At 37.6% G+C, this 127012-nt stretch overlaps 1 protein-coding gene across 3 annotated transcripts; it reads left to right on the top strand.

Moving 5' to 3' along the window:
- The first annotated feature begins 7551 nt into the window (after positions 1-7551).
- On the top strand, positions 7552-96391 carry GALNT1 (polypeptide N-acetylgalactosaminyltransferase 1). 3 transcript variants are annotated; one of them, XM_062569642.1, is made up of 13 exons: positions 7552-7634; positions 30966-31143; positions 47263-47491; positions 55115-55289; positions 70218-70384; positions 76637-76844; positions 78450-78620; positions 80174-80291; positions 81246-81426; positions 89079-89218; positions 91336-91434; positions 92181-92315; positions 95194-96391. In XM_062569642.1, the coding sequence occupies exons 3-13, from the start codon at positions 47353-47355 to the stop codon at positions 95338-95340; spliced, it is 1680 nt and encodes a 559-aa protein (XP_062425626.1). In that variant the 5' UTR covers positions 7552-7634; positions 30966-31143; positions 47263-47352; the 3' UTR covers positions 95341-96391. The 3 variants fall into 3 exon arrangements, with proteins under 3 accessions (XP_062425626.1, XP_062425627.1, XP_062425628.1); XM_062569643.1 differs by having other exon boundaries at positions 7611-7634; positions 30971-31143; XM_062569644.1 differs by lacking the exons at positions 7552-7634; positions 30966-31143; positions 47263-47491; positions 55115-55289 and adding an exon at positions 61817-61914.
- Positions 96392-127012: the final 30621 nt, after the last annotated feature.

Raw genomic sequence — 127012 nt, 5'->3', positions numbered from 1 at the left:
CCTGCACGTCTACAAAGCTCACCTGCAGCAATTAAGTATTGCCAGTACATTGCTATTAAACACGTATTTAAGTGGACAGCTAGCTAAAAATGATCTACCTAGAATTATTGCTGTTTGGAGCACTGCAGATTATAGAAAAAGAATGGTCACCTTTATACTGAAAGGAGAAACTAAACAAAAACTTCAGCTGCAAGCTGAGGAGGTGCCATCATGTATTTGTTCTGGCCCTGGTAATCTTTCCCTGGGCTTCTGTTTCTGGGACTGTCGGTCAGGATACTAAATTACGTGGACCTTTGGTCTGACTCAAACCAGCCATTTGTGCTGGCATAACTCATTTGTAATGCCATGTGGTAAATGGCAAATGTAGTGGGCGTTGACCCTTTTAAAACTTTAACTGAGCAATAAAAGCGGAATCTAGACTATGGGTGGAGTCCTTTGACTGCAAATAATATCTGGGAATGCTAATCAATGCATACTTTACTGAAGGAATACCAGACTAATGGAAAAACCTATGAAAAGCTTATTAAAGGCTTGCTCCAACTGAAAAGTAATGTGTTTTTACCATGTTAATCTACCTCCCTTGTATGTCGGTAATTTCTTATGATGCTTGTAACTTAAATGTTCCCACTTCTGCTTGTGTTTCATAAGCCATAAATAAAAGAAATAATATTTTTCCAATACAACTGTTAATATATTAAGTTCCAATCACTGCCTCCACTGGAAACCTGTGGAAGACGAATAGACTATTCAGTTGTCACTGAAGACATAATTTAATGATGCTGCATATGACTACACTGATGAATTCAGCTTTTTTGTTTCAGTTAATCTGTGATGTGTGGAGAAGACAAGACAGTAGCTTTACTTTGCAGACTCATCAGTGGGAAGCTTGCTTCTGTCCTTTTCTGTATTTGATAAGTAAGCCTATTTATTGTAGAAGCCTCTAAGGTACAAAGTTGAAGCCCTTGAATGCCACTTTTACAGTCCATTTGAGAAGGTACCTTCTCTTTCAGGCAACTGGTTTCTAAATGGCCTCTGGCATCCTTACAGTACTGCCTTGTTTCACACTTGGCAAAACCTGGATATTGCTGACCCACTGTGTTAACAGTAATGGGTAAATAGTGAAGGATAGATGGAAGCATCTGGGTGAGAAATCTGTGACAGGCTGTTGTGTCAAAATATTTAGTATCTGCTCTGCTTTAATCACTCTTACTGTTTTTAAGTCAGTGAGAAAAACATCCTGCTGGGGTAGGAACACTGGGATCCCATCTGCAGGAAGAACAAATGTTGTTAAGATAGGCCTTATTATCATGTAGACCGAATAGTGTATCAGGCAAACATATTATTTGCTAGTTTTACTGTTGTTGTTAAGACTGCTTGAGAAAAGTTGCTTTAACCAGGCTTATAAACTTTCCAATAACATAAAAAATATACCTCATCTTTGTTTATCTACTATGTAAATCTATTCTGACAAAAAATAAGAGAAACTTCATTTTTAAAGGTTTATTATACCTTTATGTTCCATCTGTGTGTATTTTTTTATTTTTTTTTTTTTGAAGAAAACTCATTCGTATTTCTTCCAGGATAGAAGCAGTCAGTTTCACTTTGTAAAGGCTAGGACTGTTTGTGATAAATCCTTAGTCCTTTAGGTCATGTGTATATTTGAAGAAGGCTTAATAGTTGCTTGTTTGTTTGTTTTGTGTGTGTGGTTTAAAAATCCACAATTTGTATTTGTGGATATTCTTACTGCATGAAATTTTTGCTAATATATTGAAACCTGTTCTTGCTGTGCCAGAAATATTTCAGAAATACAGCAGTTCTTTTTTTCCTGTAACATAAACTTAGAAAATAAGTATCAAAACAAATTATGACATACAGAATAATAACAAGCTATGGAAGAATAATGAATATGCTCCAAATTTAATGTAGATCTACAGGAAATGGAAGCACTTTTATACTTGCCATCCCCTTTAAAAAAAAAACATCTTTATGAAAACTAGTGTTTACATTCTTTGAAATGTTTGTATCTAGAAGCAACCTTTTCTTTGGAAAACTTGGTTTAAATCACCTTGGACTTTTGAGAACCAAACTGCTGAAGATACTGACATCCTCTGATGTTGTTCTAAAGCTTGCTTTCAATAAGAGAATTAAGAGAAGGAAAAATTAAGGACTGGGAGCTGAGGAACTAACTCCTGTTGAGGAAGCTAATGCTTTGAAAATGTGGCCTCAGCTGGCTTGTTGTAGTAGGTCAAATAGGAAGAGCATAATATCAATCAGAATGGATTTTAAAAATCCTGAAAAGAAAGTATAGGATTTACGAAAACCATACTCTTTTACCTAAGGCCTTCCTTAATGATTCAGTCTTCTGCAATTCCTGACCCTTCAGTGGTGTAATACACAGTTTAGGTGGCTGTAGCATGATGTGAGTGCTATTTTGTTTGCACATGGTACCATGTAAGTCAGTACTTACTAGATTCTCAAACTACTTGGGTAGCATGATATCCATAGGGTTAGGTTTATGAGTCATTTACCCTCCTATGGTGGTAGGAGGTGAGGTGACATAACGGAGGGCTGGAGCTCATGCAAGGCATCAGACCGGGTGGGGATCAGGGGCATGTAAAAGAAATGCAAGTTCTCGTGACGCTTGCTTGCTTGCTTTTTCTTTGCCCAAAAGGGAATTATTACTATTTTCAAGAAAAAATTTAGTGCGGCTGCAGCTCTGTTGGAGCAAATCAGCACTACGGATGAGTATAGACATTACCTGCTCCCATTCAGTTGGTTTGGATCACTGAGCAAATGAGCTTCTTCCCCATTCTTGATTCACTGCAATGCCACTGGAGCAAATGGGGGAAATAACAATTCGTTCTTGCCAAGTTGGAGGAAAGAGTTATTATTAAAAAAAGAATGCATTTGATGATAGAAATTTTGGCTTCTAGGATAGATGTCATGTACGACTCTCTCTCAGAAGACATTCCGGGAAAAGTAGTGAAAGGATATCTTTTGGCAAATTGCTTTTCTGGATTACTGAGAGAATGTGGGATCCCAGCTGACCATAAGAAATCATATTGTGCTCTTTAAAAGAAAACTGATTACTAGACATATTAAGCTTTAATCTTATTTGCAGTTGGTAGCCCCAAAGAGAATGCATTGTTGGAGACCTTCCAAGAACAGCTATTGTAGGCTTGTGAAACAAAGACAATGTGATGGAAACAGTGCAAATACAGTTCAACATTTGCTATAATAAAGTTAGCTTATGATGCTCTTTGTAACAAATTCAACAATAAATGCCAATTTCTTCATTGGCAATTAGCTCTAGTGGGACAAACACTTTCCCAAAGTTGATGTGAAGAGAGTGTTTTCTGTGTGTGTGTGTGTAAAAAAAAAAAAAAAAATATATGCATTATTTTCTTTTTCCAGAGTGGATTGTATCTGTATCTGGTATGTAAGTATACTTTTTATTGCTACAATTTTCTTTTAAAAACACCATTTAAATGCTGAATGAATGCAGAATGCAAGTGCTACTTGTTTGCATTTGTTTCAAATTGGATGCTGCTTCAGATTCTCATGCAGCAAACTGCAGAATCCTGACATGGTGACCTGCTTTGAATAGGGAAGATTTCTGTCCCAGTGCTGTGAGGATTCTTTGGCAAGGCTGCTCATACTCGCTGTCATTACGTAAGCCAAGCTACTCACATGAATTACAGTTACACATACCTTATCTGTGGGATCAGGATGGTACCATGATCTGGCTCCAGGTGCCTCCATATGCCTTGCAGATAACCTGAACTTGAGTTTCTCATCTGTTCTGAATCTGACAGCTTTGGGATTTTCTGGGAAATATCCTAGGCCATTTTGTCTTGTTCAACTGACCTTTCTGCTATTGTGTGTGAGCCAGACACATACGATAAAGGCCTGCTCAGGTAACTGTGCCCTTCAGTGCCTGTTATAGTACCGATTACCCTGGGGGTTGCCTCCAGCAGTTGCCTTAGATCTGGTATTCCATGGTGGCCTGTGCACATTAGTAGAGTAGGGGAGTGGTGCAGCTTGGCCTTAAGGTGACAAACATGAACCAATGTTTGAAATCCTCCCAACACACACACACACACTGTTCTGCATATATAATTTCTTGAGGGGGTACCATGAAATCAGAAGGGTTGCACTGACAATAATTACAAACCATTAAAAAGATTTGCAAAATCTATTTGCTCTCATGACTTGAAGATGTACATATTTTAAAATTAAAAGGAAAAAAACAGTAACACTACAAAGTTGATTCACTAGTGCTCTGCTATCCATTAAACCTGAATCTCAATATAGTTCTCTTAATATAACTGCTATAAGCTTAGTCCATAAATCCTACATTTTTGAAATTACGCTTACTCCAAAGATGTATCTCTATATGTGTGATTTAGTTAATTCATGTCACTTCATAATGTGCCTTTGACTGCGTCTAGAGGTCTCACATTGACTTTTTTTCATGAAATTGATAACATCTTTGCTAAGTGAGTTTCCTGGACTTGGTTGCAGTGCAACAGAATAGATAATTGAGCTGGCATAAAGACATTCCACCAGAGGGATTTGGGACACACTCTACAGCATCATCAATCATAAAGGAACAAGTGTTAAGCTGCTTTCATATGGTAAAGTGCTTGCATATGATAAATCATCCTTGCTATAATGGCTAGCATAAATTGAAAACACAGGGTTTTGACATAAAAAAGCCTGATGCTCATTAAATTATCTGCCTGTGTATAAACACACATGTATTAATTCCTAAATGCTAAATGTAGGGTAGCTCTATAGCTCTTGAAGTGGCATGCATCACTTCATGCAGGGAAGCTGACTGTACAAACACTGGGTTCCTAATGAAAGTATCAGCTGAGCAATCCAGCAAAGCTCAAATATGTTCTTTAAGCAAACAGGGAATCCAGTTCAATTCACTGGAGCTGAGCCATGAATGAGTGCTATGCTGGACCAGGACCTACATGAAGAATGCCTCTGTTCTGCTATTTATGCACTGGCTACCTTGATATTTTTACACATATGTTTAGTATGTGAGCTGATGACAATTTCAAGCCTTTTTTTTCCAAAAAAATATTTCATCCTGCCATAGATGTTCAAACTTCAGTCAGACTCACTTTTAGTCTAGTGCTCAACCTTACTTGGCTAGATGTTTTCTCTCATCCAGTGACTATTGTCCACTTTGACCCTCTCCAGTAAGGCCACAGCCTGAGAACAGACAGCTGGAGTCTGACTGCAACAATAGTGCTACTGTCTAGTCTCTCCTACTTGAAGATGATGTATCTGAAATACCTTAATACTTCCAAAAATAGGGAAGTACATGGCGAACAAAATATATACACAGCAAAATATACTGAGGAAAAGGATTCCATATGCTCTCTGCCTAGTAAACTAAACACTTGTCTTCAGCAGATCTGCAGAGGCATAGAAAGATTATGAACTCACTGGCTTCATCTCAAGAAAAAAAAACATTCCAAATTACTGGGAAGCCTAAGTGCCTTTAAGAAAGGCCTATGTTTATTTCAGTGGAGGTAAGAGCTAGTAGCACCAGCATATGGAAAAAGCTACAGGAAAAAAATAAACCTTATAGCTAGAAAAAATAAAAAATAGCCTAAGGGTAGTGGCTGTGGTAACCATATGGTGGGTAAAGGACTAGAACCAGTGTTTGAATAGCACGATCGTGAAAGAGAGAAATAAATGGAAGCATCAGTAAAATTCCTCACAAAATTGTAGCATCAGTATGGATGTCTTCAGGACTTGTTTAACTTCGGCTGCACACCTTTTTTTCTGCTGCCTTGTTTAAATTGATGTGGAATATAGGGCTTCTCCCAATTAATTTGTTAATGTTTGCAAGGGGCGCAGCATGTTTTTGTGTTGATGCATGTAAACAATGCATCTTTAAGGTTATGCATTATTTCAAAGACTAAGATTTACTTGTCAGGAAAACAGCATTTTCTCCACTGAACCTTTATTTCTTGGTTAGACTTTTTAAAGAGGGCATATAAACTTTGATCTGTCGATTTCGGAAAGCAAAAAATGAAAGCAGGGAAAGGTGAAACATTTCCCAGTACTCCAATGTCCCATATATATTTGTTTTCAAAGTGGTTGCCTAGCTGAATTAAATACTCGCAAACATTATTTTAGGGCGTACATTGTAACATTTTGATGCTGCAGAGGGTTTCATATCCTTGACCTGCTGTATCCTTTGGAGGCTACTGCCAACAAGAGGTGCAGTGCCTGTTACAGTGTAAGGACCCTTTGCAGCGCATTCTTCCAGCTGGGGGTACTCAGATTGCCACTGGTGTGCCACACGAGTGGCGCCCAAACTGTGCGGAAACCCTAAGCGGCCTTGGAGAGCACCTGAACGGCTGCTGCAGGCAGCACACCTCAGAAAGCCTGGGAGGGCTATTCAGACAAGCAGCTCTTGTGTGTTCATGTGGACCAGCCGAACTCTGAACACACGTTTAATTGTGGGTGTAGCAGATGCCAACGTAGCAGTGATGACACAGGAAGTGTACAAACTCTTATACAAAGCTGCAATCCCTGCTGGCAGCAATGCATTAGTAGCCTGAAGTGTTTTAGATACGTATGATAAAGTACAGGTGTTGCATAAAATACAGGATAAGGAGAGGGTGGCGCAGGCCCACACCGCTCGGGATGCCTTGACGCACACAGCTCCCACCCTTCTGCGCGTAGGTTAGCAGCAGCAGACACAACACGTCCTCGCAGGCGGCCCGGCGCTGCGCTGCGCGGCCCCCGGCACCAAGGACACCGGTAACCGTCGCTTCGCCGCCGCGGGGAAGAGGCTGCGCCGGCTACGCCCGCACTTCCCGCTCGCCGACGCGGGCGCCACAGCCCGCGCCCCGACGCTCCCTCCCCGGCCCCGGGCAGGCTCCCGGCGCTGCCCCCGGCCGCTGCTCGCAGGCCCCGCCGCCGCCGCCGCCGCCGCCGCCGCCGCCCCCCACCCCGCTCCGCTCCGCTCCGCTCCGCTCCGCAGAGCCGTTGCGCAGCGCGCGCCGCCCCCAGCCGCCCGCGCGCCGCTCACATCCGGGTGAGCGGGGCGGGGCCCGGCGCGCGGGCTCCACCTACGGGGCGCGGGCGGGCGGCGGGACGTGTCCGCGCGCCGCGGCCGTAACCGCCCCGCGCCGCCCCTGCCCCCGCCCCCGTCCCCCGCCCGCCCCCGCGCCGGGGATGGAGCCGCGGCGCTGAGGAGGGCGCGGGAGGAGGCGAGAGGCGGCTGGAGGCGCCGCCGCCGGGGGGATGCGGAGCGGGCGCCGCCGGGGCACTGCGGCTGCTGGCTTCGAGGCGCGGAGCGAGGCGGTGGCGACCGCCGCTCCGCGGGGCTCTGCGTAGCCGCATCGCGCCCGGCGGGCGCAGGAAGAGGGGGCCGAGGCGGCGGCGGCGGCGGCGCAGTTCTCCTTTCCTGGCTGCGGAGCGGCGAGAGGAGGCGCCGGGTGCCCGCGGCCGGCAGCCCGGCTGCGCCGCGGCGAGGCGGCGGGCGGGAGCGGCTGGTCGCCGCCGCCGCCCCCCGCGGGACTGAGGCCGCGGGGCTCCGCTCGCGGGCAGCCGGCGGCAGGAGCGGGCGGCGGGGCGCCCGCGCCGGGCACGGCGGCCAGGTGAGTGCGGGCGGGGGCTCCGCGCCGCGGCCCGTCCCGCTTCCCTCGCCCCGCGGCGCGGCGCGGCTCGGCGCGGCTCCCCCCGCCCCGCCGGGCTGCAGGAAGGGGAAGAGCAGCGCTGCCGCCGCGCCGCGCCGGGCAGCGGCCGGGCGGGGGGCGGCGGCGGCGGGCGGGGGCGCCCCTGGGCGGCGCGGGAGGCGCCGCGTGTCGGCGGCGGCGGCAGCGGGGCGGCCTCCCCCGGCCTGGCCCGGCGCCGCTGTCACCGCCGGGTCGGTCGCTTAGTGGTCGTTATGTAACGCGGGGCGAAACATTTCGGACTTTTATCTGGCGGAATCCGAACCAGGCGTATTTTATTTCCTTCTAATTCATTCATAAAGCTGAGGGGAAACTAAGGCTGTCGCTCCGAGTGGCAGCTGCCTGAGGCGAGTTAGTCCTCCTGTGGCTTTGCCCGTGCTAGCAGAGGGCTGGTGCCGCCTTCCACCCCGAGAAAGCAGAAGTCGTTGTCACGTTGTGTCCGCTGCCATCCCCCTCCCAGGATTATTATTAAATATGGCCACGTTTGTAGGTCCTGGCCGTCCCCAGAACCTGTCACTGCATACGCTTTCGGGGACGCGGATACTGAGCTGGAAACGGATTTTTTTTTTTTTTTTTTTTTTTTTGGGGGGGGGGTGCAGCAGCTGCTGACAAAACTAACTTTCACAGCTATCGAACCGGCGTCTTTTGTTTATATAAACTACGTGGGCAGTATGTGAACGGTAAATGACCATTAGCCAACAGCTGTGCAAAGCCCAAACTATGTAACTAACTGTATTTTTATACGTTGCTGCTCTTAACTTAGTTCTTTTGCAAAGGTAGTGAAGATCATGCTACTCTGAACACTTGGAACACCACAAAACTCGTTTTTCTGGTAAATACAAAGGGTTGTTTATAGTGGAGAAAGCGTTTCACTTTCCAGTGCCAGCTTCATCGTTTTCTGTGACTCGGAATTTTGGCCATGTCCTTCTGTGATGTTGGCCTTTTATAAGTGGTATTGCTAGAGCTCTGAATTTGAATTTGTTGCTTTTTTCAGGTTTATTGTAAAACAAGAATGCAAATCAGGGAGGAATATTTCTCAAATGCCTGTCAATAGGGAGATTGTGGCAGCATGGTTGTCATCAGGAAATGATACGTGGTGGTAGCTGGCAAGGGCGCCGCATTTGAGCCACCCTTCGGGTGAAGGTGATAATGATAACACTTCATCTGTTACTGGATGCTGTCTGGCTTTTCAGAATTGTACACTGTGTGAATAAAGATACTATATTCCTTAATTTGGAACAGTGCAATTCAAAGATACATATGAAAATCATGGAAATGTTTCAAAAATGTTACCATGTAACAGTCGTTATATAGCCAGTGGTGAGGTGGTGGAGTTCCCCTTTTATATTTAAAGAAAAAAATAAAATTACCACCCTCTCCCTGCCCCACACACCCACAACGCCCCTACCCTCCACCCCCCTATCCCCTTGGTTACTGTTATCATCTCAAACTGAATTTCTTAAAACATGTCCAGGAATCAGCTACACAGAGAAAGAATGGAGGTACTTCAGTATAAATTTCAAAGTCAAATTACTGTTTTTCAGCAAAACAGAATCCTGTCTTGTTTCTGGAAGAACTTTCTTCTCTTTGGTTGTGTCCTTTCTTTGTTGCATGCACATTGTAAAGCTGCATATTAGCTGTTACTAGATACTTTTCTTTCTTCAAACAGCATTCTATTTCTGTGATATACTTTGAGATAAGAACAAAAAGTAGTTTTCCAAGGACACTTGTCTAAAAATAGGGTACTTCCAAATACTTAAACCAATTGAATATAATTTAAAATAGATCTAGTTCATGAGACAAGGGATTTGTGACAGATTTTGCATTTTATATTTTTAGTGACTTTTACTGCATGTGGTAAGTGTCAGACTATCCACCTGGCAGGTTGAGATTTGATTTACTGGACCAATGCAGCATGGTCCTCAATTTTGCCATCTTCCCCAGTCTGTCTCTTTAAAGATCTTCTGTGTTGAAGTGCAGAAACCATCTCTAGATGTAGGTTTGACTGTATTGGGAGCCTTGAGTGTTTACAATGAAAAGACCTGGCCTGAAATTTAAAAATAAAGTTTATTTTTTGGTGTAAGATATATTTAAACTCGGTTTACAATTTGAGTGGTGCATTTTAGGATGGTACTTGTTCAAAGCAATTCATTTGAGTGTGAAAAATAATTCTGGAATTTTTTAAAATTTTTGTTAAATTAGCCAAAACCCGGAAGTCCGGAGTGCTATCGATTAGGTCAAATTATTTTGTACTTCTAGTGCTTCTTTTTAGGATCTTGATTTTGAGAGTTTGCTTGGAAAGTGTCCTCTGCTTCTTACCCCCCACTCCCAGCAGTTCCATTTTAATTCAGTTTAGGTTTTGGCCAGCGCAATGCCTTGAACATTGGAATTGTCACAGTGGAGCTTATTCAGAGTTTATCTGGATGAATATCTTGTTGCAGATAGTTTTAGGAAGTGTTACAGGAGGCAGATGTTGAATACTTCTGTCCTAATACAGATCTTATATTTGATAGAAGTAGACTTGAATGCTTAACTGTGGTGCTCCTTATTCTGTTCCAGGTTTTTGTTGACAGCAACTCATACATGTCAACTTTCAATATTTGGCTACTGAAATATTCTTATTTTTAAAAATGCACTGTAGAAATAATTTTGAAAATTTACTTGTACGTTGTATTCCAGAAGAGCTGCAGTTCTTTTATATTAGATCTAGTGAATTTAGGATGTTGCTAACCATATTAGTAAGTCTGTTTTTAAGTAGTACTACTTTTATATTTACCAGCTTTGAGTTTCATATGCCGCTGTATTACCTGTATGTCATGGTTGACTAGCTGCCAGTTGGTTTAATTTCTAGTCTTCTGTACTTGACTAACCTATATAGCTGTTACTCTTTCTTCTTCTTCAGATTGTTAATGACTGCCTTCAAGTGTCACTTGCTTTATAGATCCTGCTTTTAACCTTTTGTTATGTTGAAGTTTGGCTATGTGTTAATAGTCTAAGTTTCCTGTTTCTTAGCTCGGAATGAGACAAATTCTTTAAAATAAAATATAATTGAAATCTGCAAAATATTTCTGCAATATTATAATCATGGACTTTACTCAAGTTTAGTACCAAATCTGCCCTTGACAGTAGTATTCTAAATTTAATTTCCCCAGATAAAACATTTTGGCTATATCCTTGTTATAAAAGCATTTTGACACCATCTTCCACTAATTCTAGCAAAGCCTTTTTTCCCTTTTAGAATCTTTATAGCAAGCTTAGTCCATTATGTGAAAAAAGCCCATCATAAAAATCAATGGAATAGATATACTTTTAGCTAATGTATTAAAAAGCTTGCTAACTGCTCTATTACTCACTTTTTGATTGCTTAAATATTGCTTTGCTCTATGAAATACAGAGGTTCTTAAGAGGCATTCACTTTCAGTTAAACTCGAAGCTTGTGACTTTGAACACTGCATAAATATCTTGCATATGCACTATTATAATACCTACCAACTCCTTGAAGCATTCTTAACATCGGGTTCATATAAAGGTCTGATTATAATCCACTAAGGAGAATTAAATTCTAAAACCAGGGACTACACAGGTTACTGAATGACAGTTTATTGTTTCTTAAGGGAAATATGTCTTTGATTTCTTATATCTTTGTTTGAAGAATTAATGGAACTGAGCAGTAAATATAAAAAGATGTCTTTGGCTGACAACCTTGGCTGTCACTGAAAGGAGACGTGTATGGAAACATGGTCAGTTAAAAAGAAAGATTCCCTTGACAAGGTGATCTCTGATTATTTTGCTTGGTATAGCTTCCCACCTGTGCTTTTGTTACCCAGAGGTTAATTTTCAAGCATTAACCCTCCTCCCCCTTCTTCTGCCTTTAAGTGCTAGATAATGGTGGTGTGGGACTTGATTGTGAAAGGCCTTCAAAACTTCTTCTTCTTTTTCTTTCTTTTTTTCTTATTTATTTATTTATTTTGCCTTTCTTTTGTAGTGGAGTAGTCTGGTTTTATTATTGATATGGAAGGAAAAACTTACCGTGGGTAGTTACAGCTTTTTGAGGGTGCTTTGTTTGCTGGAATCAGTATTTAATGTCCACTGCGACTCTTTCTGATAGTTTCAGCTTGTATTTTTTGCTTTATTAGATATTCTGCAGCATTCAAAATTACGTACGAGTAGGGAAATGAGGGTTATGTGTTGTATAGATCACTGCTCTGCATAATAGGATGCCCCTTAAGCTTTTTACATTTATTATGTTTGCAGAAGAATTGTGTTACTGTCATTAACGCTATTAATGAAGACTGATGTGTAGCGACATGATTCAAAACTAATGTCCAGTGACTAGTGAAGTGATAGTGTACTATCAGTGAAGAGCAATATGAAGCAACAATTTGTTGCTATGGAAGTTCAGACTGACTGTAGGACCAGCTGAAGTACAGCTACTCTGAATTTTTTCCAAATGCAGGAGGGAAGAGGTTTTGTGCTTTTTTTTTTTTTCCTGTGCTGTGCTAGTACCAACTTTTGGAACCTTTACTCCGTTAGAAAAATTTATCAAAAAGATCGGTTCAGTGTTCTGCTGTTTGGTTGAAAATGTATTAGCTTCCTTTGGAGGTGGAATGTGTGAACTGCTCTTTTATTCCATAGCACTAGTCTTCCTTTTTAAAACTTGGTCTTAAAAATTGTAAGATGCTGTAATTAATGCTGGTACATGTTTTAGAAAGTCTACTTTATTTTTGTTGGTGTTGGTTAAGCTGCACAAATGGTAGAACCTCTGGGATTTTTTTTGCGGGATTTCTTACTGTAAACGAATGCTTAACATTTTTGTTGCGAGTAGTGTATTTTTGTAGCAGGATGTGGTACTACTTTTGTATTAAATTCCAATAGTTCTTTATGTGAAAGAATTCTGATTTGTGACTGAAGTCATATAACAAAATTTGTCATCGTAGTTATGCAGAATAATTGACACAATATTCATCATCCAAATTGCCTGTGAAAACTTGTTGGAGCAAGCAGCAGGATATGTTATTATCTTCAACTTTTTTTTTAAACAGTACATCAGGATAGAGTCCAGAGCTTCAGCTGTTGTTTCTTATCAGCTTCAGAAATTATTTATGATAATATCACCATGCATAAATACCTTATTTTAAATAGTTCTACAGGAGATGGAAATACTGTCCTCATTTTACATGTGCAGCCTGGCTGAGATGACCAGAGCCTGCAGAACTTTGGAACCTAATCAGGTTACTTTCCTGTAATTATTAGTTGCTGTTATCATATCTTTCTCCATGCCATTTACACCTGTACTCTATATGCTAGCAATGCTTTAGTGCAAACTGTGAATGATAATCAGAATTACACTGAAAATCAGAAAGGAAGTGATAACACCAGGATTCTTTTGGGAAGAGGGAGCAGAAAACACTTCAGGTCTTTGGAGGGTCTATGAGGAATAAGAAAGGGTGAGGAATATTGGTAATGAGTTGGAATCAGTTGTCAGCAGGGAAAAAGAGGTTTGGAGGCACTCCTTAAGTACTCAAAAGAAGGAGCTGACTTGAGTAAGAATAAATTAATTTAATGACCGTGGACCTCTATAAAACAAATGAGGTATCTGTTACTGGTCTTAATCAGATGTCCCCACAACAGTATTCTAAAATGAGTTCAACAGTGGCAGCCAGAACTAGGACAAGAATTAGGATCAAGCATAGTGCCTTTTCACACTCCTGCCAAAAGTGAGTGATAAGCCGTTGAAATTTCATGTGGTCACTTAACTTTTCTAGGTAAGACTAGTGTGTGTTTGTCTCTCTTAAATAGACTTCTGAATCTTAAGATGGTGCAAGTACAGATTATCTGTAGATGAAAAGTGATTTGTGAGTTGTGCTTTCACTCTTTCTGTGGCATTCATCAATTTGATTACTATTATGATTAATATAGCATCAAGAACAACCTGGGATAATTTGTGTATATTCTGCTTCTAACACTTCTACATTAAATACATTGAGGAGAGAACATTGTGACATGTTATTTTTTTTTTAATATCTTTAAGGACTCTTTCAACTTGAAATGATGATTTGTTTACTTTTCAGTTCAGTTTGTGCTCAGACTAATTGGGGTTGACACACTTTCAAACATAGAAGCTGAATCCTAATATTAAATGGAAAACTCAGCTTTGACTATTGTTTCTAGAGAGTATTTCTGTGAGAAAATAGTTTGATTTGTACTGATTAGACTACTTCAAACGTCCAGTTTGTGTCATAGTGACTGTCATATGGAAGTTAGGATGCATTTCAAGAACATTCATTTTATTTAGACCATTCTGTGATTTTTTTTTTTTAAACTCTGTCTGTAGTATTCTATGAGTAAGGATAGTCTGATACCTTTGAAAATGGCTAAATATAGCATACCAGAACAGTCTTGTTCCAAAGAGATATTTAGAATAACTGGTATACTTAAACTATGTTTAAAAACAAATAAACATGCAAGTAATGACTAACTTCATTTAACCCATTTCCAACATATTGCAAAGTTTTGCATGTTTTTCTTCAGGGCTCATAAATAAGAAATTTAGGAATGTAAGTATCTATATTTCTTAATAGTGTAGTAAACTTATATAATTTTCATTTTTCAAATTTTGAAGATAGTGCACATGTATACACATCATGCTACGAATGTTAAGCTTTGTAAAGTACAACAGAGGTAATGCAATTAAAATATGTTTCTTTGAAATAAATCCTTCAAGCAAAATGGACCCTGTCACTGAAAGCCCTTTTTTGCCTTCAAAGAACGGTTATAAAATTGAAGCCCTTTTCCAGGGTGACATTTAAAAAATATTTTGTTTTATGGAGAATTTCTTAAAATGAGAATCTCAGAAGTACTAAGTATTGCAATTCCGTATCTTTTTGGAGCAAGAATGCACATCACCACCTTCAGGAGTCTTGTTACAGGTTAAAAATATGATAAATCCTTTGTTGTATTCCAAACTTCTAAGGCCTTTAGGTTCTTATCACAGCTTGCACCTTGCTCCATTTTTAAGTACTTCCTATTTTACCACATCTTATATAGAAGGAGTTGCATGTAGATAGGATGAAAAAAATACAGCAAGTTAAACTTTCTGTTGCCTGAAACTTAGCTTTAATCTGTCTGAAGTACCTGGCCTCTTTAAAGAGTAGGCTGTTGGCTGATAGCATTCTGAACTGAAGTGTAAGCTATCCATGGGAAACAACTTCCATCTGCTCAGTGGTGATCTTTCTTTTGCAACTTCTGCTGTGGTTCGTGTGGACATTAAAGCGAATTGGGAGAATAATATGGCAGGAAACGTGTGTAGGAATTCTTTCTTCATTGTAAAAGCCGAAATTCCCTTGTACAGCAGAACAGAATGGAACAGCTGCTGAAATGTTACTTTTCAAAAATGTCTTTTGAGCTTCAAATCAGTTTTAACTTCTGGCATCACTGCTTTTATTTTTATGAAAGTTGGATTTAAATGTTTTTAAAGGGCACAGATCAGCATCAGTCTTAGGTACTGTTGCTGCTGTGCAGAGTTCCAGAACTAAATGGTCAATTATCTAGCCTTCAAATTGATTCTGACAGGTTGAAAGCATAAGAAGTATTGGTAGTATAGCTTTAGAAAAACTAGTGTTCACTATAGGTTTAACATGCTTTAAAGTCTGTATTTGATGTTCAGCTATGAATAGATTCATTCAGTTGCTGGGAACAGTGTTAACATTTCATCAAGTCTAAGGTCATTTGTATACTTTTAGTTGAGATACTATTTTGTTTTACAAAATGTTAGTCGGCAAAACTTGGTTACTTGACTATCCAGTAGTTCCAGCAGTTCTAATGGACTAGTGCAGAAAACATTAAATAATCCACAGAGTTGTATAAAGTACAGCTGTAAGAAAAATACCTCATTACAGTATGGCAGAAGCAGAGTTGCTCTGACAAAAGCATCTGAAAAGTTTTAACTTACACATTCAAAAGGCGTATGGTATGCTTGCTAAAAGTTAGTGGCCTTTTTTTCTTCTGGTAGTACAGATTCAAGTATTATTTCATAATACTATTTCCATTATTCTGCTATGCTATCATCTCTTCAAAAGTGATAAGAATGTTAAGAGAAAGAAAAATTATGGACAGTTCCAGAAAGGAATCAAGTGAATGATCAGAGTCAGTTAAAACACTAAAGCAAGATACACTTTGTGTGTGGAGGTCCAGCATAAAACTTATTTCTTTATCACAATGTGCTCAGCTGGGTATGTATCTGATTTTGCATAACAACTTTAAATCACATCTGCAAAAGTAAATTTCAGCATTTTAAGATGACCAATACCTAAAAGAAACCAAGTCATCTTGTGTACTGAATTTATTAAATGTTTTAAAAAGAAACCCCATAAAAACCAGAAAATCAAAACCCTCATTTCTGTAAGTAATTTACTTTTCCCTCAGGTTTCTTTCTTTTAGTCTCTTTTGGATTTCGTAGAGTTGTTGAATCACATCTTTTATTTTGCTTTTCCATATCCAGGAAAACTAATCACTTTTTTGCAACCAGTTAATGCTTGAAATCTTTTGTGTGCAAGAAATAGACTGTTCCAATCTCAGCTGTGATGTGATTTTACAGAAGTGCAATAATATTTAACTTTCTCGCTCTGGATTATCTCAAAACTTTCTCTTGCTGTTTTGGACTGTTGTGACCCTATCCCCTGGCCTTTTTTTTTTTTTTTTTTTTTTTTTAAACTTCCCCCTCTTGGAGTAAGAACTTTTTAGGGCTGAAACAACAGATTCTTTACATCTCGTGTGTATTATATGTATTTGAAAGATGCCTAAAATTTTTTTTTAACCACACTTCACTGTTTTGAAAAACTTCATAAAACTTCCCAGCTTCTGCCAGGAAAACTATGCCTTTTATTTTTTTTGTACATCCACAACTTGGGGAATAACACTGAGTTGTGGTCACTTGTATTATTCCAATAGGTTGGATCGCTGTGAGTTTTTTAAAGAAGGAAACCACAATGGGATGTTTTTAAAAGTGAATAGGCTTTCTTGTCGCTTCTGTGTAGAAGAGCCCGGACATTAATAGTTTGCAAGTCAGGGACTGATCTCCAAATCAAAATTTTGTCTTTGAGATTCCTTGCAGCTAAATTTTCAACTGTGATGCTGTAAAAATGTTTGAAAACAACTTTCTCATAATAAGCAAGCCATGTTTTGTTGTAGAAGCTAATAAAATGGTGATTTGCTCTAACTTCTGTCTGTAGGAATAATCTGTACAACCTGTTTCTTGTGTCTGGTCCACAGAAAAATTTCATCTTATTCTAAGAGCTTGTGTTTGCTATGGTATCCATCACTTTCTAAGCCGTGCTGGCTAATTGCTAGATTAAAACAACTCACATCAGTTATTGTTGCAGCGTACCAGCTTTATGGTTTTCTGTCATTTGTGATTTCTCCGTTTCTTCCTTTTGCATGAGTATGTAATGAGTGGTTGAATGTATCATTAATTTTTGTTTAGAAGGATATGGTAATTTTTCAGGAGTGGGAGAAGATAAATGTATTTGGAACAAGTCAAAAATTGCTAGCAACTTTGTGGGTTTTTTTGGAAATCTAGTTTGAAATATTTTGCAAACGTGGCTATCTGAAAGTGAGGCTCAACAGCTTTTCAGAATCATCACTGTAGTGTAACTAGAGTGTTTTCAGAAAAAGAGAAAAAATACCTCAAAGTCAAGTTACTGGAAACATTCGTTTTACTTTACTGGTATTTGTTTGGAGAATATGCAAAAACGGCACGATGTCTTATTTTCTTTTGTGCGTGAGTTCTTGATATAATTTTACTGACTAGTGATATTTCAGTGTATTTCAAATGGCTTAATGAGTTCTTCTGAGTTTTAACAAAGTATTAAGCCATTACATTGAAGGCAAGCTAAGATTGTCAAGAGAGGGAAATAATATTTATTTAACAGAAAAACGATGACTGCCATGGTTGAAATAAATTGAAATCTGTTTGTGGCCAGGCAGTTTGAAGCGGAAATGAACACAATGGCCTAAGTGGCAGCTGCTGCGTTTAAAGAATCCCAAATCTGACTGGAGTCAGGTTGACTGCGGAGAGGGGGACCGATTTGGCTCTTCGTGGCAGCAGCTGGAACAGTACTGTTCTGAGATCATGAAACTTGTCATGGGCTGAACAGTCACCATCAGACACAGGGAGAAAAAAATTGTCTAATCCTGTGCAAGTATTTATTTAAAAATCAGCTTTCTTTTTGAAAAGGGTATTGTTTCAGATGGGAGGAGGAAGCATTTATTTATGAACGGTTTGAATGCTTATGGAGGAACACTAGCAGAAAAGCTTGAAACTTATAAAATTGACTATATGTGGACTAAAGAAATTTTAAGAGGCCTCCAATTGTCTTTAAATTGTGTATGTATCTGAAAATCGTTCTATTGTAAGTGAAGGTTTGTGGAGAAAATGCTGTTTTCTCTACAAATTAACAAGGAAATCTGAACAGAGCAATAAGCATTTTCTTTTCTACGTGATTCTTCTAGCTATGAGAAGAACTAAAGAAAAAACATAACACATGAAAAATTTGAAGGCTATGTGAAAAAATTGCTTTGACTACATGTATTTAGATCAAATGTGTTTTCAAATAATGCAAGGGGCATTAGTGTAGCTATATCAGCACTGGCTATGGTCTGTTCTTTGCCTGCAGCTTCTCTGCTTAGGGACTGGTATCTTATGTCCAATATGGCAACATCATGCTCTGTGACTGTCCTTGTTGTAAAAGCTTATGGCAAAGGGTTAGGTGAATCCTTGCCTCAGTGAAACATCAAAGTTGCTTTGCCAGGAGTAGAGAGGTTGCCATTGGACTTTATATTTAGTTTAGTCTCCTAAGAAAATGGGGTTGGTGTGATTGCTGTGTCTATCTTCAGCCTTCCATCACCCTCTGTTCCACCTTCCTTCCCCTTCCCTGCTTCCTCCAAATAACTCGTAGGCTGTTTTTAGTCTCACTTGCTGGGAGGAGGGGGCAAAAATTCCAAAAATACTGAGTTGCCATAAGTTTAGAGAAAATGAGTACTGAGTCACAATAAATTTGAATTAATGCTGCTGACAGAGGCCATGGGGAAAGCTCAGAAGCTGCGTGTTCTCTTTTGGCCAGCCATTGACCAGTGAGTCATTTCTTCACTGACCATATGGCCCACCTGAACCTTGGAACGAGTCATAGTGTGTGATCCTCTTGCTGAGTTGGTAATTAAGAGACACAGGAAAGAGACGATAGTCTCACATGGGGAATGAAGGTTTTGAGCGTTGAGGGGGAAAAACGGGAGAGCTCTAAGAGATAGTGGCAAGGTATTGAGGTTATTGCTGGTGACAGAAATGTATGGGATATCAGGCTTCCTGTGATTCTGCTTTTCATGAGGCAAAATAACTTGTTTTGTTGTAGCAAGGACTGCTTGAAGATACACTGTAATTTATTTCTAAGCATCAACTTTCCCAAAGATATTTTTCAATGTGCTGCTTGCTCCTACTGCATGCAGCTGGTCCTTTTAAATTATAAAATAGCAGCCAGCTGCTGCTACAGGGTAGTTTTTTAGGCGAACACACTGCTGCAAGTTAAACCACTTTGCTTGCATTTGTAAGTAGCTAGTTATGTTTCTTTTCCCCAACAAAAAGCTTCCATAGCTTGCTTATAAACTTCTAAGTACGGGTTTACTGAATATTCTTTGTAAGATGGGAATAGTTTGCTATCTGCTCATAGAAGAGATAATTAGCTCATAAAATGGCTATTTTTAGGTATAGTAACTCATGTTGTTCTTTTCTTGAAAAGCTAAAGAGAATAGCAGGAAAGTAGACTGCAAGCAAGATACAGATAAGATTAACTTATTGTTCATACATGTAAAGTACGTAAGCCAATGTAATTAGGGAGTGCAATAATCTAGCCCAGTTACTTTCCAAATGTTGTGAGGAAAAGAAATGAAAGAAGTTCCAATCCACTCTCTTCAAACTAACACTTTATCCATTGAAATTAAACTGGATACCTTACTCATTTAGAAAATTGAGGCATATTTTGTCAGAACTGTGACAGCTTTTTGGGCAGAACGTTTGCATGCAAAAATTAATAAAGCAGCTGTCTGATCAGAGTTTCTTCAAATTCTGCTGTTGGGTATTTAGTTAGGAACTACTTTCTTTGGTAGATATGCATTCTACACTGTAATACTCCAGAAAGCATTGGGAAGAGCTCATCTTCTTTCAGATAAGTGTAATTGTTTGTAATAGTATTCTCTTACTTTTCTGAATGAATGATATGACTTTAAATACTTGATTGTTATTAAGAGTACTTGCATTAACATCTCATTTCTTAAGTACCTATATTTCACTTTTTTTTTTAACCTGGATTTTGTGCCATTTCTCTACTGCAACATTTTAAGAACTTCCTTGTCATGAAAAAGGTAATCAGCAGAAGAGAGAGGTTGTTTCAAGTCATGAAATGAGTACGTCATAAGTTAAAGCACAAGTTGTCTTGTAGTGTCTTTTAACTATTTTTTCATTTGTTGCTAATGGCATGTTCATTTTGTCTCTTTGTTGATTTGCCTAACTGGAATTGCTTGTTCTCTCTTTTTTTTTTCAAGCATATTAAAGAAAAGTGTAAATTTTATATAATACATTTTGTTACATCCAAATTTCCATTTCTTGTGGTAATGTTCATGGGTCATTAACATTTTCTCAAAAGCCTTATAAATACATAGCTAGGTCACAGAATATTAAAATACTCTACTGCTGGCTACTCAGCTTGTAATTATTTCAGAATCAGAAATAAAGAGCTTCTATTTATAAATTATTCCTTATTAATTTTCTGTCAAAGTATTTTGAAGCCAAATATTCATCTGACATACTATGACAATTTAGCTTCAGTATTTTGATGGGTGGTCTCCTGTTGGTGGGAGCCTCACATGGAGATAATTGTAAGTCTTAAGTTTCCGGTTGCAGAGAAGGTCTTAAAAATGCTGTTTCAGCTGGCAGTGTTTCTCTAGCTACTAATGTTGAATTGGAATTGAGTTTCTTCAAAAAAATATAGCACATTTCCTAGTGTATACAAAAAGATTAGTTGATACTTGCCGTGTGAGCCAATGTTTAAAAATGGTTTGCTAAGGATATGACTTTGATAAACAGTTGATCTGAAATCTGAATGGCAGTTGTTGGCAGGCTGTATTTTGGTCTATCACGAGATGCACAAAAATGTTGAGAACTTTATATCTGCTTTTCTTGGTGTTAACTTAAACATTGTTTTGGATTAAGTGGTTAAAGACAATACAGTAGGCCCAAAGAGTTTCCCATCTTACTAAATGAATAATTTAATATTGATTGAACAAAAATATATTCATAATATTTTTATCATTTTGTATTTAACTAAATTTTTAAACAATACTTTTATTTCTTTTCTGAGCATGCTTGGTATTTTTGGTGCTTGGTGAAGTTGCTCTGTGGTATAACATCTGCCATCAAAGAAAATGTTCAGATTTTATTCTGTAAACTATAGTTTTCTCTATGTACCCTTCCCTTCTGCACAGAATACCAGTGATCTATACTAGTTTACACACTAGTTATTTTGTTTTCATTTCTAGAGGGTTGATCTAAAATGTAAATATCCTGGATGTTTTCACATTGCTAGCTAACTTTTGCTGTGACACCTTAAGGTGGGCTTCTGTTTGGCAGGTTTCTCTTTTGTCCCTTTCTAAATATTCAAGCAAGAATTATTCCTCATCCCTGAACCAGCCAGATGTTTTAGGGAAACAAGAGTTCATACAATTGATGTGTTTCCAGTTTCTGGAAAATATTAAATGGCTGAATTTATATTAGAATAGCTGATGAAGATTTGCAGTAGTCAAGGGCATCTCAGCACCTGATGTCTACCAGGTATAATAATAATCCTCCCTTGTGCTTTTATGATGTAATTCAGGATATTCCTGCTCCACAGTAACTGCTACAGCTTTTCAAATCAAGATTGAAAAACAAGCAGCTGGAGAAAATAAAAGAAATAATGAACAAGTAACAAGCCTATGAGATTTAATGAAAAAACAATGGCAAGTCGTGCTCTTCTCTTAATTCCTTAGACCTGGATTTACTTCCTTATAAACTCAATTTCAAGTTACTCTGAATGACAGCTCATTTTTTGATAAATTAGTTTTAACCCATATCCAAATGCACTGTTGTCACAAAGCAGGAGCTTTATAGGGATAGGAAGAAATGCTTGTGGACTAGGGGATGTTATAGTGTTTCCTTTGAGCTACAGTGTTATTTTTTAGTGTTTACAGTTATGACTTGATTTTAGGCATGATGCATATGTAACCTGGATACTTTTTTGCCTGGATAGTCCAATATCTGCTAGGCTTGTTCTGTGGGAAAAGAAAAGCAGTGTGAACAGCTGACTGACTCAGCAGTTAGTAAACTTAGTGGAACAGGGCATTTCTAAAGCATTTCCTACCTTATTTCAGAGTATTTATCTTAAGATTTGCAGCATGACTTGGGAAAATTTATGCTGGATTGCTGCACTGCTGAAGACTGCTTTAAAGAAGCAATGTGCTTTTTTTGTTTTTTACAAAAGCTAATTCTTTGATTTGTTACCACAATTTTCTTTCTCTTATTATGATAATATTAATAACTGTCAGTATTCTGTTTCAGCTGCCAGCTAGTGATTTTATGGAGGGGATAAGAAAGAAATTAGGATCAGTATTACTAACTGAATGCATTGTTTCTTTTAAATTTGATGACATAACATTTCCTGTGTTCCTTTGTTATAAACAAAACTTCCTGAAATAGGAACTAGTATCTCACCTGAAGCCAGAAAATCTTAGTCTGACTGCCTGTTCCTTAGAAAAATGGAAGATATATATATATACATATATATATATATATATATATATATTTTTTTTTTTTTTTTTTTTGGAAAGACGGGGAGAGGGAGGGAAGCAGTCTTCTGACTCTTGCAAATAAGAAATGATAGTCGTTTATCAATTCAGCCAAATTTCAGATACTGCTGCAAGCAATAGAGCTTTGCTTGGAGACTGATGAAGACATCTGAAACTAGAATTTCTGTGGGAAGGTTAGTATTTATATGTAGAAAGACATATGCTCGCTTAAGCAATTTGTTGTTTTAGGGTATATAGTCTCCTGCTGACACTGACAGTCTTACTGAAATACTTCAAATCTGACAGAAGGCAGCAGGCCATTCATTCACTCCCTTCTGCACATTTCCCTACAAAACTTTACTTTTAACTAAAGTATTAATGTTTCCCGAAGAACTGGGGACAGTAGGCTAGACTTTTTCTAGGGGCAGTACATATTACTTCTGTGCTCTATGCTACCTTTCTTTCAGAGTTTATTTTTATGTTCTATAAGCTTACTGTTCCCTGAATTAGACTCCTTTTAAATAAGCAGGGCATTATTCTGGACTCGCTTTTAGAGTTATGATGTTTGTTAACCTTTTCAAGAGCTGGCACTATTTTACCCACAAGCTTTTAAGAAGCCTTATGTATACCTTAGAACTTCGGTCCCCAATAAGTAAAGGAAAAGAGTGTAATTTTCTCATTTGCATCTATGATTAACAAGTGCTAATTACATTTTGCAAGAGAATATTTCCTACTTGTAAGGGTTCTTTATAGTTAGATTTACTTCTTAAATTAGTAAATGTATAAATAGCCTTTTTCTAGTTCTGTGTATGATCATAAAGCATTTAGTTTAGAATAAGTACTGTTTAGTATTTATATTTCTTTCACAGTAAAGGTACAGAGCTGAATAGACAGACTTTCCTGCTCTGGAATAAATGATTTCTCTGGGGTTAAACAGTCATAACGAAACATCTGAAGCAATAGTTTTTACATTGGGGATTTTCAACCACTTAGCGCTTTGTTTGTCTTCATTAGAAAATATTGTATCGTTGAGATCCTTTGTAAATATTGAAAAGCATTGTGGAAATTTGACATTTGCTTTTACAGTTCAGTAATCGATTTAATTTTAAACACTGACCATTGTGAGTGGTTAGTCTCAGGGTATTGCTTAGATACATTCTCCCCACCTATTTTCACTAGAGATGTAGACTGTTACTCTGTAGACCTATAGACTACTACAACAGTGCAACACCTTCAAACCTGCTGGCAGCCCCATGAGTGTTTTTCTTCTCTTCTGTAGTTTTTCATGAAATTTAGACTTTTGAAATACATCAGGTACTAATTTTGAGTTTCAGGGAAGAAAGAACTAAATCTTTGGCTAAAACAAATCTGTTGTTCTACTTTTCTACTTAGACAGAGTTGCTATAAATTTTATTATCTTATTTGCTTGTTGCTCATGTTACCTATCAACCGATTTCTTAGCCTGAAGAAGGCTGAGGTTATGATCTTTTAAGAAACATTAGAGCAGCATGTTGTAGCATGTTTGAGCGCTCATAATTTTGTATCCCTCTGATCATCTACGAGGTGATGGAAAATCTTTGTAGTTATCTCAATCTCCGTAGTTCTTTAAAAATCATCAAGGGAAATGGAGAATCTGTGTATGACAACTTAGGTCTGTTTTTTTTTTTTCTGAAGTGTGTTCTCCCATACCTTCCCCCTGTTTCCTACTGTTTTTTTGCATCAGGCTGGAAAATGAGGAGTTATGATTTATTCTGTTGCAAGTATTGCACTGGAGAATATAGGTGACAGCTTTTTTGGAGCTCTCTGCTCAGTGTTGAAGACATTGTTGGTCATCATGGGACCTGCCATATAACTGATGATTTGTGAGGTCAGATTGATTTTAGTATATTCACAGTTAAGTATGTATTTAATTACTCATTCATAATTAAGTAGTATGTGCATCTTTGCCAGATCCTTTTTTCTTTTATGTAGTAGGCTTGGGACCTTTATTCTTTTCGGTTCTTCCCTGCCTCATTAGAAGAGGTTAAACATGTTTTCAGATAAAGGATACATCTGTTTTTGCGGTATTGATTATGTTAGTTTACTGGTGTTAATGCCATGTATGTTTCTCTAGCAAAGAACAGTACTCTGGAAGCGGAAGTCAAGCTCTATTCATAAAAACTAAACCAAGAAATCCACTCTGTGTGAAAATGCACATGGCACGTGCACGTACCTGTTTAAATACCTGTGGCTGATACGTGAGTTGGCTTACTGGAAGGGGATGATGCTTCAGCCTTGTCACTGCTACTTTGTTTAAGGCTGTTAAAATACTCATGGGTTTTTGAGGGAGAAGACTTCTGAAGTTGTTACAGTAGGTGATATTTATCTGATGCCTCCTGAGCTTCATGGGACTCGTGGTGAAGTGTTCTCAGTGAGGTGCCAGGGAGCCCCGACTGGGGTCGGTGCTTTGTTTACGGGGAACATGTTGTCTGTGTCATCAGGGGCTTACATCTGTTGCTGATCTCACTTGAGCCCTCACGGGTGAGGGGGAAGAGTGACTTCTGGAACTGGGACCATTGTGGGATAGGTTGGGCAGTGGAGGTTTTGGTAGGGAGGTACAGTTCAGTCTTAATGTATTCAGTAGCCATTACAATGGAAATATTACTGAAAAACTAAATTACCCACTACTTAAACATGCACGCAAAACCTTGCAGTTGGCACTATTAAACGTTATTTTGTATTACTGACTTCTCTGTTTCTTTATAATGAATAATCTCTCAGCTGAGGGAGTGGAGAGGTGTCTGCTGCCTTTGTGTCATGGCTCACATCCTCCATATGAAGCTCTGCTTGTTGTTTTGTGGTTTTGGTGAAACAATGGGCATAGTGTTCCCTGGTGGCTGAAGAAGAGGTGCGGAGGGTGTCTGCCAGCTCCAAGCGGTCAACACACAGCTCTTTGTTGGCAAGCACGCCAGGATCACTGATGCTCTGTGATCCTGGCGTGCTTGCTCTGTGTGCCTACTTAAGACTGTTGCATGTTGATGCTATTCAAATAAATTGTTTCTGCTGATTACTAATTTTTTTTATCATGATGATTCAAAAAGACTTTCATCTTTTTTGTAGACCTATAGCGCTCCTCCTGAAATGCAAACTATTTCTGTTTTTTGTCTTTCTGGCAGCAGTTGTGAGGCTATGAAAATACCTTTGGATCTTTTTAGTTGTGTGATTCTATGTAGGTACTGTTAGAATTATGAAAAAATATTTCTAAAAGTCCAAAGAGATTTAATAGTCATGATGATGAATATAATATAGGCATTTTGCTGTTGAGAACAGTAGATTGTCCTGTATTTTTAATTGTCTTTTGCCTTGCTCTCCAGCATTGTATACTCTCAGCAAAGTGAAAATGAGCTTTTCTGTAGTTTTAATTGGAGGGGAAAAAAAAGTAACATCTTGTAGATGACTTCTAAAAAATAATCCTTACTTAAAGAAAAACTGTTTAGTTACCCTGGGTTCCTTTCATAAACTGCTAATCTTGGCTTGTGTTGCTTTGAGTCAGCATCCCAAAGGACAGAATGGCTAGAGGCCAGCAAGAGGAAGGCGTTGTTGCTTTGTTTGCATGGCTGCACTTGCCAGAACTGTTGCTAGATTAGTAAATGACCTACTAATGAGGGCCAAGAAAAGTAAGGACGTGTGCTTCAGGTGTCAGCCTAATCAGAATAACTGCTAGCTTGGCAATTTTTTGTCAGTTTGGGGAAGATAGTATGTTAACAGTATGCATGTTAAACCTGTTAAGTGTGTTTGTGATTTTGTTGACTTTATAAATGATGCCAATGATTTTTTTTTCCTGAAAAATTGCATACAGTAAAACTTTTTATTGTCTCAGTTAAGAAAGATCTATTCAACTGATTGTTTCCCTTCCTACCTTTCTGTAAAAAGTGAAGCCATGGGGAGTTATGGAATAAAGCCATGTTTATTTTTGTAGGTGTTGCTGGTCAGTCAAGACCAATACATAGAATATAGTGTTCTCAGTGTTCTAAATGTGTTTTCTCTCGAGTTTTGTGGCAGGCTAATATTATTTTCTCTCCTAATCTTGCTTGTCTGTTCACTCTCTTGCCCTAATAGTTTCTGACCATGCAGGGTCATTTTGCTGGACTGACCCAGTAGAAAAATAAATTGACAAAATAGTATAGTTGGTTATCTGCGTTCTGGAGGCTGGATGATTTCTTTCTTTTTTTTTTCCCCCACTCTTTCTTTTTTTCTTTTGTGAGTGAGTAAACAAATTGATTGTAAAGACTGGGAAGGTAACACAATTTAAAATCGTACAGTCATTCCATATTATAGTTAAGAAGAGGTGAAAACCGTAAGTGGGATAAGGAATGTGTCAAATGAGAATAGATATTTCACTGTGTGCAAGTGACTGCACATAAGTTGTTTTAATTATTGTAATTAAATGTGAAAGAAGGATGCTCTCTGAATCTCTGTTCAATACAGACACTTGAATATGAGAGAATTATTTTTGCAGTCCACGAACATTGTGACTCCTATGGGTGGGTTTGGCCAATGTATTGGAGTGGCTGGCTAAAATTTGTTTAGATTTAAATAAAATCTCTGAGTATTGGATTCCAATGAAGTATGGCTTTTTTGTTCTCTAAAATACCTTTCTGGACTGTCAAATGCCACTCTAGAGTGGGTGCCCTAGCCTTTTTGCCTTTTGTCCTGGCCTTGTGCATGTGATGACAGAACATTTGGCTCTTGGTAAGAGCTGCCTCTATTTACTGAGTTGTCTTGTCTCTTTGATTTTCATTTTATATACACTCTTATTCATATGGATGTTGTTTTAAATAATGGATTTTAATCCTTGCTTCCAACTCTTAATGATCACCCAAAAATTAAAAATGAAGATGTCACTCAAAATTTCCAGCAGTGTAAAACGGGATAGTAAATGATCAGCAAGGAAGAGCTCTGCCTACAATTATCCTTATCTAATTTTCATTTTATAAAATATTTGGATTTGATGCAGAGCCTTTTAAGCATAAGCTGCTTGGATGCAGTTTTCCCTAAATTCCAAAATTCTGGCTCCCCAAATTCTGCTTCAAGTCTGTAGACTATTTGTATGGACAATAGGAAACCTTCACAGTTTGAACTGTGTAACATAGTAAGGATCATTGAAAACTGGTGCTCGCTGGTAACCTTAGTTTAAGTACTCACAACTCCTATTTTGACAGGAGGACTGTTAAATTAAAATACTGAAACTTTTAAAGCCCTTATTATTGCAACAGATACTTTTTCCTTTTTGTTCGCATGTGTGGTTTGTTATTGATGTGCATGTCTTCCAACCCACCTGTCTGTCTACATCAGCAGTGCCTAAAGGCTGCAAATATTTTCTGGGTAACTTGTATTTTACCTCAAGGAAATGAAGAGTGCAGTGCAGCTTTTTCACCTTGGTTTCCCTTTGCCTGTTTCTGGATTAAAAATATTTCTTGAGTCTGCATTATTAGAAAATCATCTGCTAGTTCTGTACATTTGTTGTACCTTAATTTTTGTTCTTGACAGGATTAAATGGAAAAATTTAGAGTAGAAACATATTTAAAAGATGTAGTTATCTATAAGACAGTACTCTCTGAGCATGCAAATTTTCAAGCCTTACTTTGAAGATCAGAAACACAGTCAAACCAATCGAACTTCCTCTCCAACAGGAAGCTTGTGGACTGGGGGAAAGCCACATGTGATACGCTTACAGAGCAAACTAAGGAAACATGGCCTAGATAAAAGCTGTTTTAGGATGTGTGTAAAATGACTAGGGTAGCAGTAGCCAGAGTGTTATTTTTCAGTAGTTCACTTTCAGAAAAGAGGAGAATATTATATGGGATTTTTGTTTCAACTTACTGTTCTTGTTGATGAACTGAATAATGGATGATTGAGACAACAGGAATTTGGGAATAATTGAATGTACATATGAAGTCCAGGTGGCAATTCAAAAGAATCTTGACCATTAGAAAGATGGCCTGCAAGAATAAATAAGGTTTAGTAGAATAAATAAAGTGCATTTTGTTTAGATAGAAATAACCTAAAAATACAAGTTGGAAACAACTGCTAGATAGACCCCCCCTCAAAAGTCAAGGACTTTTGCAGACTCAAGTAGTAGATTACAAATTAAATGAGTTAACAAAGCCATCCTTTTCAAAAAGAAAAGGTGTATATATCAGTGTGGATAAGCAGTGGCATAATCTGGAGGTTATCTACAGCTGAGCCTTCTGGTCTGGTCTGTTTTGTTAAGGTTCAAGTGCTGTATTGCTTTTGGCTATTGTACTTTAACAAAGATGTAGGTGCAGTTAATTTGCTGCAGGAGGGCAATAGTAATGACTGGAGGTTTAGAAAAGATTATATTTGCCAGAAGAATGATTAAATTGGTATATTGGTATTCTCTCTCTCTTTTTTTTTTTTTTTTTTTTTTTTTTTTGGGGGGGGGGTAACCAAAAGAAAATGTCAAGGGAGAAGATGAGGCCTTTAAACATGTAGAAGTTTGCCACAAAAAAGGGAACGTCTGCATGTGATAGATATGCCTTCCTTACTAATGGCAGCATGGACCATTCTTTGTGTTCTGCTTTCATGTTGTTCTTGTTCGCTTTTTTGCCCTTTTTTTCTTTAGTTATTGATGAATTGATACAGGGCAGCAGTGAACAAAGAGCATATCTACTTAGGGTTCTTCGAAGAAATGCATTTATTAGCAGAATCACTGAAGGATGGATATTCCTGTAAACAGTTAAATGGATCAGATGAACTTGAGTTAAAGCTTTTTGACCACACAGAAGAAAACCTGGTCTCAGCTTTGCCAGCAGCTTATCCAGTAGTGAGCAGCAGATCACTTCTTTTCCCAGTTTCCCCATCTGTAAAAATGAATCATCTTTTCCACATCTGTAAGGCACTGGAATCTTTTCTTTTTGAGGAAGTGTTGTGAAAAAACCTAATTTAACATGAGCAACACTGATTTGTGTGTTGCATGTTATAATATGTAGAACCTAGTCAGATGTTTCAAAAGTCTGCATTTGTTTAACTGTTCTGAAGGCTGTGAATAACTTGATTTAGAAAAAATAATAATTGGGTCTCTTTGGAATTATGTCATGATCTCCTAACACTTGACTGCTACCTTTCTAATTGTTGTGTGATTGATGTTAGGTCTTTTGCTGTGTGTACCTTGGATCATCTTGTATGTCCTTATTCTTCTGGCTCTTTGAAACTTCTGTATTTGCTCAGATTTTTTGAAAATGGTATTACTTTTGAGAGATCCGTAGCCAGTTCTTTAGTACTTGAGTAATCTATTGTCAAATTCAGAGCAAATATGAGTTGAAGCACTTGCCTTTTCTGTTTTATGACATGAAAAAAATTAAGACACTGTCAAATATTATACTTATCTCTGTACTGAGGCAGGTAAAGTAGTAATTTGTTTTGGAATAAGCAGCTGATGTGCCTTTTCTTCGACTGCCAATCTTAGCTTTCCTTACAATGTATTTCCTGCATACTGTCAAGTTACTGTAGATGTGAACATCTTTATTTTTTCCTCTTTTGTTGTATGTTGTCTTTCATTTAGACAAGCAATTTTGAAAGCCATCAGTTTAAACAGGTAGAGCAGTAAACTTGTATAATTTAGTAGGCTAATATATAATATGGCAAACTGAGTGAAGGGAGAGATTTGAATGAATTGTTTCATTAAGTATTGCTAAAATTTTAAAGGTAACCCTTGGAAAGGCTTAGAAATAATTTTTCAAGTGTCACTGTTTTGTTAAAGTTAAAAAAAATAATAATTCTTAAATCGTAGGTGTTACTAAATTAATAGACTTTTTACAAAAGCTATCATTATAAATACTGTTGTTTAAATTGTAGGCAAGAGGTGAAAGATTTTTTTTTAAAAAAAAAAAACACTCTACATCTGTAAACTAGAATGTATATAGAAAAAATCAGAAAAAAGAATGATCTTCTCCAGAGCTGTTCATGTGAATATGAGCTGTAGAGAAGCTGTTTTCTAGCTTTATGTAGAACAATGTTTGTTTTGCTAAGTGTTCCTGATTGGATGGAGGGCGACATACATAGAACTCAAAAACAGATAACTGCTTATTTAGGAGGACAGACAGTCTTCCTACTCAAATCATGTAATTGGAAAGGCTACAAAATTTTGATAGCTGTTGTTCCACCTCTCCTTTTTAGTCTGCATATGTTGTTTTCCTCAAAGGCTCAGTTCACTGCCTCTTTTTAGCAGCAGTCTTTTGGCTTCCACCAAAAAAAAAAAAAAAAAAAAAAGGGGGGGGGGATTTTGAAGTCCTAAATGGTTGGGAAACTCTCCTTCCCTTCCCCTTTCACTTCAGCCACTGCCAGAATTGAATTTGAAACTTATTTGAATTTCTGTTCTTCTTCTAGGACAGCCTTAAGACCTTGTGGATGGAAAACATCTCCTTTTGCTTCTGTGTTCATGTCAGAATGGCCTAGGCCAATCCATTGCTTTATGGATTCTATCAGAGGTGCTCTACAGCAATGCAGTGGGATCTTACCACCAGTGTTTGTGGACCATCCAGATGGCTGTAAACGTACAGAGAAGGTTAGTAGAAAATACAACCCAGGAATTTTTGGTCCTTTGGTCAGGTCTGTCTGTGCTGGATGTATCTTAGAGTAAAGGAAGCACTTAAAGACTACATATATGCTAATGCATTGCCATTGCATATTCCACATTTCTTTGTTCTTTCCAGGCCCTGGTAGCCCAAGGCTGTGGTCCGCAGCCATTAAAGAGGTGTCCCTCAGAATTTCTTTGACAAATTAGGCTTGTGCTAATATTCAATTACTGCACTTCTCTCCTGGTAGTTTAAAGTACAATGTCCAAGTGAATAAGGCACCCCATTTTTAGCTCTTCCAATCTTACCTTTGTGCTTTCAATACAATGATTTCTTGAGAGGAGAGATCTAGGCCAAAGCATGGAAACATACTTTTCTGTGGGTAGCAGAACAGAAGTCTGCTTCCCCCCCACCTTTGTTTTACTGTAGTAAGCACAGTTCCCTTAAGGCATCCTACTTGGGCAAAAGATAACATATTAAAGTACAACTGGAGTTATAATTGTACTCATTGGCAGCCTAATGCAATGTTTGATAACTTGGTTCTTGTCAAACTTGCTCTCTGTGTGCATCTCCCACTTAATACTGATTTATTATTTATTTTAAAGTTTGGTTGAAATAAGGCAGAGAACCCGAGTTTAAAGGGACAGACAGATGATGATGTGGTAACACAAGTCTGTTTCCTTTGGTGTAAAACAGTAACCAGTTCACTTGTATTTACTGGGTCAAATGATGTGTCCTCTAATTGATGTCCTCAGTATTGACATTTTGTGCACATTTATTTCACCTTAGGTTTGCAACAACAACAAAATTAACGCCTTTCATAAAATAAATCAGTGAAAACTAATCTTAAAGAATTCATTGGCACTAACTTTGAAATTCAGGTTAGTTGAGGGGGAAAAGGAGAAAGGCCTGTTTCAGCTCTAAGTTGATCCCTTTTCAGTCAGTTTCAAAACATTTTAATTCAACACATGCTGTTATATTCAGTGTTGAAAAAGGATATCTTGAACAGGCATCAGTTTAGAAGGAGGAGGGGAAATTCATCTAAAATGACTTCTCACTGTTAAATAATTTTTTTTTTTTCCTTGAGTAAAAACTTTGGACTGAAAAACTTGCTCTGCTTTTTGATTTCTAAATTTGAATACATTTGTAGTTCTAATCAGTTTACTGATTTGATCATCATCATAGCTTATGGCCTCTCAAACTTTAGCTCCTCTTAAATTTCTTTTCTTGTAGCCCAGCCACCTGTTTTGTGCTTGTTGGTCTGCATGGTGAATTTAATCAGGCAACTGATATAAGTGGAAATAAGTGGTTTTGCAGGGAGACTCAATGAATGTCTTAATGGACAAAGTTTCAGCAACAATGCCATTTTAAGGAGAAACAGTCCTCTCCTATAATCTTCCAGACATTCTTTGGTCCACATTGGGGATTTGGCTGAAAAGTAGCACAATTCTTAGTTATTTTTCAGTTTTATCAGCGCCCAGATCTAGTTTGTTGTGTTGCTGCATAAATTTTTCTTGGTAAAACTGAAATGAGAGAGAGGGAGGAGTAGCAGCTACTTATGGAGTAGCATTGATGAATCTCTAACAGTGATCTAACCTTTTGGTAGGGTTTATCAAGCATGTCCATTCTCTTACTGAAAGAGTTTTGGTATCTTCAGGGGAGCAGAAGAAATCTTTTGGATTAATTACTGAAATTTTAAATGAATTGGAGCATAGAATTTTAAGAGTCTTTAGAAGATATTTGATTTCATTTAAATTACAATTTTTAAGTGGTTATACTACTCAAGTGCTGCACTTTCCAATTACATATAGCTGAATTTGCAAAACAGTTTCATCATCTTTCTTTTTTTTAATGCTTTCTAAAGCATTAACTTATGGTGATCTGTTTTGCTCTTGGCTGGTAGTCGGGTATAAGTTTTGAATTGGGAAAAAGCTTAAGTTACTAACAACCTCGTACCTTCAAAAATGAAGTGCCAAATTAAATATGTTAACCAACTTTTATAAAGTGCCTGACAGATTTTGGAGAAAAAATAGCAAAGTAATAAGCAACTGAATATTTGAAGAAACTTAGGTAATTTAGTGAAGTCTAATACTTCTCTGCCGTACCTAATGGTCTAGTGATTATTTTCTTTGTGAAACTATGCAGAAACTTGTTAGCATCAATCTCATAGCTAATTGGAAAAACACAATGCATTCATTCAAATATAATCTCGCTGCCTTAAATAATTGCAGATAAAACTCTTTAGATTTCTCTGGACTGCTGCACAGTGCAACAAACAGCAAATTCTAAACTTTAATTACTTTTTTCTCTGTACTGATGCAGTGCCTATATCTTGATAAAAGTATTTAGTTTAAACTTGAAAAACCTTTTTTGTATTAGGATGAAAGCTTGTAAGTCAAGCTGTTTGGAATCACTGGCTGTAAGAAAGTAGTCTTGAAATCTGACACATGAGAATCTGCCATTCTAAGCCTGGAGACTGAGAAGAAAGACCCATCAACATCTGAAAAAAGCTTATTACAAAATGATGAAAATGTAGTATTTTCCTGTGGGGAAAAAAGGCTGATAAAATACTTCTCATGATTTAAGTCAAAATTAAATTTTTGCAAAGTCTTATTGATACTGTTTTTTCCTGTCACTTTCTTTCACAGAGGAGCTCAAAATTTGAGGTCTTTGTTATTGTTCAAAAAAGTACAAATTTTTGAAGCTGTTGGCAAAATGGAATTGCTATTTTCTGCAGAACTCACCTTATGTGGTGAGGACTTGAGTGTGGACTCAAGTGTGGACTTGAATGCCAATTTTTAAGTTTTTAATGAAATGAAAGTTGGAAAGACTGCTCAGGTAATCTGTTTAACCTTTAGATTTCCTACACAAATGCTATGATGACAGTGATTTGATAGGGCTACTTAAGAGCTTTAATTTTATATCCACCTCTTTATATAGACTTTTTTCTTCTTTTGTTTATTTTTCATCAATAATGGTATGTTTTCTGTCATAGTATATCCAAACTGCAGAAGAATATTCATTTTTACAAACTATCAAAAGCATATATATATATATATATATATATATATAGTAATATATATATATATGTATATTACTATAGTGAATGTAAGGAGACTTAAAATATTACTGTAGTATTGGAGATAAATCTAAGAAGAGTCCTCAATGTAGTCAGCATTTAGTTTGTCTGGAAATACTGGCAAATGGGGTTTTGGTTTCTAAACGATTTCTTTCTAAGGATATCTAATATGTCTGTGTTTGAGGAGGGAGTGTGTGGGGGGGAAGGCAAAGCTGTTCGCGATGAACTTCATAGACTGGATTTTTTTCTTTTCTTTTCTTTTTTTTTTAGTAGTCTCAGTATTCCACAATTAAAAGTTGTTTGATTTGACTGGCTGGCCATATGTTGTTTTTTTTCTTTGCCATTAACCTTCTGCCAATCTTTCATTGCTCTTCTGGTTTTTCTTGCCTAGTGAATTTCTTTTTCATGAACTATGGTGAAATTCCACACTTAGGGTGACTACTAGTGTAAAACCTATTTAATTTATTTGCATTAGAGCTAGTAAATGTAGTAGGAAATGAGTAGGAAACTGACTTTGGATAACTTTAATGACCATGTCCCTATGGTCAATCATAATATCTATGCTAGATTCATCATTTATAATTGTTTAGTTATCCCTTATAGGAAGACATATTCAGTGGATAGGTGAATATTGTGTGTTTAACTTTTTTTTTTTTTAATCGTATGAGCTGTGTATTTCTCAGACAAGTGGAGTCTTAACTTTGTGTGTTTTTGTTAAATCAGCTTGATTCTGGCAGCAGCAGAAGACCACCTTTCCCTCCTGGCTGTGCTTTCTTTGTTTTCTTTGTGCTTTTTGGTTTGGTAGCATCTTAGGAGATACAAGAATGATGGGGAAGGTGAGTTTGTGTGCTTGCATGGAACATAAGTGGTCAGATCTGCTACCTGCCTGATAGTTAAGGAGAGTTTACTTGCTTGAATAGAGAGGAGAAAAAATGCAATGAAAAAGAAGGGGAGTGCATACTTTGGTATGAATGTCCTAAAACTTAAAACTAGGCTTTGTAGCAGTTCAGATTGGACAGTAACTTAGGCATAACAATGTACGAACTTCTGCAGCTCACCTAAAATCTGAATTCCAGAGTTAAAGCTCTGGTCCTCTAGAAATACTAGTTCCAGGGCTAAGATGACCAGGGTGTTATGGGGACAAAGAAAGTGTCTGGGACTCTAGTTTGGGACAAAAGCCATCTCTGTATCAAGCTGTGCTTGTAAACTGTTCAATCAACTTCTCCTTTTCTCTTCTTTTCTTGTCCAGACTTTACAAAGGGCTCTAAATTCTAAAGGATTTCCAGGATTCTTCTTCATTAGTCTGCTTATTTTGTTTTTCATGTGGTAGTTTGTTTCTTCATGTTAACCTACTCAAAGTAGAACTCCAAAATACAAAGTTTAGAAATGGACTTTCCATGGAAAAATTCATGACTCCTTGAAGAAGATTTTGTAGGTTTTTTTTTTTTTTTTTTTTATGTATATATACCACATGTAATTCTCTTTGGGTTGCCAATGGAAACTAAGAACTTAAGCTTGAGATATAGCATGCTTTCTGATTGATTATTTGTTGCCAGAGATCTCTGGGAAGGAAGAATTAAAAAAAAAAAAAAAAAAAAAAAAAAACCTCTAAAGCAAATGCTATAAATGGGGAAAGGGAGAGTTAGAAATGGAGAAGGATTACAAATTTTTATAGGAGATATTCCAGCTATGTCATTTTTATCAATAATGATCTATATATTTGTGAATAAAATGTCTTTTATTTCATAATCAAATAATTTTTAGTTACTGTGGAAAGGCTGTAAACTTTATTTTTTATTGTCTTCTGCATTACTGTTAGGGATGGAAAGCAATTGATCTTAACTTTATGATTATTTTTTCTTTTTAAGAAAATCTAACACAATATTTTAAATAGTTGTCTCCCTTATTTTGGCAACTTACGTTTCCCTTATTATTTCAATCCTGATGTTTGGTCATATGTATTATTCTATTCAGTACTTCTAAACTTGGTATCTGCTAGGCAGAATCCATCCAGTTTTCTAGGACGAACACCTATGACCCCAGTGTGTAACACTTATTTTTCTTTACCTGTGTTGTTTTCAAAGCTGCTTTTATTTTAGAACACCTACTTGTTTGGAACATTTTCCACATACATTGAATGTAGAGAAATAATGCTCTTAATTTTTTATACGATTTTGTTTCTCAATTTCCTTGTGGTAATGAGTCAGTAGCCTTCATTCATATTTTTTATTTCTTTAAGTTCCCCTTCTGAATTATTAATCTACAGTAGAAGGCTATCAGGATTAGAGGTTTCTACTGTTCCTCGTGTAAGGACAGTTGGTGCTAATTAGCTGACTCTACTTTTCATCCAAATTATCTTAGGCATTAATGATACATCCTTAATGATAACTATTTTTCTATGTCTTCTGCTATCTTTACAATGTTTGAATTAATGAACAATTTTATTCCACTGTAGCTTTTCTTTTGATACATATCTAAAGAAAAAAGCTGCTTTATGCAGTTAGGGTATTTTAAAACATTTGAGAGTTAGCTTGCAAGATTTAACGACATCTAATAACATATGAGGGAAGTTTCAAGAATGTCTTCTAAATCATTCTTTTGATCCCTTGATTTTTAGCTCATAGTCTGCTTAGTTCTTTGACAGTCTTTTTAAAAATGTATAACTAGCTGGGTGACAGTGAGTCCTCTTGCCTGTCCTCCAAGTAGTGAAAGAGTTCTTGTTGGATCTTACGATTCTTTAATATTGACACCTGAGTTGCTAGTTTTAGATTTCTTCCCTTTTAACTTGAATCTTAATACTAGGATATGGAGTAAGTTTGAACCCACTTTGTCTGTGGCTCTCCATGATTTCAATAGGAATCGCTGTTTCTCCCCTCGAACAGTTCAAAAGCAAACATCACCCAATGTTTGTAACTGTTGACATGTGGTGACTGAAGAAAGTATCGACTGCAGAAAATTCTATTGGGTATTTGATACATCACAGCTAGTGAGGATAACGTTTATTTTAGTCCAGTCTCAGAAAGCTGGTAAAAAGTGGGTTTACAGTTTGACATTTTAGTGTAGAATTTAGTGTAGAAAAAAAAAAAAAAAAAAAAAAAAAAAAAGTAAATTTTGATTTTTGCACACTGTGCAAAAATGTGGTAAGAGAAAATAGAAAACAAGAATATTGAGAATGTGGAACAGCTGCTAGAGTTTTTTTTTTTTTTTTTACAGTCATAGTCTAATCTAGTGCCTATGATTGCTTGAAGAAGGTTGCCATCTCCATAGTAAATGTCAGGTTTTTTTCAGCAGAAATTTTAACTTTAAAAGGAGTCATATCAGGTAGTCAGTGTGACTTATAGCTCATCTTGCCCTTGTCAGATGATTTAAAATAGTCTCTTCTGCATGTGTGGCTTGACTTCTTGATAATTAGAATCTCTTCACTGCTTGTCTGCATTTGGTGTTGGTGAGCATACTTTTTGAGAGGCCAGTTGATGCTGCTTTTAGCTAGAAGTCTTTGGTGCTCTTTTACCACATGTCACAAACTTGTGGATATATGATGTGGAGGTGTTTACAGGTTTTTGTTGCAGACAGCAAATGGTGAGTGTACTGATATACTAATAACCTCTTCTCTACCATTGTGAAACTGTCCCTTTGAAAGATAAATTTGGGATAATTCAGCTTTTTTTGTTGCTTAAAAGAATCAAGGTGGTTTGCATTTACCTCTGAGGGAGAAGTTAAAATTACTTAGTTTTAAAAACTGTACATCTTTTGAGTAATGGTGAGCTTGCAGCACATGTCATGACAGAATTCATTTCCTTGAGAAATGGAGGATCAACACCTGGAACTGTGTTGATCTGGCTTGGATTTTTCTTTCCTAATCCTCGAGTGCTGGAATAGGAAGACCAGCTAACACAGCTCTGCAGAGATTTCCTAAAGGCTGGGGTCAGCTTGCAGCTCTGAGATTCTGGTCAGGAGGAGGAGGGGTCGTTCCTGTACTGAAAAAGCTACCTGCTGGGTCACCGTTTGTGAATCTTTCAAAAAACAGCATAAGGCTCAAACAAGTTATACTGATGCATTTTTGGACAGTAACTATTGTATGTTCAGAGTTTGTTTGTGAGCTTTGTGCGGTGCTACTGCCAACATCAGAATTGTTGCGCTGCTGTTGAGAGCAAAAGCTTCTCACTCTTGAAGTTCTGGTTGCCTCGCTGCTGCCCGCACGGCGCTCTGCTGAGGATGCTGCCCGTGTTCTCTAGCCAGCCCTTACCCGAAGGAGTGGAGCGCCTGTGTGAAGCCACTGTGGCTCTGAAGAGGAATGTTTTTTTTTTAGTCAGCATCTGAGGTGCTGGCAGCCCAGTCTTGGATTGTGATGATTTCAGGGGAAAAAACACCTATCTAAAGGCTTATGAATGCCCTTTCCGAATGGGATGCCATATCCTGTCAGGCCAGGCTGTATCAACTGTTCAGCTGGAGAAGGAAGAGATCTGAGTATCGGTGGCTTGAATTTACTTGTCAGTACTGTAATAGCCAATAACTGAAAGCCTATGTAAAAAAAGTACTGGTATTAGCTTCAAGGAACTATATATATCTGTGTTCATTTTGTTATATGCTGGTAATTAAATTCAACTAACAGTGTACTCCCAGTGTTTGAAGCAGTAATTTTCAAATATTTGTAAGTTGGTGGTGGGGTTTTGGTCCAGGTTTGGCATATTAAGTAGCGTATACTAATTGGTCACTGGGCATAATAGAAATACATTTTAAATCATGGTTTAGGAGAGAATGGAAACATCTGAAGGGTGCCTGAATAAATCTGTATTTTTCAGTTGATTTCCCTTCAAACTTGAGCAGACAGAAGGTTGTTTTAGTCATTGGAAAGCTACTTTCTCAGTAGTCCTTGTACTTTAATTCTATTCTTCACTATTATTTAAATAATGCTGAGTAGGAGGAGAACCAGAAAGGAGTGTGTAGTAGTGGGAACTGCTTGGAAGCATTAACCAAATGCTTGGTTGATTTCTAGACCAAACTTTGAGAAATTTTAATCAAGATGGTACATACTCAGTATAAACTCAAATTGAGAAACTAAATATTCCAAATCTGTGAAGTACTCCAATTTGCAAAACTAAAAACCTTTTTTTCAGTAGTTTTCAGTTGTTAAATAATTGTAGTTAAGATGTTTTTGAATCCTCTAAGGTATGAAAATAGCCACTTCTTTTAAATTAATTCTCTTATAGTAATTGAAAATAGAGAACTTGGTTTTGAAAGCTTTTCTCTTCAGTTTTTCTCTTCAGTTTATGCAACTATGTTTCTGTAGAAGTATTTAGAACCATAAAAGTTTGAAAGTGTGAAGACTTATTTAAAAGAATAAATGACAAGAATGACAAGAATCGTATGCATGGTTCAAGTGCCCAGTGACATAATTCCGTGCCATTATAAACTAGTTGCTGGGATGGTAGGTGGAGCCTGTGGTTGCTCTTCAGTTCTTGACAGCTCTTTTCTGTGATGAGGCAGACCTTCATCTCCACAGAGCTTTTACTTCTATGTATGTATTTGTGTTCCAACTTATTTTTAAGAAAGCTGATATGAACTAATAATTTCTGTCTTTGTGTAAGTTCATTCTCAGGTTTCTAAGTGTAATCAGTTACTCTTACATTTCTGTTTTTATTTTTTCATTCAAGCCCAGCCAGTTTTAGAAACTGTTTCACAAGTAAGCAGAAATAATTGGTACTTTTTTTCAAAAAGTCAATTAAAAAACCTCGCTTTTGAATTGAAAATTCCCGTCTGATGAACTAAGTGTGTAGTACTTCCATGCAGAGCAAGAAGAATATAAATTGAGTTTTACATTGGTGTATATTTCTCAGAGATTTTTATCAAGAGTAGGTTTGCACTTAATGAGTCCCTTGCTTACTGCCCAGACTGATATGATCTGTTTTCTCTCATCACTTTTTTTGAAACTGACCGTTGGTGAATTGTACTAAACTGACTCATACTAAGTGTTTCAAGATCCAACATGCAACTGGAGCCTAATGAGTAGTAAGTAGTGTGATCTCTGGGCAGAAGGCAGTTCTGTCATCTTTGATTTCTTTAATATCTTTTTATCTGCTGAATTTTATCAGCTGTAATTGTGTTTTTTGTGCAGTAGACCCTTTCTTTAAACAGAGCAATCTTCCACAAGATGGACTGATTCAAATAGATAATTTTTAGATTTGCTCTTATAGAGTTGAAACTACATTGTGCTATTTATGCTCTAAATGGGCTGATGAACTGTTTATAATGAACTCTGTTCATTATAAATTCTATAAATTCTGTTTATAATGAACTTTGAAACCTAATACTAACAACTAGAAAATGGACCAGTAAAAAGAAAGCAAGCACATCAATATAGTTGCAGAAGTAATTCTGAAACCTGAGTGTAGTGTTAGCATCATTTCGATTTCCAGATACAGACACTCAACTGGGTAGTCCTCATTAATAGTTCAGATATATGGAGTTTTAGACAATGTCCATACTGATAAAATGCATTGGGTTCAGCTTTTAAATATTTGATCAAAAAATTGTATATAAATTTAATGTATGTTAACTAGAATATGCCAGTCTCTTCTGCCTTTTTACTAAATACATCAAGAAGCTGAAAAATCCATTTTGTGGATGCTGGTTTAATTTGACACCACTGACTTAAAAACAGTAAATGTTATGCCCTATTTTTGATGAGCTCTGACTTTGTCTCAATATCCTTCTAATCATATCTGAAAATTCAAAAAACAATTTTTTCTTAAATTTATGTAGTCCATCTGACTCAGTGTACAGCATGGATACCATAATAATTTTAGATTAAGCACTGGTAGCAGGTCTGTTTCTTAAAACTTCAAAAAGGAAGGCAAAACAGATTGCAAGTTTGCAGACTGACAAGGTAACTTTAAATGATGATAATGATTCAAAATATGTTACAGCGACTGAAAAGGAATTTTGGATTTAGATCAAATTTGTATCTGCCTAGGTATACATGTAGTGCAGGATCCTGATCTAGCTCAAAAAATGCAATGCAGCCCTTTTTCAAGTCTCAGTTATAAATACTTGTGTTTAAGACTGATTAGTAGTGTAAACAAAGGTGAACTTGGTTCACCTCAAAATACCTCAAAATGACTCTGAACAGAGTTTAACTTCTGTTTTTTAACTGGTGGTATGGGAAGCTGAAATCCCTTTTTTGTACTTGCTGGGAAGTATATGACCAAAAATTGGATAGGTGGGGAAGTGAAACAATGCTCTTATATAAGAGCCTTAATGTTAAAGCTCATCTTTCCCTTTAGTATCAAGTGTATTCAGTACTTTTCTCAGGGGAGGGAGAAGGGGAGAGGAGTCATACTTTGACTTTCAAAGGTAACAGGACTTTGTTATGCATTTTTCCTCTTTTCAATTTGTTCTTGGTAAGTTAGAGCCTCCATTCCTACTCTTTTCAAGGTACTTTTAATCTTCCATTTACTTCTGCGGTGTAAAGGTTTTGACATATTATCCAGTGTTTTGAAGGGAGAAAAAATACTTGCAAAAACCTTTTGTTTGTTATATTACTTAGCAGCAAATGCAGTTATTAAACCTATACATCTGGGAATTATTGCTGTGGTTACAGGATTTGTTCAAATTGTTTAAGCCTGGATTTTTTTTTTTTTTTTTTTTTTTTTGACAAAAGGAGTGATTCTGACTTACTCCTGCCAATTACCGCTTTCATGTCTTTTCCCTTCTTTGTGCTAATGCAAATGTTGTGTAGACTTCATAGTGAACCCAATTGGTTAAACAATTGTATTTAAAATAGCCTTTTTTTCTTGATTGTGTTTGATAGATGTTCCTTAATCTAGTTTGTCACCTAACAGCACAAATTTTTCCACTAGCCACATCTGAAATGTTATGTCCAGTTTTGACACCCCTCTTTCTCCTCCCTGCTCCAGATTACAAAAAAGCTGTCCATAAACTAGAGGTTCAAGCAGAAGCCACTGAGATGGCCAGCGCTTGGAGCACATGTCTAAGTGTGCTGAGGAGAGGCTGAAAGAAGAGGGCTTGCTTAGTCTTGAAGAGATGGTTTTGGGAGGGCTTAATAATAATCTCTTAGTTATTGGAAGACTGCTGAGAAGATGGAGCCTGGCTCTTTACTGAGGTTCATGGCAGGAGAATAAGAGTGATCATAAACAAAAACAAGGGAAGCTCTACCTTGACCTAAAGGAGAAAAAAAAATCACAAGATCAGTCAAATACAGAACAGGTTGCACAGGGAGGCTGTGGACTCCATCAGAAGGAGTTTTCATGCCCTTACTGCAAAAAGTCCTAAGTAACCTTGTTAAAAGCATAGCATAATTTGGGTTGGAAGGAGTGACTGGAGGTTATCTTGTGCAACCTTCTGCTTGAAGTAGGTCCAGTGGGATCAGGTGTCTGTCTCCTCCCTTCTGTGAATAAGGTTTCCCTTGTATCTAATCTGAATGCGGCAATTGTCTCTTGTTTCAAGAAGACTTTGCTCTGTTTTCTCTACGTTGGCCTGTTTAGAGGTTGTAAAAGTCTACAACTACCTAACATATGTCTTTAGCAATCTGTACTGACAGCTGAACCAACCTAGTTCTCTGAACCATTTCCTGTGTATTGTATTTCAGACTGCAAGCAATCTTTGTGGCCCTCTGCTAAACTTACTGCGATGTCAGTACCTATCTTGTATTGAATATTGGGGTACCCAGAATGGACATGCTGCTCAGCTGTGATCTCATGCCAAAGAGACTGGAGGAGTCACTTCCCTAACCTGCTGGCTACGTTGTTGTTAATATAGCCCTAGTTTGCTGTTGACCTTCTTTGCTCTGAGGACACACTACTGATTTGTGTTGAAGTTTTGGTTTATCAGGACCCAAAGGTCTTGTTCTACATTATTTCTTGGCACTCAGACTATATGGATGATCAGGTTATCCCATGCCAGGTGCCAGACTTTGCACTTCCTTTTATTGAACTTCATTAGGTTTCTGTCTGCCTGTTTCTCCAGCTGCTGGAAGTCCCTTGAAATGGCTACCTGTGGCCATTCCAGAGTACCCTGCCTGAGTATCAGCAGCACACTTCATCCCCAGTTTGTTGTCACAAGCAATCTTGTTGAGGGTGCATGCTGTTCCATCACCCAGTGTCTTGGTAAAGACACTAACCAGTATCAGCCCTGTTACTGATCCCTGAAGGACACCACTAACAAATGACTGTTAGCTGGGATTTGTACAACTGATCAGACCCTCTGGAGGCTAATGGTTCAGCCACCTGGTTGTCCATGTCTCCAGGCCACATCTCACTTAGCTCCTACAAAGAGACTGTGGGAAACTATCACAGTCCCTATTAAAATCAAGGTAAACATCACTCATTGCTCTTCCTTTGTCCTCCAAACTGGTCATCTCCTTAAAGCAAGCTGCTGGATTATTCATGTGCATGGGCATGATGTGCCCTTGGTGAATCCATGCTGTCTGTTACCAGTTGCCTTTTGTTCTTTGTTTTCCAGATGTAGTTTGCAGGTTTTGTTTCATAATCTGGCCAGGGATATAGTAAGACTGACCAGCAGATGGTTTTCCAGATTCTCCTTATTCTTCTTGATGACTACTTTTTGCTGGTCATGAGACACCTCTTCTAATCATTGTCACCAGGCCTGCTGCCCCAGGCTGAGCAGTGGACATAACTTCCTTAGCCTTCCTTGCCTGCTAGTGTACTTACAGAAACCCTTGTTATTGTACTTCTTGTTCCTAACTAGCTTCAATTCCAGGATTCCCTGAGTACCTCCCTGCAGACTCAGAATATGTTTCTATATTCCTTCAAGGTAGACCTGTCTCTACCTTTTGTGGGTTTCTCTTTGCATTCGAACTTAGTTTGTTGTCCATCTGTCCTGGCCTTCTGCTATGTTTGCTCAAATTCCTATGCGTTTGAGTGGGCTGTTAATGCACTTCGAAGAAGTTGTCGCTGAAGATCAGTCAGCTCTCCTGGGCTTTTTTTTTTTTGTTTCCTAAAGGATCGTTCAAGTGTATTCTGAAGGAGCCAAAATCTGCTCTCCTGAAGTTCAGGTTTGTAACAGCCTGCTCAGTTTTCCTGGATCCTAAACTCCACAGTCTTTTGGTTGTTGCAGCCAAGGCTGCTCTTGACCTTCACCTCCTCAGTGAATTCTTTCTTTTTTGAGTAGCAAGTCAAGCAGATCAACTGCCTCATCAGTTGCTCTGCTTGGCTTATCAGCAGTTATTGAGGTGGTTACAACCCCCATGAGTACTAGACTCTTTGATCATGGGGTTTCCTGCAGTTGTCTAAAGAATGCTTCATCTACTTTTTTCTTTTTGATCAGGTGGTCCATAGCTGATGCCTGCCACAATCTATCCTCTAATCCTTGTCTGGCTCACCACCCATTCCAAGGAAGAGCTCTAGGCATTTCAGTCACTCCTCTACATAGTGCAACCCTTTCTCTTTGTCATTCAAGCCTGTGTTTCCTGCAGAGCCTATATCCATAAGTTGTCACACTCCAGTCATATAAGCTGTTTTATCACATAGCTGCAGAGCTATTACCTCACTGGGATTACAGATATGTGCAGACTTGTAATTCCTCTTACTTTTTTGCCATGTTGCATGTGTTTGTGTTGTACAGGCACTTGAGAAGTGCCTCAGTAATGCTGCTTTTACAAAGTACAAGCGTCTCCCCAGGATGCTACCTGCCTCACTTTGTCAGGCAAGTCCTGCCCAGTAATACTTATTCCTCAAAGTGGATGGTCTTGGAAGCCTCACTATGCCCTTCCAGTATGCAATGACTTAAATGTTGGACTTTCTGAATTAGAGGTGAGGGCTTCTCATTTAATAACTTCAGAATAGACTTGCAGCACTGGCAGTGTACTGTGGCAAGATACTCCACTGTGTAAGTGTGTTTTGTGAGGTGTGTCGTCCCTTTGTTTTTTACCCTCTTGCTGCTAAATTCACTTAATTGCTAGTACTTGTATTGGAAAAAACAGTCAACAATTGTCTTCTCTTCACCTTCTCACGCAGCTTTTGATTTTATAGAATTATCACCAGTTTTATGTTATCTCCTTACCAGCCCTGAAAAATGCTACTCATTTCACTTAACTTGTAACAAAGCTGTTCCTCATCATCATCCCTACTAATTTGTCCTTTCTAATCATTTTGCATTCTTTCTGAAATGGCAGGCCTGGAAGTTTTATAAAGTTGTCTAGTGCTACTCCACGATTCCGAGCTTAGGGCCCATCTTTGTGCATATAAAGCTAGAATGTTTTTCTTAACATATATCGCTTAATGTTTTGTTGTGGATAATTTCATTTGTTATTTTATCATCAAGTTACTGAAGACCTAGAGAAGTATCTGTAATTATGTTAAATTGTCATCTTTGTGTAAATGAGTTAAGTCTGGTCAACCAAAACTGTGTAGTTGCAAATTAAGATTATCCCAAGCAAGACTTTCTTGGCATTTGATGCATACCTGTGCAGGAAGTGGAAGGATATGCGCTCTCCTGCTCTTGCAGAAGTGAAAGATTAGAAGCTCCTAGATGGCTGTGCCATCCAATCCAATACCATTTGCACTGGGATGAGTGGAAACATATCTGTCTGTGGAGCATGAGAGAGGAGGAAATAAGTCATATTTAGAAAGGTGATAATCAGGTACTTTCCCCCAAGAGGCAAATAAAAGTAGGAAGTAAATCATGATTAAGAAATAGAAAAGGAAGAGTAGTCTTAATATACAGGTTTTTTTGGTGAAGTTGCTGCATGATCACGTCTCATGATTATAAGTTCTCCTTTCCAAAAGTACTTAAGTTTAGAGTCAAAGTACATGTAAGATTCTCTGTGTGTGTGTGTGTGTATTTTAAGTTTATACTATTACAAATTTAGAGTATCTATAATTCTGGTTTTATCTAGCGAGTTATTCCCATTGGGAAATACTTTAGGAGGATGTTGTGTTGAATAATTCTTACCGTAAAGAAACTTCTTTGCTAATAGGAAACAGAAGAAATGACACATAAGGGAAGTTGTGTGTGGTAGAAATATTTCCTAGACAAATTGTAACTTTATTCATTTTACGTGCGGTAGCAGTTAGCCAGAATTCTTTACAGCTAAGCTGTATAACATGAACTGTGTAATGCACAAAGCAGCAGTGTGGCGGGGGGAGGGCCTCTTGATTAAATTATATATAAATATACATATACACATATATATATGTATAATATACGCATACACATATATATGTATAATATACGCATACACATATATATGTATAATATACACACATACACACACATGATATTTTTGTTAGTGTAAGTGAACAAGTCCAAAGCTGGTCTTTACTCCCCCCCCCCCACACACACACATAATTTTTTTTATCAGTGGTGGAAAACAGCAATGTTTGTAACAAAATTTGCTTTTGAGTAGGACAAAATGGGATTTTAAAAACTGAATTTCTGAAGTTTGAATTCGTACTTGTTGAAAAAGACACAGATGTTTACTCTGTAGTCAAATATTAAATGATTAAATTAATTCCAAGTGTCAATTTATTAGGTGAAGTTTTGAGGTTCTGAATGTCTAGTAAATGATCGTGGTGGCATGTGATTACTTGCTTTGCTCTATTTACTATTCTGTTTTACCAAAATGGATACTTATTTGGGTTTGCTGAGAGCAAAGCATTTGCCCGTATGACTAAAGTTTAATATGCTATTGGACTTTATGTAAATAAGTTTTTTGTAGACTACTATTATTAGTGATGGTCACAGAAGGTCAATCTGTACAGCATGGGGTAAGTATGAGGAATATCAGTCAGTTGAATTTGCTGAGCTCAGACGTGAGTGTTCCTGGTTAAGTTGTTCCAAATTGTTTAATATAGTAACGGACTGAAGTGTTGCTTCCTTGGTTGACCCTGTTCTTTTAATCTCACAGGCATGCATAGAACATTCACTTAGATACATACAGGCTTGTCATAATTAAATTACCTTTAGAACATAATTAAAATTACTACTCTTAGCTTCTATCCTCTGGTAACCTTTTTGTGACCTTTTTTTTTTTTTCTTTTTTCCTCTCCAGGTATAGAACGTGGTCTCTCAAACTGGATTAAAGCAATCGGTTGCTATTTTTATTTATACTTTTTAATTTTTGTATTTGATTTAAAGTGCCATGAGAAAATTTGCATATTGCAAGGTGGTCCTTGCCACCTCATTGGTTTGGGTCCTTCTGGATATGTTTCTATTGCTTTACTTCAGTGAGTGCAACAAATGTGATGAGAAAAAAGAACGAGGCCTGCCTGCTGGAGATGGTAAGTTTTCTGCCTGGTAATCTTTAAATTATGCTTATTTAAAATTACACTTCTTTTAAACGCTTGATTTTTGCCACAATGTTACAAATGCTGAAGTAGTCGCGTATTGCAAAACTTCCAATGCTTCTTTGAAGCACTATGGAATTCAAGCGCATTCCCTCTCAGATACATGCTGTAGATTCAGATGCTCATTTAAGATGTAAGGTTTTAAGCATGTGTATGAAAAATAATAAAAATTGTGCAATAAGCAGTTCAGGAACGTAAGCTAACATTAACATAATGTAATGGTAGTGGTAACAAACAAACAAGAATAAACTAAGTCAAAATTTGACCAGTGAATATAACCAAGAAAGACAGCAATTTTATCACCAAACAAATGTTGGAATGAAAATGAATCTATCACAATAACTAGAATAAAAACAGATATAAAGATGAAAAATCCTGTTTTTAAGTGATATCTGTGCTATTCAATGGTAAAGCTCTTCAGATAAGTTACTCTGTTCTGTTACTATTATCCTACTTCTCAAAGAGGATGACATTCAGGCTTGAATGCCAGTTCCATTCATCTTACCAACTTTGTTTTAGGGCAGTCACCCTATGTGGGAGAAAAGGTGGACTCTAGGAGAGGTCACCTCTGCTCTGTCTCAGGGTAGGCACTCCCAACTGTGGGCAGCAGCCACCTCTGTGACATTTGTGAAACATACCTAAGTTTGTGGTATGGTTCTTCTTTCGCTGGCAGGGTTCAAGAATGTTGTAAAGTATAAAGCTTGTGTAGGTTCAGTAAAGGTGTGGCTGTATGTTTCACTGTAGCTACTGGAAACTCATGCAGTGAGGCATGAGTTAAGTCTGGTCAGCCAACTGTGCTCAGGATTATTTATACTTTCTATTAGAAAATCTTCTTCAACTGTTGACATCTGGTATGGATCATTTTGACTTCATTGTGAAACTTTCTGAAGTGCTTCAAAAGTAATGCTCCTCTTCTACAGAATAACATTAGGGAGATGTTTAGGAAGTGTTCTTTTTTTTTTTTTTTCCCTTGCCCATGGTCAAAATGGGTTTCCACAGAGACCAGTACTGTATAGGAATCTGGTAATGCAACACTTAGTACATCTGAAATGTTGTTTTCACAACTGCTGGCAAAGATTTTGTACAGAGGTTCTAGCACACTGGCTTTGCAGAAGGAGCTTCAATTTTCAGTTGCGTATCTCTTATTTTTTGGACCTTTCTTAAGGTAAATGGAAATGACTAGAAGATGAATTAGGGTTATGTAGAAAGCATGTTCTTTATAGGACCTTACTCTCTTCTTTCAGAAGTTGAGAAAATTTCTTCAGAATAGAAACAAAGACAGCTAGTATTGTGGTTTTCAGGAACTGATCTACTTTTTGTATTCCTCTCAAAGTTCTTATGGGGTACTAAGCAGATAACTTATGCCAGGCTTTTTCCAGAACTGTCTTTTACTGTTAACCAACAGCAGTTAGATTTGTTTATATTGATTTATTTATAAGTATGTATCTCAGACTTGGTTTGATTAAATAAATGTTGAAACTTCAAATGGCTTTACACATGAAGTCATTGGGAGTTTATACATATATACACATACATATATATATATATATAATGACAATATAAGTTTTGCAAAATATTTCAAACCAAGTAGTAAAATAAGTTGACTTGTTTGAGGTGAAACTTTTATATAACAACTGATTTGTCACATCTGAGGAAGCTTAGGATTTCGTGTTCAGAGCTAGGTTTGGACAGTGTGTGCCAACTGAAATGCTGAGAAGCCAAAGAACTTTTTCTGTTTATAAAGTATGTTTCTTAGAATGTATTGAAAGGGGGAAAATACGCAATTTTTAAAGATTCGTTTTATGACTTTCCCTATCTCACGTTAGTTTCAGTAGTTGAGTATGGCCTTCATTCCAGCCTTTCCCTGAGGGAAAGGCTGGAATGAAGGCCATACTCAACTTTGTGTTAAAAGCTGCCTTTTGTATTTTTCCTCTTCTTTCTCCCTCACCCCCCCCAAATATTGTATATAATAGCCTTGTGCATATTACACACTGTTCTGTACGTTTTTCTTGATTTTTTTTTTTTTGATGTTGCTTTCCAGGATATGCAGAAATGTCTACTGGAAACAACAGTTGTAGTTGGTATTTTGCTGCTTCCATTTAACCTAATTGCATACCTATCTTGCATATTCTTACTTTTTCAGTAGTTTATTGACTTAGAGTCTGGTGGATTTATTCCCACTACAATGCCTAGAATCAATAGTATTGAGGCTATCTTTTGTGGTGTTTTTAGCAAAATCTGCTTTTTAGCTTCATTTTCTTCTATTCATTTCCATAATTGAGCAACTTCTTGTGATTCGGTGTAACTTTTGTACTAATATAAATTCCATAGTTTCTTGAATTTATACGCTTTTGCTGCCTGTGTTGCTCCAGTACATAGTCCCTATTTGCAATTTGTGTAAGCACTCCATAGCATGTAATAAATCTACTCAATATATAAATTAATTTATTTTAGGAGTAAGTAAGCCTATTTTAAGCTGTGCTTACCTAGTTGTAAAAATTAATCTTTAAATATTTCAGTAGGAGCAAATGATGTTAAGGAAAATTTTGGCCAGTTTACACTTTCATAAAGGATGTTCTCTCTATGTTTCAAACATAGAACACGGAGGGAGAGGCTTTTGCAGAATGACAATAAGAGCCATTCTCTACGTTGTCTTTGAGAGAAATCTTTCCTTCCGGTACTGATGGCATAAAATATCAGTACTCTAAATTATGAGCTTCAGTTGCAGCCTGATGTTGATGGTAGGTATACCATCACTACATTTTCAAATTATTCAAATAAAGGTCTATAAAGGAATGTGATTGTATTTCTTCTTAAATAACAGCACAGTTGTTGCTTAATGAGTGAGCTGTTTTGAACAACAGCTGGATTGTGGCTGACTAGTGAGAGGGCTGTACCTGCCTGCTTTTGCATAGTCTGCTGGAGGCGGAGGAAGCTTGAGAAAGCAGTTTCAGCATTGTTGAGGGGTAGTTGTGTGCTCTGGGATGACATTGAGGTTTAGGAAGTTCTGGGATGGTTGCAGGAACTGCCTAGAATTAATTTTAAGAGGAGCAGGATTTGGGAATTTCCCTCGGGAATTTGCAGAGAACTGGGAAATACTGAAGATGAAGGAAAAAGGGAAAGGTTATGGGGAACCGTAATATGGCTTGAAAAATGGTCATTGTATGATGATACTACAGGGAAGAATATGATGGACTGGAGTAATGCAGAATGACTTAGCTATAGGTTAAGGCTTTTCCCATGCCATCTGTCATGGCTGAAGACAGCAGCAACTTCAAGAGATTGCCTGGCTATGGTTCTGTGTGTTTGGGAAAGTGAGATCATAAGTGATTCATGCTGGGATCAGCTCAGCTACAGAAGGAGTGGAGGGAGTCTGTGCTTGTCTTGGCTGCTCCTGCTGCTCTTTCTTCCCTGCAACCATGGGAGCAATCAGTAAAGGGGAGGGAGGTCCAAGGAAAGCTCTCTCCAGGGCTCAGCTCTCAGCAATTGTCTCATACCTTCTGACCCACCCAGCAGAGCTGGATGGTACACACTCCTTGCCCAGCTATTACAGTTGTTTATGCCCCCCTGAGGGTAGCTAGTCACAAGCTGTTCTTCCTATTGAAATTTTTCCTGGGTGATGGTTCCTTTTTGCAGCTAATGGTTGTTGCTGTTGCAAATTTTGATTGGTTCATCAGATTCACAAAGAGTAATGGTTGATGATAGAAGGTTGTTGCTGTAAGTGTAAGGTTTGTAAAAGTGGAAAAGAAAGAGCGAACCTTTTGAAGCCTCATTCATGTTTTACAGTAGTTTTTCCAAACCTATAATTCAGATAACTTATTGTGAAGTACTGTTTTTTGTACAGATGGGGATTTGGCAATTTAGACTTCGTAGATAGGATAAAACTTACCGATAAATGTAAACAAGTGCTAGACTCAAAGGGTTCAAGCCATTTTCTAACACACACACACACACACACACACACACACACACACACAAAAAAAAAAAAAAGGCGATGGGGGGGAACTGGTTCTTATCCAGGCCAGGAAAGGCCTGGATAGTACTGCAGTTTTGCTAATGAAGACCTTCTACATAACTGTCTTACCTCTGTAAGAATCTCGTGCCTCAGCTCTAAAATCTTGAGTTCAGTGAAAACCTAATTAGCCTTTCCCTACCCCAGGTTATAGGCTCCTTAAACTTATGAATGCAAAGAAACTTTCAGCTTTGGCACTTGATATAGTTACTAAAAACAACTTCTCAGCTAATCCTTTTTGGCTTTTTTCTCCTCCACATGGTGCATTCCACTTATGTCGTGATTAGAACCTATACAAAAAAGCGTTTTCTTCTTTCAGACTAAAGATTGATATCACAGTCCTGTGATAGCTCAGCTGTTTACTATTTACACTCTTTTCTTGGGGTGATAACAGAATTTTAACCAAGACTAGTCATTTTTGTAAAGCACCAATCAAGAAATCTTGCAATCAGGGTTTCTGTTCTGAATTTGAATTTGATAAAGATGGAACCTGTGATTCTGAATCTCAGGATTCTGAATATTTTCATCCACTTAAAAATCCCAAGAGGAAAGGTAAGCAGATTCAAGAGACAGGACTGTGATTTAATTCTTGAAAATAGGAGCTTTTCACACCTTATCTCCCATAAATCAGCCTTATTCCACTGAGGCTGAGCTGTGCATAGGAGATGAAACTTTTCTTAAAAAAAGTTTCTTGTCAAAATGGCTTTCATGTAATTGCTGTTTGGTCAGTTCAGGCTGACTGAACTTGGTGTTCTGGTTAGTTTACCATTATTGTGGCACCTACATACATACCAAGGAAGTGTATTTTTTTTTTTTTTTTTTAAAAAAAAAAAAAAAAGCTTTAAGCTGTCTCAGGTTTTGAAATACCTGTTTTTGATCAGGCACATTCTCTAGTGAAAGGGAATTTGTCTATATACCATAGACATAAAGAGTTCTTGTTTGTTTGTTTGTTTTTTTATGAAGATCTATAAAAGATCATGACCTCCTAAAAATTAATATTTTACTGATAAAAATGAGGAGAAATGACTAGAAAAACATTACTAGATTTTCTGTTGGATGAAGAGATGATTAAGTCATTCATTCAGCTCCAAAACTTGTAGCTGTGCATTGAAACGCCTATTTGCCAGAAGTATATCATAAGTAGCATGTTTGTAATTATTCCTTCAAAGGAGGGGGAAAAAAAAAACCACCACTTTTTTTCATAGTTCATTGACCAGAAGGGCACTGCTCTTTGAATTCTTAGCATATGTGCGTTGGTCATTTAGGAAGACTGGTTGGTCTCTATGCACATGAAAACTAAATGTTTTTGTGTGAAAACAGATTATGGAGAATGCAGAAACTTGAGACAAGATAGTTAACCCTTCTTGGAAAGTCATCTCTATGCTTGCATGCCAAACTTGCCTGTCTTTGCATCTACTGAGTTCTGTAAAATATATGTGAATATTTTTCTGTGGATGGGTTTTTCTGCAAGAGATGGGAGGGAGTACCTCATTTAGCTTAACGATATGATCAAGTGGTAGGTATTTACTATTGAAATTTAAGCTAATGAATTAGTGAAAGTTGATAGCTGCACACCTGAGTCCAGGTCATTGATGTGCTAAATGAGCTGCTAAATTGGTAAGCAGTATCTGCAAATGTTGAAGATTAGAGTTTTCAGTTAATTCAACTATTAAGCTTAATTACTAGTATGCTTCAAGTTAAGAACAGAACTGGAAATTTAAATATTTAAAATGTTTTTTCTTCTAAATCACAAATAGAAGGGATAGGAAAGAATGCGCTCCCTTGAGAATGCTGAAAAAAATGGTGAATAAATTTACCAAGTTTTATTTTTTATGTATAACTGTGTTCAGATAACTTTCATTTAATCACTCTAAATTCTGTTAAGCACTCATTTAGTTATTTTCTATCCAACTGTGGCTCCTAAATTCTAAGGAAAAAATGATTGATGATAACATGGCATAATAAAGTTAAGAATATGCTGAATATAAAAAAGTAAGCCTAAATTGCCCAATTATATACCATTGCTTTATGCTAATTAACAAAAACACAAATTCTAGTTTAAAAAGTTATGCAATTGAAAGTTAGTGTGTTTTGATGCTTTTGAACCATTGAGGTGCAGACTGTACTTATTTTAGGAAGTAAAGATGCAAGACAAACTTTTGAAATAAGGCTTTGTGCTTGCTTATTTCAAACCGTAGTTAAAACAAGTGCTTTAAATCAGTTGGCTCAGAATCTACTTGGGCACACTAATTCTATCAAAATTTTCTGTATATGATTGTCTGGCTAGCAGCTTCTAGCAATATATGGATCAACGTACAATCAAAGGGAGATTTATGGTTAAAAAATATATACAAATCCATACTGGGAGGATTTTTTCTGCTAAATATTACTGCTTTGCTGCACTAGTGCAGTTACTTAAGATACTTGAAAATGAAAGCTTCTCATATGGAAGACATTACTGTTGTAACTGATTAATGTTAAATGCAAACCAGCAAAATGTTTCTTTCATCAGTATGTATGGATTGAGTCTTCAGTGCTTTGGCAAAAATAGAAGGCTTGCTCCTTGTTTATTCTTTACATGCCTGTTTGCTCTCGGCATAAGCTTTGATTACAATATGCTGTCCTAGCGGAAGATTGAAGACGATTTCAATTTAGGCATATTATTACTGAGGGCTTTGCCTTTAGTTTATAATACTGCGCCTCTATTTAGATTCTTTATTTTTTTTTTTTCAATTTGTGCTGAATTTATAAAGTAGTAATATTTCAATTCATTACTTGTGAATTTAAAACAGTTCAAGGGAAAAGTCAGTAGATACTTTTAAACTCTAACATATCTGTAGTTGGTTTTAGCATTTCATTTTTTTTCATTTCTTTTTTTTTTTAAAAGCTTTTCCAAGAATCTGAATTCATTTTCTACTTTTCTCCCTCAGCAGTTTGGACAGATATTTGAATTGATGATTTCTTTTTTAAAAAAATGTTTCAAGTGTTAGTGTTACTGTTTCTGTTGATGATTAAGTACTAACCTGAAACTCTGAAATGTAATTATATTAACTAAAAATAATTTTAGTAAAACTGAGAGAAATGCTTTTAAACGGTAAATGCCCATGTCTTATTCTGTGAAAACAAGAAATGTGGAAATATATTAAATATTACAATTTTATTTTAAGTTGTAATTTTAAAATTACAACTAAAACTGTTGTATGTAAAAATTCAGCTTTTCCTGAAAGCTTATGTTTGCAAGAACAGTTTGGGATACAAATATCTGTTGTTATGGAACTTTAAAAGTATAGTAAAGATGGTTAGAACACAATGATGAATGGTAGATTTAAATCCCTAGTGTTTTTCCAAATGAAATTGTAGTGTCTGAGAGTAAAACTTAATAACTTATGTTAAGTTTCCATATATATTTTTTTTCCACTTCTAAAAACTGATGCTTTTAGAACTCCATTTTAAACAGGAACTCTCTTACAATTCAAAATGAAATAAATTAAACAAAAGCAAGCATAAAAGTAGTGTCACTAGCATTTTAATGAATTTGTTCTTAGTTCCAGAACCTATACAAAAACCACATGAAGGACCTGGAGAGATGGGGAAGCCTGTGGTCATTCCGAAAGAGGAGCAAGAAAAAATGAAAGAAATGTTTAAAATAAATCAATTTAATTTAATGGCAAGTGAATTGATTGCACTCAACAGATCTTTACCTGATGTCAGGTTAGAAGGGTAAGTACCTTACATTGTATTAAAGGTGTACTCTACATAAATGAAGAAAATGCAAAGAGTGATCCAAAATGAGTTCTGTTCTGCAAGATACTAGTGTCAAAGTGAGAAGCAGGTGGATTTTCTGTATTTATTTATGGGATAAAATTGTGTAGAATGAACTGTTTTTTTCAGCACTATTAGCTATGAATCTGATTACAAATATGAAGCCTGTTCAGGGAATAGAAATTTAATTGATTTAATGGAAAACAAAGTTATATAACATTTAGTATATCAATAAAAATGACTTATTTGAAAATTCATGCTTCACTTGTAATGAGGCAGGCTAAAAATCTGCATTATATGAAGTAGAAAAAATATAATGACAAGAAAAAATATTTAAAAATTTTATACCTAATGAAATGTGCATAGCCTCATTCAGATTGCATTTTTTTTTCTCTAATATCCATCTGGTTTGTATTTTTGATCTTGCCTCTGAAGTATTGATCCTTTCAGAGTCATCTGAGTCATGAGTAATTAGAAAGAAAATTGTAGCCTTGCTTTAAATAAAACTAAGATTGCTTTACTCTCCTGCGGCTATCCTGGCAAGGTAGCTGATGAACACCCCCCTCCACTCTCCCACCTTGTGTATGAAAGAGACTTTCAAGTTAAACGGAGCTCATGAAATAAGATTTTTTTTTTTTTTCCCCCCACAATCAACTACCTGCATTCTTCTGCAAGAATCATTTGCTATACAAACTTGGCTTGCTACTACTGTATACACAAGGCCTAACTGCTGGATTATTTGTTTTAATTTCCTACCTCAGAAAATGATATGAGGAGGAATGAGAAGAAGCTCTGACTACTTCATGTTTAAAGATCGGATTTGTATGTCCCTTCATCTGTACTAATGGGCGTAGTGTGCCAGTTCTGGCAGTGTTAGTGTTTTTAATAAACTTTGATACTGAGACACATTTATTGTTAAATATAAGACTTTGTAGGTTTGAATTAATGGGATTTTCCAATTAATTTGCAGATTTATTGTTTTTCAGTTTTTGTGGTCACTATTTGTGTGTTTCTTAGTATTGTGGAAGAATGGAATGTGTGAACTTTGAGTGGCTTTTTTGAAAACTGGTATTTTTTTTCCTCCCTTCTATGTATATACAAGTTTGTTACATAGTTGTATTCTGCTTTTCCTGTCTCACACATCATCATTCTGATTATAGTTATAATTTCGCAATGGATCTCTGTTGGCATTCGTGAAGATTCGTACATAGTGTCTGCCCTTCTTAATGTTTTCCGTATAGAATAAGAAATTATCTCTTAATACAGTGAGGGCTGCCACTGGTTAAGGACTTCTAGTTAATCTGAAAAATTTGTTTTAGCCATAAGGGAGATCATGAGGTTTTTTTTAGACTTTTGGTACAGTTGAAATGCTAATCAGGGTGATTTCTGTTTGTGTTTTTCTGGAAGAACAGGGTGGAAGAAAATAGTACAACTTTGGGAAAATGGTAGTTATAAGAGTTGGTTTATTTGAAAGGTAAACATGGGTTATTTTTCATTATGATCCTGGAAGTAAGAAGGCGACTAAAGAACATCATCTGCTTATCAGTACTAGTAGTGGAAAACTTGAATGTATTTATTCCACAATTTTATAATTTGGGTACAAAATTAAGAAATATAATACCTTATGTGTGTATGTCAAAAGTTGCCTGTGTTATTTGTAATTGTCAGCTTTATAAAATCTACTTTTGAATTAGCTAAAAATTGGAAGAGAAATTGTCATAAACTATTACAACTTTAGTAGCTAGGCAGTACTCAAGTTTTCACGGAGAAGTCAAATTACAATTTTAAAGTCAAGTTGAGCTATAGTAACTTTCTTGTCTTGCACACTTGGCCATGGTCCGTAATTTTTGATTTGCAGTGGGATATATATTATACTTTATCAGTAAGTTTGGAGCATTGCATTTGTTCATCTTTTACATTTATATGGACGTGGATACGAATACTATTACAATACTATATGAATAAAAGTGGAATCATAGAGTAGAATCTTGAACAAGAGACAGAGCTGGATTTTGTGTTTTTATATTTTTCTCCCAACAGTTTTAACATTCACTTTCTCTGTGAGTTTTTAAGAGATTTTTTTTTTTTTTGGAAGAATAGTTGCTTCCAGAAGCTCTTTCTTTTGAGTTCCTTTCAGTATTTACTCCAGAAGTTCATGCTAATTAGGAAGCTAGGAAGTGTGCTAACATTTCTCAAGCAAATCTAAATATTACTATGTTTACAATGCAAAAAGTATCTTAAGCTGTACCTGTGGGTTAATACTACTTTTCAAAAAAACTGCAGCCATTTTCGGAATAGTGATAACTGTAAATATGCTCAGATATATGCTATGAAGTTATTTATTCAGTAGTCAGAATATTCACATGGTTAGAAGCATTTTCTGCAGCATTAGCAGAGTTGGTTCTGCAGTAACTGTTTAGCCAGGATTTTTTTCTTGTGCTGTCTAAATCCCTGCTAATATGGGAACAGTTGTGGGGGAGAGAGGAGGAGTAATTCTAGCCATTCCTTGCCCCTGTTGTGTGCTTTACAGTGCAGCTGCGGATGGCACTTTCAGTTAAGGTTTTAGAGAAGTAGGACATGTTCAGGGGCTGACTAAGCTGCTCAGCCATGTAGTTATTTCACAGGTTTGGTGGGTTAATTCCTGAGATGTGGCATGGGAAGAGATGGGATCTTTTTGATTTCTACAGTTCTCTGGCTGTGGCAGTTCTTTTTGAAATACTCAAGTTTGTAAACTCAACTTGGTGCCTACCAGTTAACTATTGAAAAGCTAGTGAAATTAGATGTGCCAGGACCCATTTGCCCTACGTATTTAATGATGTTGACATAATCTGGCAGCTGGAGAGCGGCTTTGAGAAGCAGTCTATATTGTCATTCATGCTAGTTGTTAGTTCTGCCAGAACACCACTGTAATCTGCATGAGGGCAATCACGGCTTTATAGCCCTGCTCAGTCCTATGGAGTTATGAGGCAGCTACTGCCTTAATATATTCAACCTTCTAGCTTGCACTTGTGCATCTGGATAATCAGAGTTTAATCTCTATAAATGACCTGGTTGGTGCATAATATTTAATTTTTTTGGCCAAGACCTTTTTTTCTTAGTAGAAGAACAGAGATGCGAGCTGCTTGAATAACTGTTAGGCACTCCCCCAGCTCAGGGAAACTCCTCAGTTGCATAGATCTACAGAGATTTAAAGCAGCTCTGTTGAGTGTTGCCTCAGATATATTAATAGGTTTATATGATTATTTGGCCCAGAATTGTTTAGGAATATATAAATAGTTCTAAAATCACTGAGAAGCCCCTGAATTCCTAGTCGTTCTATATCTGAAAGGGGAAAAATATTCTACTTATTCTTCTAGTTGTCCCAATTAAATGACTTATTTAACAAGGAAAAATAAATCAGGATTTTTTTTTTTCTCACCTGGATTCTTCCACAACTCTGAACTGGGGTATGTTGGAGTAATAAATTGATGGTACTGACAGAGCTGTGACCTCTGAAAGAAATGTCATTGTGCGGTCACAGGCAGCTGGGGTTGACAAATTCGTTTTAAGTAGTTAATAGAATATTTCTTGTAAGTGTGTCTTATTCTGGTTTGTGAATCAGTCATCAAAGTGGGAGTTGATTCACATTTGTGAGGAAAATACGCAGCTGTGGGCTTGACATGACAGCAAAGATTGGTGATTAAGGACATGAGTCTTGCCTTGAGTTTGCTGAAGAATAGTGAGGCAATGACTAAAATAGTCATTGTAGGTGTCAATGACTAAAATAGGTGTTCAGCTGTGTATGTCTCTCTTATATTGGTAATAAGACTGTAAAGCCATGTGGTTGAACGTGTGAAATTTCTATGCGTCATGCGACTTGGTTTTATTCTCAGGTCTGCTTGAGGTGACTTTGAATCTGCTTTGTAAAATGGAGAATGAGCACCATGTGCTAAGGCTGAGGTGGTCAGGTCTCTGGGCTTTATTGCTTGTAGAATGTGTTTTAAAAAGTCATTGTGTCTCTGGGATGAGAGTTCAGTCCCAATTCCGGCTCCTTTGTGCCAGAAAAGAGCATCCATAAAACTGTCTTTTTCCTTAGGCCCCAGTGGAGCACTGGAGATGTATCTGGAATAGACCCTTGTCAGGCAGCGTTGTGTAAGCTCTGGGCCCTGACTTGAGCGTGTGGCACTGAGCTAGGAGGCTGTCGTGTCTTACAGGTCAGAACTTCTCTGAGAGCTGGTGGCCTTCACAGAGCAGGGCAGCAGCAACAGGCGGTGTGGAGAGATTTGGCTAGCTTTGCACCCCTTTCTCCAAGGCTACAGATTCTGTAGAGCTCAGTAAAAAGTATCATCTTTGTCTTTTTGCTGCTGAGTCAGTACAATATTATCAAAATGAAGAATTTTAGAAGTCTTGTTACATCTCGGTCCTGCATAACATATGGGATATTTCAAATGTCCTCTTCTCAAACTGTCTGCTCTAAGGAAGAGTGTGTATGTTAGCTTTTAATTGGTACAGATAATGTTAAGGTATAGCCAGAGGTTTTAGCCAGATGATGGTCCTGTGCATCTGAGTGAACTGGATTTAAATTCATACAATTATATGACTTCAGCGATTTAATAGAAAGTTAAGATGCAGATCTCTACGGTATCAAGGTTTAACCAGTGCAGGAATGTGGTCAACTTAAATTTATTATTGAAGATTATTACTGCAGGGTCAAGCTACTCTACTCAGTTGCTGCTTTCAAGCTTACTTTGACCATCAGGAGGAAGTAGACAATTTTGTTTTTGTTACAAGCCATTCTTCTGAATCTAACATACTCAGATGTGGAGTTTATAGTATTTTTGAAGTTTATAAAATAATGGGCTCCTCTCTGAGTAAGCTTCTTATATGACTAACTCCTATTTTGTAATTTCCATTGTTGCAAACAACTGTATTTAGGTCTAGGCTTTCAAGTGCATCAGATACTGTTAATTACATGATACAGTATAGTGCTTCTCAGTTATGTGACTGCAATCTGCTTTTCAAACATATGCTTAAAAAAGTATAGTCAACCGAAATATGCATGTGAGAATATATTAGAATTTGCATTTTAACTTCTGAAAACATAAATTGTTTTGACTACAAGGATTTGCTGTACACTTCATTACAGTTGAATCATAATAAGACGCAAATTGGTCAAGTTTATACAATCACTGCATGAGGAAAATAGTTTATTCAAATAAACTATTCACGGTAGGGCTAATAAATGCACATGCAGTAGTATACTCTTGGAGTGTACTCAAGTATGTTGAGCTTTGTAGATTTCTTTTGAATGACAGCACTTGAGTATTTGCATATATTCTGGTGCCTCAGAAGGTGTGCTCTTTTTAATTTTGCTAATTCATCCAGGAGAAATTCTAAGGAAGTCATTTCAAATTACATCTAATCTGGTGTAAATGTGTCCAGCAGCCAAAAGGAGAAGTCTCACTTGATACCGATCCACCAATTGTGTGAGTTCACAGACTCAGTGGAGGCTTGCGCACCAAAAGGAGGGGGAAAAAGTATGCTGTTGGATCAGCAAAATGAACAAACACACCCAGCAGCTGTATGATTGCCAGATGTTGCCCAAAGGATAGGGTGGGACATAACTGTGATGATGGGAAGTGGGGTTATTGCTTTTCACAGGAGCCTACAGTTGTGAGGTGCAACTCTTCATTATAGAAAGTGTGTGTTACGTGGTCATGGGGATTTAAAGTAGGTCCAAAAATTGTGATAGATTTTGTGAACTTTTAGTATTTGTTAAGCTCAGGCTGTGGCAATGTAGAAGAAAATTCAAAAGAGCAAAGTTTTCAAGAATGGTGAAAGGTGAAAGTTTATTCAACACTTTTTGTCACAAGTTAGGAATCCAGACTGTTAATTTACCTGGGATATGGAGAGGAAATAGGCTGATGTGGTAACTAGCAATGTAACTTCCAGCAGTGATACACTGAAAGTCTGAAAGGAGGTGAGGCATTAAAGCTTGACAGTTCTCTTTCAAAGCATGAACATTTTTCATCTGACTTTTCTGTTGCATGCAGTTTATTACTGGCCTAGTGCAGAATCAATATTTGGAAATTTTCTTGTTCCTGATGATTTAATACACTAGCCAGAAGAAATTGGGTGTAAATCTCTTTCCTAGAGGGAAAAAAATAACTTTAAAAATCAGTTGACTTCTATAAAGTGTTTTCTGTATAGTTGATGATCTCGTTCTTAGTTACAACTGTCTTTCAGTTTGGATGAGCAGCTATATATTATGTATGTTCATATATTATCAAATTGATAGGTCAAGTATGCAAAATAATTGGCAAATGAACTTAAGGTTGAATTTCAATCCTTGAGGAATTTTTTTTCTTTTGTTTTAAATCCAAAGATGCTTTTGTATGATCACTTTCAGGGTAGTCAATTGCAGGTAATTATTTTTATGACATTCTGCTTGAATTCTGTCACCACAATGGTTTTAAGGCCCATTTTGGATTTTGTTTCCAGGGTCTAAAGAAGATTTCTACTTGAATCATGAGATAATGCGACCTTTCTTATATCCAAATCTTTGAAATCAGAAGAAAGGAAAATTTCATACTCTTGATGTCAGGTAAATTAACATAATACTACTGAAGGCAGACATTTCAGCAGGCTGGATGCAAATGTTTAAATAAGAATGAAAGATTTGCCTGCATTCAGATTACCTGTTAAGAAAGATTAATTGTAGTTGTCATACGAATTATATAAGTAAAGACCTGCTGTTTTAAAACAATTCGATTTAGAGGAAGAGGCTTTTCTCAGGAGTAGTGTGAAGGTTTACTGCTAACTTCTCTGTAGTGGGTTTTTTTTTTTTTTTTTTTTTTTTGGTGTGGCCACAAATTACTGTGGACTTTGTATGCAAAGTCAGTGTATTGAAAAGAGGTTTGGTGTATTATGGTATACAGTGATTCCCTCTTTCAGAAGTATTGCTTTTAGCTCTTTTGCTGTGCTGGTTCTCTGTGAATATGAAATATTTTCCCAGTGCAGATTGTCTACATTCTGCGTATGATAGGCTTTGTGTATTCTTAATGTCTATGTTGGAATCAACTTTTATTAATGTCCTTGTTTGTAATGGCATTGTAAGGCTGCTGTTGATCTCCAGGAAAGACTAAATCACTGTTTACCAGAAATAAAGCTCTTAAATGCTGTAGTATTTTAACACTTCAGTCTGAGGTTACCATCTCTGTAGCGGAGGTGGCAGAGGAAACTGAGCTGTTTCAGCTGCTTCAGCATGTCTCCAAGTCTTATTTCCAACCTGCTTTCATCAGCTTTAAGCAAAAAAGTAGACTTTACATTGGATGTAGCTGTGCCTCAGCTTTATTACCTTCCTTTAGCTTTACTGCAGACCGTAACTTTTGGAAAATGGACAGGTAAACAGCTGAGTGCTGACATTTTATGGCACTGCAGCACGATTCACCAGATATCATTAGTTAAAGCCTGAGGTTTCCTGACAGGAGTTAAGATAGTTTTTCTCTAGCAATCTTGTGTTAACTTTGGTAACCTCAGTAGAAAATAAATGTGCATTTTCAAATCTTAGGATACTGATACTTACTTCTCAGACTCCACTGTATTTTAATTATGGTATTTATATTGAATCACTAGTGTTAATCAGCTTTGTTATAGGTGCTATGTAGTATTTCCTCACAACTTTAATTCTAACATGATTTTCAGTAAGACTTAAATTTGACAAAAGAATAATTGCAAGTTCTGGGATGTGATTTATTTATAACTGTAACTTTTATCTATAACTTATCTATAGCCTACAAGATCAAAAGATTGGACTAAATTGTAAGACGAATAAAAGATGGAAAAATAGTTACCATAGTACTGCTTCCAAAATCCCATCAACTCTGCAATATTGCACTGTGTGTATCAGCTGTGGTCTGAGCTCTAATGAGGTTGCCCAGCTGAGCTGCATGGTGCACAGCAGATGCTTTTGCTTGCATTGTCCTTTATCAGAATGCTCTGGGTTATATGTGCTGTGCTGAGAAACAAAAGTTACACACAGCTTTTGCTGATGTTAATGTTTTTTGTGCCATTTGAAATCATTTCAGTGGTCATGCTTTTTTTTCTTGTGAAAAGCTGGTGGAATCTGGGCATAAAACTCATCTCAGATGTAGCAGATCATGGCTCAGCTAGTGTCGAAGTCCACTAGTTTTTTTGTTTGTTTTTGTTTTGTTCAGATAAGCTCAAGTGGCTCCATTTTGACAATTCCATTAAAAAAAAAAAAAAAAGTACTCTGGTGTTACTTGTCTTCTCTCCACTCATCTATGGAGAGTAACCTGTTGGCAGCCAAGGGAGAGGTAGAGATGTGTGCTATAAAGTTTAGAAATTTAGGATCTGTTTCTAATGCAGGCTAGAAATATCACATCTTCCTAGAAAAGAAAAGCTACAAAAACTGTTTTACTGTTCTATCTCAATGAAGAAACTTTTTCTTATTGTTTCTCACTGCATAGGCATTATGGTAGTATGTAATTGGTTTCCTACAAGACAGCTTCTACCTGTAGCCTTTTTTGGTCTGCAGGTCTTCAGCCTATGAAACAGAGATATGCAAGACCTATCAAGATATTAAATCCTACTTTACTGCATTACTTTAAGAAATGCTTTAACATGTGTTTGAAAGATGTGAAGATAGATCAGTGCTAACTTCATTTTAAATATTTGGCTTTTAAGGTATGACAGTATTGCATGTAACACTCAAACTTGGATATTAGGGATAATTTCTAAATTAAACTGAATGTTAAATAAAAGGTATTGAATGTAGTTTATTTCAATGTATTGATAAAATGTTGAGCATTATCCTGTAATAAGATGACTGTGCAGTTATTTCTGAGGTAATCTTTGAAGTATATGTAGAAGTCAACAGTAAGCTGAAGAAGGTAGGATAGTGACTGGCAGTGTTTGAGTTTCTGGCATTTGTGCACTTTGGAGATGGATGATTAGGATGTGTTGGTCTTGCTGCGTTCTGAGTCAGGCAATGAGCAGAGCAGTGCAGGTGTCAGAATTTCAACTTCCAAGGAATTCAAATGAAGCATCTTGTAAGATCTCCTCAGGTTTCTTCTGTCCCTGCAGTGTGGAAGAACGGTTTTTTCATTCCTCTGTCGGCATGAGGGAAAAGAGAGGATTCCAGTTCTGCCAGATGTGAAGCAGGGTTGAGAGTAAACAGTTTTGGTGATACAGAAATCGCAAAATGGACATGCTGCTGTTACTTCCCACCACCTCAGTTGATTTCCTGTGCAGTATAATGGGCATACCTGTCTTTGCTGAAGAGGATTGTAAAATCTGTTTTATCTGCCTGGAGTGCACTTGTGAATCTATTGTCTAGATGCTTTAATACTTACCTTGCTATGTTTTAGAGGCATGAACTATTTCTTTACTAGCATTTGTATGTGAAATTTGTGTCTATCTAGTGCTCCACTCCAGATGCTTCCATTAACATGAAGGCACAGGCATAGCTAATGCTCCAAGGCTCTAGAGAAGAAAAAGCTTCTGTAAGTTGTGATGGCTCGAGTCCTGCCACTAGTGGCATTAGGCATTCTGGATTCCGCACCAAGCTTTAGTGGCAGAGGCAGTAACAGTGGCATACTTCTGTCTTCATTGTACTTTGATAGCATCATGAACACTACTTGGATAACTTGGAAAACCTGCCTTTCTTAAGATCTACTCTGAACAATAATTCTTGCATCTAATTGAAGAGAATTTGCTCTGTTATTCTTTGTTTTGTTTTTATCTTGTTGTCCACAGAAATGGACATAGAGCACTCATGTTTTTCTCTGTTTATTTGTAGCTACTTATTTATGGAATGAGTGGATAGAACACTAACAAAAGATAGATTTTGTATACTAAAGTTTTCTTAGCACCCATTAGATGGGAATTAAATGAATTTTACAACCTTTTGGAAACAGTATCACTGAAACTACAGTTTTATTTTTATTTTGTGTTTTTGAACAGAAGTGCCCTTGTTGGCCATTACTTCTAGTCATTAAGTAGGAGCTTGAATTGTAGGCTCTAGTTTATGATGACCCTTAGTCTTTAGCCAAAGGGTCAAGTAGAATGAGAATTTTGTTTTAATTGATATGATTTATCTTCTCTCAAGATTATGCCAATACAACATACAAAGTCTGAGGTTTGACAACTTACCAGTTTATTTGGACAGAATTGCCTTACTCAATGTCTCTTCTAAGTTATTTTCATAATCACCCTTCTAAACTATTTGTACTTGGAGGTGAAAGAGGAAGAAAAAGGACATCGGGTTTGTCAGATGCTCTTTAGTTGTATTTGAAATGGCATCAGATTGTTACCAGTTGGCCAACTCCAATCCATTGAATAAAGTTTTCCTAGAGATTTGTTTATAAACACCCCCTATCCTAAAATCTGTAGAGTTTCTATATAGGAGTCAACATCTTTGCAAAAAGTTGTGATAAACAGGTAAGTATAACACAACTGGCAGTTGCTTTTGTCCTTCCATTATACATTGAACTGTGAAATCAGACTACAGGGTGTTAGGGACAGCTTTTACTTATCTTGTTATCATTGTTCCTCTTTAGAAAATGTTTTATACATATATGTTTATATCCATCCTCCTTTTACATTTAATCCTTAAAATCTGAATTCAAGTTGACTCGGTTGGTTAGAGTGTGGTGCCAATAATACGAAGGTCGTGGGTTCGATCCCTGTATGGGCCACTCATTTGAGGGTTGGACTAGATGATCTCCAGAGGTCCCTTCCAACCTTAGCAATTCTATGATTATATGATTTTATGATGAATGATATGGACTTGTTGCACCACCTCATACTCTGGAGCCAGAGGGCCAATTAGGCGTAACCATGTGGTTATCTGCAATATCTGCCCAAAGCATTCTGATTATGTGGCACATGCTCTAGGTGACACTGCTGAGCAGGGAGGTTGGACTAGATGATCTCCAGAGGTCCCTTCCAAACTTACTGATTCTATGATTCTATGAATTGCAAATTGTGGAATTCTATGAAGAATGGGTGTTCTGGGAGCATCTTATAGAGGTCAGGAGCTGAACCATGTCCATCAGTGCCCTGTGGCTCTCTTGTAGAGCATAACCTGTAAACTTAAAATTTTCCTCAAATCTTTTTTTTTTTTTTGATGGTATATTAAAATTCTTGGGTAATTTCCATTATATTTTCCCAATTATATGAAAGCGAGAAATAAAATAATAGCCTTGTACTCCTCCCTAGTGCAGCTGAAGTTGAGTATTTCAGTGTAGAAGAAAGAGGTTTGGTATAAAGAATGTTACTATTTTGAACACTGGGATGTGTACTTGAGGAAACATGATTAATCAGACTTTTTGTCTTGATCCCATTTTAACAATCTGGCCCACTTTTTTTCTGTGCCTTTAGGTAATAGGGCACTAAGTCCCTGACTGCATTTAAAATGCCTAATATCTTTTAGGAGTTTGCACAATCTAAATAGTATATGGAGTTGCATTAGCCAGCATTTTGTGTGGTAACTGCCACAGATTAAAGAAAGGAGATTGCATTTCATGTGATGTACACATTCTCAGCCACTGTTTGGAGTTTTCATTAAATTACTAGAGTTGGTATGCATTCCTAATGTTATGCAGTCAGTCTGAAAATTTGAGGTATGATCCAATAAAAGGAACATAATGTATTAGTAGTGAATTGAAATTCAAATCTCTCAACTTCTACTGAGGATGTGTCATACCTTTGATGGTTCAGTTATGCTATTAGTGTTGCATAACCAGCAGTTGAAACTAATGCTGTATATTAAATTCCGTAATAATCCTTTTCTAGAGTAATTTATTTTCAAGTGAAAGACAAAAAGGACTCTTAATTTAAATGTTAATTGGTAAGTGTAAAAATAAGGTTTACATAGCAGGCCAATGCTCTAATCACAGGTGTCAACTGTTTTGTTTCATTTCTTCTGTTTTATGTTCCTGCAGCGGTAAGGGGAAAGGGAGTATCTGCCAATATCTTCAAAATTAAAATCTTTTATATGTTCACAAAGGTTATTCAAATACATATGAAAATAATATATAGGGAGACAGGTGAAAGGATATGCAGCACTTATTTCCTTTATCCTGCCTGCATTAACAAATCTTTCTGGAATAACTTCACACCAAACATTTTATTAAGATTAGCATTCAAAAGACATGCCAGTTGTGTTAGGAAATGCCATTGCATTGCTACTTATGATAGCCTTCTAAATACATGTAAACAAGGCAGTTTTCTCGTCACTCTTAAATATTACCCCAGAAGCGTTCAAAATCCTCTCTAAAACCGAACTAGATAACGCTAGGCATGAAAGATTTTGAATTACAGTGCTGGATCCTCAGGCACCTCCAGGAAGAGATTCCTGTCAAAAGAGACGTTCCTATTACTCTAAATGAAGACCAGCTAATTTAGAGTTCTCTTTCCTATGAGTATCCTGTCAAAATAAAACAGGAAGAATCAGTAGATTTGTATTACTACTATCACAGAAGGTCCACAATCGGATGCTTATTCTGGTCTAAAAAGCAGTGATGTTGCGAAAGAAAAAAATATTTGAGAATTCATTTCAGTTTAAAATAATGAAATTGACTGAACAAATGAAGAAATAGGGGAAAAATCTTTTCCTTAAATACTAAAATTTTTATCTGAAATTCATAATAGTTTGGTTGAAAAGTGCTTCATTTCTAAGTGATACCACAGAAATAATCTTGTGAAATACCACAATTTATAAGATATTTTCTTTATAAATGAATTAAATCAGAAAACAGAGATATGTGACTGTTTTCCCCAAAGATCTGGTGACAATCACTTCTCTGGTGGATAGTTAAGTTTGTTCTTAATTCTAGGTAAGTATAATATTGAAGACAGATTGTGCCTCATCCTTCAAAGATGTCACTATTTCAAATCTCAAAAGTAAAATAGGATTCCATAGAAGCTCTTCATGACATTCCTTAAATAATATCTACTCTTCATTGATCCTTTCTGGGATTTGGGTGCACCTTGGACTTTTGTCACTACCTTCAAGTTGAAATGCCTCTATATTATATGAGCTGCTCTCACTCGTAAGTGAGAGCAACTAACCAAGTACTCTAGTAAATATTATACTTATTCTGGCTAACTAAGTACTCCAGTAAATATACTGGAGTATATCCACTTATAGTCAAGGAGTGGATAGCCCAGCTTTGGCTTGTGTTCATGGGGTTACCTGCTTTTTTAAAGGAAAACAGGGTGCAAATATTTGTTAATGTCATGATCCTGTACTGGCAGGTTGTTCCTTCAGTATTCTTTTTATATGTGTAAGGTGAAAGATATGTACTTCTCAGGCCCTTATACTGGGCCACTGCTATTAAGGTGACAGTCTTGACTACTCATCTTGTTAGCATATTTTAATAGTATGTAGATCAGATTACATTATAGTGAATTGATTCAGTGATCTGAGATCTGATAAAAGCTTTTCTGTTGGAATGAAGCTCCATTGAATGTTTCTTTTTTTAATGTTTTTCTTGTTTATGAGAACTGCATATTTCTGTTAGTTTTGATCCCTAAAGGTTTTGGTGCCATCAAATTTTATGCAAGCTTCCACATGTGACTTTGAATATGCTGAAAGAACAGATCTGTGCAAAGAACAGAGACATTTTTCATTGTGGGTTTTTAGAGCAGAATCCTATTTTCAGAATTGCTAGAGTACTTTAGAACGATGTACTAATTTTTTTTTCTAAAAGATGCTGAAAATGTTACTTGTTTCAATGTCGTGTGGTAGGGAGTTTTAAATGTTGGTTATCAAAGGGATATCCGGAGTGTGTATATTATTATTATTATTATTTTACATAAATGTCCTGGATATACTACTTGGTGAACTAAACCTGTGGTCTTGCATGTGAACTATGGAATGTGGAAGAAAAAATAAAGCTATACATACACACACGCTACACACATGCACACATTTTTAATTTGGTCAGTTTTTATATCACCTCCAACACGTATAAGATGTAAAAAAGACCCTTTGTGCAATATAAACCCAATACAATATCAAATATACTTGATTTACCAGTATTACTGATAGCACGCATGTAGTCTTTACTTTCTCCAAACGTGACTGTCTTGAATGTTTTCCTCTTTTAGCTATGAATTATTTTCTTTCTTTATTATATACTTATTTACATTTCTGTTTCTTTGAAAGTTATTCATTTCTCACCTTTTGCATCTCTGAATCCTTTCCTCCTCCCCCACTGGAGTCTAGAGTTTCCCCTTTTACCTCTGGGGGGACAAACTCTTTTCAGTTGTCCCATGTGACAGGACAAGAGGCAGTGGGCAGAAATTGAAGCACAGGAAGTTCTGCCTCAACGTGAGGGGGAATTTCTTCCCTGTGAGAGTGACGGAGCACTGGACCAGGTTGCCCAGGGAGGTTGTGGAGTCTCCTTCTCTGGAGATCTTCAAGGCCTGCCTGGCTGCAACCATGTCTAACATGCTCTAGGTGACCCTGCTGAGCAGGGAAGTTGGACTAGATGATATCTCAGAGGTCCCTTCCAACCTTACTGATTCTATGTAGATCCAAATTAAGGACTTAGATTAGTACACTTGATTGTGATGCTCTTCATGAAACACATAGCAGAAATATTCTGTTATTGTGTGTGTATGTTAACCATATGGATATGTCTTTCATTTCTAGTATTGGTTATTTCTTAGTGATAAGATGGAATACATGGAGGTATACAAAAACGTAAGGATGTTTGTTATGTGACAGTTTAAGTCTGCAGTGTTTGCCTACTTTGCATACAATTGATATATCACAAATGTTACAATGTAGTTTTGAGTCTTAAAAAGTGCAATTTGACATTGCAGTTCTAACTGAAGGCCTGATCGGTAAAATATTTGCCTGTTTTTGGTTTACAGGTGTAAAACAAAGGTGTATCTAGACAACCTTCCCACAACAAGTGTTGTCATTGTTTTTCACAATGAGGCCTGGAGCACACTTTTGCGAACTGTTCATAGTGTGATAAACCGGTCACCACGACACATGCTGGAAGAAATTGTACTTGTAGATGATGCCAGTGAAAGAGGTAATGATAATGTGGAAGTCTTGCAGATACTTTAGCTTGCTGCTCTTTTTACTCCAAAAATTGAAACTGACTTTCTATGGATTTTAGCTTTAGCTTGGAAAAAGAAACAGTATTTGCAGGAGAAAAAAGAAAAGGGGGTGAGGGGGATAGTGAGCAACATCCATATTGAAACTCAGGTGGATCATTCTGCACTGGAAACTAGTGAAAGCTTATCTATCAGCTTTTCTGTTGACAGTGCTGAGCCTGTGTTTTTGACTTCTTTAGTGAGTTCATGCTGTTCCTGCTTTCATGTTTTGCATTTGGCATTTTAATGCATTCCTGAAGCTTGAGGGCATTTAAAACTTGAATCACCTGATAAACAAAGCAAAGGCAACTTTATGCCTAAATAAAACCAAAAATGCTCCTACCTTACTGCCTCTACTACTGTCAAACATGGAGCTCAGAAGGATTAATTTTGATTATTCAGCTTGTAGGAAGTTGAAATTCAATTTGAGCTGTAAGAGATTCTGCTTTTTAATTAGTGATTTAATTAGTAATTTAATTAGTACCTCAGAAGAAAATTACATGCTAGATACTGAAACTTTTCATGTGCAATGAAATTAATGGAAAAAAACTTGAAGCCAATTTCTTCAAAATAAAATGGACTAGAATTTAAATAAAACTGTTTTTAGAATATAGTAAAAATAATATTCTAGACAGTAGATGATATTTTTATTGGAAGGTATTTGGTTTGTGCCTTGATTAATCTTCCCAAGTGGTGTAGGTTTATAAAGTATATCTGTTTTTTGGTGGCGAGGGGGGCGGGGTTCGGTTCCCATTTGTATAATGGAATGAGGGCTATGTTTTATGTGTGGTTTTAATCTTAAGTGTCATAATATATTGAAAGTTTTCCAGTAGTACTAGTTATTAGATGCCACTTGATAAAAGTCTTGGCAACTGCCGGTTGTAGGCTTTATCAGCATGATGCATCTGTATCAGCAGAAATTCGCATGCTTTAGTAGCCAAAGGGTTTAACGCGCAGCCTGCTGACGCATCAGCTTGAGCCTTCTAACACAGATGCTGCCAAGCCTGTGTTCTCTTCTTTCTGTTAATTTCAGCATCAGAGCAACATGGGTGACTCTTGTCCAAACAGCTGAGATTTATGAATGAAAAGTGACTCTGGGTTTAGGATCATATGGTCTAAGTAGCATTAGGGTGCACCAGTTACAAATGTCAACAGGAGTTTTTATAATGTGTAGCTGAAGCACTTTGGGAGTCGACCCTTGCTCTTCATATTTGATGTGGTGGAAAGTATAAGTTTCTTCTTCAGGTTGCATGCATGTGTGATGCTTTAGCGTATTGCTTGATCTATTCAAAAGTCCTGTAGCTCTATAGTAAAGCTAGTTGTGGAGTAGCTGATCAGAGTAAAGAAACAGTGTTTCAGCTATCTGAGCTCTGACCAACCCACTTTCCTAAGGAGAATAATGCTTGTACTCGTGCAGGTCTGTGTGCCTTTCCTTTCTCTCGCAAGTGATACTAACTTTAAATCCTTTAACCAAATTCAGCGCAATTCAATGTAAAAGAGATAGGGACCTGTAACACTCTGGAAGAGGAGGAATGCATAAACCCCAGGGAAGGCTACTGCGTGAATGTGCTCCAGATTAGTTGAAAGGTGTGGTTAACTTTGGCCTTTAGAAAAGTACAAGATCAAATTACATGTGTTTTCACTTGTGGGGAATTTTTGAGTGCTCCCCTCTTTTTTTTTTTTTTTTTGTGGTTGATCAACCTTTATAAAAATTCAAGATTTCTTTAGTTCTATTGCTTGTGGAACTGCTTATCTCTTCTGGAGCTGTTCCTGGGGGGAAAAAATCCTCTTTTTAATGCAGATGCTAATATTTAGGTTCTATGTGCCTATATTAAGTTACTATAAAGGTAGGTGCTTCCCTAATGAAGCATAGAAAGTACCTTTGGTTTGGTTACCTTTTGCACAAATTTACAATAAACTTCATTTTCCTAGTGAAAATGTACTGTTTCATCTGTTTGAACAATCTTTGGCAGTAATTCAAATTAATGCGAAAAAAATGTGACAGATCAACTCTCACTGTAAATTAGAAATAAAGAGCGATCGAGTAGTGGAATGATGTAGACATAATATTACTTGTCTCTTCAATGTCATTCTTTTTTCTGTCTCTTTGATATTCTTTGTTTAAAAAGAAGTCATTTTTATCATCGCATTAACCATATCTTCATTATGAAGTTGAATTATAAACCAAATGGAAAATGTGTGTGACTTTCTTATTGTTTCTAGTTTGAGTTACATGGAAAAAAACAAGGTAACTTCTTTCTAGGCTGAAGACACTAGCATTTCAGAATTTCGTTATTGAAGCTTTCTACATTTAGTTTTTAAATCTGTGATCTTGATTTCAGAACACCCAAGCATCATTTCATTTTGAAGATGTTAAATATTATTTTTCTGTTTTATTTGTGGCTATTCTCAACAGTTACTGGAAGTTTTTTGCAACAGCATGTTAAGTTTTCAGCAGACATGTTTTTACATTAATCAAAACTGAAGGTCTGATGCCTGAAAATATAAAGGCTTTAGCATATGCTACTTGAGTATTCTGTTTGTATTGAACTAAAACAGCAAACATTTTCCAGAAAAAGAAAATGTTCAGCCTGAATAGTGTATTTTGAATTCTAGCATCAGAGTCATTTTAATTGGAATAAGGTAAGCAGTCAGTCTGCGTGAAGCACACTTTGTACCTGCCAGCGTCATGCTTTTAGTAAAACAAATTTGCATAATATCACACAGTTTTTCCACTGGAAAGAAAGCTTTGGAGAAAGAAGACGCATCTGTAATGTTTGCTTCTCTAGTTAGTAATCAGAATTGCATTTCTTTTTGTTGTTTTTAAGCATTGATCTTTAGCTATTTTGCAAAAAAGTTAACAGAAAAAGAACAGAAACAATCAGCACTTAAAACTAGGTCAGTAACGAATGGCCAAGTCTAGGCAGATTGAATCAGGGTAAAAATGTACTCACAGAAGTTATACAGATGCATTTCAAAGCAATGCATCAAACTTACATTTCTGCAAATATGTCATTAAATTTCATATTTCTTTCATTTTTAAGAAATATTGTATTTGCATGATTATATGCGGTAAATTTGTATCTTATTGTAGCATAATAAAAATATTGTTTGAATTTTAATATTTATATTCATAGAGTATGTATTTAAATGCAACTCAGTAGTGGAATTGTTCAGGTTTTTTTTTTCAGTTTGTACACTTGTTTGACTTTAACTGAATGTATTTGCTGTTCATGTTATCTTGGCTTTCTGATTTCTGGTACAGCCACAGAAACTACTTTTCAAACTGCCCATGCTGCTAACTAAAATAAGGCACTGTTTTGATATGGAAAAGTGTTTTAAAAAGGAATATCCAGCAGAAAGAGTTAATTGGAACCAAAATTATGTCTCTGAGCATAAATGAAGTACTATTCTCCCAAGTAAAAATTTTTTAAAAGTATTACCAAAACCTCACTCTGATGTTAGAAATGCGTGAGGCTATGCCAAAAATTTACTCAGGAACTTCGCTGTCATCCCAGGTTCACTCTTAAACAACTGACTATACAATTGCATAAACTTTTGAATGTTTAATACAGGATTTAGTATAAACACAACAAACAAGTTTGTATAGAAGATAGTCTTTAAAGCTTAATTCAAGCAGGCTGAAGCGCGTTAAACATGTTAAAAGACTATTCAAATCTCTTCTGAAGAGAAGAGCAAATCTCACCTTCCCAGGAAACTACTGTCAGTTCCTGGCTGGGTGACTAGTGGGATCCAAGTCCAGAACTGCAGTTGCAGCTTCTTGCTGCTTGAGCCCTTTGTGAAGAACGGTGACTATATGTTGCTGTAAGAGTCAGTGTTTTGGATGGAAAATACACTGCTTACACGTGAGCATTTAACACTAACTGCTGAATAGCAGAGGAGCACGAGAAGTCTTGATGCCTAAGTTATTTTCAATGTTCTTGTAGGAACAGAAAGGAGGAGACATTGAGCCTCACCTTTATTTTTTTCTTATTTTGCTGAAATTTAGTAATATTTTAAAGGCTCAATTACTGAATAGCTGGCACGTTGTTCCTGGAAATACTCCCTTCTGAAGTTAATGGAACTATTTTGGTAGTTTGGAAGAATATTTTTATGGATATAGTTAAATGTGGGAGGAGGACAGTTCTTAACTCTGTTCCCTCCAGTGCTGAAACACTTCACATGGCTCCTTGATTCCTGCCCCTTGCAACCCACATGATATCTTTTCTAGGTACTTAAAGATAAGTTGAAATTTGAAATCCTTTTATTTTACAAAGAATTTTAGATAGGTCTTAAGCTTCTGATATGCGATGCATGGAACATGCTTCTCTGTCATGTATCTAAAACAAACTATTTTAGTGGTGGTTCTTGGCTGGCCACGGTTATGTTGTTGGAGTCTTTCTCACTTCTTCCTGGCAGAATTTTCCCATTCTTCTGTTTAATAGAGTTGCTCCTTCAAGGCACAAGCCATTCATTACATTCATTCATCTTTAAGTAGTTAGAACCACTTTAAAAGATTTTCAGTACTACACATGAAATATGCAGCCCAACCTGTTGATTTGTTTGACTTGTTGCCTAGATCATGAGGTAGGTAGCAGAGCAACGGGTGGTTTAATGCTATGGTCTCTTTATGTATGTTGTGAAAGCCATAGAGATTAAAGCTGGAAACACTAGTTCTTTTAAGTTAGTAACTTTCTAAGGCTACCCTGTAAAGAGAAGAGATTATATTGGCCACCAATTCGGTCTGCCAAATGATCTGTTCTATACTCATCCCCAGAAGGCCTGCAAAATTTTGAGATGTACAAATGAGGTGGTTTGTCTTACTAAACATATATTTACTGAATCCTGGTTAGTATGTACATTAAAAATTAACTTGCTTTGAGTTTCTCTGAGACAAATATCTATTCAAGATAAATCAAGCTTTTAGGCCCTTAGCACAGTTCAGCTTTCAAGATATGTCAGAACTAATTTCTGTGGATTTTAGTGACTATCCAACAATGTATAGAAAAAAAATGAGGGGGAAATTAGAACTCATTCAACCAGAACAATGGTAGAGAATGGTAATCACCCTTAGGTCAGCTCTGCCTCTTGGGATTTGCAGTACAGCCACTAAAGAGTTCATGGCATGTTTTTTATTTTTTTTTCCCTTCCCTCCAGCAACACACTTACTCTTCCTTACAGTGAATCTTCCTAGAGACCTTGCACTGTTGTAGTAAAACTCTCATGTGCTTTTGATATATCAACTAATATATTCTGTATCTGTGTTTATATAAAAAAGTAAAAGAAAAACATATTTGGCTTTTATTATTACAGGTTTGAAATCTATAGTTTATTGCAGGTGACTTTGTTTCTGTGGCTGTCGACTGCATTCTCCCTCTATTGTTTGTCTTCCTTTGATATGCTCTAACAGAAGTTAATTTTTCATAATGACAAAGACTGTGCCCAGCAATGGGAAACCTGTTAATTTGCCAGCTATTTGTAATACAGGTAATTTTATGTCCCTAGGCAAATGGAAGTCAGTTAAGGCTCTGGCATTTTGAGTAATGTTTCTCAAATAAGCTGATTCTTTCGTGATTCAGATAATCACTTATGTATAGCTGATTTTACCTTTATTTTTGTTTTTAGGTGATGAATTAGTTAAAAGGTTTTAGGTGATGAATTAAAAAAAAAACTTCTAAGGAAAGCATAAGTGAAAATTGGATTTGGTTGTGTTTTAAACTTTGCTTGCAAAGAAATTATCTGCAAGATACAATACTGTAGGAAATGATTCATTATGAATGCTAGGCAGCTCATTTTTTCTATTTTCTTGGAAGATAAGAGTATGCACAAGAAAATTTGAGCATAGGTTTTTGTGAGTAAGAGGCGTATCTACCCCATAATAAAAATTGTCTATCCTGTCTGATTTCTGCATAAGTGTTCTACAATGTGCTTTGTTTTTCTTTTTCTTTTCTTTTTTTTTCCCCCCATTTCCAATAATGAAGAGGAGGAGGAACTTGCCCTACCAAGTGAAACACATGTAGATATGGATGGGCTGCTTATGAGATGATGAGTAAGCAGTAGAGAACTAGGTCAAAAAGTAGGAAAAGGATAGAAAAGAGGCAAGGAAGTGACTCCTATTTCAAGTTGCAACATCGAAAAAAGCAATTTTATATAATTGATGGTTTCTGTGGATTGATCATTGCTTGCAGACTTCTTGAAGAGACCGCTGGAGAATTATGTGAAAAAATTAAAAGTCCCTGTTCATGTGATTCGAATGGAACAGCGTTCTGGATTGATTAGAGCCAGATTAAAGGGGGCTGCTGCTTCTAAAGGCCAGGTCATCACCTTCTTAGATGCTCATTGTGAATGTACAGTAGGCTGGCTTGAACCTCTGCTGGCAAGGATCAAAGCTGACAGGTAATTTTTCCATCTATTGGTCTATGCTGCTGTTTGTAGGTTAGTAAGAAATGTTCTAAATATTACCATATAACCTACAAGCAAGTATTTGTCTGCCTTTCCAGGGATTGGATTAGTACTATGCTATCAGTGTTATGCTAAGATAATAATTCAGCACAGCTTTTAAAAAGTAAAATTTGGTTAAAATTGAAGCTTAATTTAGGGTGTATGTGATAATGTATTAAATAACAGGATATCTCAGCACGGATGGAGTTGAGAGAGCAGTGGAATTTGAGCTCTTCTATCCACAGCCTGAACCACTCCTCCATGAACCTGGGAAGATATTCTTAAGAAAGAAGTGAAACTCTGATCTCCCATAAAACCAACATTAGGCAAGAATGGTCAGATCTACTGGTTTTAGGTTCTCATTGTGATTCCTTTATTCCTTAACATATTTGAGTTGTGGATTACATGGGAATGAGTAGAATTCTGTGGTATGGCATGGTCTTCTGGGATACGTTTGCCAAAGTTAGAATGGTTCCTGGAATCACAGTGAGTAGCATATCGCATATATCCACGACAGTTTGATGGAAATTGTTCTGAGAATATAAAGCAGAAGTGAGAGAACTGGTCTGTGTTATAAAACATTCATACATCTGAGTAGCAATTCTGCAGTTGCACACTGTTCTGTTAGTAAACAAATCAATGTCTCGTCTGTTTCTAAATAGGGTGATAGAGAGCTCGGTTTTGGTCTTATGGTTGTTGATATAAGTCACTTCTAAAATTTATCATTACAAAAGGTAGCATTGCATCGTGAAAAAGCTGCAAGTAATAAACTATTTTTGTTCAGGTCTGTGTTAAGACGTCATACTAACCTTCAAGTTATCATCAATACACATTTTTGTGAGACTGTCATATGTAGGTTATTGTTCTGATTTTTTGCTCATTAGATCCTTCAAATTTAGTTGCAACCCTGAAATCCTTTTACATGGCTTTCCATATGAGGAAGCCTGGTTGAGAACATTTGTTATCTAAGTGTTTCTTAGATTATTAGAATTTATATTTCTGACTATGTCTTAAAAATGTCAGGACAATGGACAAGGAAGCCTCTTTTTGTAGACTTTTATATAGTAGTTATACTTCATTAACAGCAATCATCTCTGCTTAGTCCTGATGGCATATCAGAATACTTCCCCAGAGCAAACAACTGAATTTTTACTCCAAAACATGTAAGATTTTCTGACCATGTAACTAGAAACCCAAACGTCTCCTGTGTTCCATACAATTGCTGTGTAGCATTGAGAAAGCTCTGATCAGTTTTTCAGTCTGCAGGAAATTCTAGGTAATACTGGTAATAAAATGCAAATATTTAAAAATAAATTAAAAATAACAATAGTATTGACAAAATTGGGTCAGAAGTGCACATTTTCATTTAGATGGATTAATTCTAACTAGCAAGACAAAACTTGCAAATATTTCATGGTAATCATCTTTTGAGTACTGTATTGTTAAACACAGTAATCTTAAAATATAAATTCTGTGTATGTTAAAAATAAACTGAAGCAAACATCTGACACTTTTCCTGACACTTTTAACTAATAGGTTTTGATACTTCCCTCTCTCCAGGAGAACAGTAGTGTGTCCCATCATTGATGTAATTAGCGATGACACCTTTGAATATATGGCAGGTTCTGATATGACCTATGGTGGATTCAACTGGAAGTTGAATTTTCGTTGGTATCCTGTTCCTCAGAGAGAGATGGATCGACGGAAAGGAGATCGAACCCTTCCTGTTAGGTAATGAGAAATGACAGATTGATTGAAATGTTTGACTGATGTTTAGTCATATGTTCTCTAGGTTAATATTGTATACAAGTAATTAACGAGTTGTGTCATATCATTGTTTTGGTCTGTTTGAAGGAACAGTGAATTTTTTTTTTTTTTTTTCTTTTTACACAGATGGCTTGTTGGGAAATTTCAGTAGGAGTAAAGGAAGCAATCGGTTTAGGAGTATTTTTAATTTTATGCTAATTACTAGCTAGCTACTAGTTTTTAGACTGCACAAGTTTTAGTTGAAGCTCACATTATTTTTATTATTATTTACATATTTATATATTTTATATTTATTGTTATATTTATAAAATATATTTTATTATTAGTTTTTATTGTAGGGAAGTAACTGATATTTTGAAGGGATGTAACCAGTTGTTTGCATATATCTAGATATCCATAGAGGGATATATATTTGCGTATGTCTGTGTGTGTGTTTATGTACCCATATAAACTTCACATGTTTAAGATGCATAGATGGGAGGTGAATTTATACTAGCATGTCATGTAGATGTTATGGCAAAGATGATGAGAAACAAAATATTACACACAAATAATTTATACTTACGTTTTACATTTTCCAGCCTTACTGTTCTGAAAAGTGGACAGTGTATGGGCTACCTGTTTAGGGATTAGGTTTAGCTCTGTTGATTAGAACGTGGTGCTAATAATGCCAAGGTTGCGGGTTCAATCCCTGTATGGGCTACTTGTTTGCAGGTTGGACTAGATGATCTCCAGAGGTCCCTTCCAACCTTACCAATTCTATGATTCTGTGATTTTCTTACTGTAAAGGTGAGGGTATGGGCCCCCCCTTTTTCTTTATGGGAATAAAAGAAATCAAAGGGGCTTCTCATGAGATGGCAATTTTTATTTATTTTAGCCTTTTTTTTTTTTTTTTTTAGCTTAGTTCTTTTTTCGGGGGGGGGGGGGGAAGCCACAGAAAATTTTAGTTACAAGTTATGACCTAGCTTATTTAACATGTCATTCAGAAAAAGCCTGATGTGTTCCTAGAAAATGACTGACGATAAAAAGCCACTTATGTTAGAAGTACAAATCTTTTATTTACTTGAAGTACAAATTGATATCATCAGCCTAATGTGTAATTTATTTAGCTACTAAAAAAAAATGGAATTTTGAGAGACTTAAGTAAATTTAGGAGAAACTAACAGCTTTCAACTTTTATTTTTTTTCCCTGCTACCAATAGGGAAGGTATTCCCCAAAATGGTGAAGAAGCTCTGGGTGTAACCCAATTATGGAATTTTCTTATTTGAAGCATAACAATGAAAGCAGGCATAGGCCACTTCATGGCATGTTGGATTTTCTTCTGCAAGAAATTGGTTTCTCTATGTGACTTACCAGTACTGGAGACAGAAGTCTTTTTTTTTTTTTTTTTTTTTTTTTGGGGGGGGGGGGAATAAAAGGCCATTTTTTCAGTGTAAGAGTAAAATAAATTTAAATGACACAAATTTTTATAGTGACCAATATTCTGCTTTTTTTTTTTCTCTGTCTTTTTCTTCAGGACACCTACAATGGCAGGAGGTCTTTTTTCAATAGACAGAGATTACTTTCAGGAGATTGGAACATACGATGCTGGAATGGATATTTGGGGTGGAGAAAACTTAGAAATTTCCTTCAGGGTAAGTAAAAATTCTTCTCTGTTCAGTGTTTTACTGCTCATGACAGTGCAACTTAAGTTCTCACAATAAGAGTTTGATGACTGCGATGGGTTCCTCACCACTCAGCTGTTCATTTCATGTGATGGTCCTCCAATGGACATGTGAAACAACTGCATCTGTCAGTGAAGAAGTGTTTGAACACTTGATAGAGCCTTGAGACAAAAAGATTGGAATATCCATCCTGAATAAATAAATACTGTTTTTTTTTAATGACTGAGCTTCTCTGAAGGAGTTTGATTTGAAAAGCTAGTTGGGGAGCATAAAATAAGGATTACATCATCAGTGTATATTTAGGCTTTTATGTGAGTAGCTCAGTTGCAAAACAGCCAGAAGAGAGGGTTTCCAACTTAATGATTGCACGTTTTTTATTTGGATGTGTACCTAACCAGCACTGTTCACACTCCTTCAGTTTCTACCAAGTAGTCCTACTGCCTTTTGCTTTACTTTCTGGCTCAAACTATATAGGTGGATACTTTTAAAGTAGTTCAAGTTTCTGGATCTGACGTTTTTAGATGTTCAGAAAAAAAAAAGTGAAAATATTTTAAGAAACGTACTTGGGAAATGCATATTTTTTCAGATGAAGAATCTATTAAGAGTAGCCTTGCAGATTACTACCCGTAGTTTCCTTGTGATTTATGTGAGCCTTTCCCCTTCTTTCACTGTCAGCTCTCCCAGGGCTCTGCAGTAGCCTCTTGTTGATACATCATTGCTATGAGGCCTGACGTACTGTCGTACTACCCTAGCTCTGGTTTGCAAGCATCTTTATCTGTTGAGCAGGAAATAGGCTTTCTTTTCTCTTCAGTGCAGTATATATTTGTGCTAGGCCTTAACAAATGTTGTTTATTTAACTTGAAGAAAGATACAATAACAAAGATAGCACTTGAACCTATGTAATAATTGTTTTATCACTTCCAGATTTGGCAGTGTGGTGGAACTTTGGAAATTGTAACTTGTTCACATGTTGGGCATGTGTTCAGAAAAGCAACGCCATACACTTTTCCAGGAGGTACAGGGCAGATAATCAATAAAAATAACAGACGGCTTGCAGAAGTCTGGATGGATGAATTCAAAAACTTTTTTTACATCATTTCTCCAGGTGAGTAGGTCTTTAGCTATTAGAAATATCTATTAAGAATTAATAATTCAAGTTCTGCTAGGGAAAAACATCAATATTTAAGTAGAAATGTTATTATTTTGATGTTTGTAAGTAAAAGAAAATTCACCTAAGATGCACCAAAAAAAAAAAGTGAGCTTTGAGATTTTTGTTTTGTTGTTTTCCCCTTTTTAACACATGATTAGTGAATGAGCTTCCTATGCAGGAGAGTTAAAACTAAGTGGATCATCAAAGAGCTCAACTGTAGTTCAGAAAACTAGCTATCCAAATGCATCTCATAATGTGCTGGAGTTTGGCCTCTGGGTGCTGTGTTGCAGGCATTCAAAATTGAATAGATCAGAAGTGATTTAAATGAAATTCTGTAGCAGGGGTGGCAAAAATGAGCATCTTTGAGCTTAGCAGAGCTTGCGCTTATGTTTCTTAAAATGGACGTTAATAAAGCAAGAGGATTTAAAATGAGAGCAAATTTCCTGTTAACTCAAATGTTTTGAAAAGGCCCAGTCGGACAAGAGAGGAAGCCAGGTAAATACTGAATTATTAGTTTACACTACCATTTATGCACATTTTTTTAAGGAGTTAGGGAGCTACAGACATCCTGTCTAAATACTTGAGAGATTAATTTAGAGACACTGAACTTTAAATATTAGTTTTATATGCCACATCTACTTTTTCAAATAGATATCTTGGAAAGAAATATTTTTCTGTGACTTGCTTATTAAACACAGATTAATATTGAAATTTAAAAACTGTAATAAAGGCAATGTGAATTTGAGCAGTGTCAAAAAAATTTTCATTATAGGTTTTAAAAACACTTGTAAGAACAAGTGACCACATTGCTCTATGCTTTTTTCCTCAACAGAATGAACTGCTCAAGAAAGACAGTGTAGGATTTTCTTAATAGAAAAATTCTTGGTACTCATCAAACCCTTTTAGGTGAAGTCAGAAGCTGATGTCTTATGCTTACTGCCATCTCTTTTTATTAATAAAGCATTGTGAATTCAAATATGACATGTATAGATATATTATACAAAAATTGTATAAAAAGGTGCAATTATATTCTTCGTTATGATTGTTTTTATGTGTCCATTTCAAATCAGATTTTTAAATGTACTAAGTAGCTGGGAACATCTAGCCATAAAAATAAGTTAAGTTTTTAAAACAAGCCAAAATTAGTGAAGAGTGTGTAAGTGTGTTTTTTGAGTTCTTTTTGTTTGTTTTGTTTTTTGTTTTACATTACATATGGTCTTTGTAGGTCTTTTATTTCATGTGGAGACCATAAGCTACAAAAGCAGTTACACAGTTCTAACTTCGTAAAATGGTTGTTCTGATAGGGCTTTTTTCATAGCTTTGCAATATTGTGGACTGTTTCTAACAGAATTCTCCTGTTAGAAGAAAGGAATGCAAGACAATTTTGATTAAAATAGGATAGAAGTTTTAAAATGGTAAAAGTAACTGCAGCAATTATCTGTAATTACACTATATATTCTCTTTCTTTCCAAAGAGAATTTTTTTGTATGCTAATAGCCTTAATTATATGTAGGTAGGGATGCATTCTTGCCATGGTCCTCTTAGAGCATCTGTATCTGCTGACAGACACACATCTTATTTGTATACTTGCATCCATACTGACACTGCACTGATACTGATACTAGATTTTCCAAGAGTGTCAAGAATCATAGAGTCTGTAGTATCTGAATAAATTGGGTTACTTTGACATTGGTTTGGTGGCTGGAACTTTGAAAAATAGTTAGTACTGTGGTTCATTTAGTTAGCGATGAAATAATATTTGTTTCAGAGAATGAACTTACAAATTATACTGATGCTATCAGTGCTACTCATATTTTCTTTCCCTTTCCCCCTTTTTATTTTTCCCTTCCCCTTTCTCTCCCTCTCTCCCTGCTTCTCTCTGATGCGTGAGTTGTAAGAACCAGTAGGTATTAAGTAGGAAGGGTTACCATCTTGGGACCCGTCAATGGGAAGTTCAAAATCCCCTTACCATTGCTGTTTTGGTACCTCCTTGGTACCACCCTTGCTTACCCAAGTAATGCAGATCCCTGATTCACTTGTAGACAACAAGTACATCACTGTGAATTTCAGTGAGTCTTTTGGGGCCCACAATTGTTTTAGGTAACTTGTTCAAGCTCTGCCACGCTGACTCATTTAGCCATACTCTGGTTTCTTCACTAAGATAAAAATGAAAATATTTAGTACTTGCAGAATGTTGGTGTAGTGACCCTCTGGCAGACTACAGTATACAGCCTGCAAAGCTCTAATTGCCAACGCAGTGTGTATTTTCAGTATTACTGTGACAGTGTGTCACACAACCTCTTGCAAAGACAAAGGTGAGAATTTTTGAGCTGATGCTGGTTTGCAAGCTTGGGTGCAGATAAGCAGGGAAATTGGGCGATTCTCTGTGCACCCACATTTTTTTCTTGTTAGTTAGGTGAGAAGCTGGGTGTCTCACATGGATGAGAAAACTGGGTGTTGGAAGAGGTAGTGTTACTGATAGGCATCACTGAGCCTAGCTAACAACAGATTTGTTTCCCCTTCTCTATTAATTCTCTTCTGCTCTTCTAAGATAGTGAATCACAAAGGGATTGATCTGGGAAACCAAGCCTGAAATTCCTGGTTAGTTTTCCCGCTCCGTGTAATCTGTGTTGTCTGGGGAGCAGAGGGAAGTTACGTTTGAATTGTATGAATTTGAGAGACTTTCTACTATTGATATAATGTAGTTAAATGGAAGGCTCTTCTAAAATAAGCCTGTAATCCTTTTTTACTTTAAGTACAGCCTAGCAGGAATTGTTGCTTGTTTGTTGCTAAGCTTTCATGCATTTTAGAAGCCATCTTTCTGCTTAGAATAGGATAGGTACAGATGGGGGGTGGACAGGAGCACATTGCAACTGCTCCTCAGCCCAAGTCAAAACTGTCTCACTGCATGCAGCAGCTATTCTCTGTGACAGTAATGACACTTGGTATAGTCTTTCCTCACTAGACTGTAGTTTTTCTGAGGGTCATGTGTTACAACAGGGCACAGTTTGACTTGATTTCATTTGTTCTTTTTCTTGTATGACTTTCCCAGACCATTTCCTTTTATTCAGAAAATGGATTTGGGATGTTTGAGTGTGATTCTTGGTTCCTGTCAGCCTGTTCCAGAGACCTGCCCTTCTTAGTTTGTAATTTCTAGTGTCATCCTATCATCTCAAAGTACTAGAGCAGAAGTATCCGTGGTGAGGCTACATGAGGTGGTGTCGTCAGCCTAACAGCTTGTTGCAAAGAGAATGCCTTGCTCTTCATGCCTGGTCATGTGGGGCTCCCCTCCTCTCATATGATGGTTGTTCATCCATGTAAATTAATTTGACTTGCTAAACTCGTAAGCATTTTTTTTGTCCTGTAGGCTGGTTTTCTGCTGGTTAAGTTAGCACCTGTGTCAGCACTGAAGGAGCAGCAGGCGTGTAAAACTGAGCAGGGGAAAGCTGCCTCTTTCAGCAGTGGCAATAGCAGCAAACCATTAAGTTGGCTTACTGCAACTACCTCAGCTCAACCTGACCACAGCTACTTGTTAATGATAAACTGACAGCTTATTAGTTTTTTTTTTTTTTTTTTTTTTTTTGGGGGGGGGGGGGGATTCTTAATTTAAAGGTGCAATATAAGTGTTTAGGATTATGTAGTTTGCCTGTGCTGTATGTGTGTCTGGATTTACCCTCCTACATGTACTCTCCTGTTCCTTGTCCCGTTTGCATTGTTGCTAGTCAGCAACCTCTTGCTTCCCTGTCACGAAGTGGAAGGCATCTTAAAAGGCCGCTATCATGAGTTGGAAATTATTTTTAGTGCTGACAAAAGTTTGGCTCGGAAGGTATCTTTCATTGCATAGAAGATAACTGAATAGATAAAATCCTGAAAATATAGCATTGTAGAATTACCTAAACAAGAACCATCTAGACACATTTAGATGTGTTTTCTTCAAAATTGAATCAGTAGAAATGATTTCTAACTGCTGCATGTGTTTGTCTCTAGCCAAGCATGGTAAGTCTAGGTTCAGCATGTACAGATTGCAGATGAGTAAGGTTTTTATTTTTGGTGATGGGGAAGACTGAGAAGGGCTGAGCCCATGATGCTAGGTCTTGCAGGATAGATAGGCCTGTGTTCAAAGTATGCACTTAACAATTGCATATGTTCTTCTCTTCAGCTGGTATTCCCTATTAGCATTAATTGGAAATGCAGATGTGTAGTTATTTGAAGCAGGTTTAAATGATTATTGCTTATTCAGTTTCATAATACTAAATAAAAACAAGTTCTAAGATTTTAACGGAAGATTAGTTTGGAATGAAACACTTTTCATACTGTGAAAATGACTGAGTAATTTGTAATCATGATTAAAACATCATGCTTCTATTTTTTCGAAGCAGTTTAGCATAAATACATTGCCATATGATGAACTTGCGAAGTAGATCCTCAGCTCTTGAAATTTTGAGGATGACAGAGCTGTTGCAGCATGGCTACTGGGAAGATTAAGTCGTCTTCAGCTTAATCTTCTTTGCTATCGTATGAATACTTATTCTACAGATAGAAATCTTATATATGCATAGGTAGTTAAGGTATTTGTATTTTTATATAGAAAGGAGTGTGGAGGAGTTACTAATTCTGAAATTGACTTGTAAGACCGTCCTTTCTTTCCCAGTGAGCGGAATTATATCTTAAACAGAGTAAGTATGTTTTTCAGAAAATACTGATGGCATTGTTGACTAGCTTCTAACTGTATGTTCTATATGTTCATGTGTTCTGTAATACCGAAATTGCAGAAATGCCTGTTTAGGTGAGATGTCTAGACTTGTCAAAAACTCTACTTTTTGCTTTTTTTGTGAAAATGCAAGTATGCCAAAGAGATCTGGTTAAACAGGGAAGATCATTATACATTACCAAACAAAGCAATCTGCATACTAAATTTCTTTCTCAAGACTGGTGACAGTATTGGCAAGTGCTGAAATAAATCTCGCATTGTGCAAGAAAGTGTTGGAGGTGTTTCTGGATGATTGGATATAGTCTTTTGCCATGTTGGTATTTTTTTTGTATTGTTTTAATACATCTTTAAGCGTGTTTGTGAGAAGAGCATGTGATGGTTGCACAGCATACAGCAAGCTGTGGGACAAAAGAAATCACCAGGAAGGTCCAGGCTTTTAATACAATCAAAAAATTGGCAAAAATTTTATTGCATGGTCCAGGGAAGATAACAGAAGCAAGTAGTGCTTAAATACTGTTTTTTCTTTTATTTTTTTTTAAAAAAATATATATATGTATAGTTAAATTATAATATATATAATATATATATATTAAATATATATATATTATTATTTTTATATATATATATATATATATATATAAAAATCAAAACTAAGTATTTGGAGGAAAAACCAACAGAGATTATTACTTTCCTCATGATATACCTAGTTGTGTAGTCTGGTGTAGTTGTCTCCTGGCAGGAAGGTTTGAGCTAATTCTGGATTTCTAGGTAAGCCTTTAAGAACAAGTACAAAAACACTTGGAAACCATACGTAAGACTCTTCAATAGAACCATTTGCTCAGCTGGGACAAAGCTAAACCAACCTTTTTACAGAACACCCTTAAGAGAACTATGCCTTTTCTGGTAACCAGTTCATCTCAGTTACCTCATGCTAACTGTAGTCTCTGTGCCTGTATGTTTGGTGCAAACCTGACCTTAGAGAGGATTCTTTCAGTTCTTCCAGACTAAAAATGGTTAAATGGAATATAATGCACATCTTCAGCATAATGGAGGGAAAACAAGCTGGCACTGTTCTTTCTACATGGTGGTATTTAAAACTACTTTAACAAATAGCACAGTTGTGCACTCTTAAAATATCATTTTGCATTCAGTTCCTTATTGCTATGCCTTTAATTCTTACTGTTATGCAGTAATGTGATGGTTTTGACAGTGTTTTTCCAAAGGTCAGTGTAGCAAATTGTCAGTGAATAAGTTTTGAATGTTTTAAGGGTATAGATGGCATGCCAACCATTTCATCCGTCATCTACATTTTTCTAACCAATAGATGAAGAACTTCAGCTGTGGTTTGTTCAGCAAGGCAACCTTTTCTTTTTCTTTTAACTCTTCTTGAGAGCATGCTGTTTTTGGTGTAGAGCATGCATGTGTATTGGTCAAGCAGGGCAGGTTTTTCATGGCTAGAAAGCCCAGACTGTCTGCCAAGGTTCCATTCCAAGAGATTTTTAAGTTCATTCACTTTAGTCAAAATTTTTTCAAAAAACAAACTTTCCTTTGCTTTCATTCCATTCCTGATATGGTTTTCCTACATTTTTTTTAATTTAGAATTAAAAAAAAAAAAAAGCATCTGTACCAGTTTCAATATTTCAGAATAGTTAACATTTTTATTAATAATTGCGGATATTTAGCTGAAATTACATGGTTATCTGACTGTTCTAATTGAGTAGCAATACACCATCTGCTGGTAGGTTGATTTAATAACACAGTAGGCCAACTTTGAAATGTCTCAAGCTCAGCTGCAAAAGGTCAGGAAATTTAGAGGTAACTTACTGTCTAAGTGCAGGGATTTCTGAAAAAATGTATATGGCTTGAGATCTTCAGGTACAAGGCTTCTGGCTTGTGAATGCGTCAAGTGGCCAGTGTAGTATATTTGTGGGCTGCAGAGCAAATTTAAATTTTGTGCATGGCTGAGGTTGTCTTTTTTTGTCTTGATAGTATGTTATTTATGGCCTATGTTATTTGGAGGGTAGTATGGAAAGTATGAATTGAATGTGATACCTGAAAATTAGACATAACTTTACCCTTATTAATATTATTGGAATATTAACAGTGCTTAATTCTGTTTAATAAAAAATATCCACCGATCATGCACACTTTACTTATCCCATTAGCAGATGGGAGTTGTACAGCTTAATGTGCAAAATAAAGAACAACCACCATAGTGGGGTGGGAGGATACAGGAAGAATGGTACACTTTGATAAATGAAGAGCAAAGGAGAAGAAAGGCGGGCAAAATACCGCAGAAATACGATGACATTCCTAACGGTGAACAGATTTCCTGAAAATGCTGCAGTTATATTGAACAAATACTGAGTTATTAAAGGAGTAGTTCCCCGTGTTTTTGCCTATTTCTTTATGCAGTTAGTTGGATGATGAAGAGTCCAGTAGGTGGTTCCTGGTTCAGAGTTTAGTTAAAATGGAATTTTCCTTACTCCACAGAAGGAAACTATGTTACACTACATAAATATGCTCCTCAGTTTCTATTGGGGATAGAATAGCAGAAGTAATTACATGGGTTTCAGCCTTTTTCCTCTTAACTTAGTAAGTGATTGCATTCAAATTGTTCCACGAAACAAAGGTAAGATGTTGTGATATGTAGGACAGATGTAGTCATACTGCATCTTACAATAACTATCTGGAAAAAGAAATTATGGATAGTGATTGACTTATTCTTTTTGATGATATAAACAGCATGATACTATAGTGGAAAAAGCATTTTTAGTGTACAGATGAGTTTTTCATTAGAGAACGTCTATTTGATGCAAGCAACGTATTATACTGATTGCTTTTTGTATCATCAATTCACTAGTGGACATTGAATATGACTTCTTTGTCTCTACAGGAGTTACTAAAGTTGATTATGGAGACATATCATCACGGCTTGGACTAAGACGCAAGCTCCAGTGCAAGCCTTTCTCCTGGTACCTGGAGAATGTTTATCCAGATTCCCAAATTCCACGGCATTACTTTTCTCTGGGGGAGGTAAGAGTTCACCACGTGTTCTTCTCTACCACTTCTAAAGTATGTTGCAGTGTAACTTTGTGTTCTGAGCTGGGTAGTGAGAACATGTTGAGGTGGATTGAGAACTGGCTGAAAGGCAGAGCCCAGAGGGTTGTCATCAGTGGCGTGGAGTCTAGTTGGAGGCCTGTGGCTAGTGGCATCCCCCAGGGCTCAGTACTGGGTCCCATCCTGTTCAACTTATTCACCAATGACCTGGACAAAGGGACAGAGTGCCTCCTCAGCAAGTTTGCTGATGATATCGAGTTGGGAGGAGTGGCTGACACACCTGAGGGCTGTGCTGCCATTCAGAGAGACCTGGCCAGGCTGGAGAGCTGGGAGGAGAGGAACCTCCTGAGGTTCAACAAGGGCAAGTGCAGGGTCCTGCATCTAGGAAGGAATAACGCTAGGCACCAGTACAAGCTGGGGACTGACCTACTGCAAAGCAGCTCTGCAGAGAAAGGCATGGGAGTGCTGGTAGATGACAGATTGACCATGAGCCAGCAATGTGCCCTTGTGGCCAGGAAGGCCAATGATATCCTGGGGTGCCTTAGGAAGAGTGTGGCCAGCAGGTGGAAGGAGGTGATCCTGCCGCTCTACTCCGCCCTGGGGAGGCCTCATCTCGAGGGCTGTGTCCAGTTCTGGTCTCCCCAGTACGAGGGAGACCTGGAGCTACTGGAGAGAGTCCAGCATAGGGCTACGAAGATGATCAGAGGGCTGGAGCACCTGCCCTAGGAGGGGTGGCTGCGAGAGCTGGGCCTGTTTAGCCTGGGGAAGAGAAGACTGAGCGAGGGGATCTTATCAGTGTGTATAAGTATCTGAAAGGAGGTAGTCAGGGGGACGGGGACAAACTCTTTTCAGTTGTCCCGTGTGACAGGACAAGAGGCAATGGGCAGAAATTGAAGTACAGGAAGTTCTGCCTGAATGTGGGGAGGAATTTCTTCCCTGTGCGAGTGACAGAGCACTGGAAGAGGTTGCCCAGAGAGGTTGTGGAGTCTCCTTCTCTGGAGATCTTCAAGGCCTGCCTGGCTGCAACCCTGTCTAACATGCTGTAGGTGACCCTGCAGAGCAGGGAGGTTGGACTAGATGATCTCCAGAGGTCCCTTCCAACCTTACCGATTCTGTGATTCTATGTGAGTTCCAGCAAAGTTAAGTATCTTACATATGTGTTCTTGTTGTGTAAAATGATACATTTGACTTCTGAGAGGGATTGAAAATTGAACTTTGAGCCGCAGTATTGTAAGCTGAATGTTTTCCCTTTTTTCTACAGTACTAAATACACATAGAAGGGGGTTAGAAAATTTGCTTCATAAATGTATAGCTATGGGTAGCTTCATGTATAAAGTCCTCTACCTAGAATATGAGCAGAGTTTTGCTTGAAGAACAAGACTAGACCCGAGAAAGGACTTTTCCTAAAACAGCTCTGAACTTTACTCTTCGAGCTCTCTTCACTAACCATTAAATTCCAGCAGCTTCTAAATCTTGCTGAGTATTTCCCTGTTTTTCCTTAAATCTTCTGGAGTGACTAAATAAGCATGGATGATGCTGTTCTGAATAAGTAGGTACCTAGCCTTCCCCACAAAGCATGTTGAGCCCAATTTTAAGCCTCATTAGGGGGATTTTACACTCCAGTGTGTGTGTTTGAAGAGGAGGGAGAGAAGAGGGTGGGTGGTAAAAGGGCAACATAAGAAGCAGGTAGTGGGGCTGATGATCATACTTGTTTATTATACAGAAATACAGGAATTAAAGCTCTAATTCAGGCAGTGAGGAAACTGAAGCCAGTCACCCTGATTTTGAAATGAATTAAAATCACAGTACCCAAGAGTACTTTAAAAATTCTGGCAGTCTTGGGACCCCCGAGATTGGATACAGAAGAAAATAAAGGAAGAAACATGGTTCTGTAACATGCTGGCTTGAGCATTTGTCTGAGTGAGTCAGTCATGGGTAGTGGTCCCCCATGGAAGTACTGTTTATATATTTTGCATTTTATTTGAATAACCTCTGGGTGTATAGCAGAGAGAAGTGGTGGCAGTGTAGTTAGATAGGGAGCTAATTCTTTTCTAAAAATAAGTGTTTTGTGATGTACTCTTTTTCCCTCCCAGATAAGAAATGTGGAGACAAATCAATGTCTGGATAACATGGCAAGAAAAGAAAATGAAAAAGTTGGAATCTTTAACTGCCATGGAATGGGTGGAAATCAGGTGATTTTTTTTTTTTTCAGTTCTTTCAGTAGTTTTCTTATGTAAGTTGTGGTTTAGGAAAACCCTTGCTGAAGACTAGAACTGTAAGAGAGAATACACCAGAAGATTGGTTGGTGTTTTGTCATTGGTAGGTTTTAAGGCCTGATTGAAACAGCTTTTAGATCCACTTTAAAGACAAAAGCGAAATGAGAGGAGGGGAATGATAAAAGCTAGACTTTGCCTCCTCTAGGTTCTCTGGAACTATCTTCTTTTAAGATCTGCTAATTGGCATCTTTACTTAAAAAACATGCTTGCATCTGAAATGCTGTTCTTAATATACGTTTTTCTATGAGTGGCAACTTTGGAATTGTTTTGTATGGTTTTCTATTTTATTAAAAATTCTTGGTGAACTCTTTGCCAGTACACAAAGATTACTTCTGTTGGGGATCCTCCTCCTCCTAGGCAGGAAACAGCCTGCAATTGACAATATCACTTCCCCTGCCCCCCCCCCCCCCCCCCCCCGAAGAACTTTTTCATATAGTGTTTATGTTTCTCCCCTCCTTTAAAAAAAAAAAAAAAAGAAAAAAGAAAAGAAAGAAAAAAAAAAGAAAGAAGAAAAAACTTTTTATGCACTCGGAGGGAGAGAGCAGGAGTAGGATACATATTAATGAAATAGTGTGCAAACTTTCCTTCTTGTCCCAGAAGAGTCTTTTGGATGCAACTTTTCTTTTTCTCCCAAGTCCCACTCATACTGTTTTTCTATTTAGGTTTTCTCATATACTGCCAACAAAGAAATTCGAACAGATGATTTATGTTTAGATGTCTCCAAACTTAATGGCCCAGTAACAATGCTCAAGTGCCACCATCTAAAAGGAAATCAACTTTGGGAATACGATCCAGTGGTAAGTCTTCTAATGACTTGTGACACTGAAATGAGACAACATTGTCTTTATCTAAGCCTGCAGAGCAACCTATTCTTTTGTGGGACCACTATTTCAGAGTCAGAACAGGAAACAAAGTCAGTGTTATGTTCTGTCTGTCTTTAATTCATGGTGTGATCACTCAATATTAATTTGTATTTGTTTTAATTACCTTGTGAGGTTTTGGTACCTCATAAAAGTAAAAAAAAATATCTGCAAAGTGCTTTCAGACCCTTAGATGAAAGGTAGTATGGTGCTCTGTTAAGGTTAAATTGATGATAGAAAATTATTCCAGGTACTTATACATTTGTGATTTTTATTCCTGGACCAGAAAATGATAATGCTAATGATCCTGTGGCAATTCAGCACCTGGTGTCATCTCTTACAAGATTAAAGGAAATGTTCTTTTGATTAAAAATTCAGTATTCCAAAATTATAAGGAAGGTTTTACATTTCTAATCTTTATATGTTTAAGGTAGAGATGATTAAAGCATCTTTATTTTAATCATTTTCTCTCTCTTGTACTACTTAATGTTCAAAATCATTTTGAAATTTGTATGTTGAACTGCTAGATCAAAAAAAATTGCCGGTTGATCTATTGATATCTGAAAGCTCTCAAAATAATTGTGATTGAATAGGAGGGTAAGAATTCTGACTTATGGCTCAACTAATCAGAAAAAAATCTATCTCAAGCTTGTTAATTTAAAATCACTTACTGTGAAAGATGATTTTAAGACAATTTATAGAAGAGGAATCTTGCCATTATAAGCGTAATGATTGCTTGATAAAGGAGAACATGTAGGTATTTAGCTACCAAGAAGTCATTACAATACTAAAAATGTTTTGATACTTAAATCAATAAACTTATTACAGATTCCAGTAACTGAGATGTTAATGCAAGCTGCAGTCTTTAAGACTGAAAAGCAGCATGTATGAATGATGCTTTTTTTGGTTAGGATGGCAATTAATGTGTGAGACACTGAATTGCTATTAGGATTTCTGCAGATTACTTAGCAACTGCTTATAGGAGACTGAAGAAAGCTGTTGAAGGCTTTCAGGATTAAGAGTTAACTGAAATGCTTAAATCTGAGTCTTGGAAACTTTGTTCTTTCTAAAGCAGTTTGCCTGGCTTAAATAAGAGAGTAATACTACTAAATGCAATGATTTGCCAAAGAATAAATACTTTTTATTTTTCTTCTACCTTGCCAATACTTAGTACATTGCATCTTTAAGCACTTAATTACAGATAGTATGAAGTAGTTTAAAGATGATTATTAGTAATTTTTAAATGAAGCAATGAAGCTATAAAGATAGTATCTAGATAAAAGATACTACTATTTTTTTTAAGGAGTTTCAGATCTGGATGTTTTTTCATAATTCAAGCTGGGAATAATTTTTAACATTAATCTGTGCATGGATCAGTTTTGCAATATGAACAAAACTAACAAGGACTGCCAAGTTTTGTTGCATGCCATGCAAAAAATCTAGATGCTTTAGTTGCAAGAACCTGTCTTACAATGGTTGCTGCAACTTGAAAACCAATTTTCTGCTATGCAGATTTCTAGCCATAAAATTGATTTTATATGTTTGTGTTTTGCTCTGTATATGTAGACTTTGCACTATCTTCAAAAATCTTCAAAGCTTTAGTTAAAGCTGGCTACTGAATCACAGAAGTAAGTCAGAGGATTGTTAGCAAGAATTTCTGCCCACATAGCTGGGTGTTCTTCTGTAGCTTTTTTTCTTTTTTTTTTTCCCTTCTGCAGAATTCAGGAGGTGTGTAGGAAGTTTCTTTCCCTTGAAATCTGCTAGAAAAAAAAAATCTCTTAAGAGCGTTGGAATTGTTTGTCTGCTCTCGTGGCTTCCAACTCCCTTCTTTTTTCTCCAACTGCTCTATGAGTGCAGGAGACTGAAGTATTGGGTGTTTTGTTTCATTTGTTCATTTTTTTTTACCCATTTGCTGCCTATGCACATATGGCCTGCCTATTCTTCTGCCACTTTTTAGTCAATCCAGTGTCTTAGCTGTGCTATTAAATGTGAGAAGACACGCTAGTCAGTGCCATAAACAGGCTGGGGCACTAGTGAATGTCAGTAGTACAGTGGCAGGAAATGCAACTTTTGAAGACCTTTTTTCTAGAAGGACAGTCACAGAATCACAGAATGGTTGAGGTTAGAAGGGACCTCTGGAGATCATCTTGTCCAACCCCCCTGCTCAAGCAGGGTCACCTAGAACATGTTAGACAGGATCACATCCAGGTGAGTTTTGAATAGCTCCAGAGAAGGAGACTCCATAACTTCTCTGGGCCAAGGTAGTGTCCAGATAGATGGAGCAGTGTATGGCTGATTGCATAAGTATGATCAGTAGGTACTGGAGAAGATATAAATAAATATATGCATATGTTTTAAAAGAATGTAAGTCCTGAAAAACATTGTGTAATGTCACTTTGCCTACAACTGAGGAAGAAAAGCGTACATTTGAATACCTAGTCAGTGTGTTAGTTTAATTTGATGAAATCCAATATTATTACTAATTATCAAAGCTGTACATGTATATTGTACGAAATTTTAATTTCTAACATCTCAAAGATCCCCAGCAGTACAGTCCTATTTAAAGAATTGTGTATGAAGGTGGTCATTTCAAAGTTTGAGACTGTTCTGTTTTTCATAATACTTCTTAAATATGCTTTTCAATTTGTAAATATTAAGTGATCTTTAGAATTGGGAACTGGAGTCAGAACCAATGAGGTCTTGCCTAGTTCCTGTTTTGTCTATGGACAAACGTTAATCTAAAAAGTTTTGGTTAGCCTCTGCCTGGTGATTTTGTAAAACTTTTTTTTTTCTTTTCTTTCTTTCTCTCTTCAAGAAATTAACCCTGTTGCATGTGAACAGTAACCAGTGCCTGGACAAAGCCACTGAAGAGGACAGCCAGGTACCCAGCATCAGAGACTGCAACGGCAGCCGCTCACAGCAGTGGTTGCTTCGCAATGTCACCCTTCCAGAAATATTCTGAAAGGTTCTACAGAGAAGCAAGGATTGCCTGGGCTACCTCGGCTAGTACTTTGACTACACCATTAAGTAGCAACAGACGGAGACTTCTGCTCCGCAGGATACACAGTTCATCAGCTGTTTGAACACATAACTCATGCAGCTTTTCGGTAGCTGTGAACCAGCCTTCCTGTAATAAGGATGTGAAACTACCACATGTAGTAGGGAAACTGTGCCCGCTGATGTTTACAAGGTTGAGAGACTCTGTTCCAGCAAGTAACCTAGAGAACATTTGGACAATGGAAACATAATCAATGAAATATTCTCTCTGGAGAGCTGCGTATTGTTGTAGTATGCTTGCACATCAGTAACCTCTGCTGAAAGTGCTGTTGTAATGAAGATATTTCCAAGAACTTTTTCCTGGTTAGCATTGGTAACCAGCTTACTAAATACAGATTCATAAATGAATGAAGCAGAGAGCTGGAGACCAGATTCAGTAACACGAAATAAGAATTCTGTGGTTTTAAAAAAAAAAAAAAAAAAAAGTAAACAGGGTTTAATGAAAACTAAATCAGAACTATGAAAAATACAATTTGTTATAGTGACGTATCAAATTTATATGTAGATTTTATACCTCATTGGGGGAAAATAACCAAGTCAAAGGCAGTTTTTTTTTTTTTTTTTTTAATTGTGTGATAGTCCATACATTCCCTCCCGCTCCCCCCCCCCAAGTTGGGCTAAAGTTATTTTGGGTGCAGACAAAATGAGCATAAGAATAAACTTAGCTCTTTGAATGTCAGTTCAAATTTTTTCATTTTAATTTCTGGGCTGTTGGAACTGTATCTTTTTATCACTGTCTGAAAACTGGAGGTTAACATACTGTCAAACTTTTTTTTGTCTAGACCTACTATTTCAGTTTATACTTGGGTCAGTCAGCTTGTGGACTTTCATGGCCAAACAAAAGATTTTAGTACATTTTGAAATCCTTAAGTTAACTGAATATGCTTCGCACTCAAGACTCATACTACTGTACTATGGTTTTGTTTTCGTAGCAATAAATCTTGTTACTTGTTTAATTTCAGCCATCAGAAAGCGTGAAGAAAAGATCTATGATTTGGTAGCAGGAGATTGGCAAAACTAAAGGTTTTCTGGAATCCTTTTTCACTTCATATTCAAATGTGCTTCATTGTCAAGTGCATATTTAGATTAGACTCTGAATTGTAATGTTGATCTGCTGCTTTTTTTCCTAATAAAACCTAAAGAAAAATAGCTAAATTGGCATGGGTTTTTAAAGTTAAGATAGCCAAAAGCAATATGACTATGTCGTTACATTGATCTGCATTTTTTTTTTAACTGAATTGCTTTGTTTTGTTGAAAAATCTACATGGGCTGATCTTGAAAACAAGGCATAATGCTCACAGTATACATTGAATTTTCTTTTGGAAAGAAAGATGAGATTTACATAATGGAGAGGATATTTTTATGATAAATGTCATTGTTTGGCCAACTGTCCTGTAAAGCAAATTAAATCTAAACTCATACAAAACGTGTGGAATTGTATTTGGCTTTTATGGCCATTTTAGATTTGCCATTCGAAGTTGCTTTAGTCAGTGTTATCTACATTATTTCTGCAGCAGTAAACACTAGTTTTTTGTATGTAAAGTAGGGGAAATATAAATGAATTTGCAGTATTATGTTACTACTTCAAAAATTCATAGGATGAGATGATGTGGGGTTAATATCAGATAAAACATCCAAATATATAACTATCTTTCATTGACCTCTCTTACTGGGACAGCTCTGCAATTTTGTCCTGAGGTAGAAATAGATTTACAAAAGCAATGGTGTGGTACAGTTCATCAGAAAGATCTTTAAGCATGCGCAGATGACTTAAATCAAATCTGTTGTCATAGTTGTGTACAAAGACTTACTACTTTGATACAGTCAGTGAAAAGGACTGGATGTGTGACAGTGATCGCATATGTAATCAATACATTTTCTTGCTCCTTAGATGCTCGGTGTTCCCTCCTGCCTTTATATTGTTTCTAAAGTAATCTGTGGTCATCTGACACTGCATATGAGGCCACCGAAATAGTAACTGTTTCCAGTGTTCTGCCCTGTTACCAGGGCGTGGAGGTCTACAGCATGTTTTGGATTTTATCCTAGTTTGTCTTAGCAAACTAGCTTAATTTGGGGAGGTTAAAATAAGCTTATATGTCAGTTTGGAAACAATTTCCCAAACTCGGAATGCATCTTTTTAAAAATATTGACAGAAAAGAGGTTCTGTATCAAAGATGGGTGACCATTCATAGAGTGCAAACCAGGAGAATTAGAAGAGCAGCGTCAGTCCTATACATTTTTAAAACTTCTTAGTTTAGTGTTTCAGATTTTACAAGTGTACTAGCTACCACTGAACACACAAAAACATGCATTTTCGTGGGTTTTATTTTTTAGTAATCGCAGCTGTGACTTTTTCCTGTTAACACAACTTAATTGTCATGATTTGTAGTGTAACTAAACCTGTAAGCAGGCTTCAGTCAGCACTACTATGAATTTGGCCCATATAATTCAGCAAATAATTTTATATGTTGGGCAAATAAACCTGCAGTAAAAATTATTGCACAACTAATACCCCACATATCAAACTGTAAGCTTTGGAAAGATGACATAGAAATCTGCTTTTCAGCCTATACTTTGTTGATCCTTACCTGCAAAAGTAGCCCACTGAGAGTCTCTTCCCCTGCTGAATACTGGGGGGAGGTAGCAGGCTGGAGAGTAATTGCAGCCTCTGGGAGTTCAGTTCAAAAATCGTAGCTCAACTGGTCCTGAGGTGGGGCTGGTTCTGGTTGACTAGGAGTCAGCTGTGCTTAGCTTGCCAATCCTGCCATTGCAAACACTTGGCAGTTGTACCGGCTGTGTTGGTGGACAACACATAGCTTCTGCAAAGTTTCTCTGTCCACCGAGTAATGTGCTGTTCAAATAGTCTGTGATATTAAGTAGCTTTAGAACACAGCCATAGAATAGTTTCCCCACACATATATTTCCAACTGTTCTTTCCCTTAGTTGTGGTTGCTGTCTTCCACGTTTCCTGCTAAAAGTGACCTTATGATGCCGTTCTTACGTCTATTGTCTCCCGGTGGTGGAGGAGACTATTCCACTTACAGGAATAGTATTTTTATGTTCTAGCTTTAAATAGAAATATCAGTTGACTTTATCCTTCCATATTTCATATTATGTGTGCACACATTTGAATTCTATCTAATCTATCTTCTCACATTTAAATCCATTGTTGGAATTTTTAAAAGCACTTTATTTAATCTTTTGGGGTGGGGGAAGCCTTGTGTATGTTTTTTTTTTTTTTTTTTTTTTTCCTCATCTCCCTTACTGTGCAACACACCTGTCTTGGTGGCAAATGAGTGGTTTCTAGTAGAATTCTCACTCTGCTTCCCAGCACTTGCCTTTGTCTGCTTTATTCAGATCAAATGTAAGGGGTGGGGGGAAAGACAACTACTGCTGGAAAGTATAAGCAGGGTAAGTAGAAAGGTCAGCAGTCCTGTTCTGGAGAGAATCAGTAAACTCCTTTTGTGCACCTTCTGTACTGCATTTAGTGTGTTTAGTGAAAGTTTCCTATGCGGGCTCTAAAACTACAGTGGTCTGTTCTGCATCTCTTCATTTGCCTGCTTGAAGACATTTATTGAGAAACACTAGTGCCTTTTAACTGAGTTGAAGTGTATTTCATTTTATGGAACAACCTTTGGATAATTACAGTATGCCAGGTTTTGTTAGGTCATCTTCAATGTGTTTAGGTGCTGAAAGTCACAAAGTAGTTATCGGTAGGCACATACAGCTGTGAATGATTTTTGTGAACCAAAGTTACCTCATTCTGCTAGTTTATTTTATCCGTATGAAGTTAAGTTGTATTTTGGTGGCTTTATTTTTATGATAGTACTGTACAAAAGGGCTTAACAGTTACTACTTATGGTGTCACCAGATCCATTTCACTTAAATGGACCTAAACCGAGGTGCATACTGTTAGATGCATGCTGCGTGCTACAGAAATTAGCTACTGAAGTTAAATAATCATTCCAATTTTCACTCTGCAGAATACTTTTTAGTTGTTCTATCTGCTCAAATGATATAACACAGACATGAGTAAGCTGTTGTTAGAGTTCTGCCATATTTTCCCCTTGAAAATAAGGTATGCAGGTATGCTTCAGAAGACTGACTAGGAAATAGTTACTCAAAACTTCCCTTCATTTGAAAGCACAGAGGAACTGTTAATGTAATAAAGAAATGCTGGAAACCATTAGTTGTTACAGAATAAATTTTAATAGCTTCAGGCACCTTGCATCTTACTTGAACTTAATTGTAACAATAGAGATTTAGAGTCAGGCATGAATACGTGAGATTAAAAATGATCAGATTTGCACAGCTGTAGACTTCTGTTTGCTTTCTGCCCCCCCCCCCCAAAAAAAAAAACTTTCAATCATATTAAGGCAAATAGTTCCCACATTTGTGTTTGACTAAATGCTATGATAATCAAGACCTGTTCACATAGTTGTGATGTTCTGTGAAGGTCATTCACATGGTGTACAGTGCTTTGGATAACAAAATAGTACTTTTTGTAAAAAGTCATTTTAATAAAGCTTTTAATGTCGGCAACAAAAGTGGCAGAGCTAGTTGGTAATCTAGAGACTAGAAATTACCACATTGAGATGAAAACTTGACTCACTGCACTGCTTGCTTCTTTGCTTTTTTTTTATCTTGGAGAACGCGGTTGTAGCACAGTGCTCACATTTTGTGCAGTGCCAGCTGATCCTTAGCACACTGAGCCATTCTGTCAGGTGATGCTAGTCCATATCAAAACCAAATTTGAAGATGAAAGCAAGCTGCTACTCCTGACAGTAAGCCTATTGCTTGGCATAGCATGAGATCAGGCTTTAGGTAGTCTGTAACCTGCCTCTGAAGTAACGATTCCTGGGTCCTTTCCTCTTCTCTAAGGCATCTGATAAATGAATACAGATTAACTTCCTTTATTCTTCCTAAATTTTTTCTAAAGCTGGCAAGGTAGTGGGCTTGCCGGAGGCATGAGAATTTATAGCAAGCATGTTTTACCTTTTTTGGTTTTTTACTGTTCATATCATGCATGGAAATGTCCACTGGTTTTAGATTCTCCTTTGTTACGTTAATTTTGTTCGTTCATATGAAGTGTACCCATACAAACATTTTTTTTATTTATCATTTTTAAATGCATCATCTTTTTTTTTTTTTTCAGTAAATGAATGGGTTTTGGAGTTCTCAAACTTATTGATATTATTCATGTTTTGTACTTCTGTATTCTCCCAAGCAGTTCTGACCTTTTTAGTTTCACTTCTTGTGGAGTTGTCTGACTTTAAGATCTTTCTCTGTCTCCCCTTCTGTATTTTTTTTAAAGATTAGGTGATAGTATGCAAGGTACAGATGAGTTCATATATTGTCATTAAAGATGTGCATTATTTCTATGTTACCCTGCATGCATTCTAACCATGTTTTAAGTAAATGTTTTCATGAAGTGATCCTCAGTGGCGTATTAGTCTTTTGAACAGTCAGCTTGTAACATAGGACTGTAGAAGTAATTTTTTTCTATTTTGAATTAACTTGAGCTTACAGATTTTTACTTTATTCGTGTGCTGTCTAATCACCTAGCTTTGGTTATTTTACCATCTTAAGTAGCTTTGACATTTTGGAAGCCTTTCTGAGTACTTGAAGATTGAATCACAAGTTTCTGACATGCCCTCTTATGCTTTTCTCTCTTAGAATCATAGAACAGTTCAGGTTGGAATGGGTCATGACTTTGTGTCATCTGGTCCAAACCCTGCTAAAAGCGAGGCTGACTTTAATCGGGTTGCTCAGTGCCTTGTTGAGTTCTTAGCATCTTCAGGGATAGAAACATCACCACCTTCTGGTCAACCTGTTTGTGTCTGACAACTGTTATGAAGTTCCCTCCTTGCCCTCCCCCCACCAAAGTATCTAACTGGGATTTCCCTTGCTACAACTTTTGTTTTGCCTCTCATTCTTTTGCTATGCATCTCTGGGAAGAGCCTGGCTCAGTCTTCTCTATAACCACTCACTGGACAGTGGAAGAGAGCGGTAAAATCCCATTTCAACCTTCTAAAGACAGAGCAAGCTATCTTCACATATGTTCTCTGACCCCCTAATCACACTGTAGTGGTTTAACTCTAGCTTATCTTTGTCCTTTTTTTGTACTGAAGATCTCAAAGCTGGGCACAGTACTTCAGCTGTGCTTTTGCAAGTACCAGATAGAGGGGAATAGTCACCTCCCTCCACCTGCTGGCTATGTTGTTGCTAACACGGTCCAGTATGTAGTTAGCCTTCATCATAGCAAAGGGTGTTTATCCACCGGCATCCTCCAAGTCCTTCTCTCAAAAGCTGCTTTCTAGCCAGCCTCTACTTTTGTGGGAGTTTTGATCTGTTCCAGATGTTTTTGTTGAACTTCAGAAGATTTCTGTCAGTGTATTTCTCCAATTTGTCACAATCCCTTTGAGTTGCATCCTTGGCCCCTAGTGTGTTATTCCTCCCATTCCCCCAGGTTTGGTGTTATTTATAGTTCTGCTGAGGATGTGTTTTATCTTATTGTCCAGGTCATTAACAAATACATTAAACAGTATTGGCTTCAGTGTTGACTCCTGAAGAACACTTTTTTAATGGACCATCAGTTGGATTTCAGAATAATAAGCCTAGCAATCCAACTAGTTTCCCAGTTCATATCTCTTAATTTCTTCTATGTAATAATTTTATTTCTTCACACCCAATATATATCGTTTCATCACAGGCTAATTGCTCGGATAACTTCCGATGAAGTTACAAAGATCGCTTTTGTTCACTTACTGTTTGTCTAGTAACTCTAGGTAGATTTCTGTCTAGAAGAGTTCCAGACAAAATGCTTACCTTTGTGTATTGGAATCCAGATTTAGCTTCAGATCTAGTCTGAATTGGTGTTTCAGTTAGTCATAAATCTTTACTGTTCAGATATTCCATCTGCTAAGATATTTCTCTGTTTCTAGGGCTATAACCAGTTGGCCATGTGTAGCTTGCATACTGGATGTGAACTGCTACCAGAATTGAGGTTAAACCAGCATTTTTCTTTTATGGGATTTCAGCACTGCTTCCTCTCAAATTCTAGAAATATGTTTTTCCTACAAACTCAACTTTGGCAAATGCAAGCATCTATGCTGCTGAATGGTCGAAGAAAATCTTCTGGGTTGGTGCCCAGTCCATGGGAAGTGGGAAAGAAGCCCAGCCTTTATTGCTGTGGGGACTTCAGAATTGGAAATATTCAGACCAAAGAATTTGAAACCAAGTTTTGTAGCTGCTTTGGCTGCAGAATGAGGAGACTGTGATTGTTTCAGAAGAGAAACCATGTTTTAAGTTTTATGAAAACAGGAAGAATTTCCTAGGCATTGTTTTTCATCGTGGGTTTGATGTAAATGAATTGATTAATCTCCTCAGGATGCTTATGTCTCTAATGGACCTTTTGGGTCTGAAAATACTATCAAGTAGGTAACCAGATAATAGATTATCAAATTGATAATCTCAAATCCACACCATTTGGACATACACAACTCCAGTGACCAATACTGATGGTAAAACTTCTAGGATCTTGGGATGGAACAGCTGTCACCATAGGTAATTGCCATGATATGGTAAGTAATGACTTGTTGAATGTTGAACTCCTTGTCTGCAATTTCTCCTGAAGTCTAGTAAGTCAGGAAATCCTAGGAGTGAAAAAATGTTATTTCCTTTAACAGAGTAGAGAACTTCTCCCTATGTGAAATATTAAAGATATGCATCCATGCAATCAGTGAGATCAAGGTGCATGTGTAATTCCATTCAGATGCAGCTGTACTAATATGCTGAATGAACTAGAGGCAAATCTTAAAAATCTCATTTGCAGATGCTGAAACCACAGGAACCAATTCCGTAGTACCCATATTTATGGCTTGCTTGAATATAGTAGCTCTCAAGATTACCCTTTGTAATCAAAGCCTACCATTCCTCTGATCTGGCCTAGATATTTTTCCCTCTGACCTTGAATTGTAAAGAAAAAGCAAAGCATGGTTTAATTACAGGTTGTGCATATATGCTTGTACACCTATATGATGTAGTTCAGACAAAGCACATCAAACCAGCTCAACCAACTAAGGCTGAAGTTTAGTCCCACAGCAAGTGTTCAGACACTATCACCTGAGAGGCTGCTTTCCTTCCCCACATACAGGCATGCTTAGCTCTGACTTTTGTGCTTGGTGCATGGGATGCAATCAGTGCTGTCTCAAACCTATGCAGTCATGTCTCTGGTGAGATGAAATACTTCATTGTTCCTTTTCATGGCTCAGGACTGCTGGGAGGCATCATACACCATTTTCACTTGCTAGGTTGTTTTCTTGCCTTGAAAAATTTATTTCAGCCTATGCCATAATGCTGCTGCTTTTGAAGAGTTTAATATGAGGTAACTTTTTCTGCTTGATAGTGTATTACTGCCCAAAGCAGTATCTACTCTTTTTTCAAGTCCTTTTATTAGAGTCAACAGTATCTAAAATACCTTTTGAAGGGCACAGTATCTTCCTCTGATTCCTGGGGTTTGAAGAAACCAGATGCCAAAAATCTGTTTGTCTTGCCTGGGACTCAGCTACTGAATCCTTTGTACATGTCAGTCCCTTAAGACATGCTTTGTTTTTCTCATGCTTCAGTCCGGTTGGATCTGTAATCTTCCATGCTCATGAAAGTTTAAGGGGCTATCTGAGTATATATAATTCATTAACTCAGTCCGTGCACTCAGGTTTATGACAAATGCTAGGAGTGACCTTAGGTAATTACTGACATCACTAAAGAGAAATCTATCTTCATCAGTTGTCCAAAAATCCTCCCATGAACACATGCTTTGTCAAAAGAGAAGGGATTTTTTTCCTCTGTCAAAACACTAACAAGAGAGCACTGTGGTTCATACTACTCTTGAATTGTCTGTACTACAGCGTAGGTGTTTCAGAGCTACTGTTCGCTCCTACGCAGGACACCAGGTCTGCTCTGTGATCATTCCTGAATGCTTTCTGCTTATGACATCCTCACAACCTGAATACATCTCTCCTCCTGCTACCACTGCCCTGCCACTGTGCAATGCTTCTGAGACACATGGCAACATCCATCATCTGCAGCCTCATTACAGGTCAGGTGCCTGAAGATCGCAGACCTGGCTTGCAACAATTTGGATGAACAGTTTCACTTTGAAGGTCATAAACTATGGTTGAAATGCTTTCTTCTCTGGTGGTTGAACGAGTCCAGTGTGCAGTAAAGTGGCAGCTTCCATCCCGCTTTTGTCCAGATAGCTAGTTACAGATGCTTCCATATGAGGCATTTGCTTAGAGGGTTGTTGGTTGCTAAAGGAGGAGGAAGGGGCTATATTATTCTGCATACTGAACCAGCGTTTCACAGCACTGAATTGATTCATGCTCCTATATCTTGTGTAAGAAATATCAGAATGGCTAATAGACTTTCTTCCAGAAATGGTGCCATCTGAGCCTGCCTGTTAATTATCTACTTGACTTGGACAGCAACAAGAAACATTGGTTGTTCTCAAACTGAGTCAGTGAAGTCTGGAAAAGGAAAAAGAAGTCTATTGGATATGTTTCTGTTTGCAGGACCAGAAAGACTGATAAGCAACTTCCCTTCAATTTTTCTGAAGAGATAGGAGAACTAGATTCCTAGTAATGATGGTAATGGGCTAATAATTAATGTGACTTGATGAAGACCATGTCCCCCCTTTCTGTTCCCCCCTCTCTCATGTTTAGTGATGGCGAACTCTAGAGCACCATACCTACCTGTGCAACTGTGCTTGATTGATCTAGGACATGGACAGCTGGAGCAAGAGGTTCCTCATGCAAGAGGTTTTTATCAATGACAAAAAGGGCTGCACAGCATATACCTATATATGATTTTCAGACCTTTGCTCCTACAATCATTAATATTGCTGGTTAGTCCCATAGGATCTGAAGTATTCTGGTTTGTTCTTCAGTTTCTTCAACATCAATGTTGTAAATATTTTTGTTAATTATTCTTTGCTGTGTTCATATTCCATGATATTAAAGCTTTTTAAGGAAGTTAGAGAATCCCACCTGTACCTTGATAGAACTTATCTGTGAAGATGTTCATAAGAGTGACAAATTCTGCCAGGAAGATAGAGAAGATAAAAGCATTTATGGATAATAACATTCTACCTACATCAGCTTTTACCCTCAGACCTTCTGATGGTGTCCTCAAGCAGCTCAGCTTGAATTTCTTCTAGTAAACTGAGTCTACTCTAATGGAGAGATAACGGTAACTGTGTTTTCCATTAAACCTCACACCTCTAAAGCTGTGCTTCACAGTCTTACCATAGGCAGCGTTGTCTTTGTCAATGGTATGACACTCCTTAGATGTCCCCCCACCCTCCCCCAGATGTCTGTACTATTAGTTGCCAAACCTAAGGGAATGGTCACCTCCATGAATACAGCATTGAATGTTCAAAGAATGAGAAGAGTGCCAAGGAGTATCTTCCTCCTTTCAAGAATATTTCACTAAGGTTGATGTTATATTATACGGTCTTCCTGCAACTTCCCAAGTAGACAATCTAGCACCTAGAACTAACATGGTGCTTAGAAAGACGTTTGTGAAGTTGCTGTGTGCAAGAAGAAGACAAGTAAATCTTCCTGTGTAGAGCACTTGGTGTTAATGCAATAGGTGACTCAATATATATGTTCTTTCTTTCGATTATAGGATAATTACTAACCTAGAACTGGATTTATTCCAAATGTGCACTTGCACTTTCTTCCCTCCTTTTCCTTTCCATAAAAGGCCTTAAAGTCATGACTACCAGTTGAGCAGAAGCTTATATGGTGCTAGACACACCTGTGCTCCGAATATTAAGAGTGGAAGATACTTCTACTTTGGATACTAGAAATAGCTGCAGAATATGTACAACCAATATGCTAATGTGCAAGTGGACTATGCAACTGGGAGAATGTTGTTTAAATGTAATTTCCCTTTAATGTAACCTAGTGTATGTGTGTTTTGTTTGTGTTTGGTTTTTTTCAGACTGGTGAACTGAGCCTTGACTTCTGCACATCTTGATTATTCAGGACATGAAGCTTATTGAAAACAAAGCTGTTGTGAAATGTTAATGAAGTGGTTGTTCCTGCATCCTGTGGATATAGCTTAATGCTTTTAAATTTCTGCTTAGCTTTTTTAGTATGTGCCTGGACTTAAGACTGTTAACTAGCTAAAATGGATTTAATACAGTTGTATATAATCAAGGAGAAAAGGAATAGAAACTTCGGTCCTACATGACGGTGTTTGGATTAAAAGGTAATGGGGTAAATGTGACTCAGAACAGATTTGTTCCTTTTTGGCAGATCAAAGAAGACCAGCCAAAAAAAGCTAGCCTTGCTAGTGACCCTAGTATGTTTTAATAACTTCTCACAGTTTGGGGGACAGTATAATACTCAGTGCACAACTGAATATTTTGCTTCTCTGGGATTCTCAAAGATTATTTTTAATGCTTCTCTCCTTACTGAATGCAAGATTTTTTTCTTTCAAAGTCCAAGCCAGCATATCTTCTTAACTGGTTTTTGCTGTGTATGTAAGCACTCTAAATTGGAAATGTTTAGGGTCGGTACTGGGGCATGTTATGCTCTCCCAAGATTCATTCTGCTGGTTCAAATAACACATAATGCATTTAAGTTGAGTCCCAGGGAAGACAAATTATTTTTCTTTCTGGTAGGTGAGCCAAAAATCATATCTGGACCACTACTGGGAAAAGATATACTTTAATAAGTTCCAGCTAAATTTAAACCTATTATTTTATGATCCTTCCTCTGAAGCAGGTGACCTAGCCTACGTACTGCTCATAGATAGGTGAAGCCTGCTGTATGCCTGGGAATCATCGGCTCGGGAGGGGGGAGCAGCAGAGCCCGGCACGGGGATTTGGTTCCAGCGTGCTCTTGCGGGCACAGAGGGGGCTCACTGCCCGCCTGACGGAGTGCGCTAAGTCCTTTTCCCCACGCCCTTGCACAGAATAGGTTATTTTGCAGAGAAATGGAAGTTTAAAGAGTTGAAGGAAAACCAGCCGTGTGTTAGATTTGCTTTTTGTGGGAGTGAGAGTGCAGGAATGAGGAAGCAGGATCTGTGACGTTGCCTTGAGTTGGAAAGGTCTCCACTGAAAGGCACGGAAATCCCGGCCAACCAGGACTTGGCAGTGGTCAGCAGGGGATCCTAGTTCATGAGCGGGGGGGGGGGGGGGGGGGGAGAAATAAAAAAAAGAAGGAAAAGAAAAAACACTAGAACATCTGTGGCTGAGTATTTCTAAATATTAGCTTTGAAAAAGTGTATGTGACTTATGATTTTATAAAGAATCAGCAAAGCATTTTGAATAAGATGACAAGTAAAAGCCCTCACCTTTTCCTTTCTGTCTTTAGTCCCATTTTGTTACCCCGGAACATGTCTTTTCACTCATTTTTTTCTTGTTTTTTTTTTTTTTTCTTCCTATCGATCCCAGTCTTGATTTCCAAAAATGTAACTTTCTGATTACATCAGAGGATTAGGCTTGGGACAGTGCAGGAGGGAAGCCAGTGGGGTGTCTTTCTGCTCTTCCATTGCACTGCACTTTTCTCAGTTGTAATTATCCTTACAGTTTTGCCTCCTGCTCTTTACATTTTACAAATAGTTGCTTTGTGTGGGTTTCACCCAGAGCAACAACACACCCTCTCATTTTGATTTCTAATCAGAAACTAAAGATACCATTAAATTTCAAGCCTTTGCCTGGGTATATAGGTTCTGTATTATCTGCCTACTTTCCATTGCAAAAAGAAGCATTCCATAGCTAAACTTGGAGTCTGGCTCGGAGAGTAGATCTACATCCACAATTTCATTTTACTGCCTTAAGCAGTTAAATTTTAGAGAAAACTATTTTTAAAAGGTTTTAAACAGCTTTGAAGCATTTGTGTTGGACAGTTTTTTTGGCATCCTCTTTTTTGTCATTAAAGCCAGGTGCATCAGTTACCATGAGTAAAACTACAAGGCCAGAGGCAGCCATAAGAACCTGTGAAAGAAATTAAACCCCTTTTCTCTGACTAATAACACTGCAGGTTCTGTGATCTGAAACTTTAGGATCTTGTAGGGTTAGGAGTGGTAACCAGCTGTCCTATCAAACTTTGCCAAAGCTGGCTTAAAAGGCTGGGGCAAGCATGGAGCAAGCCCAGTCCAAAATATTCAGTTTTATTCCCTGCCCAGAAAGCTGAGGAGTGCAAAGAATGAGGAAGCAAATCTTTCAAGCTCATATCAAACAGCTTCCTAGATGATAGTGAAACCATTTGCAGCTGGCCATGCAAAACCTGCAATTAGCAGCACAAGTTTTAATTCAGAGCACAGTGGGTAAAATTTTTAAGGCAGTTCTCTGTAACTTTTATCTAGAATATTTACAGTCTTATTTGCAATCTTATTTGCAGATTCTGCATCAACAGATGGTAAGTGCCCTAATTTAAAGAGTAGGAGTGGCTGCTGCTGTTAATCTGCACTGCTGATAAATGGTCTCTCTTATGCCTGTCTAGGAAAATAAATAGAAAATATCAGTGATCTTTATTTTTTTTTTTCCTTAGGGAGGGGAAGAGGAGTGCATGAACTACAACTTCCTTGTGATTAAAAAAAAGAAAAAAATTCTGCTAATCTGTATGTCTGTTTAGCTACACAGTGCTGAGCTTAAGTACTGAAGATTATAACATGTACAAATATTGCATTTTTAACCCTGTGTTGTTTATTCTAAATCTTAATAAGAAATCTGCAGAATCATGGATGACTTTCCTCTGCATGTTTATATTTAGGTTCAGTAGAACCTCAAGAATTGGCCTCAAATTGACATAATCTTTGTCTCTTGTCTGAAGAAGGCAAGTAAATTTTTAATTATTTCCAATAAATTAAATATGTTGAATGAATATGTATATAAATATATATTATATATGTGTATGTATATATATATATACACACACACACATACATGATTTGCATAAAATAACATAGTCTTCTTTGAACCTAAAAGTAGTATAGCATTAATGCTATGAAGCTAGAAACCAAGGCCAAATAAAACCCTAGGAAGAAAAGATTCATCTCTCACAATGACATTATAGAGCTTTCCTTATGCATGGCTCTACAAGAAGAATTTCTTCGGGCTATAAATGTCAACCTTTGACAATGGTGCCACATGTCAAAGAGTTGAGCTGGGAAAGTGTTTCAGATTATGACTCTGACTCTTTAAAATAAATCAACCTTTTGTTGCAGAAAGTTCCCAAATTACATTTGGATGATACCAGTGCTCAAATGAAAGAGGAGAGCAAGAGGGAAAAAAGCATGCAGACATGCGTTTGGCTTCTGATGTGTTAGATGGGGCAGGATAACTACTGCATGGAGGAGAAGTGTGAGTGTTCAGGCTTCGTACTTAAGCTTTCTTAAATGTCTATATGTGGATTTAGTGTTCTAGCTTATTTATTTAAGTAGATTGTTTAAAACAATTAGATTTTACAATTCGTTGCTTAGAATTTTTTAATCTCTTGTGCTTCATGTAACAATGATATCTTTTGGAACTTAAGCTTTCATATGGAAATAATCTAGAGTCTAATGACTCTGTTTTTATTATTGGGTGTATTTTAGTTATTTCTTAAATATTATGAATCTAGTTTTGGCTAAAAAAAGAGAGAATATGAGAGCATTTGGTGTTTTTTGATCTCAAGAGCCACTCCGAGTAGCTAGCTTCCTGGTAAAAGTCTGATCACCAGCTACCAAATAAACTTGTTCTGTTGTTTTTCCTCTGTTTACGAGCGGTGCTTTCAGTGAACGTTTCCTTGACCTGTTGCATTATGCTGATACCAGTAGTTCCTTCTCTGTGAGCCTCCTGAGCTCTGTCAAGCAACGTTTTCATCAAGCTGAGGATGGTTTTGCATGAGGGATTCAGCAGGGGAGCATACCAGTATGGTCTCCTTCTAATGGACAGGTTGCATTAGCTGACCTCTGTCTCCTTTCTTGCCTTATTTCTTCCGTTTTCTTATAGAAAATAAATATTGTATGATAGAGAGTGTAAGCAGAAATGGTATCCTGCTTACGGCTCTGCAGGAGGTGCTGAGCTCCTAAGGACGGTGGTCCCAGTAGCATATTGTCTTTTCTCATCCAAACTCAACTTCACAGACTGCTCTGATGCAGCAAAGCTCCCCAGCTTGAATCTAAATTTACCACCAGTGCTCAAATAAATTCTGATGTGCTTTGCATGCCTGCCTGAGCTTGCAGTTGAAATGTCCTTTCTGTTTATCCTAGCCCTCTTCTGACCTGAGGCACTTGTTTAATCTGCTTTGGTAGTTGTCTGAAGCATTGAGGGTGGGGGGGACACACCTCATCCTCAGATTTTCTTGTATTCCTTCTTTCTGGACATTGGAGACAGTGTTATCTCTTATTTTCCAACACGTGTTGCTCTGGAGCAGCAAGCTCACATGATAACTGATGTCTGAAATCACTGATATCTCCAGTAGATGTAGACTTATTTCTCAGAAAGTGGAGGCAAGGCCTAAAATAGAAACTTAGAGAGCTTTCATATGAAGTTTTATCTGCCCTTTATACATCCATAAACCCCTGTTTCCTCTGATCTCATCTTTCAGCATTCCAGCCACCCCATTCTTGGTCTGGAAACACGTGATTTATCAGAAACCTGCCTTATATTGCAGATCTACTCTAAATTTAGCTGCATTAAATACAGTTTAGCCTAACAGCCACTGTCGATGCCTGATTTGTTATTTAATACAGTTCCTGTTATATGAAACTTCAGTTTGTGTTTGCTCTGGCCCTTTCCTGAGCTGCCAGTTTTCCCTGATTATGCTTTTCAATATTTTTAAGCAAATCAAGTCATCAGCCTCATAGGAAAATATTTGACAATAGCTTTCTCTAACATGACCAAGCTTTATAGGATATGGAATTTTCTCTTTTTGTGCATTAAATCAGATCTTGGGGTTTATATATTTAAACACTTGCTTCCCTCCAATGGTGAGCAAGTATTCCTATATTTCAGTCCAGTAAAGGTACTATTTTCCCAAGCACTGTCACAGATTTTTCTAGTTCATTAGTGTTCATGATGGTTCACTTGCCAATGTGTGAAGTTTCCTTTTTCCTCTAACAGCAAAGACTTGTTACAGTAAACCCTGGCCTTCCTGGTAAATTTTCAGTGCTTGGAGCTTTTTTCACTTAATATTGTTGTTTCTGGCAAGTAATCTGTAACTGTGCAACAGCGTCCAATTGAAAGTTAATAATCTTACTTGCTTTTCGGATTGCTTTGTAAAAGGAAATGGGCAGATTGTCCATTCCCCTTAGCTAGTAGTGCTTGAGATGATCATTTCTGTCCACTGTATGTTTGCCAAAAATGAAGTAATCCATTTAGACCTTTGTCTTTTTTCCCATATGGTACTATTGTCTTGGCCCATGGAGCTCTCTACAGCTTGCTGGACTCTGGTTTTGAGCCCAGCATGACTTCCAGTTGCAGGAATTTGTAGGCAGACAAACCTGATTGCAGTGTCAGTCCTTTTTGCCTTGCCTGAACTTTATTTTAGATTAAGTGCAACCTCCAACAACTGCATTGCCTTACTAAGAAGTAAGTATGGGTCCCCTAGTAGTCTTTAATTTTGCTATTCTGGATGCCAATTGTAGTCCAATTCCCTATCAGGCCCCTAAAGAGTCAGGACTGGTCCCGGATCAGTCACAAACTCTAAACAATATTGTGCTGCTCATCATCTTGTAGTGACAGCTTCCAGTTACCTTCTTCTGCCCAAGTTATGTGACAACTGTTATGTATTGACAGAGCGTGTCGTTTTGTGCAACAAGATGCTTTTCTGATGGTCTTACCTTTTCGTTGTTGCTAGTACTTTCTCATTTTGTTCAGAGTGGAATGCTGCCTAAATATTTTCCAGTTATTTCACATGTTCTGGAAAGCTTGATGCTAGAGGAAAGTTCAGCTCTCTTATTCTTCCCTGAGTGTTTAAGCTGAAGCCATTTTTTCTTTTCCTCTCTTTTTTTCCGCTCTCTCCTCTTCCTCCGCTCTCTCCTCTTCCTCCGCTCTCTCCTCTTCCTCCGCTCTCTCCTCTTCCTCCGCTCTCTCCTCTTCTTGTTCTAGACTTGCACTTTCCTTTTGACCTTCATATGTATGTGCGTTTAGCTGCTACTTTAGTCAGGATTAAATTTGTTCGATGAATATGGTTGAAATAGTACTATTTTTGCAAGTCTAAAACCTTTCTTTTGCATGCAGTAAAGCTTAAAGAGCAATTATGATATTAAATAGCTGGAGAACATTTTGTTTAATGTGAGCTTTTCCTGTGCATGTGTTTAAATATATGCATGTGCATACACAAATGATTTATATATACATACATATATATATATTATATATATATTATATATATATATGTATGTATGTAGTTTTTTGATGGGCTACTTTACAGATAGATTAGGTCACATGAACCACGTTTTCTATGGACAGCAAGAAAACTGAATAATTTCCATATTCACTGGCTGAAATTGTAAATTTGTAAATATAGTTATTCTAAGGCTGTAGGTGTACATGGCCTGTAAAGCGAAGTATATTCACATAGGCAAACAGCTGTGTATTAGCTGAATGCATTTGGCATGTTTAGCTGTAGTCTTTACACTACTCTTAGTGTAGTCCACTTGTGTATGTTGTACTGATTAAATGGGCCCCTTTCTAATCTGGATGCTGTTCACATGCGTGTGTGTGTATGCGCACGCACACACACACATGCACACAAGCAAACTGAGTGAACACAATCTTTCAGTTATTTACTTTGCTAATCAGTGCTGTGTGTATAGTTGATTCAGCTGTAGATTTTACCTGTGACTTTTTATACATTTGACAAGAAAAGCCACATTATTTTGAAGAGCCCATTGCCCTGGCTACTGGCACCACCGTGACCAGAGGCCGAGGACAGCAGAGTCCAGCTGGGTACCACAACAGCAGCAAACTGCCCTCTGTTTACAGGCTGGGCTGCTTCACTAATCAACTCACATATTCCAGCAACCAAAAATTACCCCTCATGGGACTTCTGTCTCTAGAATGAGTTTGCCAGCTTTGTGTGTGTGTCTGGATACAGCTAAGTTTTCTTAAGAAGATAATGGATTAATACATCTTTTGATCTATCCTACCTGAGGAATATGAGACAGGAACTTCACTTCTCTGAGTTTTGGATATCAGCGGTGAGCTGTGAAGGAGGAAAGGAAACTCACTTCTGTGTTTTGTGGGAGAGCTGGCACAGTCCTCCAGGATCTAGCGGCAGTAAAGGACAGATAAAAGTCCAGTTTGCAGTGTGGAATTTGTGTTCCCTGTGCTTCATTCTAGCCTGTGTGCAACTTGCAATGACTGAATAACCTAATTAAGGGATAAATATAGATCTCCTGTGGTAGTCTTTCTGGGTAGTGTCTCTCAGTAAAGGACCCAAGGAACCTTTTAGCTACTTTACTCTGCCTTTATTCTCCTCATTTTTGTTCTGGCATTGCAGCTGCTGCTACGCTATTTACTGGTGGGATAGAAAGATCCAGGACCTAAGAGCATCATGGAGCGAAAGCAGAAAGAGGGCAGAACAGCCTGCAGGCTGAGTATGTTGCTTGTTTTGGGCCTCGAAATACTACTTGTTGTTTTTGTGGAACTAATATTCAGTCAGAAATACTGCTGTTCCTTCAGCCAGAATTATAAATAGTCCTTAAAAACCGAAGCAAAATACTGGATTAAATCAGGTATTGTTTTTCTCAGTGCTTAAGTTCATTTTGTCTATGTGTTTAAGTACGTATGTCTACCAGTCTGAGCTGAAATCAAATTTTCCCTTTGTTTCCTATCCTATTACATCAATATCACAACCTCAGGAAACAGGCTGTCAATAGCAGATAGGCATCAGATCTGAATGGCCCAATCCTCCTTATTGTGTCCTAAAGCACCTGAGTCACAGTTCCTTGCTGCTTCTGGTTACACGGCAGAGACTGGGGCGTGTGCTGTGGCATTGCTTCTTATTTGAGCTTTGTGGCTAGGTCCCAGCAGAAGGACTTCCAGCTCAAGGAGCTGGTGTTGAAAGGCATGGGGGACAGAATTAAAATGAGAAAATCACTTGATGTCTTCAATATTCTGTGATAGCAGGAATGTGCAAAGAGGAGGAATACTTAATTAAGTGCTTTCAGAAGTCTTAATGAAATCAGATGGCTAATCCTGGAAATAGATCTACTTTTAACTAGAAAAGGCATCTTGGCTTGACATGAAGAGAATGAAGCCAGTTGCAAATCAGCTCTGGTCTTGCATTAAATGAAAGTCTCCAGAGATGGAAATGATTTTGAATAATGAGAACACTCAAACTTATCAATATCTCTCTGAAAGTGCAATTGCATTATTAAAATGCAGTTTGGATTACGTTTCCTCCCTCTAGGCAAGGCCTATGAGTAGGAGTATATGAGTGTCAATACATGTAAATAGATGAAACATATAGCTGTGTCAAATGTGCATCATCTGCTTCACACAGATATGAATACACTTATATGTATGAACATAAATGACAGTCAATGTGCATTTCCATTTAGTTAATGTGCAGTCCTCATTTTTTCTCTCCCCAAAGAATGTCCATAAATCTCAGGTTTTTCTTTGAATATTGACAGCAATAAGTTGAGAAAAATGTCATTTCTTTGTCCAATTTCCTTTTTATCCTTGTCACTAAGATCTTATTCTGCAATTTGCCAATTCTTTACCCTGCCTGGGGATAGGGTAACTTCACTGGAATTGCACACTGATGTGGGCTGTCTAGAGATTTAAGCAAGTCAGTCAAAAGGCGAGAGGTATAACTAGGGAAAGAAAACTTAACAAACTGGAGAAACACATGCTTGTAAGAATAGGAAAAAAAATGAAAAAATCAGAAGCAGGTGTAATGTTTGAATTTATTTTTGTTTAAATAGACCAGACTTGAAACTGATGTCTTCTAAACCAATACTGTGCAGCACACTGAAAGTGACTGTGTCCCCATATATCACGTGGGGAATATCTGTACAAGCCAGTTGCACATACATGTTTATAGACAAAAATGACTATTGGAGTACACAGTTCAGCCTTCCAGATTTTTTTCAGCTGAAGGAGTTCAGCATTTTGCTTGGATCTGCAAACAGTTTAAGGTGGTAGCAGAGCACAAGCAAAGGTGGAGAAGCAGTGAAAAGGTGTGCATCTTTCATGCTTGTAACCTACTGACTAGCTTTTTTTAAAAAAAACAAGATAAAGCGACCTGCCTGAGGTCAGGAGTAGTGTTGAGAGGGATGTGAACATACAGACAAGGCAAAGGAAAGCTTATCCCAAAGCTTCCTTTCCTTCAGTAGCCCCTCCTGCCTTTAGTTCTTAGAGGATGTTTTCTCAGTTTCTCCGGCTCTGCCTCTGATCTTTTATATGGTATTTTAAGGGGCAGGTTGTGTGTTTGGAAATACAGGTACTGGAAAGTGAGGCTCAGAGTCCGTGTGGACAAAGTTCCATTACAGGCATGTATGTGTGCACGTTTGAATGTTATAACACGAGCTGCTAAAAGGCAATTAACCTGTTCAAGAAAGTAAAAGGATAAAAAGACTAAAGTCCTATGGATGGAAATGTTGGTTACCACGGATGTAACTCTCTCTTGATCTGGCAGCTCTTACTCTTTTGCCATTCTCTCTCCCCTCGCAAAAAGCATGTATCCAAATTTCTATCAAAGAAATAGAAAGTTAAAGCTCAGACTGTTTGCTTCTGAAGCTTTGAGGCAGCCGGCGTTCAAGATGCCATAATGCACAACCACATCAAAAAGCCGTGATGACGTGAACCAGTGTTTTCTGACTAGATTTCTAGGTAAGTATGTACAACTGGGTTTAATCTACGATGGCACTGGACAGCAGCCTGTTTTGTCCTGTTACTTTGTTGATCTGCTAAGAAATTCCGCAGGAAATATCCTGGCTGCTGAGTAAAGGGGGATTTTGTGTAATTTGAACCTTAAAGAAGGATGATCATATTACTCCTCCCACACAAATGCATTGTTGTGGCAAGGAGGTGAAACACTTGGTGGCTAATCCTTAATACTAATTAGCTTATGCAAAAAAGGGCTTTTTTGGAATGAGGCAAACAGTTTTGCTAGAAGTGATAGAAGTTCACATACAGTGAAAGTTGCATTTTTTTTTTAAGTTACTGGTTCTGGAAGTAAATATCATGATCAGTTTACTTGTATGTCAGTACCTGTGATTAGTGTGCCAGATAACTAACAAGTAACTTAGCCTTATTTCTGAGTGTAGAGATAGCTAATCTATAGGAATCTAAATAGACTGGGTGATGCAATGTTAACTGGGGCATCAGGTCTTATTTAGCAGTATTGTAGAGGTGATTACTTCTATTGCAATGAGGAACAAGGTTTAAAAGTGAAGTAAGTGTATAGTTTTAACTCTGGGTCCCAAGATACAATGCCTGTGCATTTCTTCAAGCCTCCTCTGAGATCTTCTCACCAACAGATGCTGGTAACAAATTGTAGGATGGCCCACAGAAGTTAGAACTGGAAAATTACTGTAACCTTCACAGGCTCTGAGATAGCACAATTGAAGCTAGAAGTTTCTAGTTAACCAGTCTGAATTATAGACGATCTAGAGAAGTGTCTACCTAGGGTCTGAGACTGAGATGCCTTAGTGAGCAGAGTGTAATTTACCATGGTCCTCACATCCTGGGTTAAATAAGTTGTTTGCTGCTTAGCTGTAGTATTTCTCAGTGGTCTTTTCTATACTAGTAATGCTTTCCAGGCTCTAGCCTGGTCCTCTCACTGCCAGACATCTTTTTTCATGATGGTAACTTGGGCCTTAAGTCTCACTATGATCCCTTGTGTGCTGTCTTTGAGATCATCAGCTGATATACGATATATGACTTAAGCACTGTACTGTGACTAGTATTATCCCTCTGACTGAAAAATAGCCTCGGATGGATTTAGTAAACTGGCATAAATGGCTGCTTTCTTTATTTTTGCTCATCCCTGTGACAGACTCAAACCAGCTGAATAAGCTATAACAGGATTTGGCATTTTGCTGGAAGAGCTGAGCATGCAATTTTTTGATTGTAGTCTGGATTTCCCACTGTTTAAAAGCACGTGATATAAAAGCAATGAGGCTAGGGGATATTTTGCAGATACTTATAAATGAGAGCATTGATCTCAAGTATCCTTATGGTACACTCCCAAATGTTCCTCTAAACCAAGAAAAGAAAAAGCTCTGATAGACCTTGGTGAAACACAAGGAATCCCAGTTTATTCATGCTTCTTTCTCTAATAGTGAGTTGTTTTGTCTATCTCTGTCCTAAAATCTGAAAGACAAGATACTGTATCTTTAGGAAGTTGATAGAGGAACATGCTGCTTTATAGTATTCAATTACAATGAAGCGTGTTGTAGAGTATCAACAACATATTTCTTGAATTTTGGTAAACATATATTTACATAGGTTTTGCTTAATTAAAACAATCTGATGAGATCCACTCTTGCCATGTGTGATGGAACTGGGTTATCCAGTTTAAACCATAGAAATCTCCTGAACTTTCTTACCTTGAGAGTGAGCCTCCTTATGAAGCAGTTTAATTCATCGTGGTCTTTTTCATTATTAGATTCCCCAAAATCTTGATCATTTTATATTGGTTCTGTGATATCTTGGCCTCACTGAAGACAATTGCAAAAATCCCATAGGTTTTAGCTGAGACAAGAATAAAGATCACAAGAAATGCCCTAAGAGGTCAAGGCAAATGATCTGTCAGGCTGCCTCCAAAAGTGGCAAAGATCATGCAAGCTCTGCCATTTGTGATGGTCCATTCCCCTTGCACTTCTCCAGCAGCCACAATCATTAATTAGGAATTTAAGAGGATTCAGCTTGGCCTAGTCCGTTCAGAATTCATTTATGGGTTGTCTGTGAATTTATTCAATTTCTTTTTAAACCTGTTGATATTATCTGCATCCACAGTCTCCTGTGGTAGCACGTCCCAGAAGTTTGCTACCTACCATGTAAGGAATTACTGCATCATTTTAAAGCTGATTTCCAGCCAGTTTTGTTGGGTGCCTCATAGTTCCTGCATTGTGGGATCTGGTGAACAACAGTTTGGCATTCAGCTTGGCTACCACCTTCATAAAGTTATGTTATGCTATTGATATCATATCGTATGTCTTCCCTCAGCCTTTTCTGCAAGCTGAAGAGTCCCAGTCTATTACAGTCCCTCCTCATAAGGCACTGTCTCCTTAATCACTTTAGTTGTCCTTATCTGTACTTCAACTTTGCTATGCCCTTCCTGAGATGAAGACCCAAACCACCCCCAGTTCTTAAGATGTGGGCTGTTGATTTTATGTGGTGGCAAAATAGTGCTTGCTTATTCTCATTGCCCTCCACAATGATGCCCAACACTTATTGGTGTTTTCTTTTTGGCTGCTCCTGTACACTGAAGGGGCAATTCCAGAGCTGTCAATAATGACTCCAAGGTCTCTTTTCTGAATTGTAACTATCTCTTCCAGGTTCCACATCACACAGGCATGGTAAGCTGTTTCTCCCTAGCTGCATTTCCTTAAGTTCATTGGCACTGAAGTTCACCTACCACCTTTCTGTGCCACAATGATTTGTTCAGGTCCTTCTGAAGCTCTTTCCAATTGACATGGAAAAAAAAAGGCGGGGGGGTGGGGCAGTGTCATGTAAAAATGAGGCTGTTTCACTCTTCATTCCCATTTCTAGGTTACTGAAGAAAGATGTTGATTAGAACCAGTCTCAGCACCAATTCCTGGGAGACCCCTCTGCTGACTCTTCTGTCTTGAAAATTGGCCACTAAAGTGTACCCTTCCTACTCGTCTGTTTTCAGTCCATAAAAGAGCCTTTTCTTCCAATCCCAGGTGAATTTATTTCTTTAGTAACCTTTGGTATGGAGCCTTGCCCAAGGCTTTTGAGAATCGACATTGTGTCTGCCAGATTCCCCCTGCTCAAGAGGAGAGAGAAGCACAAGTCACTTCCTACGTTGTATCTGACTACAGTTATGTCAGCACCACTGTCTGCAACAAGTCCAGAGACCCCCTGATGTAAAAAGTCCGTTCAGCCCAGTCAAGTGTCTGAATGTTAACACTGTATTTTGTTCTCCTGAGCTGAGGTGCAGCCAAAGCAGCCCACCAGAACCCAAAGCAGCATGGCCAGAGCAATGTGCAGTAAGAAACAAACCTCTTAACTTGTCCTGGCTTGATTGATCAACATTTGTAAACAGAAGAAACTCTCCTGATGAAGTGAATAGATAAAGGAATTGCAAAATGTTGGTATTAGATGTTGAGAAACTTGCCAGGTATGTCTGTGCCTCAGCTGCGTGCCTGAGAAACAAATGGCCTGTGAAGGACCCAGCCCTGCCTACTGGGCACCTCACCCAGATTTTTTCATGTGCACAAGGCTGAAGCACAAATAGCTTGGATCAGCAGATAGAGAAGTTGGGATCCAGAGACCAGATGTACAAGAGGTCCCAGGCCATGACTGTGAACCTGTATTGTACCTGCCAGCTGTAAGTTTTTAACTGGCTTAATCTGTAATTTTAGGAATCTAAAATGTTTTTTTTAAAATAATTGTCTTAAATGCACTTGCAGCAAATCTGCAAATCTACCAGCTTCTTAAGCTTGGCCTATTGGGCTGTTAATAAGGGTCATATCATTAATTTCAGTTTGAGATGTAAACTTATGAAGTCAGTTATCCAGTCTCACATGACTGCAGGGACCATACTGTCACTGCAGCTACCTCTGTTGCTTTCCTGCTCATCTCCTAAGGCATCACCAGTGACACAGCTTGAAAGTCTAGCTTGAGTATCCCTACATTGCACCACAATATGCAGTGTGATGTGCTGTATGCTGAAGTTCATTCAGAAAGCAGATTGTAGTTGTGATTTATGTGACAAATCAGACAAAAGGTAATAATGCAAGTATGGTATAAACTGTAACTATCATATGCTGTTTAAGCAACAGTTAATTATATATTGTGATTTCTGAGAGAGTAGATATTATCTCTACGTATGCATTTTAACACCAGTTGCTACAATATGCTAATATACATACGAATTTCTTTTTAAACTGTATGCTACTGGACAAATAGCAAGTGATCTGGCAAGCTCACACAATGTAGAGAGAATTTAAGTGTGCACTTGCAATTGGTATAATGCTGAGAACCACAGACTTGGCTATGACTAACCGAACCTACAGACACCAGAATTGGGTTTTCCATTGCCAAAATTTAAAAATGGCAAAACTGCACATAAAGGGATTATTTCTTTAAGAGCTGAAATCCCTTCTTGTAACTCGCTTTACAGAAGAGGCTTTAGCAGGCAACCTGGGAACCGTAGAGCAGCAGGTCCAGTCCTAGTCCTGGTAAGATGATAGTCTGTAGTAAGGGTAAGAACCTTGGGCACCCACATACAGGCACAGTCTGTGGGAGGCAGTCAACGTGTTTTTTTTAAAAGGAAAATCCTACCTGACTAGTCTCCTGGAGTCCAGTCGGGGTGTCAATAAGTACATGCAGAAGGAGGGCTCAGAGGAGGGAATATGCACGGATTTCTGAACAACATTGTGCAAGGGTCCATGCTGGAGGTTATTAAAGAGCCTAAAGTGCTGTGGGACTAGAGGAAATGTTCTTCCATGGACTGAAAGCTGGTTAAAGGATGAGGTGCCCTGACAGTCTCTCCATTCAAACTTCAGATGCTTTGAAAATGGAATGGAGTCTGATGCAAGCCTGCAATGAAAATTCACGTTTTAGCTTCCCTGTGAGATGACATACTTAATGTTCATTGTGTTGAACAAGCTTCTGTGTTAGCAACCACCGAGTTCTATGTCGTGAATAATGAGGCCGTTGCCTATTCCTTCCAGGGCTTAAAACTGCACACACAGCCAGCAGGAAATTGATGGTCCGTGGATGCAGAGGAGCCAAGTGCTTAAAAAGAATCATTTTAGATGCTTGGTCCCTCATAGCTGACGCTGATCAGGCCACCTTGCTCAGCCTGCCTACAAAACAGAGGGACAAGACATCTACAGCTGAGGTAGCAGTTAAAAAGTAATAGTAAAAAAGAGGAGAATACAATTTTCTCTCTTTTATTCCTTCTTTCCCTATTAATTTTATCCTTGAAAATGCTCTCCTTACAAATAACATTAATAAAAGAATACTGTTAAGGCAGGAAAATGAATGTGAAATTTCAGCCCTGATGAATGATGTTACACGCAACCTGAAATTACTTTTTTGCGTTGGGAATGTTTGTACAACTTTAATGATAGTCACCAGTCCTATGAAGAAAAAGTGGGAAGAAGCAGCAAAGCTCAGTGAATTCAGTGTAAGGCTTCTCTACAAGTGTGGTTTTTTTTCCTTTACCTGGAGTTGAGTTTGATCCATTTTCTTTTATTTGCTCTAGAATAACAAAGATCCTCCACTCCCCCAGCAGTAAACATTGCAGACTGTGAACATCGGGCTTCAGCAAGCAAATTTTCAAAAATCCCTTTGCAGGGTAAATGTCAGGCTGTTGTTCAAGTAATTATTTTTTTTAAGTGAATTCACATGCAGCAGTGACCTTTAACTGTGCTGCACACACACTGTTCCTCTTTATGATCTCATTTGGAGTTTCATATGGTGGCCGAACATGAGGAACTAATATTTAGAATAACAGCAAAAGAGACACCTGCCATACTGTGGGGAGAGAATGTGCCTTTTTTTTCATGCATCTGGCTGTGGGTCGGAGGGAATGAAGGACAGTAAGAGCTGGTGAGTTATCAGGGAACAATATGCTTTTCCCTCAAGCTCATAGGCTTTAAGACATGACTGTTTTTTAATAAGCAGTGCAGGACAGTATTGCTGCTGTACTTCAAGACTTGCAGCTACGTCAAATTAAATGAGTCTAATTGCCATGAAGAGGATGTATTTTTTGGTGTGCTTCCCCCGTGGCTGAGCCGATACACTCATGGTCTTTACGTTGCTTTGGCTTTGGATGGTGTCCTGATCCATGAGCACAGAAAATTTTTGATGCCCTAGCTCCATCACGTGCCCTAGCTAGCACCCACCTGCTCAAGTTATCCTCATGGCTACCAAAGACAAGGTCCAAACACAGAAGCTTATAGGGGAGGATTTCTAGTCTGTCCAGAGATGCAGCATTTCTCCTCAGACTTCACCTCTGGGGCCGTAAGTTCCTGGCCTTGGTCATTTGGCTGGATTTTGGGGCATGAAACAACTGATCCCACCTTGGCATCTTGCTTCCCTTCTCACTGCTAGATGCTCTGTCATCAGCAAATGAGACTTGTAAGCTGAAGTGAGAAAACAAAACAGTTTGGACTCATGCAAATGAGACTGTAATATCCTGACCTCTCCATCTGGCACATTTTGGTATTTTGCCTACATGGGCCCTGATGTCATCTCAGCATTCAAATGAGAAATTAAGGATTCCTCTTTGCAGATGGACTGAGAACAGCTTTGTTTGTGTAACACTTTCATCTTAAGACAGTAAGCAGCCAGCTGAGGACCACTGCAATTTTGTGAGACTTCTTACAAAAGTGTAATTCTATAGGTCTTAAGAAAATGCACCCAACAGCAACAGGAACATTCACTTGAATAAAATCTGATAGAGTGAAACGGCTGTAAAACACCAGTGCAGAGCTTGCGCTGTGAGAAAAGAGACAAGCATCACCACTAAGCATCCCAACCAGTCTTCTGAACTCAGAAATATGAAGAAAAATGTATCCCACTTGAAGGAACAAAAGGATTAAAAAAAAAAAAAAAAAAAAACACTCTTGAAGCTTCTTCAGCGGGTGTTAACGTTAAAAAGCACATGCTCCTAGGGATGGGTGGAAGGCAACCAACCAACAAGAGAGAGTGATTGAATCAGGGCAGCAAGCACCCATGGATGAGTCATATATGTTACACATGTAGGTCCAAGGAGATCGTGGAGGTCCGTGCTACTGTTGAATACCAGCTGGAGAGCCAGTGGCTTCTAGCTTTATATTATTTAGTCTCATTTGAGTTTTGCCTGGCATATTGAACTTCCCGGCTACTACCAGCTTCATGTTTTGATTTTCTGTTATCACACAAAGCAATTTTTCTATAGGTACTTCACTTCAGAAAATAGAGTTTAAACAACATAAAACCCCCTGTTTTCTGTTTTATTTGGGGGAGGGATTATTCTGTTTTTTTAAACAAAACCTTAAAATGTAAAATTGATATTATCTGGAAAGATTTTAAACAATTTCTCTTTGTGTTTGCTTCCACTTCTCCTCTCCATAATTACCACACTGCATGTTGTTTGTATTACATTAGTGGATCCTAGTACTTACTGTGCAAGCAAGAAATAGTTAAAAGAAGTGCATCCAGATACAAATACACTTTTGACTTTCTTTTGGCCATAATACTCAGCTGTCCTTCACTCATGGCATGCATAATCTTATATTGCTTAATCTACTTAAAAAAATAATGCAAACACAGTATAAACAGTAACTACCTCTCTTCTTGCCATTTGCACTAAAGAGAAAAAGAACGAATACACTTGCTTTAGGTGGAAAAATCTATTTTTTTCTTCCCTCCCATCCCCTACAAAACTTGTAACAGCAGAATAGATGGCAAAAGATCTTGTTATTATTGATCAGCTACGTATGCATGAGTACATATTTAGGCTCCAAATACATACATTTGATTTATGATTTCAAAAGCTCATCAGTACAGGAGGTAGTGTGTATGTTTACTTGTAATTTGTTCCTTTTTAAAATTTGAGTGACTTAGTTAAGATTTAGGCTTGCTATTACACTTAAAGGTACAGTGAAAAGGCAATGTTTTCATTTGCTTTAGATTTATGCCCAAATCTGTGTTTGATGACTTGGGACATGAATCTACCTTTCTCTGGATTAAGAGTCCTTGTATAAGGAACATGCCTGTGATTTCTGCTCCTGTGTTAGGTTCTCTTCACTATAGCAACTGTTGGTTTTCTTATGGATGACAGTAATGGAAGGTGGCTGGGAGGTGCCCCAAGCTAAGGAGCTCAAAACAGGTGTCTGTGGGAGAACTTCAAGCATGCTCAGTAAAATACAGTAGTTTCTGACTTACTGTGCCTGATGACAGTATCTGTTCTTTCATTGCCTTTGTAGTCACGTAACATCACCAAGACGTCAAAGTAACTGCTTTTCCAGCTATTAAGGAGAAGATTTGTGAGTAGTACTTCCTCTGAATATCATTTAATTGAACAGCAGGGATTCGGACTGTAATATACACTCTGTATGCAAAGCATTGATGCCTGGGTCCATTTCCTCCCATTAGTGCTGGGAGCACTTGCCATGACTAATGTGACCCTCTTTTACAGCATGAGGCCATATAGTTGGTACCCTGGGGTAGAAGCATCTGTTTTCTGAAGCAAAGGGGCGGTGCTACAACCACAACAGAAGTTGGGCCGAGGTGACAGACCCAAAGAGATGTGGGGCTTGTCTCTTCAGCAGCTTCACCAGGGAGAAAGAAACTCTTATGCAGTGACAATAGATCAAATAACTTGTGGAAAATGTCCTGTTTGTATCCATCGTTGTGGAAACAGAGCCCGCTTCCTAGGAATTTCACCAGGACCCCAATTCCAACAGGAAGCCAGCATATCTCAGCCTCAGAGGAGAGCCTTGACTTCCCCCTCATTTCTATAGGTGCATCATGTGCGCATCTGACCAAAGCAGGCTGGCATGAGAAAACAAGCTCCTGTTGTCTGCCTTGTGCTTGACCTGGAGATTAGTACAAGATTTTGTTTTTCTGTGATCTGAATGTGACATTCAAACCCTGAGTTGGCACCCCCATGAAACTTTTTGTTGTGTTTTGATGTCTCAGATTACTAACACAGCTTAATCCTTAGCCTAAGATTTTCACCTGAATGAGACTGCTCTGAGGTGTTCCTTCAGGAACATTGTTAAGATTGGTTTTATTTAAATGCAAAGAGATGATTCCCCTCCCATTTTTACTTGTTGAGGCTAACAAGAAAGCATGGCTTTGTTGTCATTGCATAGGCTTAAAAGGCCAAGGTCTTCTGTCTAGATTACTCCTCTTGGGTGCTGGAAATACAGAATCTGGGTGCTAAGAGTTGAGTGTTCCTCTAAGTCTTTCAGTCAGTGCTAACAAAGCACTTTTCTTCAGGCCAGAAGACATAAAAATTCAGCTTCATCAGCTGGTCACTGAAATTATGCTTGTGCATAAGAATGAAATACTGATGTGGGTATGAAAAAAAGATATACTGGAAAAAAAAAATAAAGCTAATTGTAGAGCAAAGACTGAAATGTCTGCAGTGCCTGCTTGCCTGCAGCACTTTGCTTAAAATCAGCCTCGGGAAAGAGACTGGAAATGCTAGTTCAGCTCTGGAAGCAGGGAGTGATATTGCTCTAGGTTAATCATGCAGCCTTAGAGGAGAAGGACAAGAAGCCAGACATGACATCATGATAAACTGAATGTAATAGGGTTTCCGCTAGTATTAATATTGGACGATAATGTCCGTGTGCAGCTGGTAATTAGACATGACAGCTGCTAGAGCCAGTCATTAGTAATGTTGATCTATTTGATTAAAAAAAAAAAGTATTGCAGAAGTTTTTCTGCCACTTTTGTTTTGTCTCTAATGGACACAATAGCTCTTCTCCTCCATTGTATGTAAAAAGTTCAACCCTCTGACTAATAGAGTTGGATTGTTTGAGTTGCCGCAGAATGTTCTTATTTCTTGTTGTATTTAGCCTAGGGCTGTAAATCACAACTATCAGGCTGTGTAATTCTGACTTTTATTACATTAATGTATTTTAAGAGCAGGAAATCTATACATTCTTGGCTCACTGCAGCAGAGACAAAGCACAGTGGGGGCTCTGTGGTCAGGAGCGTTCTCAGAAATATGATTTTTTACTGCAGAGGTGTCCTAAGGATAATCTTTGCTCAGCTTTTGGGCTGAGGAAGGAAGGAGATCTCGCAAACTCTCAACTGAGATGTGAGCTAGGATGTGGCTTATGGGTTAAGCTAAGCAATGCATTTGCTGAGAGTAACAAGGGAGGTGAAAAATGAAAGAATCTGTGATAACTTCTGTACTGAGATCTTCTCAGGGATTGGGCGTGGGGGGGGAGCTCCTTAACACAACATCCTATTCAAGGACAGAATGAAAGACCACATAGGTGAAAATCAGCATGGTTTCCTCCTTTGTTCCTTTTTTTCTTTGTGAATATCTCACCCCAAACATACTATTACCCTTCAGCTGGTTAGTGTCTGCTGAACCACTGTGGCAATTATAAGGACAAGTTTAAATCTGTCTTTTAGCTATCATATGCTGGGGGACTTGCAATAAAGTAGATGATTATAATAAAAATATTGCAAAATGAGAGTTGAGATAAGGGAGATCTATGTCAGTAAAGGAGTAAGTGGAGAGGAAGAGATGCGTGAGAAAGGGTGACTGGAACTAAATCTCCTGATTCAGTGTCCAAAGAGGAGAGAGAGTGGAAGCTAATGCAGGGAAATGAGCTGTAACAAAGCCATGCCAGCAATTCTTCAGCTACTCACAAGAATTTTAGAAGACCTGTAATTGGGAAATGATGTGACTATCAAA

The sequence above is a fragment of the Rhea pennata genome, chromosome 2 (assembly GCF_028389875.1).
Source record: "Rhea pennata isolate bPtePen1 chromosome 2, bPtePen1.pri, whole genome shotgun sequence".
In the NCBI taxonomy this organism is placed as follows: Eukaryota; Metazoa; Chordata; class Aves; order Rheiformes; family Rheidae; genus Rhea; species Rhea pennata.
This window is presented reverse-complemented; position numbering and strand designations above follow the sequence as displayed.

Excerpts from the sequence above, each read along its gene's own strand:
- GALNT1 (XM_062569642.1), top strand. The coding sequence starts at position 47,353 with ATGAGAAAATTTGCATATTGCAAGGTGGTCCTTGCCACCTCATTGGTT. Across the intron at positions 47,492-55,114 it reads AGGCCTGCCTGCTGGAGATG|TTCCAGAACCTATACAAAAA; the intron begins GTAAGTTTTCTG and ends ATTTGTTCTTAG. Across the intron at positions 80,292-81,245 it reads ACTTAGAAATTTCCTTCAGG|ATTTGGCAGTGTGGTGGAAC; the intron begins GTAAGTAAAAAT and ends TATCACTTCCAG.